Source organism: Carettochelys insculpta, chromosome 2 (assembly GCF_033958435.1).
Source record: "Carettochelys insculpta isolate YL-2023 chromosome 2, ASM3395843v1, whole genome shotgun sequence".
Lineage (NCBI taxonomy): Eukaryota > Metazoa > Chordata > Testudines > Carettochelyidae > Carettochelys > Carettochelys insculpta.
The window spans coordinates 201805188-201949009 of record NC_134138.1 but is presented as its reverse complement, the minus strand read 5'-3'; the positions used below and the strand labels follow the sequence as shown (position 1 = coordinate 201949009).

The 143822-nt window shown below is 45.8% G+C and overlaps 3 protein-coding genes across 6 annotated transcripts; 2 read left to right on the top strand and 1 right to left on the bottom strand.

Annotated features, from left to right (window-relative positions):
* Positions 1-4031: 4031 nt before the first annotated feature.
* Positions 4032-58801, top strand: CMTM8 (CKLF like MARVEL transmembrane domain containing 8). The gene is made up of 4 exons (XM_074986125.1): positions 4032-4457; positions 49994-50167; positions 56896-57012; positions 58275-58801. The coding sequence occupies exons 1-4, from the start codon at positions 4293-4295 to the stop codon at positions 58356-58358; spliced, it is 540 nt and encodes a 179-aa protein (XP_074842226.1). The 5' UTR covers positions 4032-4292; the 3' UTR covers positions 58359-58801.
* A 20592-nt stretch (positions 58802-79393) lies between these two features.
* CMTM7 (CKLF like MARVEL transmembrane domain containing 7) lies at positions 79394-114293 on the top strand. 3 transcript variants are annotated; one of them, XM_074988338.1, is made up of 6 exons: positions 79394-79714; positions 97957-98130; positions 103365-103463; positions 104713-104794; positions 111830-111917; positions 111996-114293. In XM_074988338.1, the coding sequence occupies exons 1-5, from the start codon at positions 79559-79561 to the stop codon at positions 111874-111876; spliced, it is 558 nt and encodes a 185-aa protein (XP_074844439.1). In that variant the 5' UTR covers positions 79394-79558; the 3' UTR covers positions 111877-111917; positions 111996-114293. The 3 variants fall into 3 exon arrangements, with proteins under 3 accessions (XP_074844439.1, XP_074844438.1, XP_074844441.1); XM_074988337.1 differs by having other exon boundaries at positions 111830-114293; XM_074988340.1 differs by lacking the exons at positions 111830-111917; positions 111996-114293 and adding an exon at positions 105123-106408 and having other exon boundaries at positions 79405-79714.
* A 229-nt stretch (positions 114294-114522) lies between these two features.
* On the bottom strand, positions 114523-139026 carry CMTM6 (CKLF like MARVEL transmembrane domain containing 6). Of its 2 annotated transcripts, none has more exons than XM_074988335.1 (4): positions 138673-139026; positions 126996-127172; positions 123277-123375; positions 114523-120938 (listed from the first exon to the last, which is right to left on the bottom strand). In XM_074988335.1, exons 1-4 carry the CDS (start codon positions 138808-138810, stop codon positions 120792-120794), a joined length of 561 nt encoding a protein of 186 aa, XP_074844436.1. In that variant the 5' UTR covers positions 138811-139026; the 3' UTR covers positions 114523-120791. The 2 variants fall into 2 exon arrangements, with proteins under 2 accessions (XP_074844436.1, XP_074844437.1); XM_074988336.1 differs by lacking the exon at positions 138673-139026 and adding an exon at positions 137950-138570.
* Positions 139027-143822: the final 4796 nt, after the last annotated feature.

Here is a 143822-nt window from a genome sequence, read left to right as displayed (position 1 = left end):
AAAAAAGAGGGGAGGAGAATTCTCTCATATATTCTGCCTCCCCTCTCATGGGCCTGGATCCTTGCTTGCTAGCTGTCCACACACCAGTGGTGAGCGTGTCGTGAGGGTGAAGTGGCTGACGACGGGTTGAGAGCGCAAGTCTGGTGGTTCTGCATAGCTGCAGTGTGCTGGGCTGGCTGCTCCCCCCGCTGGTCCTCCAGTGCAGTTCCTGTTGTGCTGCCTCCTCTTGGTCACCCACCCCCTTCAGTGCCTGTCCCGTTTCCAGTGCTGCGGGAGCTGGTTAGTGTGGACCAGTGATGGGCAGTTACATGTCACCTCTGCTGCCCACCCATTGACCCTTTACTTGATTCCCCTCTCACTGTCCTCTCCCTGTTGTGGCTTTTCACACACTTTCACTGCTCCTCCCCATCCCCCCAGTGGGTGTGCTCTGCTCCCCTCGCTGTGCAGAAAACCAGCCACTGGGTTGGCTCATTCAGCTCACCAGTGCCCTGGGTGGCAGGCTCCTTCCCTCCCCCACTCCCGCAGCCTGGGCTGGCACCCAGGGAAAGCTCAAGACTCTACAGCCCAAGGTACTGGCCAGCGGGAGGAGAATCCTGTGTTCACCAAAGCCTCAGAGAGTGCTGGCATGGGGAGCTCTGCAGTGGCAGGCAGGAAGCCGTTCCCATCCTGTTCACCCCACTTCCACAGGGTCTGCAGCAGATCCCCCACCCCAGGCAAGAGCATAGTATCCTCGTCACACACTGCTCATGCTCTAGGTCCTGCCTCCAAGGCAGCCGTGGTTGCTCTGTCCCCTAGGAAACCTCCCCTGCTGAGCCACCTCTCTGGACAGGGTGGCTGAAGCCCCTGCAGCCAGGTTCTCTCAGCCCTGGAGCACAATGCATCCTTGGGATTTAGCTCCTTCCTGACTCTGCTTTAGCCAGGGAACAGGAGGTGGCTGGGTCATGTCAGTGGGCAGCAGTAGCTTGGAGATGTTAGCTGCCTTTCAACACTGAGCAGACCGGAAGTGAAAGCTGCTTCCAGCCACAGGGAAGCAGGACAGGGGACTGAGGGAGGAGAGATGACCTCTCAATACATAGTCCAGATCATCCCTACCTTCCACCCTCACCTCCCTGCGTCTGGAAGCAGCTCCCATGCTTTCCCTTCCACACAGGGCTGAAAGGCTGCAGCTGGCCATGCTCTGGTGTGAACCCAAAGGTGACCAGAGGTCCCATTTTTAGAGGGACGGCCCTGGAGCAGCATTGCTGCAGCATCTAGAAGGGGCTCAGCCCTCCCACTGCCTTTGAAACCCCAGGCCAATGGGCAACTGCCCCTTTGCCCCTCCCACTCCACTGGCCAGGCTACCTACCTCAACCCCCTTTCCACTGGAAGCAGCTCCCATCCCTTCCTTCCTGCCCATGCCTAAACGCTGCTGCTGGCCACGTTCTCGTGGGAGCAGAAATTTAGGGAGGGGTCCTGTGATCCTGCATACTCCCCACTTTGCCTTGAGAAGATGAGCACCCCGAACTAGGGGAGAGAGATCCACCCCAGAGGCCCAGCCAGGCAGGGCTGGTGGAAAGCACTGGGCAGGGATGGTTGGGTCGGGTCAGTCAGTCAGCCACATCCCTGTGTGAGAGAGATACAGGGAACGTGTGTTTGTCACCTCAACCCTGTGCAAAACTTAACAACATGAAGGTAAATAAAAAGACACCAGCTGGGCAGTAGTTATTTTTAGCAAGGGCTCAGTCAATTTGAAGTTAATTTAAAATTTGGACTGCATAGTTCTGGCTGATTGCCATTGAGCTTGCTTGAATATGAGTAGTTTTACTAGGTGTCCCGTATTCAGCATAGGGAAACGTGGTCATCCTACATTTGGTAAATATCATTTCTTCTCATCCTACCAACCTCCCCTCCAACCAAAAAGGGCACACTGAAGCCTGCAGGAGGGGGAGCCAACTCTAGGGGCTTGTCTACACTACCACCCTCTTTTGAAGGAAGGATGGTAATTAGGGTGTTGGGAGTTTACTAATGAAGTGCTGCGCTGCATACGTAGCACTTCATTAAGCAAATTCCCCCTCGCAGCAACTTCTAAGTTTAAAATTTCGAAGTACCAGCTGGTGTCTAGCCACGGCTCACCCGCTGATACTTCGAAGTAAAAGGACTTAGAAGTTGCCCCGGCACTTCAGAGTACCAGCGGGTGAGCTGTGGCTAGATGCAAGCCGGTACTTTGAAGTTTAAAACTTCGAAGTTGCTGTGGGGGGGAATTTGCTTAATGAAGTGCTGCGTATGCAGCGCAGCACTTCATTAGTAAACTCCCAGCACCCTAATTACCATCCTTCCCTTGAAGGAGGGTGGTAGTGTAGACAAGCCCTAGGAGTCCAGAGAAGTTCAGATAGCACCACAATCCTATTTCAAACTTCAGTCCAGTCTACTGAGTGCCTGTTCCATCTGCTCTGTTCATAGCAGTGGAACTCATGTTGCAGACAAAGCTTGGAAGAGTACCACCACTCCTTCCCTTTAAACTCCTCACTGAATGATGATATTGAAAAAAGTCAAATCACTGGGCTTCTCATAAAGTAGTAGGGCAGTATCAGTAAACTGCTGAAGGAAAATGGTAACTAGCTACATGGAGAACATTCTACACTTTCGTAGGGGATTAATATTAATTTTAAACTGTGGATGTGCGGGGCTAACGGGTAGGGGTTAGAGATTTTTGGGAGTGATTAAACATTAAATGCAGTTGTCATTAATACCTGTTTCCATTTCTCGAGAATCCCTGAAAGTGGCAATAAAATACAACATGCATGCTGATTCTTTTTCTGAATAGGACAGCATACTTAAGCACCTCTCAACTGACTTGTATGGATTTTTTATTTAATATTATTTTTATTGTTATGGCAGAAAACCAGACTGGGCAAGCATTAGGTAATGGATAGTAAGAAACAGTTCACTAATGTCAGGTAGATACATCTATAGTGACTTAACATGGGGGGAGAGCTAGCTCAGTGATTTGAGTATTGGCCTCCTAAATTTGAGATTATGAGCTCCACCTTTGAGGGGGCCCTTTAAGGATCTAGAGCAAATAGGAGGAGAAGGAAGCGGGGACGGGGGGATGGTGCTTGGTTCTGCCAAACAGGCAGCAAACTAGACTCAATGACCTCCTGAGGTCCTTTTCAGCTCCATGAGATGTATATCACCACACATTTAGTTAATAACTGTCTCTGAATTTCATAGCCTTTTTATATACCCTTGCATACCCATCACAATCTACTGTAAGGAGCAGCAAGCAGGGACCCCTTGGTCATTTTGAAGACAGAGATAAATCCCAGTTTCACCTTTCCTGAGGTTTAACATCTATATACACTTCTTTGCCCCATCCCACTTTCTGTGTGGTTGCTAGGAGCTAGGAGAAGCCAGAACAGTTATGAAGATGAAATGGTTCTTGTCTCCAAAGCACTCCAGGCATGTGCTTTGGCAGGTGTGGCAACAGAGCCTGGTGCAGATACAAAATCACCTTTTGCAAAACGGTGCTGCATCCCTACTGGTGGCTGTGGTACCTGCAGATATAAAGAAGAGATCTGTGGATTTAATACCCACACGTGTCTAACAGAGGTAGAAGGGACCTTGACAGGTCATTGTGCCCAGTCCCAGCAGGACCTATCACTATCCCTGCCCCAGGCCCCTGAAAGGCCCCCTCAAGGGCTGGGCTCACAACCCCGCGTTGACAGGGGCAGCGCTCTAACCACTGAGCTGGGTGCACCTGGGGCTCGGGTGACTTGGTGCTGCCCTGCGGGCAGGGACTGGACTCGAGCACCTCTTGCGGTCCCTCCCAGTTCTAGGATTCCAGCATTCCACGAGGAGCAGGCTGGGGGCGCTCCCTGCCCAAAGGGGCCTCACACCCGGCTCGGGAGCGCCCCGCCGGAGGAGGGAGGCGCTTCCAGCCCGTCGGGCTCTGGAGGGAGGGAAGCACGTCCCGCCCCGGCCCGGCCCCCGCGTTCACATGAACTGGGGCGGAAAACGCGTCTCCGTGTCCCGGCACCTGCTCCGCACAAAGCCGGGGCGGGGCGGGGCTCCGCGCCGTTTCACGGCCGCCTCCTCAGGGGCTCGAAACGCCCCTCCCCACCCACAGCCCTGGGGCGGCGCCTGGAGCCAGCGGGTCGCGCCGCGCCCCCGCGACAGGGGTCGCCCCATCTCGGCTGAGGGAGCGCGCGCCGGCCGCGCCGCCCGCCCGGCAGGGGGCAGCCGCGCTCCCGGACCGCCACCCCCGCCCCAGGGAGCCCCGGGCTCGCGCCGAGCCGAGCCAGCGGCGGCCGAAGATGGAGCACGCGCCCCCGCCGCGCTCCGGCGCCCGCCCGGTCACCACCACGCGCAGCTCCTTCACCGCCGGCTTCTCGCCCGCGGCCGGCGCCGGCAGCTCCCTGCTCGCCTACGACCGCGAGTTCCTGAGGACCGCGCCCGGCGGGCTCATGCTGGCCGAGATCGTGAGTAGCCCGCGGGCTGCCTGCTCGCCCTCCGCGGCGCGTCCCCCAGGCGGCGCACGGGGGCTCCCTTCGGCAGCGGCGTGCTCCCGCCTGCCCTGTGCGCTCCGGTGCTTGCCAGAAGCCTCCCCTCCCCTCCCCTCCGGGGCTGGTTCCCGTCCCGCCGAGGGGGCGCTGCGGGGAGGGCTGTGCGGAACCCTCCCCCGCCAGCGTGCGAGGCAGCCCGCCCAAGAGATCAGGCGCAGGGGTCCTCTCGGACAAGGAGGTTGTCAGCTCTGGGAACTCTCAGGTTCAGGGCACCGGGGGGGTTGAAGCATTTTGCAGCCTACTGCGAAAATCGGTAGTTCCGGAGGGGTACCTGTGTGGGGGGGCAGAGTCACAAATACCCAGCAGTCCTCTAGCACCTTCGAGACTAACACGTGTAGTGTTCATTGGCTTTCATGGGTATGACCCACTTCTGAATTTGTTAGTGTCGAAGGTGCTACGGGAGTGTGTTGTTGTTTGCAAAAACCAGTTGCATTTTGCTCAGTGCAGTGTTCATGTCATACGTTGAAGATTTGTAAATGCAGTCATATTTGTAATTAACTATTTTAATTAGAATTATATTAGTTTCCTCTGGGTATTGGACTGACTTGTAACATCGTTCTGATGGCAGCATCAGAGGTGGTAAATAACTTTTCATCCAGCAAGGGAACTAGTGGACTCGCCACCTAATGTCTCCCATCTTAAAAAAATCTTCAGAACATCCAAGTAAGTTACTGGGCTCAGCCCATGGATGAATCAATAAGATTTTTGTGGCCTGCATTATAGATGAAGTCAAACTAGATGATGTGTCTACCAAGGGAACTAGTGGCTCTTCCACTATCTACTGATATACACATGTCTAAAATATACAGGTTGTCTTTTATGAATCTCTCTACCTTCTTGACCCTCAGTCTACGTTGATTGTCAATGCAAAGAGCAATCATTTGACATAAAATGAAAAATAAAAAAATAGTGTCATTTGTGGCATACAGAGCAAATGATCATATTTGTTTTCCTGATGTCCACAACTGGCTGTCTTGTTAGCAAATGGAATGTGAAATTATGATGTGGCTGCTGCTTTTCCATCTAGCATTATTTAAAATTGAATAATAATCAAAGAATAACTTAAAGGTTTTAGTCTCTGGAGCCTGCAATCAGATCCGTATGTGCAGACATCTAACTATGCCTGTTCCTACCCTACTCCCATCACAGCGTAGGTATAAAGGTCTGTCCACTTAGATCAACGGGTTCGATCTAAATCAGTAATCAAGAAACAATAATCTTTCTGTCAGGGTTTGGTCAATTTCCCATTTTACAGGCTGCAGCAGACTAGCAAGAGCATGCCTCCCCCACCATCTACTCTTTAGAATCATGGTAGAGAAGCTCATTTTGTATGGCTCCATCTAGCTTTCCCCATCTAACTTTTGTAAAAACTGCAGTGTTTCCTCCACTACAGTCAAAACCGCAGGGCAGTGCTTTGCGAGCTTGTGAGAGTCCAGTGCTTTTAACACTCTCTTTGAAATCTCAGCAGTAACAAATTTAGGGAACAAAATTAATATAGTTTTAAATGATAAATGCCAAGTTCTTGTATTGCCAAGACCCATAAAACTCGATGACATAAACATGTACTAAGAGCAGGGGCTGTGTTCTTTTGGCTGTTTTAGTATTTGCAATGTCAACAACTCTTGCAGGGGACAAACAACAGAGAGAAAGCGGTGCTAGCCTATACACTGTCAAAACAAGAGGTGGGTCTGTCCCACAAAAGCTTATCACCTAATAAATAATTTTGTTAGTCTTTAAAGTGTTACTGGACTGCTTTTTTGTTTTGAGGGGGAAAACAGTCTTGCCTGATCAGGAGCAGATTTTTAAATATTTTGTTTTCAGAGTTTGTATACTGCACTGGTAATATCAATAAATTAACTCTTAGAACACCCTTTTAACTAACAAGCAGTCCTGTAGCCGCTTACAGACTAACAAATATATTAGGTCACAAGCTTTTGTGGGCAAGACCTGCTTCTTCAGATTATTTGGACCATGAACTTTTGGTGGGTAAAATGCGCTTCTTCAGATTATTGGACTGTTGAATACTGGATTATTGAAGTGTATCATAGTCATGACCTAATAAATTTGTTAGTCTTTAAGGTGTACGGAAGTGCTTATTTTTTGGGAAGCTATACACTAGTATGGCTACCCTCTGAGACTGACACCCTTATAAGAAACTTTACAGGTAGATAAGGGACTTTGTTTTTGGATGATGGGAAGGTGGTCACTTATTTGACTACACTCATCTTCAAGGGCTGAGACTATAATTATTATAAACTTCTAAAAGGATGACCCAGCAGTGAGGTAATTATCTGATCCATTATCATCAAAGCATACTAACCAAATGGAACCTCAGGCTTGTGTGCAATGTAGATTCTTAGTGGACTTCTGGCAGAAACAGCCTGAGACGATCAAGTTACAAGATACTACCTAGTATGAGGAAATAGTAGAAAGTAATTTCTGTTACCAACCAAAGTACTTAAATGGATGGAGTTATTAGGCACCTGAAATGTAAACAAATTCAGGTTTTTAAATATTAGGAACAGTCCAGCAATATTGGAAAAAAAAATCAAACTATAGTTGCTGTATTTGTATTCAAAAGAAATCCCACATTCCTTCCCACTGCCTTTCCACTTCTGACTGCAACAAGGTTCTCAAGTCCACTCAAGCTTTCTCTGGTAGGAGAAGTCTAAACAGGCTAATGGGAACCTCAGTACAGTGCGATTCAGAACCCAAGTGTGTGAAGTGTCTCCAGCCAGGGTTTGAATTCCATTGGAAAGTCAGCTGGTGACCAGTTCACTTATACCTGCTTTTGTGTGGACTTCGGGATGGCAGTGTGCTGCTTAGTATTGGCTTAAAGACTGAGAATGGTTTACATAATCTTTCTGTCTAAATCCACAGCGTCCAAATACGCTTTCTATTTGCCACATGTGGTGAGTTGGACATGCAGTGTGGCGAAATGGGGCTCCTTAGAACCACCCACATGGAGCACCCTCTGCCCACTCCGTGCATGCACCCCACCACTTGGTGGGACTAGTGTGTGGCGGCAATGGCGTTGGCTCCTTCTGCAGCTCCGGCCTGGAGCTGTGCCTCCTGCAGCCCTCTGCGGCCCCGTGCAGCTTGCGGCATGGCTCCAGGCCTGGCGTGGCTTCTCTGGTGGTGGCTCATGTGGCAGCGGCTCCAGCCATGGCCCCAGATGCTCCTTGCACAGCCTCAGCTGCTGGGTGGCTCAAGCATGGCAGCTCCAGTGGAGGTGGTGGTGGCTCGGGTGAGTCACTGGCAATTTGTGTGGGGGGAGGGCCGTGGTGATCCCTACATTCCTATTGGACACCACTGGTCTAGACAGAGTTTAGGTACCTGCTTTTGTCTTAGGTGTTGCTCCAACCCCCATATCCCATTCATATCCACAACCCTATCCCCTGAGTTGAGTGGTGCTTTAAACTTTGGTTCCCAGGCCCCTCTGAATAAGCTCAAGCTCAGATAACCTGGAGACAGGATAAATCCCTCCAGTTATGATAGTTCTCGAGAGCAGGAGGGGGCAGCCTGTGCCCTGCAGTGTTCTGCATATGGCCCCATCAGTGTTATATATAAGGACCTCGAGGTATTTTGTTTGCTATTGCCCACATGCAGTATTGCCAGATTCTGCTGGTTTCCATCTGCATATTTTTTCCTATCAGTATTACTAAAGTGACATACACATAAAGCACATGAAGTGACGTGGGTGATGACTGCACACCGCGTTGACTGTGTTAGCCATGTGCACGCTCAGCAACCTTTTAATTGGATGCAACGGTTCAGTTGGCACATCCTGCAAATTTAACACAGTTAGCAAAATTTCCTGGGAGACCGTCTTGGTCGTGACAATCTTGCTGCCCATTGAAATGGAGGGCCACTTGTGCAGCCCACTTACTAGCCCAATTACTGCTCTCGTGCCATCCCAGAATTCTCTCAATGTGACCAGATGGACAGATAGGTTCTCCTGCTATTCACTGGGAAAGAATTGTAGGGCAGCTCAACTTACTGGAGAATGAGGAACTGCTTCAATCTCCTGGACACTCAGTGGCGGATTTAAGGGTGACAGTTCTGAAACAAAGACATTTCAAAAATCAAATGGAGAGAGAAATCTCTGAGCTGCAATTCATTTGCAAATTTGACTCCATTAAGCAAGGATTAAACAGACTGGGAGAGGCTCACAGCTTACAAAAACACCTTCTCTGCCCTGGGCGTTAATATCTCCCCATTAGACTCTGACAAAGGCTCACATCTCCCTGTCTGATCTAACTTGTTTTTGACTCTTTTGATAAGTACTATTGATACTGGGCCATTTCCACCTTGCTGAATAGACCTTGTCAGCTCTGGCCCTCCCTTTTACTGGGACCCCACTCTTTAAATACCCCTCTGAAACCACACCCCACTCTTGCATCTGATGAAGCGGGTCTTTGCCCACAAAAGCTTATGCTCCAAAATATCTGTTAGTCTATAAGGTGCCACAAGGCTTCTTGTTGTTACTCTTGTGTCAGCTTCCCTTACTCCTCACAACTAGTATGGGGTTGATGGGGATATCCTGACTGTTTGATTTAGTGCATTCCTATTAGATGAGCTAAATTGAACTCCAAAAGATCAACCTCTGGAGCATCAGTCTTCTGGGAAGAATAGACATGCCCTCAATGCTAACTATGCCTAGTGCTCAAACACAGCTGCTGGTTACCTGACTCACTCTGCAGTGAAGCCAGATCCTTGTAAAAGGCAATGACTTGTTCCTTTATGGCTTCACCAAGATGTCATACTGCATTTTCAAAGGAGCAAGAAAAACAACTTGCAGAGTTCTCCAGAACAGAAATAGCTTCTCAAAAGACAAGATGATGGCTTAGGAAGGCATGCTTGTCTTCCCAGGAATTTTATGCATGAGTGAAACAATGACTAGAGATGCCCCTTCACAGTACTAGATCAGCTTTTCAAGCCAGCGGTTATGGAACACCTTGCAGGAGTGGAGAATGTTCTGATTGCGAAGCATGTGGTTATAACAATGTTTACTTTGAATGATGACGGTGATTCCTCCAGGTTGTTGCTGATCAGAAACACGTTGCTGGGTACAACATTTTTCTGAATTTGATTTAGTGCATTTGGCCTTTATGCTGAATATTTAATTTAAACAATTATAATACAACTTAAAGCCTGTAGGAGACTGTTGAGCTGCTGCAAGTGGATTACAGTAATGGGTTTACCAGACTTTGGTAGTGTAACCAGGTTCATCATTCACTTCTTTCACATATATATCACACCCAAACACTCCTCAGGTTCATGTAGTACTTATTAATCTATATCCTTAGTCCGGGTTTTTCATTAATGGGTGCATACTTACAGTTCGGCAGGAAGATTTTGTTTCTAGATAAGATTTTTGGGCAATAATGATGATTTTGACTCTTATATCAGTAGGTATTTTTTATCCCCATCCAAACTTAAAATGTCTGATTCTCAGGCACCATCTAGAAAGATTCCTAATGAATTATCTGTCATTCAGATTAAGTAGGTATCACATGTATTGGTTCTCTTAATACACCTGAAGGCTCACCACAGTACTAGAACAGAAAGAGTGGGTCTTATCCACGAAAGCTCATGACCTAATACATTTGTTCGTTTTTAAGATGCTACAAGACTGCTTGTTTTTTGTCAGGCTACAGACTAACATGGCTGTTCCTCTGAAACAGTTCCAGAGTGTAACACATCCCTGGAACATCTCTTTAGTTTAATAGTATTATTCCTTTATAGGCCCTCTGCCATCTCAGCTTCTAGCACTGTGGTGCATTCCCTTGTACTAGAAGGGATGAAATAAAATACTAAGAGCCATGGACAGGAATGATTAAGTGAGAACCTTTACTTGGGCAAGTGTAAAACAAAAGTTTCACCTCTTTGGCCCTATGCTTTGCACATCACATAGATAAAGGATCAGAGCTTAATTAAGGCAATGGCCCTAACCCCTAACTTGGAAAACAAAGCAAGCAGTCCTGTAACACCTTAAAGACTAACAATTTTGTTTATTAGGTAATGAACTTTTGTGGGTAAGAAGTGGGTCTTACCCATGAAAGCTCATTACCTAATAAATAAAATTGTTAGTCTTTAAGGTGCTACAGGACTACTTGGTGGGTTTTTTTGTTTTTTGTTTTTTTGTTTTGTTTTGCTTTTTTGTGAACCTATAGACAAACATGGCTACCCCTCTGAGACCCCTAACTTGGAGTGCTCCTTCACAAAGGCAAATGCAGCAGTATGCTGTCCCTCCCCACGCCCTCTCCTTCCAATGAGTAACAGCCAGCCTGCCATCCAGCTTCTGGAATCATGGGGCTGTCAGTGCTACACCAAGTTTCTGCATATAGCATCAGCTTTGGTGAAGTCAAGGAGACTCAAGCACATTCTTAAAGATGAGCAAGTGCTTTGCTGAATAGGGATGGACTGGATTTAAGCATGTGCTGAATCACTTACTACTGAATGCAACAAATTACCTCTGCAGCAGTCAGTAATTTCAGAGATTCTCTTTTTTTACACACCGAATGAGAAAACGCATGGCATGAATTCTAGGCCCAGTCCCACACGCCTTAATCAGGCAAAACTCCCACTGACATCAGGTTTCAGCCCTCACTGCTTATTAGACTGTTACTTTATCAGCCCACTAATCACCATTTCTTCAGCATATATATACATGTAATTTCCCTCTTCCTTTGGGATCACATCATTGTTCAAAACTGTTTCCTGAAAAGGCTGTAGTTTCTCGGACTAGATCAGTGTAATTCCTTGGAACAAAAGGACTGTGTGGGTGAAATACAAGAAAACAAAGGTTGAAAAGTGGTGTGTGGAATGTGCCCCAAGAACAAACAGAAACAATGGTGGGATTGACAGGGGGTGTGTTAGATAACAGAACTTGAAATGAATGGAGACGCTTTACAAAAGTTCAGGAATGTGAGAAATTCCCAAAACCTCAAAGTTTAAGGTAGAATTGGTCTCAAATTCTATTACTTTCTCATGAGAGAAATGCGTTTACTAGCAGTCAGAAACATACATTCAATCATTGGGTGGGTAGTGAGTCTAATCAAAATTTCTATACCTCTTCTGTCTGATTTGTTGGTACTTATTTTAGAGATGAACAGTAAAACCACTGCAGTTGTCTTTGAATGCTTTAATTCTCACTAAAGTATGAAGCTAAATTGGGAGTCTGTGGTGCAGACTGGGCAGATGGACTCTTGTTCATTTTTGGAATCCTGATAGCAGGGTGCTGCTCTGCTAGTGAAGAAGTAATTTATAGTCCTCCCTGGCTCCCTGCAGTTCCTAGCTTCCCATGGAGAACATCCAGTCTCCACCAGTCATAGTTCAAGGATGGTATGCAGTGGCTGGGTGCACAGCGTACGTGAGGATGACGTTAGATTAGAGGCTGTAGACGTGTGCTGCTGTTTCTGGGTGGTGTAAAAGCCTTTCCAGAGGATTTGTGGAATTTAAACCCCCCCAATGAAGCTAGGCTGCTAGTGAAGAGACTGGAGTATTGGTAGAATTACAACACAAAGGATGCAGAATCCTTACAGTGCTGTTATGTAACTATAGGGCTACAATAGTACAAATTTCTGGATTTCCTTTCTTCTTGGTGCATCCTCGATGCCCCCTTTCTCCCTCTTGTTAACTCGTGCCTTGTCTTTTTTCCCTTTTATCACTAAAGTTTTCCTTCTTCCCTTATCCCAACATTTAAAAAGTAGAGTTTGTTAATAAAAAATCCTTACGTAACTATAGGGACGTCCATTTCAGCATCTCAGTGTTTTACACACACACACACACACACACAGTGGGCTTGCCAGGCTCCTATACAAGGACTGGATGCTTGGGGGTCTGTTCTGGGCCAGTGACAGAGGAGGAACTAGGGGCTAGTCTCCATCATCCAGTTCTTCAGAGCTGTCCAGCCAGTGCCGTTAGGGACTGCGAGGGTGATTTAAAGGACCCAGGGCTCCAGCCATTTTAAATTGCCTGGCAACTGTTCCTTTGTCTCCCCACCCCATTCGTGGCCCTGACCTCACAGCACCTTGTGAAGTAAGGAAGCATCTTTACTCTACTTCACATCTGGGGAAACAAAGGCACATGTTAAATGGCTTTCTTTACATCATATCTAACTGTGTCAGAGCTGTGAATGGAGCCCACATCATATAACTCCTAGTCTTGTGTATTAATCACAAGACAGTTCTTCCACCCCAACAGGAGGTGCCTTGCCCTACTGGTGAACATCCCTTCTTGTACTGTGATAGCAGGAGGAAGTTCTCCAATTCACTCTTGAACTCATAATCCACACACATCACATGCTACTTTCTGTATGCAGAGGTGGAAAAAGTACCCAAACAGTTACTTAAATAAAAGTATGGCTGTTTGTGGGGTGGACGGGTGACTTGAATACTAGTCACTGGTGTCCCTCTGGGAAACTACTTGGGTAAAAGTGCATATGCATGCATGCCACATCTTGATTGTATTCAGGTATCCAGAAGTGAAAGCAGCTGCACTTTATTCAAGTAACTTATTGGTAGCTTTTCCACCTCTGGCTTCATGCAAAGAGGGTAGCAAAAGGTTAAGTTAAAAGCAGCACTTGCAGGAACTCTCACTACTAGCATGAGAGATAATTCCTAAAGATAAAAGTTTCAAAAGAAACACAGATTCTTTACAAGAGCTCTGAGACCTTCAGAACGGAAAGGTACCAAGCATTATCCTCAGCTGTCCCTTGGCATGTTTTCCTTCCTGGTGAGCGTGCGTTTTCATTCAGCGCTGGAAGTAGCATTGTCATAAATCTAGCTCACAGTCTTGAGTTTTTTCTTTTAGCTCTATCCAAAAGTGTAAGAAAAATAAGGTACACTGTTACATTGTGAGTCTCCCACACTCATTCCTATTCTTGTTCCAGTAAAGCATTTGAAATTGTGCCTCTAAAGGGAGCACCAAGTCCTCTTTCTAGGCTTAAAGAACAAATAAATTTTATAACCCATTTTAAGGAGCAGCACTGTTCTGTGAGGGTAGACGCCAATTCCCACTGGAGTCATTGGCTCTGATTTTTTTTTTTTTTTCCATCACTTAACAGTGACACAGGTGTAAGATTGATGTGGTTTCAGGGGAGCAACTCCTGGTTTACACAGAGTGATGGAAGAATGACATCACTGCTCTCATCGGAGCTGGATCAGGCCCTAAGAGGGAAGCTATGAAAGTTAAAAGGACTAAGATATCCAGTAAAGTTGATATTATTAAAACTAACAAAATGTTATTATGGAGCCTAGATTAACAATCTGTTTACACATCCCAGTCAAATATAAATCCTGTGCAGGTTGAACCTTTCTAGTCCAGCATGCTTGGGACTTGACTGGTGCAGAATGAATTTGCCAAACACCAGGAGGTCAATGGTGGCTAGCAGCATTACCAACCCTTAGTCGTCTAACTGGGAGTGGGCTTTTAGAAGATGCTTGGGGGTAAATTGGTTCTAAATAACAGAACAGAACACTGAGAGCCAGGACTGGTGGCTGTAAACAAACTTTATAGAGCCACTTGGCCAGAATAGCTTATTTTGAAATAAGGCTGCTGTGTAAACATGCATTCCACACCTCTGTATTCTCTTGGGGTATATGTGCACAATTCTATAGAAATTCAGTAAGGAATGGCCTTTTTATTTTCTTTTATTTCCAAAGACTACAATGCAGCAATCAATAAACTGAGCTGTGAGTGTTTATGCCCCAAAGTAACTGACTTAGGTATGGGCAAAAAAGAGTGGAGAATGGATTGGACAAAATGCCGTGTCTGGGAATTAAGGAGATGGTAAAATCCGATGGCATTGATTGACTAGTTTAGTATTCTTGAGTTACTGTCTCAAACTGATGAGGGCTACTGTAGCATAGACTCTAGCAAAGGTCAGGTGAGGTGAGGGTGAATATATGGTTGGGTGCCCATGACCAATGCTGTACAAATAGAATGTGAGAACAAATGCACTATTATCCTGTATGCTTGGAATTCAACTTTTAAAAGACATCAGTATTTCTTTGTTTCAAATATTTTACCGAATACATTGTATCCAGATCTTTTCATCTAATGCAGTGGTTTCAAACTGGGGGTCCCCAGGGGTCTGCATGGGTATTGTAGGAGGTCCATGAAAAATAAAAGATAAAAATGATAATGGAAAATAAGTTTCAGATGAAATGCAAAGTAACAATCAATTATTTTAAATTTAACTATTGTCTAATAATGTTATTAATTGCTGTTTGAAAAATCTATGTTGTGATTTCTTTTTTCATTTAATAGTGTGCCCATAGCAGCTAGAATTGGCTTTGATGGGGGTCTGCGAGCAGTTTTGGGGGGTGATTGAGGGTCCACGAATGGTTTTGGGGGGTGATTGGTGGTCCGAACTAGTGAAAATTTGGGACTCTATCACTTAAAGATCATGTAAGCATAATGCATCTTACTACAAGGAACTTAATCACTGATTCAGGATCATATACATATATTACACATGCACTTATGTTCAAAGAACATTATTAAAGTCGCACAGACAAGGGGTCAAGAGTTAGGACATGCTAAAATTAAGGATTTTTTGTACAACTTTTTTCATCTACTTTGTACATATATGGTATGATGCAATTTTCTGTGATCTGATCACGTGCATTTTTTTTCCCCACAGAACCATCTTTTGTCCCTTCCAGTCCAGTTCTGTGATTCTAGGTCTTTATGCATGTGGCAGGTAGGATGAGCCCATTTTGTAAAATCTGCCACTAATTGGGAGTGATGTCAGCTAGGACCTATGGTTTTGTTAGAAAAACTCTTTCTCTCCTAAAAATACTCGAATTACAGGTGATTTATATTATTAAAGAGCTCCTGTTTGGCAAATAAGTCCTTCACTGGCTTAATTTTGAGCAAGTTCTTAGATCATGGTTTCCCAAACTGGGGGATATGAAGAAGTTCCGGTGGGGTGGAAGGCAATCCAGCCCCCTGTCATTTCCCCCACTCCAAGAAAGAGCCAGGCTTTGCTTCTAGCTCTCAGGCCCTGACGTTTTATGTGGGTGAACTGGCACAGCTGCTATAAAATGCAGACAGCCAGTGAAGACCTAAGTAGAGGTAGCTGTCTCCTGCAAAGGTTGTGGGGGGGGGAAGGGGGGAAGAGGAGGAGGATGGGGTTAGATGGGGGGCTGGGGGAGCCTGGCTCAGAGGAAAGGGAGGGGGAGGGGTAAGACTGGGGGGCTGGTGGTGCCTGGCTGTGGGGGATGGTAGGGGTTCAGGCAGGCAGCTTGCAGGGCTCAGGTGGCTGGCCCTGGCAGCTCAGGGCTTGGGTGGCTGGCCCCAGTTTGGCATGCTTAGGCTGGTGGACAGACGGCTGGCCTTGGCAGCACGAGGCTCAGGTGTTTGAGCTGCAGCTTGGCGGGCAGCTCAGGTGGGTGGCTGGCCCTGGTGTCTGGTGGGCGTCTCTGGCAGTGAAGGGTTTAGACAGGTGGGCGGCTGCCGTGGGCAGCTCTGGCAGCTGGCCAGCTGGGACTGCACCCAGCATCCACAAGGTGGGGCTGTCCCATTAGCCTGGCCAGTCCACAGTTGACCTCCGGGCTGGGACAGGGCCAGCAGAGTGTCTGGTACCCTGGCCAGGGCTGCAGCTGGTCTCTGCAGGGCCTGGGCTGCTCCTGCAGCTCTGGGGCCATGCCAGCAGCCCATTTGGGCTGGAGCTGGCACTCATGGGGCCAGGGCCATGTCCAGCATGGGGATGGAACCAGCCTTCGCAGCCAGCCACCTGGCTGGTGTTGGCCTATCAGTGGTCAAGGTCCAGCAGGAAGTAAGGGAGCCCCATGGCTGGTGGGCTAGGCACTAAAGCTCTGGCAGTTGGCATGCAGCTCAGGGTGGTGCAGCACAGATCCAATGAATCTGCTATCCACTATTTTCCAGACAACTTTTCTGGCAACCTCATTCAGTAATTAGTATGCAACCCATTCAATGCTGATGTTGATACATTGCCAGAAGTATTGCAAGAACAAGCACTTGAAAACAAAATATGATTCAAGTGCAAAAGATAATTTTGAAAACTCAAGCTTGGAAGAATTTTGGATAAAGTATTTCCCAATGGACTTGAAAGTTCAAAAGAGCGTTGCGTATTATTCTTTCAGTTTTGTCAACATATCTCTGTGTGTTTCAAACTTAGTAACATTAAATATGAAAGAAAAAAATCGAATGGATGTCAAAAACAATTTGTGTTGTGCACTTTCATCTTTTAAACCTAGGATTTCCCAACTTGTGAAGAAAATGCAGCAGCATCCGTCGCAGTAAATTTATTTTGTTTCTGCTGTTTCTGATGTTAAATTACATTTTTATTAAATTTTTGGGCCAGGAAAAACTATCTGTGCTTATTTTTATTTTAAATTAAATTTTTATATCAAGTTGTGTTTATTTTAAATTACAAATTGAATTTTTTGTTAGACGTGGGGGTTGGATGACGGTAAAGAAGAGGTTGGGGGCGGGGAGTGAGGGTCTCTCAAAAATCAAAACAGGGGTTTGATGCCAGAAAGTTTGGGAACCACTGTCTTAGATGGAATTCCAAACCTATTTGTGATTCTGGGTGCATAGTACAGGCATACAATAGCGCGTTATCAACCATTGCTGATGCAAGAGAGTCTGGTATTTTTAAATTTCTGGTTCTTGAATTACGAATGTTGTCAGTGAATAAACTGAGCACCAATTGACCTTCAATTTCTTCTTCCCTATGGGATTGCATTGAAGTATAGTATGGTACAAGTAAGCATATATTAGGTGTTTGACGTGTTCCTCTAATGCAAGGGGAAATTATCAATGTCAGGGACAAGATCCCAGGCTAAACAGTGTGTTTTTGTTGTTGTTGTCCTGACTTCTGTGACAGAGGCTGCCCAGGTAGATAAAGGCATATAGATTTTCAGGAATGATTAATATAACAAAACCACTCTCCCCTTTTTTTTGGTATATTAAATCTGGACAGCATTCTGTCTTAAGCATGTGTTTAACTTCATGCATCTGAGAAACCCCAGTCAATTGTTCATTTAGACCAGCGGTTCCCACACTTTTCAGCATCATACCCCCCGTTTGATTTTTGAGAGACCTTCATACCCCCCACCTCTTCTTTTCCACCTTCCAACCCCGCTTTTAACAAAAAAATTCAATTTGTAATTTTAAATAAACACACAAACTTAATATAAAATGTTATTTAAAATTAAAAATAAGCACAAATAGTTTTTCTTGGCCCAATAATTTAATAAAAATGTAATTTAACATCAGAAACAGCAGAAACAAACTAAACTTAGTGTGAAGGATGATGCTGCATATTCTTCGCAAGTTGGGAAATCTTAGGTTTGAAACATGAAAGTGCACAACACAAATCGTTTTTGACATCCAGTCGATTTTCTTTGTTTCATTTTTAATGTGACTAAACTTAGGTTTTTTTTGCAGCGGTACGTTGACAAAAAATGAAAGAATAATATGTAGCGCTTTTATCAACTTCCATGTATGCTGGGAAATATTTTTATCCAAAATTCCTCTAAACTTGAGTTTTCGGAAACTCTCTTTTTCAGTTAAACCATATTTTATTTCTAGTGCTTGTTCTTGCAATACTTCTGGCAATGTATCTGCATCAGCACTGAATGGATTGCACACTAATTTATGAATGGGGTTGCCTGAAACATTGTCTGAAAAATAGTGGATAGCAGACTCAGTGGAGCCATAGCCACCCAGCCCTGAGCTGCGTGTCAGCCGCCAGAGTCTTAGTGCCCCCAGCCCCGGGGCCCCCTTACCTCCTGCTGGACGTTGACCCCTGCTGGGCTGACACCAGACCAGCCACAGGCTGCAAAAGCTAGTTCCATCCCCTTGCTGGACATGGCAATGGCCCCATGGGCCCCAGCTCAACCCCAGCTGGGCTGCTGGCATGGCCCCAGAGCTGCAGGAGCAGCCCAGGCCCTGCAGACACCAGCTGCAGCCCTGGCCAGGGTACCGGACACTGTGCTGGCCCTGTCCCAGCCTGGAGGCCAACAATGGACCATCCAGGCTAACGGCACAGCCCCTGCCTTGTGGATGCCTGGTGCAGCCCCAGCTGCCTGAGCCCCATGCCAGCCACCTATCCGCCTGAGCCCTACACTGCCGGAGCTACCCGCCCACCTGCCAGACACCCAACAGCCAGCCGCCTGAGCTGCCCACCCAAACTGCAAGTCAGCCAGAGCCCTGCACTGCCAGGGCTGGTCAGCCAACCACCTGCCAGGCTAAGCAGCCCAACCCAGGGCCAGCCACCGGAGTCCCTCACTGCCTGAGCCCCACAAGCTGTCCACCCAAGCCCCAACCCTCCCCAAAAGCCAGGCACCACCAGCCCCCCACTCTTACCCCCTCCCTTTCTCCCAAGCCCCCCATCTAACCCCATCCCCCCCCCCAACATTCCTTTGCAGAAGGCAACTAGCTCCACATGGGTCTTTGCCAGCTGTCTGCTTTTTATAGCAGCTGTGCCGGGTCACCCACATAAAATGGCACAGGCTGAGAGCTGGAAGCAAAGGCCGTCTCTTTCTGGGAGTGGGGGGAATGACTGGGGTGGTGACTGGATTGCCTTGTGGTCCCCTCCCCCAGAATTTCTTCATGCCCCCCAGTTTAGGAAACCACGATTTAGACTACTCAGTGCACAAGGGTAAAAACGTATAAGTATTTGCAAGATTCAGGGCCTTATTCTTAAAAAAGACATTATGTTTATACCCTGTTACTCTTCAGAAGCTAAAGTAGTCTTAACAGGAGGTAACTGCATTCAGTACATTTCAAAGATTTTTCCACTCTTTTTAAAAAATTTGTTTCAAAGGCAAGAATCATTAAATTTCTACATGCTAAAGTTAATCTATCCAGACTTTATTTAGCATGTTCTATATAATGTTTTAATTTCTTTAGAGATTCCTTTCTAGAATTTGGTAATCATAAAATATGACCAGACACACTGTACAAAAGACAGGTCTTTTGTACAATGTGTCTGGTCAAGCAGACGTATTTGCCTGCCTTTTCATGCGGTAACAGAGACCTTTCTGGCAAATATTTGCCTTGAGTAAGCAGGGCAAGATAATCTGTTAAAGGTGAAGGGCGTGCTTAGAAAGTCTCCTGTGAAGCTGAGTTAAAATTCAGTAGACCACACAAGCAATAAATGAGACAAAATTCTTTGAGCTTGGTTACATTTATTTTTCATGTTGTTATCAATCTAGATAATGGAATGTCAGCTTCAAAGTTGATCTGATTAGATAAATAACTTTCATTTTAAAGGTTAAAACCTTGCATTTTCCATTGTGTTAGGGGCCTGTCAGCTTAAATTTAGATCACCAAATAAATTCTTAAGTAAATGGAAAATAAGTTAAGCACGAGAGAGAAATCTTTTTAACATTGTGTTTCTTCTTAATTTTAACACTATACAAATAATGCATGAAAACAGGAATACCAAATAACTGAACATACAGTGTGTCCAAATCAGTTATTGAAAACAAACAAACCCAGTCTAATAAGTTATATGTGCATTGCATTCATTTCAAAATAGCAGATCAGTTCTTGATTCCCCGACATCCATAGCAAATCTCCCATTGACTTCAGTGGGCTCAGTATGTGCCCATACCTCCACGTACAAAATAAAACAAATGAATTTTGGGCAATAAGGACATGGAAGAGTAGTTGGAGAGGAATTTTTTTTAGTGATCAACACTTGTATTGTTTAGTAACAGAGAGGTAGTCATTTGTCTGGCTTTTATGAGTCCACAGTTCCTTCCGAAGAGAGACTCCTTCCCAGTTGCTCTTTCTGATTGTGTTTGATCCTAAGCATTTTGTATATTAGAATGCTGAGGGAAAAGAATGATGTTTTCAATTATTGGAATGAATGTTAGTGTTTTCAGGTCCCTTTGGAGTTAGAAAAATACAGCTTGTAAACAGAGCACAGTTGATATGGCAGTGGTTGATAGATTGACGGTCATACCCTATAAATACCATTTTTATATTCAGAGCAAAATTTTCTCCTGGGAGAGTTCTGTGCCAAAAAAATTCTACAAACAGTATTTTGAAATTCTGCATATTTTATTTGTCAAAGTAAAAATATACTAATGTGGATAAAAAAGCTTCAGGAATTTTTTTGGCTAGATAGATTCCTTAATATGCAAATTCACAGAGAACTTTAAAAACTTCATTTAAGCTACAATTATACAGCTATATTTCCTGCACCCTTCAGAAGCAGTGTGCAAGCTTGGAGGGATCGGGGTAATGGTGGAACTGAGGAGAGGAGCCTGGGAGTGAACCAGGAGGGCTGCTGTGTGTGTGTGTGTGTGTGTGTGTGTGTCGGGGGTGGGGGGTGGAGAATATGAAACAGAGGTTGGAGGGTGGGACAGGGAGGGATCATTGAAGAGTGACCCTGACACGACCCTGATGGGCCAGTACTCTATCCCATTCAGTCAGGCACATGTGGCACCTCATCCCCACTTCCACACGCACAGTGATGTCACCCCACTAGTTCCTGAACTGCTGCCCCACTAGCCCTTCTGAACCCCAGTGTGATCCACCCCTGCTGCCCTTTGTGTCCCACTCTGTTCCCTCTCCCCCCACCCTGCCTTCCCTGTCCCTCCAGTCCCTCCACCCTTTGTCAGTATCCCATGCCTCCTAACCTGGTTCTGCCCTGAGCAGGGTTCTGGGATGAAGTCTGGGGCAAACAGATTAAAAAAAAATCCATCAGGAATGGCGTTTGATTCTGCCAAGAGGACAGGGGACTGGACTCAATGACCTCTCAAGGTCCCTTCCAGTTCTAAGAGATATGTATAGCTCCATAGTAATCAATCTGGCTGTTACTGCTGGTCAGCCACTGTGGTCTGTTCTGGTGCCACAGCAGCGTCTGGTGGGGAAAAAGGGGAACTCCAACCCTACTTGGCCAGACTATATTTACTGTGGGGGGAAAAGAAAGTTCTGCACTGGACATAAAATCTGCACATCCTGTGATGCAGAAGTCCATGAGGAGTATAAACTTCATGTTTTAGTAAAATTTCCAAAGTGAGTTAACCTCAGATAACATTTTATTATTTTGTATTCTCAACAGATTACAGTAAATAACATGAATTATCTGTTTGGGAGTAGCCTTGTTAGTCTGTATCTGCAAAAATAGCAAGGAGTCCCCTGGTACATTAAGGGCTAACAGAGCTATTTGGACATAAACTTTCATAGGTAAAAACCACATTGTCCGAAGCTACCTGAAATAGTATTCCTTTGTAGAAAATGAGCAAAAATACTGGTTAGATGTCTAGTAGGCTTAAATATTTCTTATCTATTGACTGGAAACACCGGAACTCAAGAGAGAGCACTGAATCAGTCTTAAAAAGTTGAAATAACCAAATGGGAGGTAGAGGGAACAAAATCTTGTGATATCAATTATAACTTTTTTCCTTGAAACAAGAGTTACTAACTACGGGTTGAACCTCTCCAGGACAGCACTCCTTCACATGGCAACATCCATAATCCATCATTTTAGTTGGCTAGACAACCACTTACCATGGGTGTGGCCAGGTTTCCCTTGGCCCCATAACATTTTTTTTGCAGCCACCAGTCCTGGCTCTCAATGTCCTGTGCTGTTGTTTAGCTATAATTTACCCCTAAAAGTCTTCTAAGAGCTCAGTAAGCAGTGGAAGTGTTGGTAGTGCTGCTAGACAATATTGACCACCTCTGGTCTGGCAAATTCTCTTGTTCGGCACTGCAGGTCCCAAGAGTGCTGCACTAGAGAGGTTCAGCCTCTGACAATTTTTGGGTCAAATCCTGAGATGTGCTGAGAACCTACAAGTTCTGTTGGGTGCAGCTCCTGCTGAGGTCATGTGTAGCAGCTAAGGATGTTGCTTTTTAATAGACTATATTCTGGAATTTTGACACAGGATTTGCTATGTTGAAGTGTGGTTTTGTGAGAAACACTCTGCATTGTTACCACATCATTTAAGGTGGGTTTTGATAAATCACGGTAGTGGGAACCCCAAGTATTCAAAAATCATGAGTCAGGCCCCAAGAAACAATCACATTTACTTAAAGGCTGTGAGATTTATTTAAAATAATATACATGAGGTTCATTTACACTAGCCCCCCTCCTTCGAAGGGGTATGTAAACAAGCCCGAGTGGTGAATAGAAATTAGGTGCTGCACTGCATATGCAGCACCTCTCTAGCATAATTCTCGCCATGCGAACTTTGAAGTTGCTAACTTCAAGGTGCCAGCAAGTAGTGTAGCCACTAAGTTCCCTTACTCCCAAAACAAGCCCATGAAGTCCTTATTTGCCTGGGAGTTTTTGAGCCATTAGGCAGGGTCACACTTTTGAGCTTTCCTCTGCAGCCTTGAAAGCTAGAAATATACGATTTTTTTTTTATGAAACTCGAATCTCATTGTCACATGACTCCAGGAGCTAGGGTCTAAAGAAAATAATCACATACTCCTAATTATCTTGTGCCTCTTCCAGCATTGGCAGCTCTGCCTTTGACTGTAGTTCTTAACTCCTCCTGTCTGCAAACAGAAGGGTTGAGCATAGTATTGTAGGACTGGAAGGGGCTTGGGAAGGTCATGTAGTTCAGTCCCCTGCACTCATGGCGGGTCTAAGTATTGTTTAGGCCATCCCTGATAGGTGTTTGTCTAAGCTGCATGGATGATTTAGGAGGACAGTATGGTCACACTTGGGCCCCTGACACTAGGATCATGGTAAGAACATAAGAACGGCCGCAAAGGTCAATCTAGCCAAGTATTCAGTCTGCTGACAGGGGCCAATGCCAGGTGTCTCAGAGGGAGTGAACCAAACAGGCAACAATCAATTGATCTCTCCTGCCATCTATCTCCAGCTTCTGGTAGCTCTGGGATGTAGGAGGTCTTGATTGCTAACTTGCTTTTTGTTTTATAAGGTGTTACCTTCTATCTTTTCACCATAAACGTGTCTTTTGGACTAGGGATTGTACATAAGTTAGTGTCTTGATGTTTCAGACCGCTGTTTTTACTGTTTTTTTTATCTACGTTGTCCTTGAAGGCAGGGTGAAATACACTAACGTACACCTCCTCACAAGAGTTGGGAACATCACAAGCAGGTAGGTGAGTAATAACTGGATTTCAAGTAAACAGATAATGCTACTGACAAGATCAACACTGTGTGGTGGAGGAACTGGAGGAAGAAGATCAGATTTCAGGAGGGATTGTGCTTTGGTGTGAAACCAAAGGGCTTAATGTGGGCCAACCCAAAATCAGACAAATGTAGCAGTGGCCTCTACATGTATTCAGTATAGATCCTTCCTACAAATGCCTACCTGCCACATAATTTTATTTCTAATAAAACATTGTGACGGCGATTTGTCTGAGCCAAGGAGCCAAGTAGCACAGCGGGTAGCAGCATGAATCACAGCATACACCCTGAAGTCTCCAGGTTCCTTTGATATTGCAGACAAGCACCTACTCCGAGTGTGGACCTGAAGGCAGCAGAGGTTTGAGCTGTACACGGTTCTCATGTTGTTTGGCTAGGAAAGGAGAAGGAGAACTTCCATGTTATGTTACCTCGTGGGAGGATGGTAGGAAACTATAAGCCAGTCTGAAGCTCAACAATAGCATCTGTGTTTGGAGCTGTACAGAACATTCTTCTTTCAAGTGCAATGAAACTGAGGGGCTGCATAGATTCTTCACAGAGGACAAATATGAAAGAGAAGGAATAGATCCTTAGGTGCCCTCGTTGCGTGTAATCACGGATGCCCACAATGTTGGAGATTTGGCAGCCTCCCAGACTTGGGATGAATGGGTTGTGGCACAAGGGACCACTGCTTCCTGAGCTGCTGCTGCAAGAGGAGACCTCCCCTCAAATTGATTTCTGGACACAGCTGGTGCAGAAGAGACCTCAACATAGGATAGAAAACCATAGGAGTTCAAGCGCCAGTGTACTGCATCCTATGAGATGAAAGAGCAGGGAAGAACCAGGGCAGTCAGGGGTCTGTGCCCATAGTGAGTTGTGTTCACAGCAGTAGATAGTCCAAGTTGTTGAAACAAAAGTGCTGTGTGCTCAGACACCATAAATGTAGGGAAACAGAAAAAAATTAGCTGCATGTGCAAGAACGGAGTTGGGCATTGGATGGATGACAGTAGAACATTGTGCTGAAAATAAAAAAACTGTGGAATGGAAATTATGACCTGTTAGAGGAAGCAACTGAGACAGTACAATTACTCAGCCAAAGATTTACCAGCTCTGGAAGAGGGTAGTTCAGAATGGATCCAACTTTTGGACGGACACAGTGGAGGGTGAACTAATGGACCTCTGAGCAGTGCAGTGGCTCCAAGATCACCAGGTGAGCACTCAGTAGGGACAAATCTTATGACAAAATGGCAAGAACATCTACAAGCCATCAGGTAGAATGGGGAAGCACAGGAAATCACTGCCCGTGAATCATTGAAATGTGAAAAGTACAATAGGACACTGGGAATAATTCCGTAGCTAATCATTCAGAGTAGGAGGAAGATTGAGAGAGAGTCTTTAAAAAATAAAACACGGAGATAGGTGGGTATAGCTCATAGAGCTGGAAGGGACCTGAGAGGTCATCAAATCCAGACCCCTCCCCTCTCAGCAGGACCAAGGACCATCCCTGACAATTTAATTTTTTAATCTGTTTGCCCCGGACAGCCTCCTCAAAGATTGAGCTCACAACACTGGGTTTAGGGGGCCAGTACTCAAACCACTGAGGTATCCCTCTCCCATACTTTCAGGTATGGAAAAGGGTAACAGATGCAGAAGTAGTGTAGAGATGGTCTGGTCACCTTTTGAGGAAACCATCAAAACAAAAAGCGGTCAAGTAGCACTTTAAAGACTAGCAAAAGTTGTCTTGGGAAGTACAGGTCTAAGTGGGTCCGTGATAAAGATGTGACTCCCTTTAGGCTACGTACAGTAACTTGTGGCATACAAGTGATTTTTGGAAATGGAAGTTCATTAGTTACTGTGTGTTTATAAAATGGGAAAAATGTAGTATGAGTGAGTAAGATTTATAAGAGGCTCACATTACTTGACATTGTGCAGGAGTTTGATGGGACGCCAGAGACTGAGGAATAGAAGCTGGGTCAAGGTGTTACTAAACAAACACAAGCTACTTGGCTGGTTATACGGGCCTCTGTGTGTGCTTAATAAAGGCCTCCTTGGATCACTTATTGCTAGTGAAACAAGTACCGATCTGTATTAGGAATATAGGGATGCTAGTTTGTACTGCTTAGTGTGTGGGGGGGTTACGTATTACAAGATCACTCTATGCAAGAATAACAAATTTATTGTCAAGGTATGCCATTATTCCTGGAGAATATGTATTAGGAGTAATGTTTTTGAGAATGACACCACTGTAGTAATTGCTTCTTTTTCTGAAGACATTAATGAATTCAGAATACATCAATTCAAGTATCTGTGTAGATGTATGGGATGTGGGGGGAGAAGAATATTGGTTGCATTTTTTTCTAATCCTAGTTTTCCAGTGCAATCTGTTTAATCTGTATATGCCTTGGGGAAAAAACAAAAACAAACATTGTGCTAGCGGGTGTTGATTCTCCTGGGAAAAGATAAAATTGACTGACTCTCAACTCATTGAGGTAGACGTCTCATGTTCCCAGCCAGAGTTAGAGACCAAGGATCTGAGGCAGCAAAAGCCAAGAAGGAAGGTCTCAGCTGAGCCTTATATTTGTAATTTCTGGGTTAATAAAACCAAACCTCAAAAAAGGAAGTGAGTGTTAGGACTGTTACCTCTTTGCATCTTCACTTAGCTGTGTTTAGAATGCCCAAGAAAGTGCAGCTGGCCTGGGCTGGTTGACTCAAGCTACCTGACCCAAATTGCTCTGCGGAGGTTCAGGTTTTGGCCGGTGCCTGAGCAGAGGAGGTGGAAAAGTTTGAGCCCTTGGCTTGAGGTTGAGGCCAAACAACTACACTGTAAGTTTTCAGTCTTGCATCCCGAGCCCCACAAGCATGAGTCAGTTGCCTTGCCCTGGCCAGCCACAGCCATGCCACAGGTCTTTTATTCAAGGACAGACATTTCTTCAGTATCCTTATTTATTTTATTTGCATTCTCTTGACGGAAATTTCCTTTTTGTGCTGCAAGGGTGTTTTTATAAGCTAGTTGTTCAGCTCCTCATGTGTATAAGACCCACTGAAATTGTTGCAGTTCAACATAGGCGCACACTATTACTGAGCTTATGATTTTGCGGGCTGGCTCTTCAGTATCAAGTTCCGATCCCTCAGTTTACAAACTTTCGATTTATGAATTTTCGTTACAACAAAAAATGTAAATTTGTACCTATCTTTCAATTTACGAACATATTTTCACTACAAAGAAGAGCCAACCTTCATCTGAGCATCCGCTTCATAAGTAACAAAACGTGGAGGAATACAGCAGTGCACAGTGCAAGGCTTACTCATTTCCCTCAGCCACCCAGTTCTTCCCAGTTGGTTTGTGTGCTTTGTTATGTTCATGTTATCTTGACTGTGAATTATATTAATTTTCAAATGTCTTTGTTATTTGTGATCGTCATGGGCCCTAGGTGTGAAAAGGCTTATTCAGTAGCTGTCACTAAGGCCAAGAAACCAAGGAAAGCAATATCCGTGGCTAACAAACTTGAAGTTCTTAAAAGAATTAAAGAGGGCCAGCAGTTGAAGGACATATGTGTAGCAATGAACTTGGCGGCATCAACAGTGTTTACGATTTTCATGGAGAAAGAAATGGCAAAAACATATGTTGGTGGAGCTAAAAGTTGCATTGAATAACAAAGGCCAGGGATGCAATAGTGGGTGAACTTGAAAGACTTTTAATACATTGATTCGACAACCATAATGAGTGCAACATGCCCGTGACCTTCCTCATTGTAAGGGGGAAAGACCTGTTTTTGTTTGAGGACCTGAAGAAGAAAGACAAGGAAGAGAGGCAAGGTGAGGCACCGAAATTATATTCAGTGCTAGTCATGGTTGGTTTGAATGCTTTAAAGTGCATTCACATTATTATAGTCTGCATGTTACAGGCAAAGCGGCGTCTGCTGATATTCAGGCAGCTAACTTTTTCCCAGCTGCATTGCAACAAATAATTGATGAAGGTGGATATGTCCACTAAACGGGGCTTTTCTGAAAAAGAATGCTTTGTCAAACCATTATTTCAAGGAATACAACAAAAGCAACAGGTTTCAAGGCCTCGAAGGATCAACTGACGTTACTTCTTGGTGGAAATTTGGAAACAGGCATGAAATTGAAGCCTCTCCTTGTTTACCATTTGGATAATCAGAGTTTGTTTAAGCTGAAAGGCTTAAACAAAGCATTATTACACGTGGTCTGGTGTTCTAATCGAAAGGCATGGGTGACAAAGCAGGCTTTTGCGGATTACATAAAAAACTACCTTTCATCATTCATCTCTAAATATTGTGCTCAAAATAATCTGGATGTCTGCTGATCCTTGACAATGCTCCCGATCACCCTATCAATATCAAAGACTATAACATGAGTGGCTTTTTTGTCTTCAAATACCAAATCCGTGGATCAAGGTATCATTGCTACATCAGGAGCTTACTCTCTGCAACTGGTGTTGAGGTATCTCGTATCTGTATCAGGCGGAGAGGACAAACCAACAATTAAGCAGTTGTGGAAGAACTACAATGTCAAGATGGCTGTAGAAAATATCACATCTGCATGCAATAAAATTACTCAGAAGTATCCTGAATGGTGTTTGGAAAAAGCTATTGCTAAAATATGTTCATGATTTCCGTGGTCTCAAGGGTGAAGTGAAAGACATTCAAATTCTATCATGCAACTAGCAACTCAGGCCAGATTCAATGAGGTAGACACAGATGATGTTCAAGACTTGCTATTGTCACACGGTAGAGAATTGACTGATAACCTTTCTGCATCCAGATGAATTAATTCTTTATCAGAAAAGGAGGAAGAATTGGATGAACCATAAAAAATGCTGGACACTAAAACACTAAAAATTCTTCAGTGCTTTGGAGGAAGCTACACACATTCTTGATTGACAATGATCCAAACACAAAACGGAGTTCAGCATGGACGCAACAAATTTGTGAAGCTGTTCAATGCTATCACAAGTTGTACAACCGGAAAAAGAGGGCTACAGTACAAACTTCAATTCTATCATTTTTTTCAACCTTCAACCTCATCATCTCCTTCTAAACCCTCATCACCATCAGCTGAGCCTCAACCTCAAAAGCTGAAGATGAGACCCCAGTTAAGGAGGTAGAAGAAAACTCCAGAGCTGTTTCCAGTGATGATGCAGACGATTCCCTAGAACTCAAGTCAACACCACCTTCTTCACCAATTTTTAAGAAATGACTAGCGGTAATAAATGTCATAAAAAGGCAATGAAGTAGCACTGTTCTTATTTTTATGATTGTATAGTATTGTAACACGTGGGAAAACTAGTGGGTAATATTTTGGGGTGGGGGGGGGAGTCCAGTAACCAGTCAGAATTTTTTACATTGAAATTAACAGGAATTTAATTTTCGATTTTTGAATTTTCACCTTACAAACAGTTTTTGTGAAAAGAATTACATATAAAAATTGGGGGATAGGTGTATTTTACTGAACTTTTCTTTGTTCTCCCATGCTAGATGGACTACTTTGCATTTAGCACAAAGAGCAGGCTGGGGGAGGTGTGGTTTTTTTGAGCTTCTTATTTTGCTTTTCTTTGCACCCGTTTCATTATACAGAAGACTCTCTTTGCTATCCAGCATCCATGGGACTGGGAGGCTGCCAGATAATCAAATGTTCTGGATAATTGAGAGTACTCGTGCTGGGTGGGAGAGCAGGAGGATCCTGCTGGCTGCACTCAGATGCAGCATGAAGGGAGGTAGGGCAGCACTGTGCATAAATCCCAGCCCTGATGCCGCTTCTCTGCACTCCCACTTGGTGTCCACTGACCAGATCTGCCCAGCTATGAGTCACGCTGGTTATCTGAGTGTGCCAGTTAATCAAATACTGATTAAAAGAAAGTTTTCTGTAAAAATCAAGTTATAAAGCACTGAACCAAGAAGGTCTTTAGAAACATTACCAAGCTGGAGTTTGTTTATATGTCTGTCAATTCTAACTAGTTTTAACTCCTCTGCATTAATATTTTGCATTTAAATGGAAACCTTTTATCCAAACAATCCCAAAATCCTTTGTAAATGTAAATTACAGAACTGTGACTAGCAGTTTTCAATAGCTTTCCAAAGAAAGTTCAATGACATTCTTATCCCAGCTGTCTTCTCTCAAAGTGTGTCTGGCCTTTTCTCTCAAAATTCCACATTTCTGGTCTAATGTCAAACTCCTATTTTTGTGAAAATTGGAGGTGAATGGTGGGGGGTGGGGGAAGGTGTGAGGTATGAGGCTTTGACACGGGAGGCATAATTCACTTTTAGGAAAATGTTCAATAACACTTAAAGCAGAGGTTCCCAAACTTTTCAGCATCATGCTCCACTTTTGCTTTTTTAAGAAACCCTCATGCCCACCCCTAAGTCATCTTTACCATCACCAACCCCCTTTAACAAAAAATTCAATTTGTAATGTAAAATAAACACAAAAACTTGATATACAAAATATTATTTAAAATTAAAAATAAGCGCAGATAGTTTTTCTTGGCCCTTTGTGGGTGCCTGGTGCAGCCCCAGCTGGCCAGCTGCCAGAGCCCTGTGCCAGCCACCAGAGCTGCCTGCACCAACCTCCTGCCTGCCTGACACCTGTGCTGCCAGAGCTGCCTGCCCAAGCCCCACACTGCCAGGGCCAACCACCTGACCGCCTACCAGCTGCCCGCTGGCTGCCTGAGCCCCACACTGCTGGGACCAGTCACCCACCCACCAACTGCCCACCCCAGCCGTGGGCCACCCACTTGAGCTGCCTGCCCAAGCCCCTCAATGCCAGAACCAGCCGTTTGCCCACCATCCCCAGCCACCTGAGCCCCACGCTGCCAGGACCAGCTGCCTGAGCCCAGCACTTCTGGGGCCAGCTGCCTATCTGCCAACCCAAACTGCCTGAGCCCCATGCTGCTGGGCCAGGCTGCCAGCCCAAGCCGCCTGAGCCTTGCGATGCCAGGGCAAGCCCCACAAGCCATCTGACTGCCTGAGCCCCTCGAGCTGCCCGCCCAAGCCCCTCCCCTCCCACAAAGCCAGGCACCTCCAGGCCCCCCCCCGCATCTAACCCAATCCTCCTTTTCCAACCCACACTCGTTCACCTTTGCCGGAGGCAGCTAGCTCCACGTGGGTCTTCACCAGCTGCCTGCTTTTTATAGTGGCTGTGCCAGGTTGCGCACACAAAATAGCAGGGGCTGAGAGATGGAAGCACAGGGCAGCTCTTTCTCTGGGTAGGGGAAATGGTGGGGGGGCTGGATCACCCCCGGAATCTCTTCATGCCCCCCAGTTTGGGAAACCATGATTTTGAGGCTTGCAGCGCTACACACGATAAACATGTAGGGAAAGATGTTCTCTGCCCCAGTCTAAATAAGTCTAAATTCTAATATTCACTGGTTAATCCAGATGTTTTTGAAAAAAAAAAAAAAAACTTTTGTCATTATCATTTTAAATTTATTTTAGTCTGGATAAAATCATAGGACTACCTCAGGTAAGATTGGATACTTATTTAGAGAGTTACTTACTCTAGGTTGAATCTCTCTAGTCCAGCACTCTCTTTTTCCTGGCAACACCCATGGTCCAGTGTGATTTTAGTTAGCTGGATGACCACTTATCATGGGCATGCCTGAGTTTCCTGTAGTCCCATGAAGTTTGTTTACAGCCACCTATCCTGGCTCTTAGTGTTTTGTGCTGGTATTTAGCTGTAATTTACCCTTAGATGTCTTCTAAGAGGCCAGTAAGCAGTGGAAGTGTTGGTAATGTGCTAAACAATATTGACCTCCTCTGGTTCGGTAAATTCTCTTGTTCCGCACCAGTTAGGTCCTGAGGGCGCTGGACTAGCAAGTACTGTAGATTTTGTTGTGAGTGTGTTATGCTGTCAGATAAAATAATAAAGAAAAATATTATTACCCATATTTTGCAAATGAGGAAATGGAGGCATAGACAGATTAGATGATTTGCTTAAGGTCATGATGACATCTTTGGCAGAGATTGGTACAGAACTCATGTTCGGAGAGACATATCCTGTGCTCTAACCTAATTCTGCCCTTTGCTCCCACCGAGAATGAAGGGCCAATTTATAGCTGGTCAAAACCAAAACGTTGGGTTTTCAGCCTCTGCTGAGTTTCTGTAGACAGTTTTTGAATTACTGAGACTTTTTTCAAAGGCTAAACTCTTGATTTTTTTATTTTTTAATTTTTCAAAATTCTGATGAAACTAGGGAAGAGGCTGATGAATGTCTCTTTCTCACAGAAATGTGTGTTTATAAATATTTCCAGTTCCAGTCCATTCTTGTAAACTGCTCTAACTGGGCTTGCCTTTGGAATAAAACAATCTATCTGTTTTTAGTCTTCATCTACCAGAAAAAAGACATAATGGCCCACAGGCCTGATCATAAGATAAAGCTAAATAAATTCAGATATGAAATTCATCTCAGTTTTTTTGTAAATTAGGGTAACTAAGTGGGTCTATTTTGTTAGTCTTTAAAGTGCTACTGGACTGCTTTTTTGTTTTGATAGTATATAGACTAGCACATCTGAAGATGTGATGGATTCTTTACCACTTGCATTCTTTGATTTGAGACAAAGGTATCTTTCTCCAAGACATGTTATATGTTAACCAAAATTCATGGGCTTGATACAGAAAGTGCTCAGTGAGGTTCTTTAGCCAGTGTAATCTGGGAGGTAGGGCTGGCTACCATAATGGCTTTTTCTGTCCTTGAAATGTATTATTCCAAATTTAATCCAGGAAAATAAGCACATTCTATATCTGTATACAGAAAAACTAGCCATTTCCCACCCTTCCTGCTTTGTAATTTAATGACCCTCAAAGTTCTCCTTTGATGTACTTTTGCATCATGTGAATTGCAATATATAAGTGGTTACAGTAAGGATGTATTCTTCTTCGAGTGTCCCCGTGAGTGCTCCACATTAGGTGTCGGGCTTGCCCGGCGCCGCAGATCGGATCTTCCAAGCAGTTTCTGCTGGACCGTGCATGCGCCGGTGCGCGCCACTCCCCCACGCGCTCCCGGCCACGTGCGCGATCCGGTCCCCGCCAGTTCCTCTTAACCGCCGTCGGCTGCAGACGGAATCCGAACTAGGCTAAGGCCAAGTAGCGTATTCGATGACTTTAACTGTTTTTCTTTAAAGTTTTTCAAGTACTTAGGCTACTGCAAGTTAGCTGGTTGTTATTTTTCAGAAAAAAAAAAAAAAAAAAAAAAAAACCTTCGTGCCGACAAAGGGCACGGAGTTCCTGTTCAGCCACCCACAACCAAATTCCTTGGTGGTGGAGTCGTCGCAATGTGGGGGAACAGACAAACATGCCAAAAAGCTAGAGCTGTTGGGCAGAAAGGTCTACTCCTCCTCCACTCTACTGTTGCGAATGGCAAATTACGCAGTGCATCTAGCAAACCATAATTTCGATAACCACATTAGGTTAACCTCCCTCATGGACTCGCTTCCAGAGGGCAAGAAACCAGTGCTCAAGGCCATCATGCAAGAAGGCTACGCGGCCTCGAGGACGGGAGTTCAGATCGCCCTGGATGTTGCGGACTCAGCAACAGCGTCCCCAGTACCACAGGGGTTACGAGCAAGGGCGACATCAACAGCACCAGCAGTACAGAACTCCCAGGCGTCGTTCCCAACACAGCCGTGCGTCCTCGGGGCAGGGCCAAAGGCCACAAGTTTGACACACAGATCCAGGGCTGCGCCATCACTACCATCGCAAGGTCATCCGAAGCGGTTATTCCACCATCGCCTCCGACCATTCTATAACCAGTGGCAAAGGATCACCACAGACAAATGGGTGCTGGAGATCATAGCCACGGGGTACGCCATCCCATTCCAGTCGCTCCCACTGCCATGACCTCCACCCAGGCCCCACCTCCAGGAGGCCTCCCATGTAGCGAGGCTCAAGCAGGAGGTAGACCATCTCATGCTCATAGGGGCAGTGGAAAGAGTGCCGGAGCAACTGCAAGGGAGAGGGTTCTACTCGAGGTACTTCCTCACGGGGAAAAAGACAGGAGGCGGGAGGTCCATCTTAGATTTTCGAGGCCTCAACCGGTACCTGCGCAAGCAACGCTTTCGGATGATCACAATCGCCTCCATCCTTACGGCACTAGACGATGGAGATTGGTTCGCAGCCCTCGACTTATAAGACGCGTATTTTCACATAACTATTCATCCGGCTCACCTACGATTCCTCTGGTTTTTCATGGTAGGCAAAGAACATTTGCAATACAAGGTCCTACCGTTTGGCCTCTCCTCGGCCCCCAGAGTCTTCACCAAGCCCTTGGCAGTGGTGTCAGCCTACCTGCACAGACAGGGGGTATTTATATTCCAGTATCCGGATGACTGCCTACTCAAAGGGGCCTCGAAGGAGGAGGTACTACGCATAATATGCGTCACAGCAGGCACGTTCTCTTCGCTCGGCCTGGTTATCAATCTGACAAAATCAAAGATAGACCCCACGCAGGACATAGAGTTCGTAGGGGCACGCATAAATTCTATTACAGCGAGGGCGTATCTACCAGAGACTCACTTTCGGGCCGTCGGCTCCCTCGTGCAAGTCTTCACCTTCAGCCCTACGGTGCTGGTTCTGACGTGCTTACAGCTGCTGGGCCACATGGCAGCAGCGATGTTCGTAGAACAGAACGCCAGGTTACACATGCGCAGCATGCAGCACTGGCTGGCGAGCGTATACAACCCGGCAGCACACACTGTTCACAGGGTGGCGTCGCCCACAACAGAGGTGCGCAAATCCCTGCAATGGTGGGTAAACCCCGAGAACGTGCTAACAGGGGTACCCTTCCACCAACCACACATATTGGTTTTTCTTACTACAGATGCCTCCCTCATAGGGTGGGGAGCGCACATGGGCAAAGAGGTGACGCGAGGGCTGTGGTCCTCCACGGAGCAGTCACTGCACACAAATATACTGGAGCTCCGAGCAGTGTTCAACGCCTGCAGACACTTTCGAGACCATATAAAAGGCAAAGTAGTCGGAATCAGTACAGACAATACCTCCACCATGTTTTATATAAATCGGCAAGGAGGAGCTCGGTCCCGTGCCTTATGTGCAGAAGCAGTCCGGTCATGAAACTGCTGCATCGCCAACAATATAACCCTGAAAGCCTCGTACTTCCCAGGCGCTCACAATGTGAAGGCAGACCAGCTGAGCAGGCGTTTCGCACTCACGCATGAGTGGCAGATCCGTCCCGATCTGCTGCAACCGATTTTTCATGCATGGGGTTTTTCCCCAGATAGCCCTGTTTGCTACTCAGCACAACAAGAAGTGCCCACGATTCTGCTCCAGGGCAGGACTGGGACGGGGGTCCCTGAGGGACGCCTTCGCGATCTCATGGAGGGGCCCCCTGCTTTACGCTTTCCCTCCCACAGTGCTCATCCACAAGGTGTTGCAGAAAGCCAGGAGGGAAGGAGCCTGAATGATTCCGATAGTCCCAACGTGGGATCGACAGCAATGGTTCCCCCTACTCCTGCGCATGTTGGACCGGCCACCGATGCCCCTTCCGGTGGCGCCGGATCTGCTCACGCAAGCCCAGGGGTCCATAGTGCATCCGCACCCCCAAGGCCTGCGACTACAAACGTGGTTAATCCATGGCTCAGCTCCCTAGAGAGCACATGTACGGAGGAAGTGCAGCAAGTCCTAGAAAGTAGCAGGAGGACTTCCACCAGGAAGACCTACAAGCAGAAATGGACTCGCTTTACGGCATGGTGTTCTACCAAACAGCTAGCCCCCCTTTCGGTGCCTATGGCTGTGATATTAGAGTATTTACTGGACCTCAAGAGAGGAGGACTCTTGCTATCCTCGTTTAAGGTCCACCTTGCCGCCTTTTTGGCATTCAGACACGGAGAGACAGGGCACACGGTGTTCGCCCATCCCATGGTTACCAGGTTCCTTAAAGGGCTGGTAAACCTATACCCCCGCTCGGAAACCGCTTCCACCTTCGTGGAACTTGGACCTGGTGCTTAATGCGAAAAGGGAACCACCGTTCGAGCCTTTGGCCACGGTTTCCCTCTGCCTCCTTATGATAAAGACGACCTCTCTTCTCGCAATCACGTCAGCTCGCAGGGTGAGTGAGCTTGCGGCAGTTATGGCAACGCCACCCTGCACTGTTTTTTCCAAGGAGGCGGTAACCATACGGCTGCATCCAGCCTTTGTTCCTAAAGTTTCGTTCTGAGTTTCATACTAACGAACCTATTGTTTACCCTCGTTTTATCCAAAGCCTCATAACTCTGACAAAGAGGCGCGCCTACACCTCCTGGACATGAGGAGGCGCTAGCTTTCTATATAGACAGGACCAAGTCCTTCCAGAGAATGGATAGACTCCTAATCTCTATCGCTCCCAAATCAAAAGGAGAATGTCTCTCTTCGCAGAGAATCTCGAAGCACATCGTATCTTGCATAAAAATGTGCTACAAACTCAAAAAGACTCTTCTCCTGGCCATGCCCAGGGCTCATTCCACTAGGGCGGTGGCAGCATCAACAGCCCTTTTTCAAGGGCGTTGCGCTAAAAGACATTTGCAGAGTGGCGACCTGGTCATCCTGTGACACCTTCGCCAAACATTACGCCCTTCACAGGGTATTCCAAGAGGATACCCGTCTCTCGACAGCGGTCCTCTCGGGGACAAGCTGCACATACTCAGATTACCCACCTCCTATCTTGGGTTACTGCTGGGTAGTCACCTAATGTGGAGCACCCACGGGGACACTCGAAGAAGAAAGAAAGGTTACTCACCGTGGTAACGGTGGTTCTTCGAGATGTGTCCCCGTGGGTGCTCCACTACCCGCCCATCCTCCCCGCTCCGGATCTCTGTTTAGTGTTTTGCAGGAGCATCCGAGGTGGTTGGTCAAGGAGCTGGCGGGGACCGGATCGCGCACGTGGCCGGGAGCGCGCGGGGGAGTGGTGCGCACCGGCGCATGCGCGGTCTGGCAGAAACTGCTTGGAAGATCCGATCTGCGGCGCCGGGCGAGCCCGACACCTAATGTGGAGCACCCACGGGGACGCATCTCGAAGAACCACCGTTACCACGGTGAGTAACCTTTCTTTATCCTGAGCTGGAAACATCATAAGTAAGGTATCGTATTTGAGTGGCAAGCATTTAATGCTTGTCCTAATCTCACCTTCATGGAATGTTACAAGACTAGATCCATAAATGCTTAGGAAATGCTCAAGCATTTCAGTTTTAAGGGCATATACAAATCCCTTGATAGGCAGGAATAGGTCCATATCCAGAATCACTTTCACATTTGTTCTCTCCCTTACACCTAAAACTAGCATGCTTTTATAAGGGGACCTATGTGTGAGCTTTGGAGTTGGAGTGACATAATTTCCTTTTGCTCAGACAGCAAGTCTGTCTAGGTATCAAGATAGAGAGAGGTGATCTGGAAATGGAAAGATCTTCGTATTTAATCACACCTTAAAAAAGCAAAGAAACATTTATTGTAAACTAATCATGTTTTAAAGGTAAAATACTAATAGGCTGCCTTAGCAGATATTTGCTTTCATTTTCCTTATGTCATATGTAGCTTTCTAGAGGCTGAAAAAGGATAATTATCCTTATAAAATATTTGTAAAGATTTTGCTATATTAAGAACGTTTGAGGGGAATGAAACAATACTGGTGTGTGCTAAATATATGCATGTCTATTTACATGACCTAACAGGAAGGTGAAGATTTAAAATAACAAATACTCGGTGACTTTATTAATAAAGCAGCTGTGTACAGTATTGTTCTCTTGAAAAAAGTTTTAGATATTGTTTAAACAAAGTTGGTTGCATAAATAAAGCTCAGGCCTTCAGTCACAACCAACCATTGTTAGGAATTCTTTTAAAAGGTTTCCTAGTAATGCATATACCATGGGTGAGCAAATCGTGGGGTGGACCCCTGGGGGGGCGCATGAAAATTTTGAAACCGGGGGGGGTGTAACATGATGATTGGCTGCTCATTAAAGGCTCCTCAGGCTCATCCAGCACATTAAAAATGTTGAAATGTGTTACTGTTTTTATGTATGTGTATTCACATTTATTTACTGATTAATAACACTTCTGCATTCTGCAGACTTATTTTCTTACACGTGCCAAAAGGGGTTCTTTTCATATGAACATAACCAATTTTTCAATCAGTTTGGATTACATTCAACAGGTTGAGGGGGAGGGGGGAACCCTACTAGTTGCAGAGGCAAAAAGCAAGGCCCAGTATAAAAAGTTTGCTCACCCCTGGTATATACTTAATGGCAAAGCTATGGCAAAAAGAGAGATCCAACGTAACTATTGCTGGGAGAATATAGTGTGTGTGTATACGGGGCAGGAGTGGGTGGGATGGGGGGGGAAGTATTGCTGTTGTTTACAAAGTTATCAGACTATTTAGGGGGAGTAGGCAGCAGGGGGAGCCAGCTTTTCTTGCAGTATATAAAAATCTTAAAAATCTAAAAATTTCCACTGCTTAATTACGAAGGCAGTTGTGATTTACATCCCAATGGGAATTCAATATCTTGAATGCACACATGGGAAAAATGGAAAAGTAAGTTTTATAGCAAAGGTTTGTAACAAGGAAGAGGTGGATGGGATTGACTGCCAACAGTCTGATGTAACTAAAAGGGACAAGATGAAGGAAGAAGAGCACATCTAGGTAGCTATTGCAGGTTGAACGTCTCTAGTCCAGCACATTAGCCAAGTGGCCACTTATCATGAGTGTGTCCAAGTTTCCCCTGTTCCCATAAAGTTTGTTTCCAGCTACCACACCTGGCTCCCTGTATTCTGTGCTGTCATTTAGCTGTAACTTACCCCTAAATGTCTTCTAAGCTCCGTAACGAGGGGACACATTGATAGTGCTGCTAGACAATATTATCCTCCCGTGGTCCAGCAAATTCTCTCTCGTTTGACACCAGACAGATCCCAAGGATGCTCGACTAAAGAGTTTCAACCTGTAGGTCTTTCTGGTTACATCAAATTTATTAAAATGTGCCCTGGTCCCTCAATAAACAGGAAATGAATATCTTTAATGTTCAGAGTTCTGTATAAGCCACTTGTAATCAAAAGCGCACTTTCCCATTTCCTTCAAGGAGAGTAAGTTTGTGCCTGGAACTTGTCCCTTGTACCCAGTTTAGAACTACTCTCCACACAAAACTTTCCACGAGTAATTTTTAATTTATTTTAACCATGCTTTTAAAACCATCCTATTTACACATTTAGTCATGCACACAAAGCACTACAAAGACAGCTCCTGCACTACGGTGCTAGACAATGCAGTATGGGAAGGTGGAGGGCAGCCCTCAGTGGGGAAGGAACGAGTTAAGAGCTGCTTAGAAAAACTACATGTACACAAATTCATAGGTCTGGATTTAATGCACCCAAAGGTACTGAGGGAATTGGCAGATGTCATTCCCAAGCCTTTGGCCATTATCTTTGAAGACTCTTGGAGATTGGGAGAGATTTTGGAAGACTGGAAAAAGGCAAATGTAGTGCCCATCTTTAAATATGGAAAGAAGGAAAATCCAGGGAACTCTTGACTGGTTAGCCTTACCTCAGTACATGGGGAAAATAATGGAAGGGATCCTCAAGGAATCCATTTTGGAGTACTTGGGAGAGTGGAAAGTGATCAAAAGTAGTCAACATGGGTTCACCCAGGGCAAGTCATGCCTGACCAATCTGATTAGCTTTATGATGAGGTAGCAGGCTCTGTGAACACGGGGACGTCAGTGGATGTCATATATTTTGACTTCAGCAAAGCTTTTGTTACAGTCTCCCACAACCTTCTTGCCCATAAAGTAAGGAAGTATGGATTGGACACATGGACTATAAGATGGATAGAAAGCTGGCTTGATGGTTGGGCCCAATGGGTAGTGTTCAGTGTGTCAATATCTGGAAGGCAGTCAGTTTCAAGTGGAGTGTCCCCAGGCTGGGTTCTGGGGCCAGTGTTGTTCAACATCTTTATTAATGACCTGGATGAGGGACTGGATTGTACCCTCAGAAAGTTTGCAGATGACCCCAAGCTAGGGAGAGAAGTAGATAGGATACAGAATGACCTGGGTAAATTGGAGGATTGGGCCAAAAGAAATCTGATGTGGCTCAACAAGGAGAAGTGTAGATTCCTGCACTTGGAATGGAAGAATCCCAAGCATTGTTATAGGCTGGGGACCGATTGACTAAGCAGCAATACAGTGTAAAGGGACCTAGGGGTTATAATGGATGAAAGGCTGGATATGACTAAATAGTGTGCCCTTGTAGCCCGAAAAGCCAACGGCATATTGGGTTGCGTTAGGAGGAGTGTTTCGAGCAGATGTAAAGAAGTTGTTGTTCCTCTCTGTTTGGCACTGGTGAGGACACATCTGGAGTATTGAGTCCAGTTTTGGGCCCCCCCAGTATAAAAAGGATGTGGATTTGCTGGGAGCAGGTTCAGTGAAGGGCAACAAAAAGGATTAGGGGCCTGGAACACAAGACGTATGAGGAGAGGCTGAGGAATTGGGCTTATTTAATTTGTGGAAGAGAAGACTGAGGAGTGATTTGATAGCAACCTTCAACTTCTTGAAGGAGTGCCCTAAAGAGGAAGGAGAGAAACTGTCCTCAGTGGTGACAGAGGCAGAACAAGGAGTAATGGTCTGAAGTTACAGGAAGAGAGGAATAGGTTGGATATTAGGAAAACTACTTCACCAGGTGGGTGGTGAATCACTGGAATGTGTTGCAGGTGGTGGAATCTCCATCTCTAGAGATTTTTAAGTTCTGGCTTGACATAGTCATGGCTGGGATGACTTAGTTGAGGTTGATCCTGCTTGAAGCAGGGGGCTGGACTCGATGACCTCTTGAGATCCCTTCCAGCCCTCTGATTCTATGGTATTATTACATCTATCCTATTTTTTTATTTAATCTTTGAGTCACTGTACTTAGCAGTTCCAGCTGAATCTGAAAACCATTTTTGTTTCCTATGTGAAAACTCATCTTGTATAGCAAGGGACCAGTGTTACCTGCAAGCTGGGCACTTGGGCAGCTACCCAGGAGACATTCAGATGATGCCCAGCTGATGAGCAGAGCGCCAATAGCCACCCACAGCCAGCAGCATGTGTTTCTGTTGGTGGTGCACATTTACACATGCCTTTGTGCACATAACAAAAATTATTCTGCCCATGGATGGAAAAACGGCGGGAACGCTGCGAGGGACTGTTTGAAAAAAATAATTTTCGATCCCAGCTCTAGTCTCGGATCTCAAAATGAGTTAAATATATGGAATTTTTACAAGTTGCTTGTGTGCCTCTCCTTGTTTTTTGTTTTTTTTTTTAACCCCTAGGCCTGTTGCCAATGATGTTACCCCACAGCCCATACTAATAAGGCAGTGGTGCAGATTTCCAGCGTTGGCCCTTACCTAGCCTGCAAGTAAAGAATTTTTAGCTAGCTACCCACTGTCACCACCATTGCAGTGAAGCAGTTGTGTGAGCCCTTTTTCCTGCTTACAGAGAGGAGCTGATGGAGCCCACCAAACCACCCCTCTCAGACATGCATGAAACTTGTATTGCATTGGAGTATTTAAAAATTAGAGCTGACCTGGCTGGACTTGAAGCTACCAAAGATGGGAATAAGGACGAGTCAGTTCACTGAACTGAAATCAAATATGCATTCTTGCTTGGAAAGACCTGCTATATCTTTAAAATAAATCCCCAGAATGCGTTATTATTTTATCCCAAAGATAAATTAATGTAGCCTATGCTACTTCGGGGTGGGGGGAGGTGTGTGTGTGTGTGTGTGTGTGTTGCTACTTCGTCTGACTTGTTAAAGCTGGATTTTAAAAAGAGGTCCTTTCATGTGCAGTCCCTTTCCCCGCCCCCGCAGTCCGAAGTTATTTTGTGTTGTATATTCTCCTTGTTCAAAATCACAATCAAGATTATGTACAGATACAACACTCAAAATACAGGCATTGCTTATTTACTTATGGCATAAGTCTGTGAAACACTGTGGAGTGTGTGGTGCTTGGTAAGAATCTTCCTTTAAAAGTTCTCTTTGGAAACATTAAGAAGAGAATTTCAATAGCAGGTAATTGAAGGGTTTGTTTTTTTTATTTTTAGGTCTAATATCCTTGTCTCCCTTTTAATTTTTTAATTTTAGTTTTTTCTCTGCTACTGAAAAGCAAAGAATAGCAGGAATTCAAGTGAATAATTCCTGAAGTCTGAAAGTAACCTATCATCAGTAGCATCCCACAAGATTTACCTTACCAACACCATTTTCCCCAAAGTTTGTTAGATATGCTAAAAGTTGAGCTCTAAGTCAATAAAATAAGCAACTTCTCCTTGTCACATAAATCTGCAAATGTGAGAGATGGGAGCGGGAGGTGTAATTCCCATAGCAACCCACCATGGAGGTAGAAGGAAAAGGGAGGAGCCACTGTTCCTTTCATTCACATCTGTCATGATCAGGAGATAAAGGACTAGACAATCTCCTTGGAATAAGGTCAAGGTTAAAGATTAATGGGGATGGAGGTGACAGCATTGTAACTGTTCTCCCAGGAAGTGCTCTTGCAGAGGGAGGATGGGGAAGGACAGTGCTTTTCCTGATAGTGTTAGGTAATTCATCAGCAACATTCTACCCCATTCCTTTTAATTTTTTGCACTCAGATGTGCTGTGGATGAATGTGTTGATGGCACTACCAAATTCACTTGTAATCAGTTAGCTGCAGTTTATCTTTCTATGTTACGGAATGAACTGCTGGCACATCTAAATGATCAGTGAGAACCCATTCTTTATGGTCCCTGACTAAAACTGTTTTCATGGCTGCCACGCTCTGTGGGGGGTAAAGACCGTGCCTTTTTCTTTATTTTGCAAAGGAAGACAAGTGTTCTGTCTAAGTACTTAGATAACATGGCAGTATTAATTGTTACGGTCTTGTCTGTGTTGTACCATGGTATGGACCACAGAGCTCTCCAGAGAGATACAAGGCAGCTAGTCCACAGCTCTTTCAGGCAGCTCTGGGTTCTGGGAGGGAGGGAGTCTGGTCTGGGTGGAGGGGAGGAAAAGAGTCTCACCACAGGTTAGCCAGGGAGATGGGTAAAGAGAAGTCATTGAAGCTGTCAGCAACTAGCCAGAGAGAGGGCACCAACTCCCCCTTACCTTTGGCCTCTTTCCCCTTATACTCAGCTCTCTGTTTCCCATCTCCACCACTCCTGAGACTGTTCCAGAAGGAAGGATGGTGGCTTGGCAGGGACATTCAAATGAATGTGTACTCTATGGCAGGAGTGGGGGGCAGACCGGTGTGCCCCCCTACCTTGATGCAAGTCACAAGATCTTTTTGAAGTAGATGGGACATGTCATGCCTGGAAAGCTTGAGCCTCATTAGAAAGACAAGTGCCCAGTCCCCCAGAAAGCTTACAGTTTAAGGCAGGTGACTTGTTATGTCTCTTATGTGGATGCTTAAAATACCATGTATGATTGGGAGTGACTTCCTGTTTGTGTAGAGTTAATAATTCTTCCATACAGGGTTGTTCCAGCTTGAGGACAAGCAACTTAATAAGTAGCCAGTCAATAGACCTACACTGCAGACATCTGGGATGTCCCCTCGACAGCAAGCACTTTCAAGCACGTAGAAAATCACAAAAACAAACCCTAACTTAAGTACCTAGGCTGACTGTGTGCTAAATGGAGTAAGATCGGGTGCCTTAGAGTGCTGTCCACAAAAGCCAGCACTGTAGATGAAGAGCTGCCTGATGGGAGATGCCATCTGGAGGGGTAGATCTGAGCCTTGATCTTCTCATGGAAGCACCTAATGGCTCTGGGAGCTGCTTGCAACCCTTGGTCCTAACACTTGTATCTATTTCTGATCTACGTACAGTAAGTCAGGTATACATATATCTGTGTAAGCTTCCCCTTGTATATTAAAGTTATGCTACAAACTTGCTCTGAATTTTTTGTTAGAATAATTGCAGTGTTTTAAAGGAATGTTTCCTCTTACTAGAAGAAAAACTGTCACTTTTGCAGCTATGCTAAAATGTTCCAAAAGGGGGTTTTAAGAAATTGCAGTGATTGTTCTCCCTCTAGTGGATAGTCGAGAAGCTGTTTTTATATTACACACAATACCAATAGGGTAGACAGACTAGTAAAACACCTGGTCGTCATTTTTCTGTGATGGCTTATTGACTGATCAGTCAAGATACTGATGCAAGTAATAGCGTTACCTAATCAAGGAACAGCCGAATCCTAGACCTTAATGTGTTGTGAGGAAAAACTACCTACCTGCAGATGTATTATAGGGCAAAATCCCACACCCTATTACAGATTCTGGTGCATGGTTAAGGGCTGCACTTTTTATGGAGGGGGTGCAAGGTCTGGGATGGAGGTTGGGTGCAGAAGGAAGCTCTGAGTAGGGGAGCGGGGTGTAGGATAGTGTGTGGAGAGGGGATTTGGGTGAAGGAAGGGCTGTGACCTGAGGCCCAGTATTGGGCTGCAGGGTCTGGGATGGGGTATGGTCTCAGAAGAAGATTCTGGCGTGGGAGAAGGATGGAGGAGTGGCTGCAGGGTCTGAGAGGGAGTTGAAACCTAGGGTGGGGAGGAGGAAGGTGCAGAGGGTCTGAGTAGTGAGCTGGGGCAGGGGATTAGGGTGCATGGTCTGGGAGGGGATACGGGTGTGGGAGAGGATTATAACCTGAGGGAGGGTGCGGGAGTGGGTGCAAGGTCTGGGAGGGAGTTGGGGTGCGATGCCAGAAGCTAAGCAGCTCCTGGCAGCAGCACTCTCAGGTGGGCTTCCCTGCCTGCCAGCAACCCCCGCCCACTGTCTGTTCCGTGTGGCACTCCACGCTGTTTGGGAGGGCCGGAAGGCTTCCCGCACTGTCCCTCCCCCCAGCAAAATCTCTCGGCTCCTATTGGGTGCTTTTCAGCCAATAGGAGCTGAAATATTTTGCTGGGGATAGGAGCAGCGCTCAAAGCTCTCCCTGCTCCCTAGCTGTAATGCCAGCTGCAAACCAGATAATATGACTTGACCATCTGGATCCAGCCCCCAGGCTATATCTCCTGAGCCTGTGCCCTGTCAGAACTGGGAAAACAAGAACAAACTCACAAAGCGCTTACCCTTTACAGGCCAGAACCTCTTACTAGCTCCCTGGTGCATCAGTCCCTTCTGTTCCTCTCTCGCTCACTTGCGTCAGAATTCTTTGTGCCGCAGGATCCCAGAATTGTAGAAGTATAACTAAGACTGTCCTCCTGTATTCTTATTCACATCTAAATAAAAAGCAAATATTTTTGCCCATAGTAGTTGTACTTTGCTGTGTCCTCTTCAAGTATAGAGCTTTCAGTCCCTGGCTCTCAATGTACTGAAGTCCTATATTATTGCATACACATGGGATTAAATAATATGGAAAGACTTCCTAGGTACCTGTAGGGAAGTTAAAGGTGACCCATTTAACTGGCAAGCCTCATCCAAAATGGGTGAAGTTTACTGGCTATGGTTAACTGATAGGCACTGGGACACCCCCACTCCAGTGACGCGGAGGTACTCCAATCCGTCCAGATCACAACCTGTCTGTGATGACTCAGCGAGCACTGGTGTGGGGGGCGTCCCCATTTAATTGGTTAACCAGTTAAATGTTTAACTGCTTAACTAATTAAATGGCATTTTACATCCTTGGTAGGTACCCTGATTGTTATCTCCTGCTGTGTAGGTAGTGTGCACCTGTCAGTTTTGGCAAAACTTCTGTACTCTTGGCATACATAAGTTGTCTTTGAGGCTAGTGCAGTTCTTCACAGCTAATATTTGTTATCTAGTCAGCATGAGAAGGTACATCAGCAAAGCACTGTACTCTAACAGCTGTATGAGTGCAGCCAGTCTCTAAGCAAGCACTGAAAGAACAAATGCCCCAATGTAAGGGACAAACAGCAGATTGTGAAACAGGGTTGCATCATTGCGGAAACTCTTAACCATTTAGCACACTGAGCTCAATATGAAAATGACCCTACAATGAAATTACTTGTTCTAGTCTCTAACCGAGATATCTATGTTGTTTTGACTCCTTAGATGTTTTGCTAGATAACTGTCCTATGAACTCAACCAGTTTACAGTACCAATTTACATCAGCAGTAAATCCATTTGCTATATTACTTTACCAAATACAGTTATAGTTCCCAGTGTGAGTCAATGATCATGAAATAGTCTGACCTTTTCATTTCTAATCTAGACATCTGAAATAGTATTTCAAACTGCCTGCACCCATAATGTGCAGTAATAGTCACCTGATCCAACTGAAAATGTCAAATATACTCTCATACATTAACTAGTGCATTTATGATGAATATGAACAAATAACCTTTGAGAGTGTGTATCTTACAAGTTTCCTGGAATAATATCTGTTCTGCATCTTAATTACTACTTAGAAAATTGCTTTACCACTGTGGACTAGCAAAAGAATAATAAGATAAAAATTCAAAATCCTTTCTTTGAACTGCATGCCACACGAGTATTAAAATGCACATACTGCTGAGAGAAGTATCTGTTAAAATACTGCTAGGAAAAGAAATCAACCGGTAAAGACTATGAATGAGCTAATATGTTTTTCTAGATGCGTTTTCTGATTGCACAAGATTAATATCCTCCATAAGCTGAAAAAGTCCTTTTTAATAACTTACTGTTTGTATGTGTGTGTGTGTGTGTGTGTATTTAAATGATAGGACGAGTGTTTTTCTGTAGAAAATGGGGGACCCCCATTATTGATCATCTTATATGTGTTGTATTAGGCCTTAGAACTTTTTTATTTAAGAAACAAAAATGTGAAAAAACAGTAAAGCGCAGATCTGTGAAGGGGCTTGGACATCATGCTGCTGAATTTTGTGGTGACTGGTAAAGCACAAGAATGCATAATCCACAAAGCCTGAAGGAGGTGCCTAAGCATCCGTGAGTGAATGGATAGAGATAGATAGATAGAATGTGATCTACAAAACCAGCATATCAGGCAGTGGTCTACCTAAGATAGCCAATAAAGATGCTGATGACAGGAATGTGTACTGTTTCGTTCCTCTCAGCAATAGAAGCTGGAAGCCTGTTCTCCAGCCATGGAGCTGAGTGGTGTTACCTCCTGCCCCCTGTGGGGACCAGCCTTGGCCCCAGCCTTGCCTCCCCACATCCTACCCCCCATGTTCCCCTGTGCTCCCTTGTGGGGGCACGCCCGACGGTTTGGGGATCTCTGGCTTAGTGGATAGGATACTCACGTTTGGCTCAGTTACAGTTTGTTGTATTATTTAATTAAATTGAACAACTTCAGCAGGAGCAATCGAGGGAGACCCCTAGTGGTTAGGGTGCATGTCTGAGAGTGGGCTGATACCTGCTCAGATTTCTTCTCGTCAGGTGGTGGGGGCTTGAAACAGGGGCCTCCCCCAACCTGAGTGAATAACTCACCACTAAGCATGGGTGGGGAACCCAATCTGGCTCATGACTTGCCTGGATCTGGTCCCTGAGATTTGGGGTTCCCCTCCCCAGTATCTAGTCTAGATACTGGGGAGGGGAGCCAGAGATCCCTGCACCCCCTCCCACTCAGACCCACAGCCCCCTCCTGTACCCTCTCCTGCTTAGAACCACCCCCATCCATAGTACCCAACTCCTGCCCAGAGTGCCCACCCACAGCCTGCTCTGCACCCTCCCACTGGCCCAGACCCCCGCCGCCTGCTCCCACACCCATCCTCCAAACCTCCTCTTCCTCTTGCACCCTGTCCTGCCCAGACCCCACCCCCCCAGTCCACTCCTGCCCAGATCAACCACCACAGCCTACGCCTGCCCCACTGCTTCCTGGACCCTTCCAGCCCACTTCCTGGCTGCCCCCACCTGCACTGGGCCCCTCATTTTTGGCTCTACCCCAGAACCTAGAGGGGCCCTCAAAATCCACTAGATTTGGCCCTGCAGGCTCTGGGGCTAGTGTGCTAGGGGAATGAGGGAATCAGCTTCCAACTCATTTTTCTGTGGGTCAATAGCCCCTGACCAAAAAAGGTTCTCTTATCCCGTACGAAGCTAAAGGTCATAAGGGAGGCCATCCTCTGCTCTGCTCTCCTCTCCTCCCTGGGTGCTTTCTTGTCAACTGACCCTAGGCCCCATGCATGACTTAGGTGACCCAAATGCCTGTCTTCCTGGGCTTGGGATTGCTCTGGGGCCTAGGCAATAGATGGGTGCTCAAGTGTCTAGAGTGAGGCAGCTGTGTGCGTGCCCAGAAGCAGACGCTCAGGCACCCACAGGGTTAGACAGTAGCTGATGGGGCATTTTGCAGACCTCAGTGATGTCTGAAAATAAGACTTAGGATTTGTCTGCACTGGCACCTGATCGACCAAACTTCCGGTGGTCACGGTGCTTAAAAAAAAACATGAATGACAAAGTGTTGCCGCAGCAAGTAACAATGTGGACGCTGCTGTTCTGGCAGAAGGGCTTTCCTGCTGGCAAAGCGAAAGTTGCTCATAGGAGGTGGAAGTGTCATTTTCATACGCCAACTCTTAGCGACAGGGCTGCATCCACACAACCTTATTGCTAAAAGCTGCAGCGCTTAGACATACCCGGAGGATGTGATTCATGATTGTTTTCAGGTGCTTAAGGGCCTATTTTAAAAGCTGTCAAACACTTTTGACGAGTAGATAGTGGTGTACTCTTGCCAGGATTTTTTGGTCTTTTTCTCTGTTTTTCTTATTGGGATTTGCCCGTGATCACGTTCTTGGGATTCAGATAATTACTTGTTAAACATGTATCCCAATACTTAGTGATGTCACTTATAGGTAGTAAATTTGGAATCATGTCATGACTAGATATAATAAATACATTTTGTATTGCAAGAAAAGTAAACTTGCAATGGGATTTAATTGGCTACACCATTTTTAAGGTGGTTGCTGTATTAGCATTTGATTGTTGGTATTAATGTAATCAGCTAATAGTCTGTGCAACTTGTCATTAGGTAACTGGGTTGCTGCTGCTTACAGAGTGCTGATTGCATGTTGTCAGAACTAGAAATATAATGAACTACTTAAAACCTTTACATTCAGCTGATAACCTTTATAAAAGGGATAGTAACAGAGAGGTAGCTGTGTTAGTCTGTATCTTAACCAAACAAACCAGCAGTCATGTAGCACTTTAAAGACTAACAAAATAATTTATTGGGTGATGAGCTTTCGTGGGGCAGACCCACTTCTTCAGATATGGAGATAGTGCTCTACTGGAAATAGTCCTTGTGAAAGGGGATATTAAGAGAACAATTTCAGTTATCCGCTGCTTGAAATGTTTGAGCTTTGCTGCCCTCTAGTGGTAGATACTGGAAATACATTCCAGGACTGACTGCTTAGCTGTTAATCGGGCATGATTCCTTCTCTCTTTTAAAATCGTAAGTATGAACAATTGACATAAAACCCAGTAAGAATACACTGTGCATATACATTGGAACACAGTGCAAAGAAACAGGTTGGCAGACTGAACGGGTGAGATCAGATTGAAGGCTCATTTGGAGGATAAACTGAAGACATCCAATGTTTTCAGAACTGGCAGAGCATGACTCTGTTTTGAAGGTCAACAGGCAGTGTAAATTATAGTAGCTGTTTGTTTGATTTAGCCTTTTTTATCTTATGGTGTACATGATGTTGAGAGGTTTTAATACTTGTGATTTATGGACTTAATCGTGCACCATTTGAAATCAACAGGAGCGTGGCTTCTGAATTGCGCTGGAGCAAGAGCAAACCTGATGGAAGTGAAGCTCTAGTAAAACTTCAGTTATACTCTTCCTTATTATTAAGACTTTATAATATATGGTCAACATTCAAAAATGTATAAATTGGAAAAAGCTTAATAGTCAAACGGTTCCTAGCGTTCACCATAATGCTGTCTCCCATTATTTCTCTGCAGGAATGTCTCTCGTTTTCCCTATTCTGGCTAATATCGTACATCAGCCTACTTGGGCTTTAGTCTCTTTACATCCACAAAATGCTTGAGAATTTTACTCCTTTCCATTATTTTAATTATTTACAGGAATGACTTCAATTATGTTCCATTTCTTTCTCCCCTCCACTCTTTCACTCCAGCTCCCCTTCCACCAATTTTACTGAAAAGCCCAATTCAGAAAGAAGTGAACCATCTCTTCAATAGCTACAAAATCATATTAACTCATGTTCTTTTTCAAAGGGTGTTTGTGCCCATATTTCTACTACACAACATCTAGTCCAATACATCTCTAATTAGAATTCTTCATTGTTGCATGAATGGGAAGGTTGACACCTTTTTCACTGTGTAGTGTTGACTCAAAGGTCCTTAGGTATGTTTGCTTGAAAATTTTAATTTCTGAAAGAGAGAGAGAGAGAGTGTGTGTGTGTGTGTGTTCGTTTTCTAAATCAGTATGCTGGTTTTTCCCCCTCTGCAATCCTTACAGGTGCTAGGACTGCTGGTATGGACACTGATCGCTGGAACAGAGTATTTCTTGTATCCTGCCTTCGGCTGGGTGATGTTTGTAGCTGTGTTTTACTGGGTTCTTACTGTCTTCTTTTTGATCATCTACATGACAATGACCTATACTAGGATTCCCCAGGTGCCATGGACCACAGTGGTAAGTATGCACAATCTTTGTTGTTTCTGGGCTTTTTCATTATGTACCAGAGGGGGGAAGGCAGTGATGTTCTTTAACTACAATTACGGAGTACGATGTGTTTGTGCACTTCTTCGTACTTGTCTGTCAATGTTCCTGACACCGAGTGTTGTTACGTAATACATCTAAAGATAGGTCTACTGCACAGCCCCTCTTCCCGCATCTAGACTAGGTAACAGAGAAAATGGTGCTAGTCTATATACTATCAAAACAAAAAAGCAGTCAAGTAGCACTTTACAGACTAACAAAATAATTTATAAGGTGAGCTTTTGTGGGACAGACCCACTTCTTCAGACCATAGCCAGACCAGAACAGACTCAATATTTAAGGCCCAGAGAACCAAAAATAGTAATCAAGGTTGACAAATCAGAAAAAAATTATCAAGGTGAGCAAATCAGAGAGTAGAGGGGCAGAAGGGATGCTTTTTTTGTTTTGCTAGGCTAGGTAGAGTGTGCCATTGAGAACCTTCGGCCTTAATTTTCATTTCTTCTCATTCCTAGGCTGCAACACCAGCTTGCTCACTCAAAAGACTAAGAGCCATTTCACTCTGAAGTTACTCATAGTGTGAAGTTACTCTTATTATTATAAGCAACTTTTATTATGTGGACTAGCCAGCAGGAATATCAATATTGTGTAGTACTATGTCAGGCTTTATTGCCTGACCATCATGGTTCCTTCAGCTCATTTCCTTTGTACTTTCATTTGGATCATTGGTTCATCAATGCATTTGCCAATAATGGAAGTATGTACATGTCACATTTTAATCTGCCTTATTGGGAACAGCTCAGTCATCAGGGGTGGCATTAGACTTGCTTGGCCCTCGGGCCAATGTTCAAAGCCCAAACCCTACAACCCCTGGCTGAAGCCAAGACTGGAGAGCTTCAGTCCTGGGTGGCAAGTCTCAGGTTATAGACTTCCCATCAGGGGCTGATGCCCGTGGGCTTCAGCTTTGCCTCGCCACCTGCCAGGGGCAACAGGGCTCCAGTCGCACTCCCCCTTCCTGGGGTTGTGTAGTAATTTTCGTTGTCAGGAGGGGGTTGCAGTGCAGTAAATTTGAGAACCGCTGCTCTGATACAATGTAGCTCTTTGCCCCCCTGCATATGGTTAGACTCCATATGTGACTTTCAGCTCTCTTATGGCCTCTGAGCTAATGGACCTGGCTCTGCAGGCAGTAGGTTTGCTAGCCCTCCAGGAATAAAAAGATTAATCTTTAATAAAAGATTATGTCATCTGATGAAACCTGCAACAATACACCCACCCAAAACTGCCAGACCTAGCAGGAAAGCAATAAAGGACACTCCATAAATCATCTCTAGCAGTGATGGACAACCTCAGCCAGCAGCATGAGTAGCCCCTCAAACCATAGCAGTGCTCTGCTTGGATACTGAGGGCTCTCACAGTCGATGTTGTGTGCATTCGGCCTGCACCTCATGTTGCATTCCCTTGCTTTACACGTTTGTGCCATAACGCCGATAGGAAAAAAAACTACGCAGACAGAAAACAGCAGAGTCTGGCAACCCTGCACAAGAGCAACAGTAAACAAAATGCCCCGTGGGCCACACGTAGAACCCTGATGGTCCACAGGTTGTGTGCTCCCCCTGCCCCCACTGACCTGTAGGGATTAAACCTGGAACCTCTGCACCTGAAAGCCTGGGCCTGTACTGCTTGAGATAAAGGACCAAGTGACAGGCTCAGAGGCAGTAGCTGACTCATAAATGTGGTGTAGTGGTGTAGCCACGAGAGGGGGACATAGCGTTGCAGTGTATTTATGTGAGGTGTTTTAAATTGCATGGCAGTCCAACCTCCTGTTCCGAAATCCTTTCTCTTAGTAATTTATCCAGGTCACAGTAAATCTTGGAAGGAAGCAATTTTTTAAAAAATCTGAACGTTGCTGAAATTCCTGAGTAACTGAAATCCAGATCCAAGTTTTGTAGTTTGAGCAGTCCCCAGTAGACAGGGCAGTATATTTGTTACAGTCAAGACTTCTATGACAAATACACCTACTTTAAGGAAAACACACACACAAAACAAACAAAACAAAGTCTTTTGTTTTCCCAGACAGCCTACTACTCACCATAACCCTTCCAGGCAGTACTTTTTTGTAGTGTGTTTCTAATGTATAGGGCAACCATATATCCCTGTCCCAAATACAGGACAGGGGGATCTGTGTGGGGGAGGGGGCAGCTCCTCCTGGCTGCACCAAGTCTCAGAGAGCCGAGAAGGAGGTGGCAGCCACCAGCCCTTCCCCATGAGCCCAGAGAAGCAGCAGCCGCTGGCCCTCCCAGGGAGGTGGCAGGGACACAGCAGCCGCTCATCCTCCCGCTCTTCCCTGGGGCTTGGGGAAGTGACTCCTGCCTGCAGCTGCGCCTGTGCAGCTGCTGGCGGAAAAGGTCAGTGGGGAAGGGCCCAAATAGGGGACAGTTAGTCCCTTTTAAAAAAAATTAGTAGGGATCCTTTTTGGCATCCCAAAGATGGGACCGTCCCTCCGAATACAGGACGGCTGGTCATCCTACTAACGTATTATTTTCATGTGGATTTTTGAAGGTTTTTAAACTGAAAGGTCATTAAACTGTTCTAAATCATTTATAGTATTATAAGGGATATTTCACTGTTGCACCACAAGTTGCTATTCATTTAAAATACTGTGTGCAATGACAATTAAAGTAATACTGCGACTCTTAACATATTTACCCTGTCTCAGAGGAGTTGCAAGGATTTGTAGGTTTCTCAGAGAACTGGGTTTCTTTGGAGGAAGAACAGAAAACTAACAGACCAACTTTGAAGACTTGGAAATAAAGGGCCACTTGGTGAAAATCCACCTGAACCTGATGAGTCATAGCATCCAGTCATTAAACTGACAACTTGATACGTTATTAGTGCAAGTTGAAAGCCCCTGAATAAGGCCGGCAGTAAAACATAGAAGATTAAATGTTTTGCACATTTTAATTTTATCCTGACAAATTACATTAATTTAATCCTAAATTCTGGGGCGCAGGGCTTCTCTTGAGTGGCCAGGCTGGGCTGTGCGCTTGTGTGGGTGGATAAGTGCTCCTTTCCCATCCAGCCATGGAACAGCAGCAGACACTCTGGAGCTGTGACTTTTACTGAAATTCTGAGGCTGCCATAGGTTTTGTCAATTCTGCCGTCACCAATGACTGGTGAATTCAGTAGCTGCTGCCCTATCCCCACCCCCCCGACAGGGAGCTGTAATGGAGTTGTTACCCACGCAGAATTCTTTATCATTCACATACTCTAAGGGCACCCACCTGCATCTGTTTCTAGAGCTCAGGCATAATCCTCTCAATATAGGCACCCGCCCTTACCCATTCCTAGGCCTCAGGTGCAACCTTACGCTCCGTGAGTTTGTGGAGTCTTTTATCAGTGAAAGAGCCTTACACAGTCATGTCCTACTTAACCTTTATTTGTTAGCAAGTCCCAGAACAGACCACACATGCTAAGCACGCAATGCTCCCTGCTCCCATTAAGAGAGATTAACTTTTCTTCATGGCCAGGCAGGATCAGGCCCACCTGGGGTGGCTCCAGTTTTCACACAGTGTCATGGACACAGGGTTGAGATCTGGCAAGTGGCAACTTTGGAGAGGAAAACGGGGGGGCGGGTATTGGTCATGTGACCATCCTTTCCCACATAACTACTCCCCTACCTCACCCCCATTTCAGCCTTTCACTCAAGCCCCCTCCCCTGAAGGAGACAGCCCAGGGAATTAGCAGGGACCCAGAGCCAGCAGCAGGAGTCAGGCCACACACACCCCACTCCACCCTCACCGGCAGCAGCAGCGGGGGAAAGGAGAGCGACTTGGCTCCCAGCCGTGTCGCTGCTTCCTGCCGCTGGTGAGTGCGAGGGGTGGTTCCACTCCAAGGCCCCTCCCGCGAGCGACACAGCTGGGAGCAGGCTGGGGCCAAATCACTCTTCTTCCCAGCTCTGCTTGTGAGTTCAGGGGTGGGTCCAACCCCCTACTGCTGGCACCAGAAGCTCTGCTAGTCTCCTGGGTCCTCCAGGGTCCACCAGAGCACATGGCCCAGGGTGGTTGCCCTTGGATGCGGGGGGCACATGATCCTTCATGCCCTTTGCCCCATCTCCCCTAGGTCTGGCAGCTCTGATCTTGGATTTGTGTCCCAGAGTTGTTCCCAAAGAACTTCCTTTTGGACCCCAGTTTATATAACCTGAGTCCTGCTTAGCTGTACCATAACCAGTTACTTTACTAACCAATCCTAACATACTGTAACAGAATTGTCTAACCAATTATATCCCACCACCCTAATTGATGTACACCGAGCAAAATTAATTACAGACTAGACAGAAGCAATTAAAAAGCCAGAGATCATGCAAGCAAACAAAGGGAAAGTGGGGAACTGTAATGATAAAATAAAGAAATGAGGATTTCACAAACCCAACTATTAACTAGTAGTTTCTTGTCAGACAGAATGCTATCAAATAAAGTTTTCTTTAACCATCTTATGATCTGTTTTCATATTCTGGCGATATTGGGTGCCATGAGAAGAGGGTCTCATTTTTCGTATTACGCTGTGGGCTTGTCTACACTAGCCCCCTCCTTGAAGGAGGCCTGCTAATCAGCTCGTTCGGAGGAGGCTAATGAGGTGCTGCTATGCATAAGTTCACCTCATTAGCATAATGGCCGTTGCGGGAACTTTGAAGGCACTGACAGGCAGTGTAGCCACGGGCGCTTGTAGTACATGCCGAACTTCAAAGTTCCCTTACTCCCAAAACATTTTCTGTACATCCAAAACAGGGTGCTCACAATGACTTCTTTACATACAAATGTTCAGCCTAAAAGGCAAAGGGAGTAGGATGGGTACTGTTAAAACTACTTGGAACTCATGCTGCTTTGAATTTACATGTCTGCATCATGAGAATTCCTATCCTATGTATCATCCGTTAATTAGAAGGACATTGTATAGATTTTAAAAGGGGATGTTCATTTCCTTATGTAAGTAAATGTTTTCTTACAGGGCTTAGCTTCCTGTAGTAGTGAACTTGGAATATGGAGTACTTAAATGGTGACAAAAAATGGAAAAAAAAAACCACTCCCGTCTTTCTCTTTTTCTCTCTCTCAGTAAGCCCCTGTCATACTTTGTATTAGTGCATGAGATCTGAGTAACTTCCCCTGCTTAGTCTCTTGCTCTGTGAATCGAAAGTTACTGTGGGCTCTGTGGGTAGTGCAAAGTATTGCACTTTTTATTTTGGGGGTGAGAAAGTTCCTGGGCTGCTACTTTTCTAAAACGTAGTCAGTCCAGGAAGAGGAGGGCAGCTCGGAAGGGGTCCGTGTTCTGTCACAGGAAAGGGATCCAGGGTGCACAAAGGGTCACTTCACATGCAAAGAGTGACTCCCTTCCTCTTCTTACATACCAGAAATGGAGGAGCATAAAACGGCAAGCATTCTGACTGTGGTAAATTGATTTGTGTTTTTTTGGCTATGTCTACAACTATGCAAATGAGGCAGATATTTACATACCTAGCACCTCATTTGCATATTTTTCTGAAAGAGCTTCTTTCAAAAGAAGAAAAGCAGTGTAGATGCAGCTTTTTCTAAAGTAATCCCCATCTTCGAAAGAATCCTTTGTCCTTTTAAAAAAAATAGGAAGAAGGGTTCTTTTGAAGATGAGGATTACTTTTGAAAAAGCTGCGTCTACACTGCTTTTCTTCTTTCAAAAGAAGAATATGCAAATGAGGTGCTAGATATGTAAATCTGTGCCTCATTTGCATTTTTGATTTCCTCCATTTACTTGAAAGAGGAATGATAGTATAGACATAGCCTTTGTGTTTAAAAACTTAAGTGGCTTTTTTGTATTTCTTTTTGTATTCTGTTGTGTGAAGTATCAATGTAATAAGGCCTAATTCTGGCTGATTTTCACTGTTGGAAATCCAGGGACTCCACTGGCTGTAATAGTGTCACTTTGAACTTATTATGATGTAAAAGAAAGCAGAATTTGGCTCAATGTTTGTATTAAGGCAAATACAATTTGTCTCTGTTCTTATTACTATCTAGTGTTACAGGATGAAACAACTAAGGTTATATTCGAATTTTTATGTTTTTGTGAGCCTCCCTTATTATTGCAACCCTGTTGCTAAAAGGTTGGATTATTTTCATTACAGCAAAAGTATGGATAACTGGGAATTGTTTTCAGCTACAGGTTGAACCTCTCTTGTCTGGCACCCTCGGGACCTGACGAGTGCCGGACGAGAGAATGTGCTGGGCCACAGGAGGTCAATATTGTCAAGCACATTACCAACGCTTCCACAGTTTATTGGTCTCTTAGAAGACATGTAGGGGTAAATTACAGCTAAATAACAGTATGGAACACTGAGAGGCAGGACTGGTGGCTGTAAACAAACTTTATGGGTCCTTGGGGAGCTTGGCCACACCCATGAAAAGTGGCCATCTGGCTGACTAAAATCATGCCATATTATGGATTTTGCTGGATGAGAGAGTTCTGGATTAGGGAGGTTCAACCTCTACATGTGATAGGGGTGTGCATGTAAGAGGCCAAGTTCTACACGCAGATTCATATATGTTTCCTCACTGCATTTAGAAGGGTTTTCAGGTACAGCTGTGGGGAGAATTTTTCCCTGTCATAATGGAACATGACAAGTAGAAATATGTACTCTGTATCAAAGTTTTAATCTTTTTTTTTTGCTCGTCCTGGTCTAGGGTCTGTGCTTTAATGGAAGTGCCTTTGTTTTGTACCTCATTGCTGCCATTGTAGATGCATCGTCAGTTACTAATGAGCTGAACAGCCACAACTACAACAGCTGGGCAGCTTCTTCAGTGAGTTGGTTTAACAAAATTAGTTGAAAACAAATATATTCTGTGTGTGACAGTGCTACATCAAGAATGGATTTTTCAAAAGTGGGGACCGAAATGGGAAGATCACCTTTTAGGTTGGTAAATCTAACCCTGCACACTAATTCAGAGGAAGGTAATATGTAACTTAATTAATGCTCTAAATTTTTGTTAAGTGACTAGTGATTTTGAGGGCCTCTGCTTTTGGGTACCCCACATAAAGATTCTTCCAAGAGGTCTGTTTTCCAGAGAGAAGGGTGTTCAGCACTTTCTGAAAATCAGATCTCTTCAAAGTGATTTAAGTTACGTGCCAAAAATCACTGTCCATATATGATATTGTAGGCTTTTGTCTTCCACATATAATTGCAAATCCAAAACAGTGGGTTTGGAAGGTCTCACTGGGCCTGAGCCTAAGCCCACTAAGTCAGTGAAAAGACTACTGTAAATCTGGTGAGATTTGGCCAGGACCCTTCGGCTGCTATGGTGCCGCAGTCTGATTCTTTTACATGAAACAGCTCAGTATTAAAACTTCTTTGCGGGTTATCAGTGCAGCTTCAGGTGCCTCTCTGACCTGCTCTGATATCAGCCAGTCACAGTTCATGTCTTCTGTTTGAAGTGTGTTTTTGTTTTTGCTTTGTTTACAATGCAGTGAGCAAAATAGAGACTCTGAGACCAGCTCTGTCCGTGCTCTTGGAACTGGAAGACCATGGGCAACCCATAAAGGAGGCTGGAGAAGGCTAACCCTCCCCAAACCTCACACCACCGGGAAGAGAGGGCAGTGGCAGATTACTAATCTGGGCACAGCACTAATGCCCAGAAGTCCCTGAAAGAATCTTCCCCCACCAGGGCCCAGTTCACAAAGTTTCTCCATTTTGAGGAGTAAAGGCACTTTGAAGTAGCATAGGCACTTCAAAGTATTGTGAGCACTTCAAATTGCCTGTGGCTGCATAGCGTGCCAGCACTTCAAAATTTGACACTTTGAAGTTGCCACGGGGGGAGAATTAGCCTCATGAAGTGCTGCATATTCGTCACACCACTTCACTAGTAATCTCCCATCAACCTGATTACAGGGGGCAAGTGTAGACATAGCCTTTGTGAGAGAAGTTGGCAGGATCAGTTCCTAAATAAGCACTGTTTTTGTTAATAAAATTATTTCTTTTATATCAAATAATTTTCATAAAACAAAAGTGCTCTGAAAAGATTGTATTTTTTCCTAATATTTGTTTTTCTCTTCCCTTTCTCTACAGTTCTTCGCGTTTTTGGTTACCTTCTGCTATGCAGGAAATGCCTATTTTAGTTTTATATCTTGGAGATCACGGACCTCACAGTAAATATTTTGTTTTAAAAAAGATCTGTGGCTATAAAGTCTCAAGAGGATTGTGTTATGTGACTGAAAGTTTGAGGTTTTGTATACTATTTTTATTAGAATTGATGAGATAATTATTTAATCTGTAATTAAAATAGATACTTATTTATAATATACTATTGCCTTTAGTGGTGACTAACAGATTTTTGAATTGTATGGTAAAGTGTTATAAGTATCAAAAAATCATAGTTTTATCTTTTAAAATTAACATGGTATTTTCCTAGATATTCTATAGCTGCTGTAATTCAGTTGCTAAGAAAACCTATCAGATGCTGTGCCAATTTTCCAAATTTAGTATATTTTTAAATGTCCAGCTATAATTTTTGATTAAATGCCACAAATTAAAAAAATGGGATTATGGATGATTATTTTTTGTGTGTATGAAAAACTAAGCATAAGAATGCTTTAAAATAAAGAACTGGCCATTTTTGGCCATCTAAAATATTGTGGGCTTTGAACTTTTTTTGTGGGGGAGGGCACATTTTTTCCCATTCAGGATCATTCAGATATTCCATGGTGACAAGTATCAGAGAGGTAGCCATGTTAGTCTGTAGCTTTGAGAACAACAAGAAGTCCTGTGGCACCTTATAGACTAACAGATATTTTGGAGCATAAGCTTTCGTGAGCAAAGACCCGCTTCATCAGATGCATGAGTTGGGGGGGAGGTAGTTTCAGAGGGGGAGTTTAAAGAGTGGGGTCCCAGTAAAAGGGAGGGCCAGAGTTGACAAGGGCTAGGCAGCAAGATGGAAATGGCCCAGTATCAATAGTACGTATCAAAAGAGGTAAAAACAAGTCAGATCAGACAGGGGGATATGACCCGTTGTCAGAATCTAATGGGGAGATATTAACACCCAGGGCAGAGAAGCTGCTTTTGTAAGGTGTGAGTCACTCCCAGTCTCTGTTTAATCCTTGGTTAATGGAGTCAAATTTGCAAATAAATTGCAGCTCAGAGATTTCTCTCTCTATCTGGTTTTTGAAATTTCTTTGTTTCAGGACTGCCACCCTTAAATCTTACTCTGTTCAGAGATTGTTATACCTCAAAATTTTGAGGGCTAATACTGTCAAGGAAAATGCAGCATTCTGTCGAGATTTTGTCAACAGAATGCCTTATGTGTGTAGCCACTCCCTGGCTACGTCTACATGTGAAGCCAACATCGAAATAGGCTATTTCGATGAGTAACGTCTACACGTCCCCCAGGGCTGGCAACGTCGATGTTCAACTTCGACGTTGCGCGGCACCACATCAAAATAGGCGCTGCGAGGGAACGTCTACACACCAAAGTAGCACACATCGAAATAAGGGTGCCAGGCACAGCTGCAGACAGGGTCACAGGGCAGACTCAACAGCAAGCCGCTCCCTTAAAGGGCCCCTCCCAGACACAGTTGCACTAAACAACACAAGATACACAGAGCCTACAACTGGTTGCAGACCCTGTGCCTGCAGCATGGATCCCCAGCTGCCGCAGCAGCAGCCAGAAGCCCTGGGCTAAGGGCTGCTGCCCACGGTGACCATAGAGCCCCGCAGGGGCTGGAGAGAGAGCATCTCTCAACCCCTCAGCTGATGGCCGCCATGGCGGACCCCGCTATTTCGAAGCTGCGGGACGCGCAACGACTACACGGTCCCTACTTCGACGTTGAACGTCGAAGTAGGGCGCTATTCCTATCCCCTCATGGGGTTAGCGACTTCGACGTCTCGCCGCCTAACGTCGAAGTTAACTTCGAAATAGTGCCCGGCGCGTGTAGCCGTGACGGGCGCTATTTCGAAGTTAGTGCCGCTACTTCGAAGTAGCGTGCACGTGTAGACACGGCTCCTGAGTCATGTCAACAGAAGGGGCCTTCTGTCAACACAACTCTCTAGTGTAGACCCAGCCAATGAGAAGCAGAGGGCCAGTGCGCTAGTTATAGTGATTTATTTCTATGACTATTAACTACTTATGCTGTGCGGAGGCAGACTGTTGCCTTTTGTGTGGGTATATGTCTTTCCAAACCAGACAGCATATTGTGACCAATCACACAGAAAATATATTCATAAAAGAAAAACAACCACATATTTTTAAACATGAGGAAATGTATAGTTTCCTCTTTTGAGCTTTGCTAGACTTTCTGCATGAATCATTCCAGCTGTGTGGGTGCTACAGTGATTTGAACATTACATTTTATGAGCTGTTGTGACCATTTAACACTCATGCTTCCATTTTCCAAACTTGTATTGTGATTACGTAGACCAGAAGGTGTACTTTTTGTTAGTGCTAGTCTTCCAGGAGAAGTTAACAGTATTACCTAAAATTACTTTTAAGTCAAAATTTTGAGTATACCCCAACTTCAAGAATAGTGTGTCAACATATAATAGTTTGTCAATGTGCCATTTGTGATTCATCGAGAGCTATTAAAGGTTGTTATTAACGTTAAATTTCAGCTGAAGTTTTGGGTGCTTAGACCTCAAAAGTACACATCACAGTGGGATTCCCTTCACCTTCCCCTTCCCAAAAAAGGCAGCCAAAATTGCTGCCCCCTTCTTGAAAAAATTGCTCTTAATCTCTTTGGTGGCTAAAGCTTTGGCCATCTCAAATTATGTCAGAATGAAGTTGCCACAGTCCACAGATCATTTCTATGTATGCATATTTAGCTTCTTGCACCAGTGCTGTTTGGGCATGCTTGTTTAGATGCACAGTGCAGTGCATCATGGGTAGGTATCCCAGTGTGTAACTGGCCTGCACACTGGCTTTTGAAATTTTGTCTACATATGAGGAGGCAGTCATGCGTCTACATATGAGGAAAAGTCATGTGCCTTTTCGAAAAGGTGACTGAGAACAAGGAGGTCAACTTCCCAGCAAGCAACTTTCTTCCTCCTGTAACCTCATCTATATTTCATAATTTTTCCATCTTAAATAAATCTTATACACCAGTTATGCTCCTCGCTATTCACCAGCTCTGTCAGCATCTTGGACCACACCCTGCTTTACACTAGTGTCGGGAGTGTTGCTAGCAAATCATATTCTCTTCTCCAGTATTAGCAGAGCTGCAAAAGGAACCAAATCAGTGAGGAACCTGCTGATTTCAGGAAGGACAGATGGCTGTGGGACAATGCAAAAAAAAATCAAAGTTGGTGGTGGTGGAATGGAATGGCTGCAGCACAGCTTCAGGACCTGAGAAATAAGCACTGACTGGTGCGCTCACATTGTAATGCAGATTTGCGATGCCAAGCAGTGGTTGCAAAGCTTATAGTTATAATGTGTGTATTGTGCTTGCCCCAGCACTTCAGTACAGAGACACTGAACTGAGAGCTGCACTGATGGTGGAAAAGCAAGTGGGGATCATTTCGTGGAAATTTGCAGCACTTGGTTGCTACCAGTCAGTAGGAAATCCTTTTGGAGATGAAAAATCCCCTGGAGAACCATGGGCATGTATTCATGCAGGGTCACTAATAATTTCCTGCTAGGAAGGACTGTGTCTCTTGGCAATGGGCAGGCCATAGTGGTTGGATTTGCAGCAATGGGGTTCCTGAACTGTGGATCGATAAATTGTGGCATCAAACCACCTTGTCTCAGAGCAGGGGTCAGCAACCTTTAACTTGCAGCCCAACAGTGTAATCTGCTAGTGGGTCGCAAGACCTTTTGCTGATGTTGATCACCCACAGGCATGAGCCTCCCCCCCACAACTTCCAGAGATCATGGGAGCTATGAGAAGTGGTGCACCTGTTAATTTTGAAAATTATGCTGTTTGTTGCTGATCCTACAAGTTGTCACACTGTGCAATAATGAGTAAGTGGGTGTTTTTCAGTACCACTAGGTGTTTTTCAGTGGGGACTTGCACAAATTCTTCTTTTCTCTGGTTTTGCCATTCTGTTGGTTGGAAAATAATTGTTGTAAGTTAAAAGCAAATTCATTAAAAACTTAATAAATTAATAGAACAGAACTTAACAGTAACTCTGCCGGTAAGCTTCCCCCATGCCAGTCCCAAGTCTGGATGAAGGAGGAGGTTTGATCAGATGCGTGTCAATACACTGATCCTGAAACAACAGTACAAATGAAATCTGATGCCAGTATGACTGAGTGATAAAAGATGCCAGCATGGACAAGGTTTATGGCACCAATTGAGCAATCAGGGTTGGGGTGATAAGGTGGCTACCAAAAGAAAATTACAACTAACACATATACTATCAATTGGAATGTGGAAGGTCCGAACACCATGGGCTACTGGAAAGTTAGAGCTGCTTCAAAAGGAGACTGAGAAATACCGATGTGACATAGTTGGACTGGCAGAGATGCATTGGATGGCATTGGGAGAGATGTGTGGTTGCCAAGTCATTTGGTCAGGGAATGAAAAGAAGCATGAAGCAGGAGTCTGATTACTTCTTAATAATAAGTGCTACAGGAGTACTATTAGGATACAAACTGGTGAGTGCAAGAATGGTTTTGCTTTGAATCTCGCTACCATCATTCAATGTCTCGGTCATTCAGGTGTATGCACCCATGTTGGACAGAATGGAGGAAGAGATGGAGCTATTCTATCAAGTCTTGACAAAGACGCTGGAGGAGATACCGAAGAGAGATGTGTTGATCACTGGCGAGAAGAATGCGACACTCAGAACACTCAGAACAAATAATGAAGTTTGGGGAGAGAATCATAGGAAGGTTTGGAAAGGAGAAAGAAACTACTAGAGTTTGCTATGGAGCATAAGATGGTAATCTGCAACACAAAATTCCAACAAAAGGACTGAAGGAGGTTGACATGGCAATCAAATGACAGGAAGTCCAAGGACATGATAGATATGATCTCAATAACAAGAAGATGGGTGACATCGGTACAGCAGTGTCAGACTTTCCAAGGAGTGGATCTAGACTCGGACCACAGATGAGTGATCGCAAACATCAAGATGAAACTCAAGAGAGAGTATAAAACACAGTTTAAGAAGAGACATTGCAAGACTAGGTGAGGGAAAAATAAGGAATCCGTACAGAGCAGCACTTGAAGAGAAGATTAGGAATGTGGGCACAGAAGGAGACTTGGATAAGAGTGTTGAAGGCATAGCCATGGCGATAGAAGAGGCAATTGAGCAGACTGTTGTGGAAGAAGAGAAGATCAGTAAGAAGTGGATTACGCAGGAGATACTGAAGTTGATCCAAGAGAAGAGAGTGTTGAAAATCAGAAGGGATGTTTCCAAGAGGGCAGAACAGCAATATAGAGTGAAATGCAACTAGGTAGGGAAGTGGCCAGAAAGGATAAGGCGAAATAATTAGAGGAGCAGTGTGAAGACTGAGAGAGATATTAGGGTGATTGTTAGACCAGGGAGATGTATAAGATGATCAGGACTATTAATAGGATATGGCAGCCGAAGCAGATGGCAATCAAAGATGAGAATGACGAGGTGTTCATGACCAAGGAAAAGGTTGTGCAGTGATGGATGAGATATTGCAGTGATCTGTTCAAAGCACAGTTGGACCCGAGTGTCTCAGTAACTGTGTCTGAGTGACTCTCTTCTCTTGGACCAACTTCAGTTCATGGTGAGCAGGGCCACCATCAGGGCTGTCCTTAATGATGTAAGCCATGCCCTGGTCACACCCCCAGGTGAGACTGATCGAAGAACTGAAAGAGAGATCTCCACTAATCATTGAAAGCGAGACCAGTATTTAAAAGGAGGAAGTAAAAAGAGCAGTGAAATGACTAAGAACAACAAAAGCCCTGGAAATGATAAGATCAAGGGCGAGATGATCAAATACAGCAAAGAAAGTATGATTCAGGAAATACATCAACTATGTGATATAGCATGGAAAGATGGGAAGGCATCTAAGGAATGGACAAGATCCATGCTAGTGACAATACCCAAGAAAGGAAGTGCATTGGAGTGCAAGAACTACAGGACAATTGCCTAACAAGTCATCTATGCAAGGTGCTCATGATGATATTGACGGAAAGACTTGAGATCACAGGTAGAAGAACATCTAGCGGACAAGCAAGCAAGATTCGGGAACAATAGAAGTACTATACAACACATATCGGCACTAAGATTTATAGTGGAGAAAGCTCAATGGAAAAACAAGACCATCTTGCTTTGTCGATTTTCAGAAGGAATTTGACAGTATAGCTCAGAAAGTAACTTGGGCAGTGTTTGTATAGAGTGGAATGATACAGCTGTTGAAGGATATCAACGACAATATGGAGGCAGGGGTGAGAACGTGCGGAGAGATGGGAAGTTGGTTTAGAACTAGTAGAGGTACGAGATGAGATGATCCGACATTGCCAAGTAGCTTCATCAAACACCTAGAGAGAGCAATAGACAAGGTCAAGGAAGAGGTAGAAGGGATGTCTGTGCATGGGATGAGAATCAACAACTTGAGTTTCGCAGAAGATATAGTTATTCAAGAAAATGAAGAGAAGCTAGTGAGAACAGTGCAGTTGCTAAACAAGGAAGGAAGGCAGTACAGGCTGATTATGGACACTGATAAAACAAACAATGGTATTTGGAGATAGGAAGGAAAATCAGTGCAGACAGGATCAAACTAGAAAATGTAGAGAAGTTCGCATATCTGGGAAGCAACATAATGTGTGATCTATACTGTAAGAAGAAAATAGCGACAAGCATAGTGAAAGCAAGAGTGAGTTTTTGAAGATGATGAATAAGATCTGGAAAAGCAAAGTGATTAGTTTAGGAACAAAGCTGAGAGTCTTGAAAATGTGTGTATTCAGCAGCATGTTGTACAGATGTGAGACATGGGTGATAATGAAAGATTCGAAGAGAAGGATATTGGCATTCAACAGGAGTTGTTATAGGAAGATCCTGAGAATAGGATGGATGCAGAAGGTCACTAACGAGAAATTATATAGGAAGATACAGCCGAAAGAGAACCTACTGCAGAAGGTTATACAAGGAAGTTACAGCTATTTGGGCATATCTGCAGAATGAACAATGAATGCAAAATCAAGACCCTGGCATTTGGTGTAATGGACGGTTCAAACAGGAGAGGCAGACACCAGAAAGACTGGGTAGGTGATATAGTAGATTGGTGTGGAGCTAGTCTACAGAAACTAAGCCACTCCATACAGGACAGGGAAAGATGGAAGGAAATAGTGAGGGAGGGATTGGACACCAATGGGTGCTGAGCCCATGGTTGATGATGATGAACTTAACAGTAGGCCAGAATGTTCATGTCCATTTTAGTGACACAGCAACAATGGCTCTCAGAGGTCAGTGTATGCAAAGCTGTGATTTGTCCCTTCTGCCCCCGGGTGTTGGGTGACACGAGTAGGGATGTGACCCCCTAATGCCACATGGAGTATTGAAAGGAGAGCAGGAAGGGGCTGTAGTGGAGTTCGCCATGAGCAGCAAAGGGAGGTGAGCCTGTGAGAGCTGAACTTACAGGTCCAAAAGTGGCTGCTGTTTCTGTGTTTGCTGCTGAAGTCCCATTATGGCCTGTGCATCTCACTCTCCCCTTCCTGCTGAGACACCAATGCCTCCGTCTTTCCTGCTGTCCTCTATATAGTCTGCAGTACTCATTCCTCAGGCCCTGTGCTTGTAGTCTGATGCAGACCTGGCTTGTATAGGGGTGGAGAGGGAACCCCTGAAGGCCACATGGCAGTAGCTACAGCAAGAGGTACCACTGTTGATATCAAGTCACAATGGAAAGCAAAGGTTAAGATTCAAAACTCCCTTCCCTTGCTCCCCTACTGCTTTAAACAAGATGTGCTTATCAATAACTTCTGCTTCAATGCACTTCTGCAGGGCACCACTCACGGTGCCGGCCCTGGTGAGGGTGGCCCACCCAGATGGAGGGAAATAAGGAGGCAATTGCTTGGTTATAGGAAACTGAGTACAGGGTAACTTCCATTTTCCACAGGTGGTGGTGGTGATTTTAGGTCCTGAACGTAACAAAGGTGCAGGAGAGCACAGCTGCTGCCACACAGCTGTCTAGGGTGGTGGCCTGAGGCTGCCTGGCCCATATTATGACATTAGGATGTTTAATGCAATGATGTCTGCTGAAGTTCTTGCCAAGTAGCATGGAAAAGTGTCATGCCACTCAGGAATACCATCACTGGAAAACTTTGGGAGAGTATTGTAGAGTAGCTCTGTAATATTACGGGGGGTCTAGGCACAGCTGAGAGAACCGATCCTGGGCAAATTGCTTAAAACTGGGCTACTTACAGCCCAGGCTGCTGTTTCCTTCATAGTAAGGCAAACCAAGCCATCCACAAAAAAACCTCTGCCAGCCCCACTGGCCAGCCAGAAGCTACACAAGCAAACCCACAGATTCTCCAGCTGCTCGTAATACCCTAACCACTAGCTCAGGTGAGGGGCTATGAAAACATATTTCAACAAATCCACACAGATTACTCCAGTCCCCAAAGGAACCAGCCAAATCCCTAGGTTGATATATATTTAGATCTTACCCAAAACAGCAGTATGTGGCAAGCCTTTAGAATCTAAAATCTAAGGCTGAGTCTACACTACAGGTCCCTTTAGAAAGGATGCCTTTCAAAACTAAATGTTGAAAGACAGCCTTTCAAAAAGGAGCATCCACACTGGCAAACGGGGAGCAAAGGTCCGACCCCCACCTTTTCAAAAGCCCCACTGCACTTTCAAAAGAGAGCATCCACACATCCCAGGGCACCCTTTCAAAAGTGCAGGGCCAGGAAACACCACGGGCATGGTCAAATGGTGGCCAACCTCTTCTGGGGCCGTTGCCAGGCACTCAAAGGGTCCGGGTGGCCACGCTCCTAGCATCCTGAGGGCACAACACCACCACCCGGTCCCCTAGGTTATCTGCTGCTTGTGGGGCTTTCCCACAAGCAGCAACTGGTGGGACGGGCTGCTGCTGGAGGACTGGGGCAGTGACCGGTGGCTACAGAACTTCAGGATGACCAAGGGGACATTCCTGGAGCTGTGCCACTGGCTCACCCCAGCCCTCCAGCACTGGGACACCCGCATGTAGCCAGCGATCCTTCTCCAGAAACGGATGACAATCACCTTCCGGAAACCAGCCACCCTGGACAGTCACCAATCCATCGGCCACCAGTTCGGGGTGGGCAGGACCACCATCAGGGCCATCTTCAATGAGGTAAGCCATGCCCTGGTCACACCCTCAACATGGGCTGGGGGGAGGGGGCACCTTGGCATGGGGCACCATCAGGAACCGGAGAGGAAGGCCCCTGCTGGGGACTGAGGTGGAGACGGGGTGGGAGGAGACAAGCGGGCACAGGGACAGTGCCCTGGGGAGGCATGCCCTGTGGGGGAGGGGGACGAGCGGGCAAGCTGCCCCACACTCAAGAGCGTGTTTCCCCCCTCATGCCCTGCAGGTCATCTGGACCGTCAGCAAGGTCCTCCTGCAGCAGCTGATCTGCACTGGGGACCTGGACAACGCAATCTGGGGCTTTGAGGACTTGGGCTTCCCCACCTGCTTCAGGGAGCTTGACAGTACACACACCACCACCCAGGCCCTGGAACACAGAGGCGTGGCCTACATGAATTGAAAAGGCTACCACTCCGCGGTCCTGCAGGCGCTGTGGACGCATAGGGATGGCTCCAGGACATCTGTGTGGGCTGGTCTGGCCGTGCCCACAACACCAGGGTTTTGAGGAACACGGGGCTGGGCCGCCAGATGGCTGAGGGGATCTTCATCCCTCAGCGGGAGCTCCCCATCAGGGATACCATGCTGCCACCCTGCATTGTGGCAGATGTGGCCTACTCCCTGCAGGCCTGGCTTATGAGGCCATACAGGACACATGCAGCCAACCCAGGATGCTTTGAATGAGTGGCTTAACCATGCCTATAGTGTGGTCCAGTGGGCATTTGGCTGCTTGAAGGGGCACTTCAGATACTGCCTCACCAGGCTGGAGGTGGGTCTCCCCAATGTCCTAGTGGTGGTTGGGGCATGCTGCACCTTGCACAATCTGGAGGAGGCTAAGCAGGAGCCCGTTGTTCAGGGGTGGGCTGCTGACGCAGGACGCAGGTATGAGCAGCCCCTTGCCTCCCTGTGCAGTGAGACGGGGTGCAGGTATGAGAGGCCCTGCGCCAGGCCTTCACCTGGGGCCCACAGTGACACCCCACACCCCTGCCCACCACCACTCCCACACATGCACATGGGACACGGGTTGAACACAACAATAAACACGTTACTGAGCACTTTACAACAGTCTGTGCCTCTGAGTAATCATGGGGACTATGTACAGGCAGGTTGGGGGAACCGCAAACTGGGGGCAGGGAGAAACTATTTACGGTAGTCATGTGGTCTAGGGTGGCTGGAGTGCAGTGCCCTGGAAGGACAAAGGGTTGGGGCGGGTGGCGTTACTCCTTGATGGGGGTCAAAGAATGGGATCCCTGTTGCCCGTGCCCACCCCTTCCTCTCTGTGTCTAGGGGCCCCGTTGGGGCTGGGCTGGAGCCAGTCTGGGGCCAGGGGCACAGCAGGGGTAGGGGTGTGGCTGGGGCATAGCCTCACTGGGGTCAGCCTGGGAGGGAACAGGCAGTGCCACCGCCTCATGGCCAGCCCTGGCCAGCAGCATGCAGCCAACTGCACAAGGCTGGCCGGGGGGAGGTGGGTTGGTACCAGGGCAGCGAGGTTGGGCTCATGTGGGGTGGAGGTGTGGGGGGGTTGGAGCATGGGGAAGTTGGAGGTGGGAGGGTGACAAGGGGACTGGGATGGGGGGGAAGTCAGAAGGGGGGTGGTGAGGTGGGGGCAGAAGGGGTGGGGGGAGGAGTGGCTCATGAGGAGCCAGGTAGCCAGAGCCAGGCGGTTGGTCACGGCCTGTCCCAGGGCATCCAGATTGGCCTCCACCCTGTCCCAGGTTCAGCGCAAGTACACCCCTACCTGCGGGTCCCTCCAAGAACTCAGGTGAGGTATGGGTGGATGGGGCCTGGCTGGACACCCTGGACCTGATGTCGATGATGATGGCCCCCTCGCTTGAGCCCTTATCATCTCTGATGGTCTCGAGTGGGTGGACTGTCTGCAGGCACCTGGTGCCAGGTCCCTGGTGGTCGTCGTCCTCTGTTGTCTCTGTCTCTGTCTCTGTCTCCGCCATGTCGAGGACTGCAGCCGGGAGTCCCGCCTCCTTGGGCCCAAGGAGGCAGTCCAGTTCTTTGAAGTAGGGGCAGCTTGTGGGTGCTGCCCCCAACCACCCATCCACATCCCATGTCTTGCAATAGTCCTCCCTCAGTTCTTTCACTTTGGACCTCACCTGGTCCGGGGTGCGGGTGAGGTGGCCCCAGCTGGCAAGGCTCTTGGAGAGCTGCTTGAAAGCCGCAGCATTCTGGCGCCAGACTCCGGTCTGATGCAGGACCTCCTCCTCCTCCTCCTCCTCCCAGAGGGAGAGGAGGTCCCACAGCTTGTCCTCTGCCCAGGAGGAGGCCCAGCACTTCAGGGCCTGGCTCCCTTCCTGGGAGGACTCCCTGGTCTCCTTGTGGGGGGGCCTGGGGTGTGCAGGGGTCTGGCTGGCTAGCCAAGGGGCTGGGGAAGCTGACGGGCTGGCTGGGACGTCATTGCAGGGAGCAGGCTGTGCAGCAGCGTAAGCTCCCTGCTGTCTGCACACTGTCAGCTTCCTGCCTGGGAGTTTGTGGGAGCCTGCATCTTTAAACGTGGCTGGACGTTAGAGCCATAGAGCTCCGCTTGCACTGTGAGCAGCACCGCCACCTTCCAGCTGGTCGCAGCCATGGAGGACTCCCTCTTTCGAAAGAGCCGTCCGCAGAGCGTCTACACTTGCTTTCAGAAGAGTTTTTCGAAAGGGGGTGCTCTTCCAACTGGGGGAACGGAGGACGGACTCTGACAGAACAGCCCCATTCTTTCTAAGTTAATTCTGAAAGGTTGCAGTGTGGGTATAGGTGCTCTGTGGGCTATTTCAAAAGAGGGCCATCTTTCAACCTCAATTTTGAATGTATGTGCTAGTGTAGATGCGGCCAAAAGTGTTATTAACAAAGAAAGAAAGAATAGGGCAAGAGAAGAAAATTGTTAGTGATAGACTTATTTGAAGTGGTAGGGGGAAACCCTTTCTTCACGCAGGCAATGAAGGAACACCTGATCAGGTGCGTGGTGTGGCACTCTGCCATTAGCTGCATCCCAGATGACAAGTCCCAAATTCCTGAGATGTGTATTCAACATCTGAGTCTTTGTTATAGTCCATAATCCTGGCTGGGAGCAGACCATGCCTCCCATTGTGAATCCTGAACTCTAAAACATTTCTGATACAGATATAGAGCCAGTATCTGTAACATGACAAACAAATTTGGTGTAGATATACAAGTAGCACAAACAGATTCAGTGCATTACCACCCTTCAGTAGACACCTCACTTGGACCAAGATTCGAGGCAAACTTAACATAGTGAGGTCAGAAATGGTGTTATAATTATTTTAAAAATCCAGTAACAACACAACCTCCGTGACAGTTTCACTGAGCTCTCTCAAGGAAACTCAGGGGACATCCCTATATACATAAACAACCTCCTTCACATGCTCCCCTCCCCCGCCCACCGTACGGGGTATGTAACGTAAAAAGCATATAACAATTTTACCTCTTCTTGTGCCACTGCCTTTTCTGGTATGAGTAAATGAGTGAAAATGCAACAACTGTGTCCTGTTGAGTTGGACATGCCTTCAGTCCATTCTTGTAGTAACATTTACACACTGACTCCAGACCCTTTCTCCAGCAACAGGTTCACCCATGGCCAACAGCCCTGATGGCCTGGACTGCACTGGAGTCTCAAGCAGAACTGGGCCAGTCTCCCTCACATGTTCTCCAACCTCCTCTCTCCTCCCATTGTCCTTACGGTTCGGAAGGCGCCTGCGTCTCAAGCACCTCGTTGGACTCTATAGTGGTCTGATCCTGTGACACTGCTGCTGGTGCCTGTCACACCCCTTCTCCTGCATGCCCTGGGCAATCTCCTCATAAACATTCGCCTGTCTACATTGGGTCTGTAGCTGTGGCTGCACAGCCTCCTCTCCCCCAGTCCCAGCAGATCCCGTATGTTCTGTCTACCCTAGGCCAGAGCATGGCTGGAACATGTATCCAGCATGACTGGCTGGGCAGTTTCAGTCAACAGTGCATAGGTGCTAGGCATGCTCACCAAACTGGGGAACCAAAAACAGGCATTTCAGACATTGGTACAGGCTTTACTGGGCAAGGGAGAGAACTCATAGAACCATAGGGCAGGAAAGGACCTCAGGAGGTCATCTAGTCCAGCCCCCTGCTTCAGGCAGGATCAACTCCAACGAAGTCATCAAGTCTTCCAGTGTCCGTAATCCCTGGACAGCGGAGCTCACAGCTGTGACCAGAGTCAGACTTTGTGGAACAGCTGGTGAAGGTCTGCAAGGGCTGACGTAGGTCACATGGTGTCTGCACTGTTGGTGCCTTGACCTTGGTGCGACACCATCGCCCCATGGCTCAACACTGCTCTGGAGGCGATGTTACTGTATAGCTATGAAAGGGCCTTTATGTTACCGGGAGACCAGTGTAAGCATAGACACATGCACAGCTAAGTTGATGTCAGGCACCGAGTCAGGGGAAGACAGTGCCTTCCTAAACTGCCTAGCTGAGTCCACCCACACTCTGCATCTAGCCCTCCACCACATTCAGCAGTTTCCCCTAACTTCTGGGGCTGCCTGGGCTTCAGCCCTCCCTCTGCTCCTCCAGGGCTGGGGAGCTGTGTATGGGTGTGCCCATCTGCCTGTACAGGAGGGCTGGGGCTACGCTCTGCCTGCCCTCCCTGTGCTGGGAGGAAGACGGGAAAGCAGGATCCATAGGCTGCTTGTGGCAGGGGATGGGGGACAGGTTGCCTGTGCTGGAGGTGGAAGGAGGTGTGGACCACCCATGCCAGTGGGGGGGTTGGCTCCCAAAGGGAGCATGGATGGGCAAGATGGGTTCCTGGGCAGAAGGGGTGGGGCTGGGACTTGTCTCCCCCAGCCCTGGGTTCACCCACTGCCCATGCAGCTAAGGCTGACCTGATTTGGTGGTGGTGACCAGGCTGAATTTTCCCAATATGGAAAATGAAAAGCTAAAACCTCTCCTAGTGCTAATGTCAATTGCAAAGTGGTGTCAGTGCCCAGGCAAGAAATGATGTTACTGTGATTATTATAAACATGGGTGAAAAACAAAGGAACAAACCCCATTGCCAACTTTATCCACATGTTTGTTCTCAAGATACCATCACTGGTCCTAACCACGTCAGTTACAGGATCGGGGACTCATTAGCCGTGTCTACACGTGCACGCTACTTCGAAGTAGCGGCACTAACTTCGAAATAGCGCCCGTCACGGCTACACGCGTCGGGCGCTATTTCGAAGTTAACTTCGACGTTAGGTGGCGAGACGTCGAAGTCGCTAACCCCATGAGGGGATAGGAATAGCGCCCTACTTCGATGTTCAACGTCGAAGTAGGGACCGTGTAGTCGTTGCGCATCCCGCAACGTCGAAATTGCGGGGTCCTCCATGGCGGCCATCAGCTGAGGGGTTGAGAGACGTTCTCTCCAGCCCCTCAGCTCAATGGTGGCCACGTGGAGCGGCCCCTTAAAGGTCCCCTCCCCCTCCCTTCCTGTGCAGGAAGCTGAGGGAACGTGCAGGCGGCAGCCCAGACACGCAGCTGGCCTGCACGTCCCTCAGCCACCCAGAACAGGGCCAGCACCTGCCATGGCTGCCCAGCAGCCCCCCCCGGCGCCCCCAGGGGACCCCCCCCCAAGGGGAGCCAGGGCAGCCAGCCCAGCCAGGCGGGCAGCCAGGCTGGCAAGCGGCAGCGGGGCCCCTCCTGGACGGAGTCCGAGCTGCGGGACCTGCTGGGGCTCTGGAGCGAGGAGGAGGTGCTCCAGGTAATGGGGAGCAAGAGGCGGAACGCGGATGCGTTCGCTCGGCTGGCCGACGGCCTGGCTGCCCAGGGTCACCCTGCCCGCACTCCTGATCACGTCAGGAGTAAGGTGAAGGAGCTGCGGCAGGGTTACTCCTGGGCCCAGGATGCGGCCGGCCGATCTGGGGCCGCCCCCGTCACTTGCCCCTTTTACAGGGAGCTCAGGGACATCCTGGGCCCCCGGCACACCTCCTCCCCTCCGGCCACCCTTGATACTTCGGCCGACGAGCCCCAGCAGGCCCTGCAGCCGGAGTCCGCCCCGGAGGTAAGCCCCGCACCCCGGGGGCCCCCCCGGGAGCCCACCCCCGGGCCATCGCGGCAGGCGGAGGAGGAGGAGGAGGGGGGCTCCTCCTCCGCAGAATCCGGCCTGCAGATCCTCCTCCTGCCATCCCAGAGCAGCAGCCGGGCCTCCGCCCCCCGGGGATCTCGGACCGTGGGAGTGGACCGACAGGTATGTACCCGCCTCTGGTGTACACCCGTGGGCTTGAGGGGCGGGGGGTAATAGATATATGTCCAGGGCCCCCCACATGCTCACATGGCCATGGCCCCAAGGACAGCAGGGCCATCTCCCTCACAGCAGTGCATCAGCCCCTGCCCCCCCCACCCCACCCCGCACGACAGTGCCATGCCCCATCCCCAGGGCAGGGGGGAGCGGAACCTCGAGGGGCCCCCGGGAGGAAGGGGTGGGACACCCCGCAGCAGCAGCAGCAGCAGCAGCAACAGCAGCAGCAGCAGCATGTGATGGAGTGGGGGGAGTGCAAAAGGGAGACTCAGGCTAGGTATGAGCAACAAGAGCCGAATAGCTCCCAGGGGCAAAGGATGATCCTGGGGCTACAGCTGGCAGGTGACACCTCTGCCCTGAACAAAGAGGAGGGAGGAGCCAAGCTGGCTTGGAATTGGGGGGGAGGGCGGGGGCCACAGGTAGAGGCTAGGGGAAGGGAGAGCTGGAAGGCAGCCAGCCTGAGGAGGGGGAAAGCTGCATCCCAGAGGGGCCCCCCTTGGGGTCTTCTCCCCAGGACGGGTTGGAAGGACTGTCTCTTCTGACAGCTGGTGCTGTCACTCCTGGGAGAAACTGGGCATCTGTGGCCTAAGAAACCTCTCCTGTCAGACCCTGCGGAGTGAAGTGAGAGTCGCTCCCACCAGGGGACGGGGTGCAGTGCAGGGGGACCCCTGAACCGCATCCATCACAGCAGCATCTCCCGGGGACGGGGATGGGGAACCTGCAGCACAGGGCTGGGGGGACAAAGGCCACGGCTCGGGGCCCACACTAACGCCTGTCTCCATTCTTCTTCCCCCCCTCCTCTCCTGTGTCCTGCACCTGCACGATCGGAAGGACCGGAAGAGAGCGCCGGCGAGGCGTCAGTGGTCCCGGAGACCCCTCCGGGGCCATCGCTCCAGGCAAGCCCCTCGGCCGAAGACCGACCGGCCCCACGGCGGGCTAGACGGTGGACCCCGCGCCACCACTAGCCGACGGCGACGGACCCCCAGCTGCTGGCCATCCACCGTCGGCAGCTGGAGGTCGCAGAGCAGCACCTGCAGCTGCAGGAGTGGGCGCTCGCCTGGCACCAAGAGGCATGGGGGGCCTACATGGAGACTTTCAACCGCCTGGTGGACTACCTGGCCCCCCATGCCACGCTGGCCGCCGCAGCACCCAACGTGCCTGCTCCACCCGCCGCACCACCAGCTGCTCCGCCCATCGCCGTCCCGTCCGCCATCGCCCCGCCACCCACCGCTGAGGGCCAGAGTGCCGAGGGACCCCTGGAGCCAGCTGAGACTCGCTGGGCATATCTTCCGGTCCGCCCCGCCCCCCAGCCAGCCCCGGACAGGGCTGCGGCCGCGGCGGGGCTCCCGGCCGCCCACGCCCAGTGCTGGACTTTAGGGGCGAGGGGCCCAGGACGTGGCCCCCCCCCTTGTATATAGTTTGAACTTATTATTTTGTGCCCCCCATTTGCCCCGTCCACCCCATGTAAATAGTTCTCCCCTTTATCCTCCCTGGTTTTCTTTTTATTACTGAGCACACTTTTTTATTACTATTGTTTTATTTGTACATATTACTTTGGTTCCACACATGTTGCGTATAGTTTGTTCTTGTTTTATATTTATAGTTAAAAAAAAAAGTTCTAAAAGAAAAAGCAGTTTAAGTTCAGCCACAAGTGCGTGCTGTCATTTGTCCAGGAAAAGTGGGAGAGGGGTGCGGTTGGGTGCTCCATGGTGTGGGCGTTGGGGCAGGGAGTGTGGTGGAGGAAGGGGCGGGCAGTGGGGGGCCTGGCAGAGTTCACCCCGCGGCCTCATCATCGAAGTGGGCCCGCAGGGCCTCCCGGACCCGGGTCCCTTCGGGGTCCTCCTGCCGACTGGGGGCAGCGGGTGGCTGCACGTCGGCCCTGCCGGCCTCCACAGCCCAGCCCTGGAAAAAGGCCTCCCCCTTGCTCTCCACCAAATTGTGCAGGGCGCAGCAGGCACCCACAATCAGGGGGATGTTGTTGGGGCCCGCATCCAGGCGGGTCAGGAGACATCTCCAGCGTCCCTTCAGGCGGCCAAATGAGCGCTCCACCACCTGGCGCGCGTGGTTCAGGCGCTGGTTGAAGCGCTCCTGGCTAGCGGCGAGATGGCCCGTGTATGGGTGCATGAGCCAGGGCCGAAGGGGGTATGCCGCATCTGCGATGACGCAGAGGGGCATGGTGGTGTCCCCCAGAGGGATCTCCCGCTGGGGGATGTAGGTCCCCGCCTCCAGCCGGCGGCACAGGCCCGAGTTCCGGAAAACCCGGGCGTCGTGGGTGCTGCCAGGCCAGCCCACATAAATGTCCTGGAAACGGCCCCGGCTGTCCACCAAGGCCTGGAGGACCACAGAATGGTAGCCCTTGCGATTCATGTAGTGTCCTCCACTGTGATGCGGGGCGCGGATGGGGATGTGAGTCCCATCCAGAGCCCCAAAGCAATTGGGGAAGCCCAGGGTGGCAAAGGCCGCGATGGTGGCATCTGGGTCCCCCAGCCTCACGAGCCTGTGCAGGAGCATGGCATTGATGGCACGCACAACCTGCAGGGAAAGCACATGGGACAGCACCAATGCGGGGTGAGCAGGGTGTGCGTGGCCCTGCCCTGCCCTGCCCTCCCCTCCCCTGCCCTCCTCTGCCCGGGCCCCCCTCCCCTGCCCTGCCCTCCCCCCGTGGGTTCTCTTACTTCCATGAGGACAGCCCCGACGGTGGCCTTGCCGACACCAAACTGCTGTCCCACGGATCGGTAGCTGTCGGGCGTGGCCAGCTTCCAGACAGCGATGCTGACCTGTTTCTCCACTGTGAGGGTATGCTGCATGGCGGTGTCCTGGTGCCTGAGTGCGGGGGTGAGCCACTGGCACAGCTCCATAAATGTCTGCCAGCTCATCCTGAAGTTCCTGAGCCAGCGGTCGTCGTCCCACTCCCCAAGCACCAGCCGCTCCCACCAGTCGGTGCTGGTGGGGTAGCTCCACAGCCGCCGGCGTGTCAGGCGGGGGTGGGGGCGGGGTGCTGCAGGGTTGGGGGTTGAGCCCTGCTGCCCTGGGGGCAGCTCCTCCTCCGGTGTAGCAAGGAGGTGCTCAGCTGCCTCCCGCATGGCATGGAGCAGGGTAAGCCCTGCTCCTGCCGGGAGGGCTGGGTGGACCTCTGGCTGCTGCTGCTGCTGCTGCTGCTGCTGGGGCTCCATGACTGCGGCGCCTGGGGTCTGTGTGCCTATGGCTCTGCAGACCGCGTGCTGTGCAGGCTGAGTGTGTCTGGGAGGGGCCCTTTAAGGGAGCGGCTAGCTGTTGCCCCGGAAACGCTAGTCCGCCCTGTGACCCTGTCTGCAGCTGTGCCTGGCATCCCTATTTCGATGTGTGCTACTTTGGCGTGTAGACGTTCCCGCACTGCGCCTATTTCGATGTTGTGCTGCGCAATGTCGAAGTTGAACATTGACGTTGCCAGCCCTGGAGGACGTGTAGACGTTATTCATCGAAATAGCCTATTTCGATGTCGCTACATCAAAATAAGCTATTTCGATGTAGGCTTCACGTGTAGACGTAGCCATTCTCCTGTATCTCAATCACTGTGATATATGCCATCATTTGACAGCAGTGCCCCTCTGCTTTGTATACTGGACAGACTGGGCAATCACTTTGCCAAAGAATGAATGGACGTGAATCAGACATTAGGAACCTGAATACACAAGAAGCTGTCAGTGAACATTTCAGTGGAGGGCGCCATACTGTTAAAGACCAGAGAATATGCATTTTAAAGAGATTATAACACCAGATTACAAAGGGAGACATCTGAACTGGAGTTTATGCTCAAATTTGACACAGTACTTTACTCCTTGGCCTCAATCGAGATAGCAATTACCTTATACGTTACAGTTTTCCCATCTTTGATATTCGTAGTGATCTCAGGCAAGTCACTGAAGCAGTGAGTCTGCCCCATGAAAGCTCATCACCTAATAAATTATTTTGTTAGTCTTTAAAGTGCTACATAACTGCATTTGTGTTTTGTTAAGATACAGACTAACACGGCTACCTCTGCTACTAAGCAGCAAGGAGTTACTTTTCATTTATTGTATCTGATTGTTTATCCCTTCCCTTCTGACCCCATTGAGCTGGTGGAGGGGTCTGCCCACTGTGTCTTCAGCCTGGCACGTACCTGCGCCTCTCCCAACAGACTCAAACTCTGGGCTAGTGCCTATGGTAATTGTGAACAGACTGCTATGGGTAGCACTGTGCAGGGTCCCTCCCTGTACCCTTCCTCCTCCTGTGCATGAGAACTTAGTTCTGAAAGCCAACAAAGTGTCTGGTTCACATCTGTTGGTTCGTTTCCTATTGTGCACCAGGACCTTCTAGTCCAGGGGAGGGCAAGACATGACCCATGAGCCAGATTTGGCCCACCAGGCCTTTAAATCTGGTCCGCCATCAGCCCCTGTAGCAGGGAGCAGCGCCATTTGAAGCAGCGGGCTGCTCCCTGTGGCTCTCTGCACTGCAGAAGCAGGAGAGCTTTGTGTAATATCCTCACACCCAGCAAAATCTCTCAACTCCTATTGCAGGGGTGGCCAACCAGTTAGTGACTAACCCAAAAAAGCTGTGGAGAGAGTGCAAAGAGCCACAAATTGTCTATTTTATCTATCAATAGATAGAGCCACATTTCACTGACCAAAGAGCCACATGCTGCTCAAGAGCCGTGGGTTGGCCACCGCTGTCCCATTGGCCATAAACTGGCCAATGGGAGCTAAGAGATTTTGCTGGGGGGGCAGGCTAGTGCAGCATAATTTCTCAGCTCATATTGGCTGGTTTCTGGCCAATAGGAACTGAGAGATTGTGCTGGGGGCAAAATCAGGGAAAGCCCCACCCACCCATGCAGAGAGCCACATGGAACAGCCCGTGGACTGGGGGTGCTCTTCCAAAAATGCATTCAATACAAAATTCTCAGGCAGGAAGGTATCAACATTGAACTGAGAATAGGTTGGCAAATTTACTGAGCAGATGTTTGCGGACGAGTTTAAAGCACGCGTTTAACAGCAATGGAGTGGGGCGAGGGTATTCGGGGACAGACTGTTGGGGTGAAGCTGGGGACACAAGTTACACTGCATCAATGTGATGCCGGGCTCAGTGCACCGATTACTTGCCCTCCTGCCACATTACGTCATTACCCCAGGGGAGTGACCCACACGCACAATGAGCCCACATCGCCCAGAATACAAGTGGTGCCCCATATATGGCTAGTGAAGATGCTACACCTCAGATTAGCCACCAAGGGGGCTGCTGGCAGCAGGGAAGCCTGCCAGAGTATTACTGGTCAGGAGCTGCTCAGGTAAGTGTCTCCTGGACAGCCTGCCTCTGGCACCCCACCGCCTCTCGCACCTCAGCTGCTCCCCCGACCCCTCATCCCTTGCTGCATCCCTCCCCTAGGCCAGACCCTCTCCTGTGCCCTCACCCCGCCCAGATCCTGCGCCTCCATACCCCGCCCCAGGTCTCCACCCAAACCCTCCGCGGCCTCCTCCCCCTGGCCCACGTCACAACGAGCTCCCAGACCCTGTGCCTGCTCCCCCCGCCAGAGCGGAATCCCTTCCTGCTCCCGGGCCCTGCACCCCTGCCCGGGTCACCACCCCGCCTGCGCCCGGTCCTCTGCCCTGAGCTCCTCCGGCCCGCCCCCGCCCTAGGAAAGAGCGGCCCCGTAAAAATCACGGCCCACGCCCCGCGCTCATCCCACCCAAGCCGCCGGCACCGCCCCCGAGCCCGCCCCGACCCCGTATCCGGGCTGCAGGGCGGGGCTCTGCGCGGCGCTGCTACCGCCCGCTCCCGCGGGACTGGCCAGCCCGGCAGCCGAGCCCCAGGCCAGGCGGCGGCCGGAGCGGAGCGATGTCTCACGGCGGCGGGGGCCGGGTGATCCGCACGGGGGTGAGCAGCGGGGGCGCCTGCAGCTCCTCCAGCCCGCCGCCCCCGAGGCCCGAGCCCGGGCTGCTGGACGGCGGCTACGCGCGCTCCTGCTCGGCCGTGCTGAAGGTGGCCCAGCTGGTAAGGAGCCGCGGGGGGGGGGGCGTGTCCAGCGGCGGGCTCGGATCCCTGGAGCATCCCGAGGGAGGCGCCATCCTCCCCTCCTCCGCCGGCCGCGGCCGCGCTGCTGCTGCCCCCTGGCTGAGCTAAGCGGGGCCGCCCCTGGGTCGCCCCGGCCGTGCGGTGCCTTGTCCCTGCGCACAGGCGGGCAAGAAACCCGGGAGGAGCAGCCAGCAGGGGGGGGGGGGGAGGGAGGGGAAGAGAGAGAGAGAGAGAGAGAGTGTGTGTGTGTGTGTCAGTCAGGGGAGGGGTGTGTGTGTGTCAGTCAGGGGAGGGGTGTGTGTGTGTGTGTGTGTGTGTGTGTGTGTGTGTGTGTGTATCAGGGCGCTTCGGGGGGGGTGTCGAGGTGTATGTGTGTGTGTGTTCTCAGGCCTGGTAGGCTGGGAGTGACTCTGGGGAATCACGTCCCCAACTACCCTGGAACAGAGGAACAGAGTGAGTGTAGCGAAAGGGATCTGGGAGCCGGGGGGCTGGTCAGGGGAATCGGGCGGAGCGCTGGGAAGCCTTAGCAGGAGTGTTGTCACTGAGCCCCAGACTAACTTCTCTGCTTGATTCCTGGCGGGTGATGCCTCAACTGGCAGCTGGCGCCTGTCCACCTCTGCCCGCCCCGTTTCTGGACAGATGTGGGCACATGGGAGAATGTCCAGAGATAAGCGACAAAACTCATTAGAGCTCTAGAAAACGTGGCCTGGGGTGAGAGGTGGAAATTCCTGTGTTTGTTTAGTCTGGCAAAGAGAAGACGGGGGGGGGGGTATAAGAGTTTTCTAGTGACCATCCCTCCTGTTTTTGAAGGGTGAATCCCCTATTTAAACCCTCCTGCAGGTGTCCCAACTCTTTTCCTAAAACTGGGCAGACTGTCCCACGAATTCTTTCTGTCCTCCCATCAGTACTGGCAGGTCCTGTTGCTGGCTGGATCCCTGCTGGCCAGCTGCCTGCCATCCAGCAGTGAATGGGCAGTCTGGTGGCTGACAAAAGGGATAGGTATGCCAGGGAGAGGGGGGGTGACGCTGCAGGGCCCAGGCCAGGCTGCTCCCCTCCTGACTCACCAGCACAGCGCTGAGTCTTGGCCAGCAGGGCTCCCCTGCTTCTCCATCCTATTTCCAGCTGCACACTGTGCGCTGTAGCAGCTGGTGAACACAGGCAGGTGCCAGGTGGCAGCTGCTTATGTGTTGCTTCTGCGGCCCATCCTTTACATGCTCCCCCTGCTTTGTCCTTGCAGCCTCACTGCCCTACTGCTTCTCAGTATCCCCACCCCCTGGCACAGGGGGGAGGTGATGAAAGGGATATCAAGAACCAGCAGGACTGTGAGGAGAAGCAGTTGCTGGTCAATTGATTCAGCTCACCAGTGCCCTCTCAGGCTCCTTCTTTCCCCCACTGCCCTCGCTGGGCTGGCACCTAAGGAAGCTCTCAAACCTCTACAGCCCAGACCCCACTGGTCGGGCAGAACCAAACCCTTGTGTGCCAAAGCCTCACAGAGCTCTGGCATGGGGAAGCCCTTCTGCCCCTCAGCTACGCTCTGGAGCAGTGTGGCGGGAAGCAATTTCCAGCCTGCTTGCACCTGTCCCTGCAAGCACTACAGCATCCTCCCTGGGCCAGGACTGAGCACCAGAAGTGAAAGAGGGCTGGCACGGTGTACCAGTAAGAACCGGTCGCTGGTATCAGCCCATGTTAAAGTACTGCCATGTGCCGAGCTTTAATGTCACTGCCCCTTTTGCTCTCTGTCAAACACTCCCCCACACACGTACACCTCCAGTGGCCTTCGTGGTAGGGTCCAGTGGCACTGCCACGGCAGCACTCCTGGGACAGTGAAATTAACACACTACCTGCAGGGCCACTGATGGCGTGTGGGGGGAGCTGTCCCCGGACCTGTTGACTAAAAAGGGCACAGAGCTCCCAGCCACTGCAGCAGTGACCAGGAGCCCTGGGCCCATTAAATCAGCACTGAAGCCTCAGGGCCCCCAGATTTTGCTAGTGCAGCCCCAGGGCTCCTGGGCATTGCTGTATTGGCAGCCATGAAGGGCTGGCTGGGGAATCTGCCCCAATCCTGCCCTTTCTATCCAAGGCTCTGCCCCTTTGGGAGGGCCCAGAGCTGCCCCCCTCCACCCAACATCAAGGACACTGGCACCAGGTGTACTGGTAAGACCTTGGGTTTATTTTCACCCCTGCTTAGTGCCCTCTTTACCCCTCCCAAACACTCAGGTGCTGTCCACAAATACTCTTCTCTGACCAGGTTTGCTGTAGCCCCTGCAGCCAGTTTCCTTGGGCCCTGGTGTGCAATGCATTCTTAGGGCTTAACCCTTTCCTGCCCTCCCTGTAGCCCCGGGACAGGAGACAGTTGGGCTGTGTCAGTGGCCTCAAGCAGCCGGGAGGTGTGAGCTGCCTTTCTTCAACACTGCGTGGGCAGGAAGGGACAAGCTGCTTCCAGCCACAGGGATGGGAGAAGGGGGAAAGATAAGCTGTGCAAAGACACAGGTCAAATTATCCCCCCCTTCCCTTAGGACAGAGGGGGCTCCCGTTCCTTCCCTCCTGCACAGTGCCAAAAAGTTGCTGCAGGCCATAGTCTGGCGTGAGCCCTGGCTGAGATATGGGAAAGGAGGAACATGACCCTGTGTGCCCCTCCCCCCCACACGTTGCTTCCTGAATATGTTGCACCGTCAGTGCACTGTGGGCCAGTTGTGCGAATCAGCATTCCTAGTGGTACCCAATTCCCGAAAGCAAGTCCTGATCCAAATAGCTCTCAGAAGCTACGCGATACGTCTGAACACTTCAGTGTACGGACCTCATGAGATTTAAGTTGTACTCGTGGGGGTTAGGACAGTGCTTGGAACAGTGCATTTGTTTAAAGGAGGCTACAAATGGCGGGGCCAGATTATGGTCTCCATGTCAGCCCTGTACGCCAGTTTGGTAGGCAGCAAAGCTAGTTTAAAAAAACAAACAAACAGAGGCTAAGGAGATTCCTTGGTTGCGTATGGCAGGTGGAATGGTGCTGATTGCGCTATCGTCACAAAGCTCCATAGCGCAGTGGCATGCTGGAGCAGAGGTGAGCAAACGTTTTACGTTGGGCCCCACTTTTCGTCCCTGCAATTAGCACGCGCCCCCCCCAACCTGTCTAATGTAATCCAAACTGATGGAAATTTCGGTTATGTTCCTATGAAAACAAAAAAACCACAACTTTTGGCTCGTGTGAGAAAATAAGCCTGTAGAATGTAAAATCGTTATTAATTGGTATATAAATGTGAATGCACATACAGAGAAACTAACACATTTCATCTTTTTTAGTGAGATGGGTGAGCCTGAGACCCAGCAGCTGATCATGTTGCACTCCCCACCTTGTGTAATTTCACACCCCTCCTGAGGGGGGCCCGCCCCCCACTTGGCAAACCCCTGTACTAGGGTGTGTGCACAAGGGGAGGCAGAAGGCCAAGTATGTACGGCGATGTCTACGCAGAGCCTTGCTGCCCGCAGCATGATGCAAAGGAGGGCTGTTGAAAATGCAAATTGCCACTCATTTGCATAGTTGTGTGGCTAATTTGCTCACTCCAACGTGATCGCCCTGCTGGCAGAGGCTGCTGTCATCAGAAAACACATCATGCAGACATGGTTCTGTCAGCGACAACCCCCTTTGGAAAAAATCATGGATAAGGGGCTGCTGACAAACTGGGTTTTCACCAGCAGAACCACACTTACACAACACACTTTCTGATGACAGCAGCATCTGCCAGCAGGGTGATCCTGTGGGAGTATGCAAACTAGCCATGTGACTATGCAAATGAGCTGCCATTTGCATTTTCGAGAGCCCTCCTTTGCATCGCACTGCTGGCCGCATGGCTCTGTGTGGATGTAGCCATAGAGTCATAGTACATTGCTTGTACTCCCTTCTTGGCAAAGTCAAACTGACCTTGGCCTCAGCCCAGAATCAACTCCTGTGACCACGATATTACAGTTGAACAGACAAAGCCTGCTGTAGAATGATAAGAAACTGTAAGCGAAAGTTAAGCTAAAAACAGTGATGATATTCTCAACTCAGTCTGAACAAGGAAAAAAATCAATGTTTAGGACATGCGCGGCGGGGAGAGAGCAGATCAATAGGGAACAGAGTAATCTTTTCAAGGTTCTGGAAGAGTTTTAAAAGCAATCTGGAGGTAATAAATAAAATGAATTAAAAAAAATAACCTGACAGCTTCCTTTTTAACTCCTTGGAAAAGCAGTAATGCAATAACAAAAGACTTAGCTTTCCTGTTGTGTAGATATGTAGTTTCCAAGTTTTGTGTCTTGACAAATGCAATTATGTGCTTCATGTTTGAACTGTGAACAAGACACACTCTAATTCTAATAAAAGTAATCTTAGCTTGGTTTATAGGTTGACTATAAAGTGTTCTGAAAATTGTAGGGGGTGGGTGTAATTTATAATGATCAGAGAACATTAATTTTGCCAACTCAAGCACTTAAAAACTAGTGAAGCAGGCCTTTTCAATGTTGGTTCAGCCCCCTTGTGTGTCTGCACTATGACAGTATTTAATTATGGGATCACATACTGTTTTTCTCACAGGAGTGCTGTTTTGTTCAGTACGCAGGATGGATGGTGTTTACCTAGTGAACAACTATTGCAACTATTCAATATTTTGGTTTCTCTTTATTCATTGTATGGCTCTATGCCTTATTAACTGGTCACTGCAAATTAAGTCAGGCAAAAGGAAATGAAGTAAGCACACAAATGGTAACCTCTTGCAAAAGTTAAGACATAAGCAACTTATGCCCAGTGAAATATAGGAACTTTGTGGAAGAAGGAGTGGTAGAATGCAGTTTCTCCAGGAGCATCCAACTACGTTATCCATGATGCTAGCCTTTCTACTTCTCCAGTTCCCTGCTTCATTCATTATCAAGCACCAAATAGGATTAGGCCTTTTGCTTTTGGGTGCTAGATAGCATGAAAATCCTCATTTGAAATGTTCTTTTTGCTTCAGAAGTTAATCATAAAAATAACTTTAGTGAGTGAAACTTAAACAAGTTAGATCATAAGCTCCTCTGAGCAGAGACCTGGTGTCTGTATTCTTGTCAGTGATGTGTCTATATCTGAACCCAGTGGCCATTCATTTGCAGGCTGTCTCTTACATGCAGCTTTCTATGTAGAGCAGCTTGTTTGAAAAGGGTGGGGGTAGGAAAGGCTGAAGCTAGTGGGCAGATCTTACACAGATGCGTGTGTGTGTGAGTGTGAGAGAGAGAGAGAGAGAGAGAGTACGTGTGTTTAATCATGTAAGAATATGAAGAGATGTCAGACAACTCTTCTTGTTTAGTTATTTGTACTGTGGTGAGGATCATGACCACATCCCTCCACAACCACCTAGGGACAATCTTGCAACACTTCCAACCCTGAATGAGATCCAAGCTGCCATCAAAGTGATGAAGAGCAAGAAGGCAATTGGACTAGATGGAACACACACCCAAGTCTTCAAAGAGGGCGGGTCAGAGTTCCACAAACAGCTCCACCTCCTGATTCTCAAAATCAAGGATAAGGAGCAGATGCCACAAGAGTTCAGAGACACACTGAACATTGGTCTCTTCAAGAATGGTGACTAACTGGACTGCGGGAACTACTGCAGCATCTCCTCCAAGTAACAGCAGGGAAGATCTTAGCTCAAAATCTTGCAAACCAAGTCCTGCCACTCTCAGAAGAAATTCTCCCAGAATCCCAGTGTGGCTTCCAAGCATTCTGGGGAACAGGGGACATGATCTTCACTGCCTGGCAACTGCAAGAAAAATGTCATGAACAAAACCAAGGCCTATACATGAGTTTCATCAGCCTGACCAAGTATTCAACTCCACCAATCATAGTGACCTGTGGACCAGCCTCTCAAAGATCGGTTACCGCCCCCCACCCCAAATTCATTAGCACCCTGAGGCTGCTTCACGACAACACGACTTCCAGTGTTGAGCAACAACAGATCCCAAAGTGACCCCCTGGAGGTCAAAACAGGAGTCAAACAAGGCTGGTCATTGCCCCAGCACTGTTCTGCATCTTCATCGCCATGACCCTTCACCCCATTGATGGCAATCTCCCAGATGGCATGAGGATTGTCTATAGAATGAATGGGAAGCTTTTCAGTCTCAGAAGACTGAAGGCTAAAAGCAAGAACTCCATTACCTCGACGATGAACCTCCAGTAGGTGGATGACATCATGGTCACTGCTCTTTCTCCCACAGCCCTTCAGACCATCTTAAGCGCCTTCTCCAAAGCATACAAGAATCTCGGCCTCACACTGAACATCAAAAAGCCCAGGGTGTTCCACCAACCCTCACCAATGGGACAGTCTCATTTACCTTCTATTGAAGTTAGTGGAGAACTGCTAGAAAATGTGGAGCATTTCCCACACCATCTGAGCTGTGCAAGCTCCGCTTTCACCCGCCTGAGAGAAGGGGTCTTGGGGAACGGGGACATCTATCCCAAAACAAAGCTCCTTGTACACTGCAGTGGTTGTTCCAACGCTACTGTACGCATGTGAAACCCAGACAACATACAAGCGTCCTTTGAAGGCACTTGAACAATATCATCAACACTGCCTCAGGAGAATCCTAAATATCTCTTAGCAGATAGGCAGACAAATACTAGCACGCTGAAGGAGTCGAACATGACCAACACTGAAGACATTCTCATTCATCAACAACTTTGTTGGACTGGTCATGTGGTTCGGATGTCTGAAAAGCGCTTCCCAAAACAAACTCTGTTTTGTGAATTGGAGGAAGGACAAAGGAGCATTGGAGGACCAGAAGAAGCAATATAAGGACATGCTGAAGATACACATAAAAAAGTACAGCATCGGTGTCAGCACTTGGGAGAACCTTACCAAGGACTGTCCCCAGTGGAGAGCAGTAATCCAGAGGGGGTGATGCAATTTGAGAGGTCCTGCCCCAGTGCAGGTAAGGAGAACTGGAGAAGGAGAAAAGAATGGAAAAAACTGCCTTGTACCCCTCCAACAACTACTAGCACCTGCCCCTTCTGTGATATCAAATATGTGGAGTTTTACTTATCTCACAGAGCTAGAAGGGACCTTCAGAGGTCATTGAGTCCTGTCCCCTGCCCTTGCAGCAGGACCTATCACTGTCCCTGATGGATTGTTTTTAGTTTTTGGGTTTTTTTTAAATCTATTTGCCCCACATCCCTAAATGGCCCCCTCAAAGAATGAGCTCACAACCCTGCCTTTAGCAGGCCAATGCTCTAACCACTGAGCTATCCCTCCCCACTCCAGCTCTGGAATTGGGCTGGTCAACCATCAGTGGACTCAGAAATAGTGGGGTATCTGACAACTTTGCTTTTTTAAAGGCAAACAAATTCCAAAGAGAGGACCATAGAATTCCCCTTGGGTTCGCCTGTTAGAAAAAAGAAAGATGAACCTAACAGGATAGTTATGATTTTGTTGTTGTTTCTGGTTACGTGGGGAAGTCTAAAAGGCAAGGCTAGTGAGAACAGATGGATAAGCACCTAAATGAAGAGAGAGAAAGGGACAGCCTTTTGGTTAAGGCAGGAGTGCACAAAGTGTGAGTTGGACCCCCCTGGAAGTGTATGAAATTTCAGAAGGGGGGCAGCACAATCGGCTGCTGGGTGTCAGCCTCATCCATCTCATTAAAAATGTTGAAATACATTAACATTTTTATGTATGTTTATTCACATCTATATACCGATTAATTAAATTTTTACATTTTACGTACTTCTTTTCTTGCACATGCCAAAAGTTTTTTTTTTCATATGAACATAACTGAAATTTCAGTTGGTTTGGATTACATTAGGCAGATGGGAGGGCGGGAGGCACTGCTAACTACAGGGGTGAAAAGTGGGGCCTGGTGTACAAAGTTTGCTCACCCCTGGGTTAAGGCACAGGTTTGGGATGTTAGGAGGTCTGGATTAGGCTCACACCTTTGACACTAACTATAACAAGTCCCTTATTGTTTTTGTGCCCAAGATTATTTCTTTTTTTGTCTCTCTGCTGAAGACATTAACTGCTAAAATGAGAAACTAATTACAAAATATTTTTGTGAGCTTTACACGTACTTTCTATGCTTCTTGTATTATTCTGATTTGGCTTCCTGAAATTTTAAGCTGTAGTCAGACATACCTTTCTCTTCAAAAGAAGCTCAGTAGGAAATACTGTTTTTCCGTCTGTGTAGTAAAAGGAAATCCCAATCCCTCAATCACACAGAAGTAAACATTGCTGTGTTGAATGATGTTTTTAGAGCTACTCAGTTTGCATTTTAAAACTTGGCCTTGCGGTGCAGATTTTTTTCTGTTCTTGGAGGTGATTCAAATAAACCTTCTAATTTTTTCCAACAAAATACAAGTGAATTTGCCTCACAGGAGGTAGTTCTGTTCTCGGTAATTTACAGGAAGGTGGGAGAATTTGAAGGTATGCAGAAATGGCGTGACATTAAACCTGTCTTTTGATATTTGCTATAGTATGGTTCTAAGTTTGCTTATGTTGCTGTCCTATTCATCTATAGCTCATCCACAAGGCAATAAGTTACAGGTTTTGCCAAAAAGCCTATGTACATTACATGCACCATTATGCTTATACTTGAATTAATTTTTGGATAAAAGAACTTTTTGATCTAGTTGGTAACATGGAAAATGTTACCCGTAGAACTAATAGCCATCAGAGATTTGAAACTGTAAACTGTATATAAAGAGTTTGAGTTGGACATTGGAGGATGTCAAAATCACAAGTTTAAAGAGTAAACAATTAAAAAACTCCAACAAATGCAGGTGACCTCACCCTGTGACTGTGTGACAAACCATTAGCCCTGACAATAACAGAGAGCAATTTGGTTTGGCAAAAATACAATTAGATTTTCACCTCAAGATATGTCAAAGGAGCTAACTGATTTTAGTTCTGTTCAAGGCTGAGCGAGGCCACTCAAACTGCACTGTGTTGGACAGGAAGTGCCAGATCCTTCATCGCACTTGAAACCTTGGGTCCTGTAAAGCCAGCTAATGTTACCTTCTCTGTGGCCTAGCACGGGCATCCAGAGTGCAGTTTGAACATCAGCAGTAGAAGGCCTCTGGTGAATGATAACAGCCAGGCTTAATGTTGAGGAATTCTTGCACACCTTTACACTCTCTTCATTGACCTCCTGGGACCCAGAGAATGTAGGAGTGCTTGAGGAGGGAATGAGAAATCCAGTAACTCAAACCAAACAATTCCCAAAACGTGTTTTTGGTTTTTTTAATATATGTCTTGTCATCAGTGTATTCACATGTATCTGCATTAGACTGCTGGGATGTGGCAGAATGGGCCTGGTTCTTGGTAGTTTAACCCTTGTATAACCAGTTCCAAAGCAGTGCTTTCACTCTGCTCAGACACATCCTTTACTGCCTTCCATGGCTGCTGCACTCTTGAAAATAGCTGTCAGGTCTAATCCAGATCCAAAAGAATTTAATAGAAAGTAACCCTACATGTGACAGAAAAATTCCTGAGGACACTGAGCTACATGAAGGGCCCATGAGAGGGTGAACACACACAACTTGATAAGAATATATCCACTGACAGCTTATCCCTTTTAAAAACAATAATGATCAGAATATGACTAAGAGCATTCTAGTTAACGATGTGATGTTGGTCATGACTTTGGACGATACAAACAAGGACAAACCCTATTCTCCATTATCTAGTGGTTAAGCCCTGGTCCCAGTCTTACACCTCTGATGGGGCCTTACCAGATTTAGATGATGTAATACCCAGCATGACTTGCTGTAGTTGTTGCCATACTCTTCCACATCACCTCAAGTCCAGTACTACCATTCACATGCATTGCGTTTCCAGTGCAGACAGCCCCTCAGATCATGGTTTACACATCTTGTAGAGCCCTCTTATAGTCTTGATGCACTCTATTATACTAATACCCTTTGATGGGGGCGTCCCAGCAAGCCTAATGGGTGGTTTTTTTAATGAAATCCCTGCAGGGTTTTCAGAGAAGCATGGCTTGGACTTGTGTACACTACTGTTTTGTTGACAGCTATCAGCATTTGTCAACCAAACAGTGGAGGTGTGCACACTGCAGGGCTCCTCCTACCAGTATAACTCTCATGCTATGCCAGCATAATAAAAGCACCTGGATGAAAGGCAAAGACCCGTATGCGGCAAAGAGCAACGCAGTGTCGGTGTAGATGTTGCGCTTGTGTATGTCTTAATAAGTGTCCTTAAGGAGCTGTCGCACAATGCCCATTGTGACCGCTCTGGTTAGCAGTCTGAACTCCACTGCCCTGCAGCCAAGTACACAGGCGTGTGCCCTTCCTCACCGTAACAGCCTGGGCAGTGTTGAAATTCCCCTGCCTGTTTGCTCATTGTGGGCAGTTCACATCTCATCTTTCCAGCTGACCATGCTGGTTCCCCGCAGCCAACATGCTTCCGACTGGGGTATGCTGCAGTTGTTGGGTCTGTGCGGAGAGGAGAGTCTGCAGTCCCATCTCCCCTGCAGCTGTCCGAACTTTGATACCCGCGGGCAGAGTGCTCGTGCCATGTTGGAGAAGGGGCATCGATGGACATGCAGCAGGGCCGTGCTGAGATTCAGGAGCTTAGGCAGTTGTATTGGAAGGCAAGGGAGGCAAATTGTCATGCTTGTGTGGCACCAAAAACGTGCCCTGAGCCCAGCATGTTTTTTCTGGTTTGGGAAGCTGTTCGAACAAGTAATTTCATTCGTTGCAGCAAAGCATACTTCAAAATTTGCTAGTGCCACCTTTGCTATATTAGGTCTATCTAGGTGTCCAACACAGTAGCCACATGTGGCTATTTGGCCGATTGAGGGCAGCTAGTTGGCGTGAACAATAAATATATTTTCAGAATAATGTGGCTAGTTCACTATAGCAGGGGCTATTGCTTCAGAACTGGTTGGATGTCACAGAGCTACCCTGTAACTGGGATCATACCTCCCAACCCAGGTGCACACTCTCCCACTAGCTTCTCTTGTCCTTGTGTGCTAAAAATAGCAGCGTAGCTATTATAATACAGGTGGTGGCTCCAGCTTGTTGTCAAGCTTGGACTGGGGCAGCTAGCCCAGACTGCCACCCATCACAATGTCTGCGCTGCTCTTCTTGGAGTGCAAGCGCAAAGCTACCTGCCGGGCCTGGGAACCATGCTCACAGCTGTGATGTAGATATACCATTAGGGTACAATGGCTGGAAATGTAGGGGCCCTATTGGGTAAGTTTCATCTTGGCATCAGATCTGTGGACAGTAACCTATCCTGGTTGGTGGGAGATTGGTTTCTTTCTTATCCACGGGCAATCAGCTCCCCCACACACCTTTTTAAATCATTCTTTGGCTTGTAGGTTTAGTGCTCAGCGGGGAAACTTCAGCAGCTGGTTAAGTTTAAAGTGGTGGATTGGAAAAAGGGGACAGACGTTTTTCAAAAAGAGAAGTATGGGGGTGTGCAGGCCCGCCGATGGGGGCAAGGGGGCAAGGGGGCATTTGCACAGGGGCCCAGCATTTCAAAGGGGCTCAGAGCTCCAGCTGCCGTGACTGTTACTTTGGCAGGCCCCTTTGAAATGCTGCTTCAGTGCGGCTCCACCAATCCGTAAAGCACTGGGAGGGTGGGGGTGCACCACCATGATCTGAGCAGCTCTAAGGGCTGACTGGCCTAGGCCCCACCTATTCCAGGGCACGGAGCTGGGCCCCTCTCACCTCAGGGCCCATGGTTACTGTTGACTCTGCTGGGTGTGTGCACGTGTATATATCAAGAATGATGTGGGCAGAGATGAAATAAGAGACAGACACTGTAAGGGAGGGAATACAGAACACCAGGCAAGGAAGGAAAGAGCCTGGAATGTAATGGGCTGGACAAAGAGGAAACAGACTTTGAAGACAACACAGGAAGAGATACAGTATTATCTCTTCTGGGAGAGAAAAGCAGGAGCAAGTGGAGTGGGACCAGAAAGGGAAAGAAGATTTAACAAAAGCAAGTCAGGCAGACTCAGGTGGTAGGGTAGGTTACCAGCCGCAGCACTAACCCATTATGGCTAATTCATGAAACCCAGGTTGTAAAGTTCAGAAAAACAAGGTGTGAGTGGGACCTCTCTTTTATGTACAAGGTTCAGTAATAATGACACTGAGGCCAAGCAAGGTGTGTATTGCTGCATGTGGGTATGTCAGCAGAACAGCCGAATTCCCTCCTGATGTTCTTATGGAGTAAAATGTCAGTGCTTTTTATGACCTGAGCCAGAGCTTTATTTATTGTGCCGAATAGGGCAGGACATTGGAGAAGGATCATGGTAAGCACTTACACAGATTTATTCTTGCGTTGTAAAAGTGTAAAAGTAAAACAGTATCCCTTCAGCCAGCGATCCGAGAATGCTCAATGGTACTGCTGGCTAAACAAAAGCTAATTTATTTTTTTCAAAGAAGAAATGTTACAACCCAGTACTACACGAGCGACTACTGTTCCTTGGGAATTGTTCTATGGCAGCCTAGACCTCCTCATGAAATTCAAGGCCGTCTACAGCTGTGCAGTTTCCAGAATAAAAATTATGTACACATTTTGTCCTGCACATGTAACAGATTAATGCCAGAGTTAGGCAAGCTGCTAATCTGAAAGCTAACAAAAAGCTCAGAGCTTCCTGTTAGGCAGGCCTTTCCAGAGGTCATGTGGAGCAGCCTCACCCCCAGGAGAGCTTTGGAGGGTACCACTTTACTCAAAATGGCATCTGCTGCACAGAATCATAGAATCATCAAATCCTAGGGCTGGAAGATACCTCAAGAGGTCATCAAGTCCAGCTCCCTGCTTCAAGCAGGATCAACCTCAACTGAGTTGTCCCAGCCGGGATTTTGTCAAGCTGGGACTTAAAAAATCTCTCGGGGTGGAGATTCTACCACCTCTCTAGGCAATGCATTCCAGTGCTTCACCACCATCCTGGTGAAGTAGTTTTTCCTAATATCCAGCCTACTCCTCTCCTTCTGTAACTTCAGACCATTGCTCCTTGTTCTGCCATCTGTCACCACTGAGAAAAGTTTCTCTCCTTCCTCTTTAGCACGCCCCTTCCGGAAGTTGAAGGCTGCTGTTAAATCACCCTTCAGTCTTCTCTTCTGCAAACTAAATAAGCCCAAATCCCTCAGCCTCTACTCATAGGTCATGTGCTCCAGCCCTTAATAATTTTCGTTGCCCTCGGCTGAACTTGCTCCGGCACATCCACATCCTTCCTATACTGTGGGGGGCCCAAAACTGGACGCAACACTCCAGATGTGGCCTCACCAGTGCTGAATAGAGGGGAACAGCTACTTCTTCACATCTGCACAAAATGCTCTTCCTAATGCACCCCAATATGCCATTAGCCTTCTTGTCTACAAGGGCGCAGTGTTGATTCATATCCAGCCTTTCATCCACCATAATCCCTAGGTCCCTTTCCACTGTACTGCTGAGCCAGTCAGTCCCTAGCCTATAACGGTTCTAGAGATTCTTCCGTCCCAAGTCCAGGGCTCTACGCTTCTCCTTGTTGAACTGCATCAGACTTCTTTTGGCCCAGTCCTCCAATTTACCAAGGTCACTCTGGATCCTACCTGTACCTTCCAACATATCTACCTCTCCCCCTCGCTTGGTGTCATCTGCAAACTTGCTTTATGTAGGGTGGCTGATCTTTTCCCTTATACTTCCTGTATAGCAGGCAGGGGAATGGTCTGCTTGTGATGTACAGCTCTCCACCAGGAAATTCATTAGAAATCCAGTTTAAATCTCTTCTAGCATTAACCTAATGTCGAGTGGGATATCGATATCATCCTTGAACTATATCAAGCCCCATAGGAACTGCCTCCCAGCTCTTGGGCACTGCAAAGCACCTCCAGAATAAAAGAATTTCCATGAGTTGTTTCTTATAGTCTTGCAGGGTGACAAGTATCAGAGGGGTCGCCATGTTAGTCTGTGTCCACAAAACAACAAGAAGTCCTCTGGCATCTTAAAGTCTAACAGATATTTTGGAACATAAGCAACTAATGAAGCAGATCTTTGCTCAGAAAAGCTTATGCTCCAAAATATCTGTTAGTTTATAAAGTGCCACAGGACTTTTTGTTGTTCTTGTATACTGTTCTAATCTGGAAGCACATTGACAAGAGAGAGGTGATTGTTTTCCCATCCCATGTGCCACTCTGAAGAACTATAGCAGATGCTTTTAAACCTGATTCTCCACTGCATTATATCTACAAGGTAGATGGGCTGTGTGGATTCACGTCAGAGGTGGATTTTGCTGTCTTAGTCTTTGTAATTCTCACTCTTCTCTTTCTGGTTGTTCATCAGTTTTATGCCTCATATTTTGGAGACAAAATTATTGTATTGGACCTACAACTCTGTGCGGGGTAGAGCACCGCTAAATTATGCGTCTGACAAAGTGGGTCTTCGCCTACGAAAGCTTTTGCTCCAATAAAACTGTCAGTCTGTTGAGTGCCACAGGAATTCTTGCAGTTTTTGCTAAATTAGTGGTGTCTTCCAAAGCCTCTCGTTATTTGTATTATGCTGGCATGTAAAGGCTCCAGGCCTCCTAAGCTAGGAACTGCATGTACAGACAAAAGAAAAGTTCCTTGGACAACAACTCCTAAGTATAAGATGAGAAAATGCGGATTCCACATTGATCCCGGTTAGCTCTTCTTTCTTGTTTGTACAGTAAGGTGGAGACGCAGGATGAAGTATTGCATGGCACTTGAATAACAGGTTTCTTTTCTAGCATTGGCAGGTCACACATAGGGGTGCAATAGGGTATCCAGTTATGTGACTGACTGATAAGCATCTGCTTATGGGTTGGCACTACCAGTTACTCACACACCCCGTCCCCGCCGCCCAGCAAGTAGACAGGGTGGACTGGCTCAGCCTCCCTCCGTGTTGTGCTGGGACGAGGCAGTTCCCCGGCTGCTGCCACTCTGCGTTTAAAAGGTTGAGCGGACACGCAGGGTGGCTGAGCTGCTCTTCCTGCTGTGAGGATAGGGCTCTTCCCTTTCCCCCATTAAATGCCAAAGCAGCCGGGGAGGATTGGGGAAGGAACCTGATTCCCGTGGCGGGGAAGGAACCTGATTCCCGTGGCGGGGATGGAAGCTGAGCCAACTGGTGTGCAGGCTCAGCCTTTTAAATGCAGAGCAGGGAGGGGGTGGAGGTGGGGGCAGTTAACTGACAGAAATTTTAGCAGTTAGTTACCGGATTACTCACTCTCTAACATCCCTGGTCACAGAGACTTTGCCTTTTTAGCCGCAAGAGTCAAATTCACAGCTTCCCCTGCCTTACTGCCACCAGAATTTCTCATGAAAGCTTTAGTCTGTTAAGTCTTAGTACGTAACTAGCTTCCTCATGCAAGTCTGTGTTTAAGCCCCTTTTTTCTAATAGAGCCTATCAGCCTTGTACTCCTGTTGCATTGGCTGTTTGAAAGTCAAGCCAAGTTTGTAAATTTTGATGACAGTTCCTGAGAAGTTGAGGTCTTAGTCCCATCTTCCCTCCAAAATACAGATGTCTTCTGTAGATGAGAATATGAACTACAGTTTTCTCCTGAGTATGTTTTAATTATTCTGATAAAGGATCCTGTACAACAGAAATTTGAAGGGTTACAGTGCAACAGTGAAAAGAGTAATATGTAGTGTTAAGATGAAAACTCCTGTTTTGCAGAATCAGTATTTTACTGCACTTAACTAACTAAAGAGGAACTGAAAAAATGAAAATGTCTCACAAAATGAACACTCACAAAGTATATGAGAGGCGTATGTTGTGTCATGGTTAGAATTGTTTTTGACAAGTTGGTCTAAATTCTGCTATCTTGTGCTGTTCAATGAGATTCCAGGGGCACATGTCAAGGCAAAATGTTGCATATTAAGTATGTATATTTAATAAATTCAGCCTGTTTTAAGCTTTGGGGATTTTTAAAACTATTTTATTTGTCATAATTGTGATTTTTCAGGAGAAAAAATGTTCCTAGGAAATAAAATGAAAAACTACCATTTAAAACAGCCAATATGTTAAATACTGGCACTTCAAAGTGTGCTGCTTTTTTCATGAAAATTTTAACTGCAAAATAAAACAATTCTTTAAGTGAGATAACATATATTAGATTTTTCTACTCTTATTGCTATACTATCTATTTATTTAAACAGCATTCTTGTATATTAATCTTATTAAACTCAATCTGATCTTTAGAAAGCAATATATTTCTCAGTGGTTTTTCAGCTAAGAGTAATGTAGATTAATTTAAATCAAAGCAATTTAAATCTCCAATTTGAATCGTGATTTAAATCAGCAGTTAGAAATCTTGATTGAAATAATTGATTTTAATTGAGTTTTGCATTGATACTTAGTTATTTTCTGAAAGAAAGGTGCACTGTCATTGATTAATAACTATTAAAACATTGATTTCCAACTAAATATTTCCTTTACTCTAATTATTATTAAATAAATCTGACTGAAAATGATGGATACATAAGAAAAAAAGTTGATAAAAATGTTATCAAAACATCATTTGCTTTCAAAAGTAACTGATATATTAAACAAAGGCAGTATTGGCAGTAGTTATTGATTTGAACTGATTTGTTTCCAGTCAATATTTCATTCAAGAGTTTAGAACTAGTAAATCTGAACTTCTCACATCTAGGCTAGAGCCACACTACAGCGAAAGATCCACCCGTTCAGAGTCGATCTTCCAGGCTTTCATTTCATTCATGCGCGAAATGAGGCTCCCAGGGTTAGTGCTGATTCCTGTACTCCTCACCAGAGGCGAGGAATAAGGAAGGTTGAAAGAAGGTCGACCTTCTGCTGTGTAGACAGACATGGGAAGTCGACCACAGATAAACTAATTTTAGCTATGCAATTGGCATAGCTATAATTGTGTGTCAGTGTTCGACTTCTCTGCCTAGGGTAGACATAACCCTAGTCTTAATTTCTAGATACAACAAGGAACACGGGCTGCCCTGCTTCTTTGATTTCCCACTGGTTTCTTAATTTTGAATGGACTAATTATTGAGCTGAAATAGTTGAATTAACTTAAATAAGAAAATATTTTGTTTGCATCTGCAGAAGAGGCTACTGCTATCAAAAGCTGTCTTAGCACTTAGACAAATGCTAGTTCCTGGTACGTAGTCACAGCCTGTGACTTCCACCAGCTTTGTGGCATGATTTTCTTTACAACTTGGCAGCAAATACGTACTGCTTCGTGTTGTTTTATATTTCATTTAATAAGCGATAATGAGTTTAGGCCTGGTAAGTGTTGTCAATTTCAAGTTTAATTATAAATAGGTGTGTTTTTACAAATAAACCTGTATTTAAATCATTTTTAACTCCTATATTTTTATCTACTCTGGCTAAGACCAGCCATAGAAGTACATAGGCAAATTACGGTAGCTGCTGCCTCTTTTTTTAAGGCAAGTCCTTTTTTAAGTCTGCACATGACATTAAACCACAGCGAGTACAAGCTACTTATGTTTATATCAAAATGTGACAATTGTATGTGGTTCACGGTGATGAGACAAACTGTAAAATTCCTCTACTTTTTTATATATTCTTTTTCATATTAAGCTCGTACTGCACCCTTTCCTTCAGCTACTGATAGAGGTAAATTGATTTTAAGTTGCCTCTATTGGAGACAGATTCCAGATTCTGTACATGAGACATCCCATTGGGAGCAATCACATGAATAAGAGTACACATGAGTGTTTGCAGGCTCAGGGCCTTTATTTTTATAGCCTTTAACAGGTTAATCCCCAAGTAACATTTTCATGAGCACTAAAGTGCCTAAAACCCAGTAAAAACTCATGGGATTTAGGCACCCCAGTCACTGAGAGCCTTTTGAAACTGTTACAGCCTGTCTGTCTTAGAGCTCTCTTGTGGGTTAGTCACTGCACTTTGAGATCTCTCTGCCTCCTGGGGATTCCAGTGTTGTATTTCAGCTTGGCTGGCAGCAGTGCTTTTACTAGTGCTGGGATGTTACCATGTGGAACTTCCCCACTTTTGGCAGTTGTCCCTCCGTATGTTATCTGAAGATATTTTTTCAAAGGTGTTTTTTATTATCCTCACCGTTAGTGCTGTATTCATTACTTCCTCCTTGCTATCTGTACTGGGCCCAATTAAATCGGCTTCTGTGTGCTTGATTTTTTAAGAGGTGTTCTTTGGGTTTTTTTAACTATGTATATGTTCGAATTTTTCTCCATGTTCTGTGTGGCACTCTGATCATTGGGAGTTGCTAAATAATATGTATTTTCTGTCTTTCAGATATCACTGCTGATTGGATTCCTCTGTGTGAAGAATTCAGCATGGACCAGTTACACTGCATACAGCTACTTTGAAATTGTCACCCTGGGTGACTTCATTATGATTCTTGTCTTCTACTTTATCTACCTTTTCCGGGTATACCGAATGCTCACCTGTATTAGCTGGCCACTTGCAGTAAGTGCCAGGGTGGGATTGCTCCCTTGCACCTCTCCTATATTGCCCTTTGTGGCCACTCTGTTTAGTTACTTGTGGTGCTACTGCTTTTTTTCTCTGTTTCCCAGGAACTGTCTTCCTGTCCTTCACGAATCCTTTGACCAATGATCTCATCTTCCCTACTGACTGCTTGCTGAGCTGGAGCATGCTGGTGTTTTTACACATTCCTTGAACCTGACTCTGCTCTTCCTTACACCAGTATAAGCTGGAGCTAATTGGATGGCTCTAAGGTCACTTTGATGCAGAGGAAAGAAAAGTAGAGTGCTTGTGTTAAGCCAGCATTGAGCAGATTGATCCTGATGCAAGAAACATGTTAAAGTTAAGGATGAGTTTTAGGCTGAACCCATGTATAACTGCTGCCTTGTACACAGCTGCTGTGGAGCCCACCTCATAGGATAGGGAAGCTTTACTTCCTGGTGGACGGAGTAATTGACAGCTTCAGATGGCTCATTTTAAGACCTGCTGGAAAAAAAGTCCAGGGTGGGAGGCTTCTTTGCTTTTTTACTGTGCATCTGTTTCGGTTTTAACACTTCTAACCTGTGAGTTGTTTTTGGAGCTGATCTCCGGTTCTTCCTTATTCCTGGGCAAGATTTATGTCAGCAACTTGTCATTATTACTGTCCTGTTAACTTGTGCTTCTGACTGCTGAGCTGCATTGCTTTTTCTGCTGTTGGGCTCAAGCATTGGAGAGACTGCTAACACTCGCAGGGCGCCATAATTGTCAGCCTCATAATACACTTCTGTAACAGTCTTCATTCACAGACCTCTGCAAAGGTGGGTGAGCCTCTTTATCTCTACTACAGAGCCCCAGACTGGTTAAGTGACTTGCCCCAGGTCACGCACAAATTAGGACCAGACCTGACCATTCTGCCACGTGGTTTGCATGCCAGTCACAAACATCTTGCTTCTTTCACCTTAGCCTGAAAAGTGGTAACAGCTCCTCCACAGAGCTGTCCAACCATGGGGGAAAAGTCCATCAGATTGTGAGTTGTGACAGTAGCTGACCCCTTCTACTCACCATGCTTGAGTAGAAAAAGAAAGCTTCACATCAGAAATACAGCTATTCTGTGGGATTTTCTGCTGTGCCATCTTTCCCCTTGCTAGCTATTTTTTTTTTGGTTTTCCTAGTCTCTTTACTTCCCCCTGGTCATTTTTGTTCCTTTGAAATCCTCCATACTTTTGATGTATTAGGTTACACTGTCCTCCTGCTATGTCCCCCATTTAACATTCTGTTGGTTACTGGTGCAGATTCATTGTTACTGCTTGCTGTTTTATCAGGAATGTCTGTTTATGAAATGTGGCATAACAAATGAATGGGTCACCATTATGTAGCAGTCATAAGTCACCTCCAGAACCCCATGTCTGCAGTGCCTCATATTTACAAGGTGTTTGAAATCCACGTTTTTCAGATGGCCACCCCTTTATAACTGATCATATCTTGGATCTGCATGCCTGCAAATTACAAGATCACCACAATTCAGATCTGAATTATACACACCTCCTAGAGCTGAAGAGACCTTGGGAGGCCATCTAGTCCAGTCCCCTGCCCCCTTGGCAGGACAAAAGCACCATCCCTGACATCTATTTGGCCCATTGGCCTCCTCAAGGATTGAGCTCACAACCCTGGGTTTAGCAGGCTAATGTTCAAACAACTGAGCTATCCCTTCTGCAGCTGGAGTTCAGGTTGAAGTCGCTGACTCTCACCTGATAGTTTGTAGTTGGTTAACACAAACAGGAGAAAGATGTAAACTTGTATAACAAATAATGAGTGACGGTGAATAGCAGGTGAAATTGAAATCAGTGGCAATTTTTCCACTCATTACAATGGGTCCAGAATTTTATGCATCATGTAGTAGAACTTACATTTAATGTTATCCACCTCCAAAAACCAGCATTCTCTGGTCCAGTAACATCCGTCATCCAGCATGATGGGGGCTGCTTCTGGACCAGAAAGCTGGGGCAGGAGGGCAAGCCAAACTGGCCTCCCAGCAGCCACACTGCAGGCAGCAGTACTATGGCTACAGACAGCATCCCCTAGCAGCCCTGTGGGGGCTCAGGGCCAGGGTTCTGGTACCCTCAGCAGCCACATGGGACTGGGGAACTGCTACATATGGATCTGGGGCCAGGGCCAGGAAGGAGAACAAGCTGCAGCAGGCTTAGTAGGGATAGCCAGGGACTAGGGGGCATTAACCTTCCCTGGTGTGGATTGGACCACCAAGGTCCTGTGGGTGCCAGACCAGCGAGGTGCAATCCTTATGTCAATTTGTGGAGTTTGAAAAACATAAATATAAATGCAAATGAAACACAAAGCTAAATACCACCATTGTGATTATATGGTGGCTACATATGGTAACATGTATGTGAAAACCATCCCACCAGGAATTCTTAGAGCTATTGTTAAATAAAGCAAGAGATTATCGGGTATCCACTGACACTCTAAGTCAAACGTATATGTACTGCTACCGCACATGAGAGTTTGGCCATTTGTGACTTTGTAACAAGAGTCACACAGGCAGCTTGCGTTCTTATAATGTTCATTTCTAGAGAAAAAAATCTAGGCAAGAAAATTCTCAAGTTTCTTTGAAGGTATTTAGCCTGTTTTTACATTGATATCATTTTTATTAGTCTTTGCAGAGAAACTACATTAGGCAATTACATCTTTCCTTTTGTATTCATTACATCGAACAGTCACAGGCCTGATTCTTCACTGCTGATCTCGTGAAAAATAGGCGCAAAGTATGGCTGGATCAGAATGGTCGCATTTGTGATCCACTTTGCACAGGTGTTAGCAACTGGAGAAGATAGAGAGTAATGGGGAATTGGGGCAGTTATGTTACAAGTGCATAACAAGGAACTAGTTAATTTAGCTCATCATTGAATTAGAGTGTATGTACTCCACCCTGTTCCAAATAGTCTACACATGCTGTAGCAAGTTAAATATAGCCCCCGACTTTCCATCCCTACCCCACCCCAGTGTCTGGCCATCCCTTGGATTTCCTGTAGGATGTTCCTGTCTCATATCTTAATTTCCCTCAACAAAGGGTCATGTCTACCTCTTACACCCTGATGGAATTAACCCACAGTACAAGCTGCAATGAGTCATGAGAAGTTACTTAGCCTCTTTATGCAGGGCTCTAACTCCCACGAGGAGGTCAGTCACCAGGTGAGTCCTGCATCCTGTGTGAGAGCCTAGGTCTTGCCCCTTTTTAACAACGCACCTTCATTTTGCCTAATCACACGTTAATCTCTCCCAGAAAAAATAAAGATGCCTGACAGGAAATTTTGAAATGAAAGTGCAAACTATATACATGATTTGCCAGACTGATTTATTAAGGAATGTGTACATATCCCTGCCTTACTGTCAATCGCCATTAATCTTCCATCTCCCCACTGCTTTTTATAAAAATCTATTAAGAATTGCAAGCTTTTTTTTTCTCCTAAAAACACACCTCCCAACTATTCAAACATTTTCCATTTTTGCCTAAAGATAAATGTTAGTTGTGTGAGAGACCAGGTCAGCCTGAATGCTCAAAAGTGACTAAGGACACTGGGTGACCCAGGTTGTGGGTGACCAGTTTGAGACATCTTAAAGGAATGTGAATCCCAGAAGGTGCTGCAAACACTTTTCTGAAAACCTGCTGAGTCCATCACCAGTTGAATACCCAGAACTGCCTGGTAAACGTTACTAGAGAATTTTGAAAGTCTCGGCTGAAGTTCATATTTCATGCATTGGTCTCTTAGTATTGTGATTACAGAAGGACCAAAACCTAAACTACTTGGAGATTTAAAATTCAAACAGGCCTACAATTCTTGCAAGTGGCCGAGGGTTTTTACAGTGAGCCAAGCCAAACTCCAGTACTGAAACCCTTCATACACGGGACATATTTGAAATCCTGGTCTACGGAGGCTTCTCTCTCATTATAACCAGTGTTCTCTCAAGACATCATGTTCTACTGCATATAGAACACTGATTAGAAAACTTCATGAATTTTGTTTATAATTTAAAATTGTTTGTTAGGGGAAAGCATATTCAATATTGTCTGCTGCAGTTTCTCGAACATGACATTGTTCCTTCAGCTGGGAAGGGAGAGACTCCTAGACAAGGATTGATCTCCAAAATACAGTTGCATATGTTCAGATCACTGAAAAGTGTCCACTTCTGTGCCACAGAGCTCAAAATAGTGATCAAGAGTTCAGAGAAGCTAAGGTGTAATTGAAGAAGGAAAAAAAAAGGCACAAATAACAGTGTGACAATTTGCAGTACTGGTACAGAAAGCAGAGCTGAGGGGAGTGTTTTCCTGTGATTGTGGAGTGAAGCAGATTACACTTTTATAGGCTTGAGAAAAGTGTAAGGAGAAACTAGCATTTCTATTTCTGGGGAAAAATTACATTTTTAAATGTTTTTGTTCTGAATTGGAATGCAAAGCTGCAATTTTCAGCAAAAAGAAACTCTGATATAATTCAAAATTATTACAAAGTTTTGTACTGTTAATGTTTAGTTGTTTAGATAGATAATGTCAAAACAGTATAATAGAAACTGTGTGTACATGTGCTAAAATATTGTATGTATGTTATAAAATTCATATTTCATATAAAACCCAAACAAAATTAGTTGAAACAGAGTGAAAAACAAATCATTTTACCTTATCAAAATAAAATGTTTTCTTGTTATTCATAGTGAGAAAGCTGAAATGATTTGTTTTAACCTTTTCCCCCATAAAATGCCATTGACATTTTCCTGCAAAACGCTTCCATTCTGACAAAACTGAGTTTGGGGAGTGGTAGGGGACCCTCATAAGATGTTTCAACCAACTGTATTTTGTTACTACACATTCAGTACACACTCTGCTTAGAGGGTCTTCGGAAACTTGACACTGGCTATGAGGAAACGTGGTTATTTGAGGGATGGGTGTCTGTTTTTATGGGGCCTGCCTATGTCCCATTGTGTTTGCTGTAAGTTGCTAGTAAGTCAAGCAAAATTTAGCTCTGTTAAAGACCCATCTGTTGGGGGTGGGGACAGGGGTGAAGCATGTTTTTCTGTTTAATCACCATACACGTGGCCAACCACATCCTGAAATCTACTAATTCTGTTTCCTTCCCCCAGCTATCCTTACTTTCATCTGCCCGCTTGTTAGCGTGTTGAAATGCTTTCCTCAGACGTTTCTCTTCTAAACTGTGCTCTGTTTATATTTTCAGGAACTTCTCCATTATTTAATTGGTACACTCCTGCTTCTCATTGCCTCTATTGTGGCAGCATCAAAGAGCTACAATTTAACAGGACTCGTAGCTGGAGCGGTAAGGCTGTTTGTTACCTCACAATGTTTACTAGACAGAGAGTGAGTCTGTAGCTTCACAAAACAAACACACAGTCCTGTAGCACTTTATTAGGTGATGAGCTTTCGTGGGGCAGACCCACTGCTTCAGATCTTTTTTCCAGCTCTGAAGAAGTGGGTCTGCCCCATGAAAGCTCATCACCTAATAAATTATTTGTTAAAGTGCTACAGAACGGCTGGTTTGTTTTGTAATATTTACTATGCCTTAGGAATTTATTGTTGGAAGCTTCATTTTTCCATACAGTCCTATCTTGTGTTGTCTTGGTGGGTGCACCATCTCCTGGCTTGTTTCAGTTAGCATACCACATCTACACACACACATAACAAAACAATTTCTGTGGGATTCCAGTTCCCTACACTGGGGGGAGAATAGACATGTCAAACATGCAAAACACAATGCTCTAGCTGCAGCAAAATACAAAGAACCCGTTGATTTTGATGAAGGATTACGTAACTTCATGACAAAACATGGCAGTTTGTCACCTCTCTGTGCACCTTTTCCCCACTTAAGAGTCCAGTTCAAGATCTGTGTCCTGAGAACTAAAGCCCACCAGGGACTGGAGCTAGCGACCTCTGAACTCACTTCAGCCTCCGCAAGCACCAACTTCCAGAGGGACTGATTGGGAAATTCCGTTTTGATGGGAATGGGATTTAGACTGGGAACCTCACTCCTGCAAGAGTAAAGAATGATAATAGGGACTCCCCCTTCCCCGCCACCCACTTTCAGTACCTAGGCCCAGATCCTCAGAGGGATTTCGGTTCCTGAATATTTTGAGGCTCTGAGCCTAAATGTACAACTCATCTCTTGGACTCTGCTTTCCCTCCAGAGAATTATTTCCATGTGCACACATTTTAAGAAAACTTAAAAATGAATCAAGTTACAGTCAGGAAAGCTTGGTGGTAGGGGAACGGAGATTGCTGTTTGTGTTTTTAAATATGCGGGAGGTGTGGGCACTCAGCACACTTTCAGCTTCACAAGGTGTTGGTCACCCCTGGACAGAGGTCTTGCATCAGAGCTATGCACAGTTTAAAGCTTTTGTAAATCCGAATTGGTGGGCTTCAGTGATTCATATCCCTCTTGCAGGCATACTGCAGAGGGGGGGAATTGCTCCATCAGTGAATAAACAAGTATGGAATTTGGATGCATGGACTTTCTACAGTGTTGATAACTGACCATATTTTCTTTTTACATCTACCATTTCTTTTACCAGACATTTGGTTTCTTAGCTTCATTCCTGTGTGCTTTGAGCATATGGCTGTCCTACAAGATCTCATGTATTACTCAGTCAACAGGTAAGTGTCAAATGTTAATACTAGGCCGAATACGCCATAAATGGAACATTTACGTTTTCCATGGCAAAGTTTGTATGGCAGAATTTATTAACATCCTGTATCTTGTAGCTGAATATATTGACAACACAGTGGGCACTTGACATGGTAACTTATCAACAGGTAACAATACTAACAACATAACCTACATGTAATAATCAGTGAATACTCCACCTCCTCTTACCCCACTCACCCCCCAAAAAAGAGTTCATAGTGGCTTCCTGCTTGTTTTTAATCAAATAAATTAATTTGCTTGTGGCAAACCAAACTGACTCTAACTTCCTTTTTAAAGATGCAGCTGTATGACTGTTTGGCCACTGCAAGATGTTTGTGCCTTTCTAAAAAGGGATATCGAAGAGGAGAGTCCACCATGTGCCAAGAGGAGAGAGTTGACATTTGTGTGATTGTATTATATACAGTGTTATTTGAAGATTTACGTGGACATCTTATGCAAGGACAGAAACAACCCAATACTGGAACCAAAGAAGTTGGTTTCAGAATAGCTCAATGGAGAAACATTTTTTTTTTTCAGTTTTTGAGACCTCCTTTTTTGGTCTCCGAGGCTCCCAGTTACATGCACCGAGAATATTCAAGCCTTCTTTTGGAGTGTTGCTGATTTAGGATCTGTGGCATTTTAAAAATGGAAAAATTAATTCTGATTTCCTCCATGCATTTGTAGAGGAGAAATTCTGCAAATTCACTTCTGAGTATTAATCTTCAAGGATAATTTCTTTAAGAAAGCAACTCTTGCACACGAGCCTGTGCCAGTGAAGCATGCCTTAAGGCCCCTCTTACGTTCTCCTTAACCATCATAGATATTTTTACTTCTATGTGGCCAGTATAAGAAAATACGTTTTCCTGAACAGGGTCCTGGACAACTCGCTAGGAATGCTGCCGTCTAGCCTCAAATGTGAACTGAGTTTTCTAGATGCCAACCTAATTAACTCTCTTCCAACAGGTTTAATATATAGTCATTTATAACCTCAGAAAACTCTTTTCTCTGGACCATACAGGAGGTTTGCATACTGGGGCTCCTCCTCATATATGTGTTTGCACATTTCCATTTGCCCCTCCCCAGAGAGAAATAAACCCAAGTAGACAGAAACTGTGAATTTCCCAGAAATTATTCCCTTAGTGGAGGAGGAAGGACAGTGTTGGGGTGTGCCACACACACACATTTCCCCTAGGCTACAATCAGCTAGCTTCTCCTGCTTAACCTGTTAGAACTGTACTTTCAGGGTCACTATCTAGTGTAGCTGGGCCCACATTCCTTGTAACGTGGGATGTCAGAGCAGAAAGAACGATACCGCCAGTTAATGTAACCAAATGCTGCACTTGTCTTACTCAGCCCTATGCCTCTGCCTCCCCTACAGCTCTGGAGATGAGCAAATCCAGAACTCCTCTGCCCTGCCCCTCTGCTAATCCAGCGCCCCAGAGTCAGCAAAGGGGAAGCGTGGCAGAGGGCTCCTGTTCCTGAATCTGCAAATGAAAGTGTAACTGACCTAATTTTGCCTGGCATTTGTATTAGAAAATTATTCCAATGTAAATATGAAACACCTGGTGCGGGGGTAAGAGGTGCCTTATATGTTACAGATTTTTTTTTTACCACCGTCCCATGCAGGAAGGCTTTTGTGCCTCACAGCTGTGCCCAGTGCAGGTCCATTTGCTGGGGGTAGGATGTCATTTTTGTAATTGCGCAAATTTAGTGTTCAGAAACCATGCAGACCCCTCGGGAGAACATAGTCCCCTAGTTATATAGGATCTGTAGGCAGTAAAGGCACATGGTTCCTTGCTGTGTCCTGCCAATACACCTCAGCAGGCATCAGGCAGGTCTGAGACGAGTTAATTCCCTGGGCAGCTCAGTGCCTGCTCTGCTGACAGTGCTAACACCAGGGCCAATGCAGAGAGAGAGAGAGAGAATGAGTGAGTGTGTGTGTGTGCGTGCACGCATGCATGCACACACGCACACTCACTCACTAACCTTCCTAACTTTTGGTGACTACTGACTGACTGTGAAGGGGATGCGGACACTAGAGTTTCAGGACAGGTCTTTCAGGCCCGATAAGTGACTATGGCGTAGTAATGCTATACTTCTTCCCTTGCTCTCTCGCTTCTGGTAACAGGCCCCAGGCTTTTCTCCGCACCCAACCACATGGAAAGGGCCTTCTGGTATAACAAAGCCAATTACGTGCTGGCTGACATGGGCAGCTGCCACAGCCTGGCTGACCGTCGTGGCCAAGCAGAGGAGCTTGTGGGGAAGTTGTGGTTAGCAGCAGCATTTAACAGAAAGCTGAGCTCTCGCCAAACAAAGCTGGGTCTCACAGCGCCCAGTCCATCCTGCTTTCTTCCATACTGCAGTTGTACCTTTGACTTCTGCACTGCACTCCTGTTGCTGCCCCCCCCCCCCCCAACCACACCAGCCAGTGTGCCCCAGCTACTACCACCCCCCCATTGGCCTAATCCCCAACAAGGAGTTCCTCACACCCTTATGGCCAAAGTGTTTCTGGATGTATCATTCTGGGGTGGCCTGAAATATGTTTTCGGGCAAATTAATGGAAACACACTCTTTGGCTTATAGCTGTATGCAAAAATGCTGTGACTCTGCAGTGTAATATTGAATACACATGTTTAAAAATGGCTGCCTTTGTCTTATACGCGATAATGGCTTGAGCATGAGCTTTTTGTGCCTAAGGGATGCCTATGTGATTTTTGACAGCTTAATTTGCTTTTTAATTACGTTACAGTTGTTCCGGGGGTACATTGCATGACACAGCTCGCATATGGGCTGCAAAAGCCATTGCGAAACCTTCAAAGAAGCTGGGGCGGGGCGGGGGGGGGGGGGGCAGAGCAGCTCGTCCTGTCAGATGTGCACGTTGGAAAAGCAAATCCCTTTGGCAGACTAGGCCTGCTGCCGCTGGTGAAGGAGGCTGGGAGCACTCCAGAGCCAAAGCCTAAACAATGGTAGCTGAGATGCTGACATGCCTTTGGTCACCACAGACTTCTAACATGAGCACAGGGGAGGAGGCTCATTTTTAACTGTCAAAACTCTGTAACGAGGATGCTAACACCTATTAACACCCACCACCCGGGGGGGGGGGGGGGGTTTGCACGCCTCAAGGAGCAAGAAGTTGAAGGTGGCGACGTGCCTCTTTCTCCCGTATGTGCATAGTTCACCTCCTCTTTCCTTCTGCGTTTGCATTCTGCTAAAGGGAAAGAGCGATGGCTCGTAACCCAAGCCCGAGGAAGGAAGCATCAATTTGCAGCGTGTTTCATTTTGTTTTAAGCCTGGTATCTTAAAGGGCCTGCACTGGTGGGGGTTCTTGAAGGCAACTGTGACCACAGTATCATGTATGGGCCAACTGGTGCTGCATTGCATTGTAGAACAGCCCATGACACCCCTTGATGTAGAGATACAGCCAGGCGAGAGAGAGAGAGAGAGCGAGCGTGTGTGTGTGTGTGTGAGAGAGAGAGAGAGAGAGAGAGAGAGCGAGCGTGTGTGTGTGTGAGAGAGAGAGAGGCTACAAAAACAGCTGAAGCCCATAAGTGAAGCTGAAATATTTATGGCAGGGACCCATAATCTCTGGAGCACATGTGGGAGGCCAGCTGCCACCTGGTCCATTTTTACTCTGGGAGTTTCAGGCGTCATGCTCAGTCAAGTGGATAAGGCAACGCTGAGCTGGGTAAAGTCAGGGCATTCTGCTCCAAGCAGTATATGCCATTGTTTGCATGAAGGGACAGCGGCTCTCCTAACGTTATACGGCTAAATCGGCCACAGCCTGCCTGGTTTATGCCCCCTCATACCGCTAATCTGCTGGTTAGCAGATAGCACACAAGTCTGGTGCCTGGCGCCTGTTGTCGCTCTTTAGCAACACAACTGAGTGCCCTGATAAGCATGTTAGACCTATGCAACACTGCTCACCAGACCAGACACCCACCCATCATATTGTGCAGTAAGTCCTAGCTCAGCGCCTGGGTTGGCTCCCACACTCCATGGCGCGCAGTAACTGGAGAAGAGGCGGAGAAGGAAATTTCCATACAACAAAAGCAGACACCAGCCTGAGTTAGGGCACCGTGCTCCAGCTAGTGCCTTCCCTCGCACAGCAGGAGAAATGGTGAGTTTCTGCCAACTTGCTGCCGGCCACCCAAGGGCAGAGCAAGAGCTTGAATCTTATTTTAAGCCTGCCAGCAGGTATGGGAGAGGCCTCATTGCCCTGCAAAAGCCTCTGGTGTCTCAGTGGGGCGCTATAATTTTGTGTTGGGTGTGAAACAAGGGCTTCTTTGTCTGGGGCTCTGGAAGCCAGGGACAAGTGCTAGGGGAACCTGTAGGGGGCCCAGTAACAAGCAAAGGGGCTGTTCATGGGGAGGGACAAAAGGCATCAAATCAGTTTTGTGACTTGAGTCACACAATGAACAAAAAAATGGCTCTAAGAACAGGCCATGTAGCCGAAAGCTATTAGTGTGTCAGCTGTGACAGGCCAGACATGAACACATTTTGCATATTCGGTGACTGAGACAAGGAGTGGGACTAATGACCCATGAAAAGCCAACTGTGGAGCACGTTGCTCTTTAGGGGTTTTCCCCCTACACAGTAGAAGCAGCAAGCCCACAGCCATTGGGCAATTCAGAAGCCACTGTACGGTAGGGGCTCAACCTTCGTTGGGGTTCTGTTCTGAGAATGCTCGCAAATGTTGAATTTCAGGAATACTGTATGGCAGGCACTGCAGCCTGGAGCCCAGCTGGTGGGGCTCCTACTCAGAGCCTGGAGGGAGCTGTGGCTGCTGGCACTCCCTGCCCCAGAGCAGCGGGCGGTCTCGAATACTTGAGTTTGTGAACCTTAGGTTCGAGAATGTTGAGACCCTACTGTACTTCATTTCCATAGGGCCTGAGGACAATGCAGTTTCTTTCATTTCAATTCCGGAAGGCTATAAATGCAGTAACTAAGCTAAAGCAGTTGCTCACACCACATGGCTATTAGCCATTACAAAGGGCTGATCTGCCATGAGCACCTACTCTATGCCCTAAGGTGTGGAAAAGAAAATCTACTCACTTCCTCAGCCTTTGACTTCAGCCTCCAGTGGTGGGCTGCAGGGCCCTAGGCTTCAGCCCCTTGTGATGAGGCTAGCGCTTTCTGCTAATGCCAACCCTGTCTTGGGGCCCTCCTGAAACCTGTTTGTGGCCCTCAGGGGGCCTCTCGTTAAGAACCACTGCTCTGCTCACGCATGGCTGTCTTCTTCATGAACCATGACCAAAACAAAGACACCGTGCTGAAGTTTTAGCAATTAATGCTACAAGCATGTGGTTGGGGCAAAGAACACCATGTGTACCTGCTCTTCAGCAATTTGTCAGACATAAGAGTTGCATGATGGTGATTATTACACTCACAGACACCACCAAACTGGCAAACCCAATGCTTTGCAATTCATTCCAAAAACCCCTCTTAAACTAGGAGCATCCTTTTGTTGCCTCATAAGGAAACCTCACTGAGCAATAAGCTTACTGCCCAGAATGTAACTAGACCTAAAGGAGCCAGCTGTGTTGTTTTCCGTCACAGTATTATCACCTCTGCTCAGCCACACGAAGCCTGCAGGCCCTAAAGCCCAATTTCTGCATCCACTTTATGCTCCTAGCCAGACCCTTATTCACCTTTGGGCTCATCAATGACATTTAATATAGTATGTGGGGAGAGGGCAGCTCTCAAACTGCTCATCAGTCACTCTTTGTCTTCAGGCCTGTGTGTACAATGCCACCTATTTCTCTGCTGCTGTATTATTACAAACAACAACAAATTCGGGGCTTCCCTTCAGCACTTCTGACCTGAAACCTGTTAAGCTACCTAGGAAATCAACCCCCGCCCCCCCAGCTGTCTGGCATCGCCCACTGCTTTGGGGAGCTGTGCCAGGGCTTGCAGCCCTGGTGGCTAGTGTTCTTTCTGCTGCCCTACAACCTCATACAACACCCCTACACCCAGACACACATCCCTGTTCCTCGTTACACGGATGCAATGGTGCAGGTGCTTAGCAGTAGCTCAGAACTAGGCACTCAAGAACAGGGCCATCTGCCCACTGTTGCTCTAGCACAAGTGGAAGCAGCAACGGCAGCAAGAGTGCAGCCAGGACACAGGTGTTTTTTACCAACCAACCCCCTATACTGAGGCACACCTGGGTCCTGGCTGCACAACTCGCACTGAGGGTGAATGTCACATCCTGCCTGTTCTTATAGGAACAGTCCAGCACAACCTGAGTGTACACATGTATCTGCCTAGACCAAACACTGGCAAGTAACTGGCCACACACACACACACACAGAGAGAGAGAGAGAGAGCCCGGACACACGGTGGTCAGGGAGCCCCAGCTCACAGTGGAGCAAAAGGGAGGAACAGGTTCAAGGCAGTCAGCTCTGCCCCCCCCGTCTCTCTCTCTCTCTCTCTCTCTCCAAGCTGCATGCAGAACAGCAGCACAGCATTCTGCAGTGTTTCAAAGGGGCCAGGAAGCCATTGTTCCCTCCACGCCACTCCTCCTCCCCCTACCACTAGCAGTCCTGCAGCTGGTAATGAAGCCCCTAAGAACTGGCGCCCACTTGTTATTTACTATGGATTACTTTAGCCGGGGGGCGGGGTGGTGTGCACATTAAGAGCCCTGTAGCTCTAGGCCTTGCCTGCCAATTAGGAAGCTCCTCTCCTGCCCCCAGCCCTCCCACCGGGACCTGCATTTAAAAAAGCATGTGTTTTCTTTCACAGACCAAAGGCCCATTTCCCTCCTGCAGCCACCAGTTCCTGTAAGCTCATCACCCCTGTGATTAGGGCCCCAACACCGTCATGGCAGTGATTCTGGGGCACACGCCAAAAAGGGCAGAAGTTGCAGCATTGGGTCAGAACAGAAGTCAGATAGCGCTTTGTGTCACTGCTAAGCTCTATGGAGAGTGAGTTGTTCATTTGGGGGCTTTTAAACATTCACCATTTATCAAAAATAATCAGAAGGGGTTTTTTTATTTACTTTGCAGTTATAGCATTGGGAGCTACAAAGAAGTCCTTAAAGAGCCACATGTGACTCCAGAGCCACAGCTTGCAGACCCCCTCACCTGGCTGATGGTAAATAAGTCTCTTGCCTCCGCCAAGCCTGAAAACCCTGCCTGGAAAAATCACTCATCTATTCCTTTCTTTTAGCAGGTGTGAGATCAGTTGGCAACTAGAAAAACATACAGCATGGTCATTTAGCAACAGGAAAAGGGGGCAAGGTCAAACCAGAATAATGTAAAACTGGAAGGGGACGGGGAGGAACTTTGAAAACTGTTAATACCAAGCAATTCTCATTGGTGAATTTCGTTTGCCCTCTTGTGGGCAAACACTTCTGCTGCAGCTTTCAAGCTGATTTACTAATGTAAGCTGTGCAAACAGTGGCCTGGGCTGACAGTACACAGGGCAAGATAGAACATACATGCAACCTCGACCCTTTGGAGCATGGCTAACTACACACAGAAAGCAAAAGGCGCCTTTGTGCCAAAGGAAGGAGGATAATCCCGGACTACAGGGCATTTAAAACTAGCTCTCTTTCTCAACACCAAATGGTAACTGCTTTAATGGACAATCTTCCCCAGCAACAGAGGCAGCTGCCTAGACTATAAAAAAGGCCTCTTCAAATGGGAGCGTGCACACAGAACCTGCCCAGTTCCTCTGACAAAGAGGGAAGAAAATTCTTATGAGTACATTGACTGGATTAGAGTAGTCATGGGACTCTTGTGAATAATCTGGTCTGGGAAAGCCCAGCTTGCTCAAGGGACAGGCATATAAAGAGGCACAGCCACATGATTTAAGAGTACAAGTCATAGTGACAGGGGGATTTGTGCCCCTAACTGCCATAGGCACTTTCAGAAATCTCACCTAAAGGTTCTTCCAAAGCACATCTCTGAAAATGACTGGAAGACAGACATGAATGGTCATAGACTTCCCAAGTGATGGATTTAGTCAAAGGGAAGAAGGAATGTTATAGGTACAGTATATTGAGGGCTTTAGGCCTTTCTGACCCAACAACCGACTTCTCTTTCCCCAACACCCATCCTCCTTTACCTCCCAGGCTTGGCCACCATAATGATTTTTCATCTCACTCTGACTCCCATGGGGATTCAGATGACACCACCCAGATCTGCTCTTCATCTCCCACATCCTGGCCTGATTTGCCATGTGAGCATGGTCATGACAGGCACATACCAAGTCTCTCACTGGAGGGTGAGAAAACAAACGTAACCTAACTGCGGAAGTGGGGGAGCTCTTGTATAGACAGCAACAGTGAAAAGCAAGATGTGCCCTGAGTACACAGAGGTGGAAGGACCTGGCAGTAAACAGGAGAAGGATATAGATTGGCCCCTAGCTATAGGGATACACACCGATCTTAAGAAAACTAGGGCTTACACTGATGCTGCAGCCAGCCTCACGTACAGGAGGGTAAAATGGCAGGTTAGCCCGATGCAGGTGGCCAGATGTAAGCAGAATATAATTCTAAAATTGACAGATTAATACACACACCTTTTTTTTTTTTTTTTTTTTTTTTTTTTTTATCATCTCTCCCGTGTGTCTAAAAGATCAAGAGAAATTGGTCCTTTGAATTCACTAGAAATAAAACCACATGCTTGTTCTGCTTGATGTCCGATCTTCAGTGTTAGAGAGGAAGGGCTGGTTGCGTTACATGACAGCACACAGGGCATGTCATGCTCCCTGTTCTAAAGGGGAAGTTCTCTCTCCTACTCTAAAGAACCTGACCTCTGCATTAACTGCAGGTAGCTGAACCACAGCATACAGGTGCCACCTGCATATGCTCTAATAAGCAACAGATCAGGGGCGTATTCTGCTCTGTTACACCGATGTAACATCACTGACTGTGAGAGAATTACTCAAGGACAAAGCCCTGCTGTGTCTCATGGTGGCGGCAGTCATATGGTCTTTTTACTTGTGAACAAGCTGTACTTCTCTTCCCACTACCTAAATTACATTCATTTTCGGTAAGTCCACCACTGTGTAACTGTTACATTTTTGTGCCTTGTTTCTTGTGACTACTTGTTCCAGTCACTCTTTTCTCCAGTTAAACTCTTTTCATGTTTACAAGCTTTTTTTTTTTTTTTGCCCCAGCAATCCTTAAAAGAATTCTGACTGACATGTTCGAAAAAATCAGCTGCCTCATTGGGGGCAGATTTGTACCCATCTGCTCAGACTGATGTGAACCCTGCACCCTTTAGTACCAACTTCAATTCATATGGTGAAGGAAAAGGGGCATCATTATATTATGCTCACCTAGTTGGCAAAAAATAAAAAAGCCTCAGATAGGTGCCCCTCTGTCACCATTACACGAGAGCACCAATGGAACACACCTGGTGGAGTAGAAAGAATGTACAGAACAAAGAAACAAACAGGATAAGAATGTACAAAGCTACTCTTAGCTTAGCTATTTCTGGACTTAGACCCTTCAGCACTTAGACAAACATTACCTCAGTCCAATTCTTCCCCAGCAGAGTAGTGTGATCATTCTCCTCGAAGCTAGGACAAAGACTCTCTCTCTACAACTTCCTTTTGCTTTAAAAAACAAAATGACAATTTTGTACAGAGGATCCCCATTATAATTCACCTCATTATGACTCATTCTGCGTATGTCGTCAATTAATTGTGGAGGTCCCCATTATGTCGCCCCCTTATAAGTTGTTTCACATGTAAGTTGTCAATTAAGGAAACTAAATTCATTTTACATTTCACAGATCTTACACCTACGTCGTTTTTCAAGGGACCACAATCTTTTTGACCACTCACCAATGGTGGCTGGGAGCATTAGAGAATCTATGCCTTGCTCTCAAGAACTGCTAAAAGCAAAACAAAATGCAGGAAAGCAGACAACCCTTGTTTCGTTAAAAAAAAGAAAACAAAGCAATCCCACCCTGATGGACCTGAAGCAGGACCCTCTGGGTTTTAAGGCCAAAATCTTTTAAAATGTTATGCTTTTATTTATGATTTTTATATTCAGAATGTTTGACTGCACACTGTACATGGTTCATTGCTAACACACACTGAAACAACAAAACAACTTAAAGAACTCAGTCCCTATCCCAATGTATTTACATGTGTTCTTATGGTACAAAAATTCCCCTTTGTAAGTCATCTGGGCGCCGTTAGTGCATGTGAGGTCCCTATCCCCCTGTATTTTACATGTATTCTTATGGGGGAAAATTCTCCTTTATATGTTGTTTTGCTTTCCCATTACAATGTCATTGTCCCTTACCATGACGTATAAAGGGGACCCCCTTGAATTAAATGCCCCGAGCAATAATGCAGTCTATTGGAAAGCCGTACTTGTACATACCACGTTACAGCAAACTGTTGGTGTAAAGTCTGTTTTGGAAGGACCGTTTTAGCACAATAAGCGATGGGTTATCCGGAATTCAGGTAACTGGTACACACAATTAACTGGCATCTATTCGGTGGGTGGCCACCTGTCTGGGGCAGCCAGAGCAGGGCTAGGTGGCTGGGGCAGCCAGCTACCTGGCCATGGGTGGCTGCCAGGACAGCGGCAGCAGCAGCAGCAAGGTCAGTGGAATGGGGCCACTGACCCTGCTCCAATATCCACACATTTGATTCTCCAGGGATGCCAAATAAATAAAAGCTTTTTCTGTATTTTACAGTGAGACAATACTGAGCGTATCTCAGAAGATAATTTGTGGGAACTTGCAGTGAAAATCTCCATCTCTGTAAGACTAAGGTGAACACTTCTCCCCAATCCAAGTAGAATGGAAACTCTCACTGTCAAACAGCACTAATGCCCCTACCTAGGAACAAAGGAGGAAGCCATTTTCTTCAGGCTCCTGCAGCACAAGTAGAAATTATTGTCAGATCATTAGTACAGGTTGTACCTCCCTTATTTGCTACGCTTTAGGCCTGACAGGTCCCAAGGAAAGGAATTTGCTGGATAAGGGAAAGAGCAGGGCTGTACTCAGCACCAGACTTCAGCCTACCTCACTTAGGGCTCTGGCCCCAGCCCAGACTCTCAGGGGCTGCCACAGGCTCCAGCCAGCCCCTCTCCCCCCACAGCCCACCCCAGGGCAGGCGGGGGCTTCAACTCCCGCTCCACAGCAGCCTTCCAGCTCCCTCTGCTGTGGGGCAGGTGGGGCTCCTGCTGCCAGGAGTCTCTGGTTTCTGGCCCCATGGCAGCATCCCACCCTCACTGCTGCAAGACAAGTGGGGGCTCAGATTCCCAGCCCCACACTGCTGGGGCAGGCAGAAACTCCCATTCCCAGCCCTGCAGCAACCTCCTGGCTCTCGAGAGGTGGGGTCTCCATTTCCTGGGCCCCAGTTCCCTGGCTCACAGCAGCCTTCTATCCCACTACTGTGGAGCAAGAAGGACTTGGGTTCCTGGAGCTGTGGCAGCCTCCCACCCCGCAGCCGTGGAGCAGGCAGGGGCTACAGCTTCCAGTCCTGCTGGGGCTCCTACACTTGCCAGCTATTCTCTCATCTGTCGACATCCATGATCATACTAGATAACAGCTGTTGCTGGACAAAAGATTACCGGATTTGAGAGGTGCAATCTGTAGATGAAAAAAGATTGTAAGCAAGTTGCTAATATTTTATTTAAAATTACAGAATATTTTAGAAATGTAGTAAAAAAAAATGCATAGCACATTAAAGACCACAGGCTTTCAGTGGAAAAACCTTTACGTATTTTGAAATATGTCAGCTGGAATTTCAAGGCACTTGAAATACAAAGCAAAAGAACTATATATATTACACACACTTATCATATTTTCCTGATCTAGTAACCCCAAAAACCTCCTTAAATCTCAAAGTAATGAAGATACACAACATTTGAAACAGATAAAAATTATCTAGATTACATCACTGGAGCCTTACCAACTTCACAGAAATAAAAACACACCACAGACTGTGAAATCTGGTCTTGTGTGCGCTTTCGTCCCGTACTATCTAGATTTGTTTCTCAAACTGGGTGGTCCTGACTCAAAATGGAGCTTTAGGGAAGTCACCATGTTTTTATAAGGGGTTATGGCAGTGCCACCCTTACTTCAGTACTGCTATCCTTATTTCTGCACTGCTACTGGCAGGGGGCTGCCTTCAGAGCTGAGCGCATGGCCAACAGTGACTGCTTTCTAGCTGCTCAGCTCCGAAGGCAGCACCACCACCAGCACAGAAGGGTAGAAGTACTGCATTCCCCTCCTCCCAGGGCTCCTTTGGGCGGGGGGGTGGGGGTAGAGGCAGGATTCCTGCAATTACATCGCTATGAAATTTCAGATAAAAAAAAATCCGCTGAAATCGAGATACACATTTTTTGAAACTCCTATGACTATGAAATCAACCAAATTGAACTGTGAATTTGGTAGGGCCCTATATATCACACACATACAGCAACCAATGAACATGTTCAAAGGCATTTACATATATATACATTTTATATCTTAAATAAGGCACTACCTGGCTAATTCGTTGTTACAATCACTTCCACATACTCTTTGAAGACCCTTGAAAAAAGGTTCCCTCTACTGGAAGTGTTGTACTTCTCTTGTCTGAATTGGTTTCTGTGCTTTGAATGGAACTGTAATCAACATGCTGGCAACTGCTGCTATGCCAAACAGATCTGCGCAGAACTCTGGGGAAAGTGCAAGATAGCTCACTGCTTTCCAAGTCCGGAGGGTGAAACTGGGAAGAAGTGGGGGAAGTCCACACTAACCTGATACCCTTAACAATGGAGTCGACAGAGTAACACTTTTTGAGACTTAGTATCCAAGAGATACCACTTGCCTTCCTCTCCTGTCACTGTTACACATTTAGGTAAGTTACATATTACATCTAAAAATAAGATTAACAGTTTCCTGGAAAACAAATGGGATAAAAGCTTTGTCACATGGAACTTGGCATAAAAACTCATCAAATGCTTCTGATGCCTCAGAAGGATCCATTGCAATAGGCTTAAGTCTCTCAGCAGGTGGGCGCAGGCTCATAACCCCATCCACAGACAACTACGGATAATCCTCTCTTGGAAATATGACATAATGCCCAAGTAGGCTTCCTACATCAATCACTCTGTTCCACTGCTTAAGGAAGAATTTTTGCAGGAGCATTTAATCCTGTTTAAATCAGCCCCTCTCTACTTTTCAGATTAAGCTTAATTTTTTTACAAGAATTATCTGTCAATAAAAATATCAAGTATATTATTTTTAGAATGTAAAGAATTAAAAAAAAAAACTATTGACAGCAACAAAGTCTCTCACTCCAGCCAATGTACATGTACAACTGGTTTCGTATCCAGCTCTCTTCTATTTGTATGGTTTCTATAGTAGTTTGTAAAAATGGTTTTCCAAATATATATCTATATAGATATATATAGATATAAAAAAAGTTACATGCTCCATCCATTGGTTCACTTAGGGAAACTCAAAACAGTTGTAATCCCAAAGCGTTTTTAGACCAATATCAGGCTCGTAAAATGTATGCTCCTCCCCCCACCATTTTAAATTAGCAACCCCAGACCTGTATGACTACTACAGTGTGCATAAACTCACCTGAGCTCAACTCCAGGCTGGCCTAGTGGCAGTGTTCCATTGCCACAGGACAGATTAAGAGCCTGACAAGAACTGGACATTCTTTTGAGAGCAGTGGGCAGTGTTCCCTCTCATATTTTTGCCATTCGTGGACGGAATAAATTTTGTTATGTGCACTAACGCCTGTGTAGATGTGCGCCACTAACAAACGCGTGCCACCAGCTGTGGGCACTCTGGTAATCAGCTGGTTGGCTGCCCATGCACTCACCTTAAAGGGAGCACTGCTGGGCCTTGTGTCTCCAAGAGATTGACAATTGCAGATTAGAAAGTAGAGCCGCCTATTACCCCCCTCCTCTTTTTTTTTTTTGGAAAAACAGAGTGTCCTCACATATTTTCATGCTTGGGAAAGCATGGCCAACCCCCACACCAACAAAAACAGAATCTTACAAAACAAAGTTCTAGCTAGAAGTCATTCTAGATGCCATTGCAACAATCTTTTTTTTTTTAATAATTATATTTAAATGTTAAAAAAAACCACACTTTTGGTGCAATAAGCAAATAAAAATCATGCACGGTGAAATTAACGAAACAGGAATGGAGCCAAAGAGTGATGATATTCATTGTAGTGGTTCTAAATTAAAGATATATACAGTATGAGAGAGATCCCCAGCTACTGGGAATTTTTCTGTTTTTTTGGAAAATCTAGGTATCTAAATGGTCTCTCTCCTATCATAATCATAACTACCAACAACAGCAGTAGCCATTCCATACATGTGAAAAGAGAGTTGGTCCTTTAGTACAGACATATAGGGAAAATAAATATGTCTGCCCTAAGGAAGAACAAATTTCCTTGAAAAATTAGGACATTTCAGCAAGGAAAGTGAACATTTATTCTGGAAGTATGCTTCCAACTAAACTTGCTGCTTTATACCACCTAATCACATTTTTTCAGCAAAAACCATAGAGCCTGCCTCAGATTTCCTTCATAAACAGGTTCAACCATTCACGAGTTGACAGATCCTCAAGGTGTAAGAACTTCATTTTATCCTAGTGCAGAAAAAAAAATCCAACCTGCAAAAAAGCCCATCGAGACATTTGATGCCTTTCCAGCACTGCTTCCCTTTTGTGGCTGTCACACATAACTCTACTGGTCTGTTAGTTCTCAACTTGTCTGGCCTTTTGTCTCTTTGCATTTTGTTCCTAACCCACTGTTCATCCCTTTTCATTCCATGGGCTGCTGTCTTAAGTCTAGACGTTCACACCACTGCTTGCTTCCTCAACTGAGCAGCATGAACGAGCAAGGACAAATCAGAATCAGCATTCTTTACCATGTCTTTTTAATGAACATATACAATTTATACATATATAGTAATATTGTGTGTGACAGGCACTGCGTGACAATGCCCAATTTTCATGATTTTTAAGTTAAACTTTCCCCAGGCAAAGCTTAAGCTAATTACTTTTTGTGCTGGCCAGGTAAATTGGAGGAATTAATTGGTCTCTGACTCCTCTTTTTTAAAAATATATCCCTTTAACTGTGTGTAGGCAATCACCTGCTCAGCTTTCTTCCCCTCTAGGCTGAAAATATTGGTCTTTTCACTTTTCCTCTTAAGGCTAATTTTCAAAAATATTTTTTTCTCCAATAACTTTTTAAACAGTATTTTCAAGAATGTGTCACAAATTTAAATGTACACAAATATGGAATGCAAGAGTCACTCCATGACTTGCCACTTGACTATCAAACACACACAAGCTAGCTGCATCTATTTTACCGTCTATTAAAAAAAAAAAAAAAGTGACTTTCAAAGACAAAACAAAAAAGAATCTACAAGTAAAACACACACAACAGAAAAAAAATCAAAGTAAAGGACAAGTCATCTGGGGATAGAAACCTCCAAGCAATTGCAAAATTTAATTTCCCTTTTACATTCACAGCTTAAGCAATATAACAAGGAAAGGATGTGATTTTTAGTATCATAGGCAAGAAGCTGCATGTTGTCCACACTGGTAGGTGTGAATTAATGCAACAAAACTGTAATTTTGGTTTGCTGTATTTACACAATACAATACTTAATTCTGATGAGTTCACCTGTGTTACATTCATTCTTCTCAAAAGGCTCACAGTGCTTTTAGTTATTGGTGTCTAATGTACATTAAATAAAACAATCCATAGGCATTTTCTTCCTTTTAGTATGTTCCTCTGACAATTAGTCAAGATAAGTTAGATGGAGAATTGTACAAACCCTGATGCTCAACATATGATCGTTAAGAAACAGAAGAGTCTATAAACCCTTATGGTAGGATATGATTTGCACAAAGCTGTCTAGATTCAAGGGTGAGAGAAAACCAAGTTACCCTCAATACAGTGAAATAAGAGGAGGAAATAAAAATATTTCATCTTGACTAATTTAACTCATACAAATCAATGGACTTTTAAAACCTAGTTTGGGTTATTCAGTGGCTGATTTTCTGCTGTGATCTGTGTGGCGCTAGCGTTCTCCAATTTTCCTTCCTTCTTCTGACGTGTCTCCATATACATCTGAATACCGTCAACTACAAATGCTATACTTGCCAAAAATCCAAACACCTGTGAATGTGAAAGAAACTATTATTTAAAATGTACATATAAACATTAACATAGTTCCAAGTTTGAGAAGCTGAAGCAAGAGAACAAGCAATATTCATCCTACAACCCCGACACACCTTTTTAATAGCACAGGTTGTATCTCCATGGTCTGACACCCTCAGCACCAATGAGGGAATCTGATGGACCAGGGAGGTCAGGCTTCCAAGGCTGCCAGTCTCCTAGCACGCTCCCTTCCTGGCTGCTGCCCCTTTCCCTGCTGGTGGGGAGGAGGAGAGTCTGCTCCTGGCTGGGCTTCCTGCCGCAGGGCTGCCAGCAAAGCTCCCTGCCCACTGGCCAGCTCTCTGTCATGGGGCTGCCAACAGTGCTCTGCTCACAGCCAGACCAGCTTGGTGCTGCTGGTGATCTTTGGTCCAGCAACATCCAGTAGGTCCATGCATGTCACCGCACCAGAGAGCTTCAACCTGTATTTCTCTATACTAGAGACTGGGGTACATTCAGTCTCCAGTCTTTTTAAGTTAGTGGTTCAGTTCTTAGCAGAAACAGATCAGAAATCCTAATGCTGCCATGTGTTGCACTTTACAATTCTTAGTTCTTGAATCAGGTATGCATGGTACAGGATAGAAGCATTTCACTGCAAGGAATTCAGAGTGAAAATGTTTTACATATAAGCTTAGAAGCAGAAATTAATGATATTTTTAAATTAAAAAAACCAGAAAGGCAGTAGCACGGTAGAGATATATTGACTGGCTAACTAATGAGCTAAACTGGTGCCTCAGCATTTAGTGGGATTCAGTGAAGTTTGAAATTTAAGTTATATACAGTTGACTTGAGTCAACACAACAGAATATTAACAAGAAGATAAAGAGTGAAAGATTTCTTCCCTCTTTCTATGTGAGGGAAGGGGAAGAAGCCATGAAAGTGTCTGAATTAATCTCTCTGACAAATGAATATTACAGATAATAAATGTATTCTTCACCCTGTAAAATCTAAGAGCATTCTGATGATAGGATAAGAGTTCTTAACTTTGGTCTTCTAATTATTCTTTATTCCAGCAGAATATTATTTGATTTTGATACTTTATAATTAGCATAGCAACTTCAAAGAACTATGAAGACTCTTTAAAAAGCATGCTAGAAAAACGAGAACCTATGACTTCTCCATATAAATTGCAGAACCTAAAGCATTCCTTAGGAACTACACGTCCTGCTGCTCGTCTGTTTTTGGTACCATGTGTGAGTAACCTCCCTGCCATAACTGACTCCCCACCTGTAGGCCCACTGCCACTCCTCACTCAGCCTTTAGCGTCCCTAGGACAGTGGTGTGAACACACACACACACACACACACAGAGCGGGCATCGGAAAACATCTGAAGGGGTCGGGGAGGGAGCATCACAGGGTGAGGAAATACCATCCCGACACATTCTTCCTCCAGACCAGCTCTGATCCCAGCTACAGCTCTGCCCCAACTCCTGCACTGTCCTCCTCCTCTAGCCCCAGCTCACAGGTGCCAGAGCCTGCACTCCAGACATTTACACAGCACTGAAACAGCACCACAGCCCAAGTCCCATGAGCCTGTCAGCTGGCATGGGCCAGCTCCCAGTGTCTTTTTCTTGTGCAGACACCTTATAGAAAAAGCAGGAACAAAACTGGGAGTCAGAGGAAAAGCATGATTGGAAGCCAAGGTCAGCAAGAAGGAAGAAATGCTGACAATGACCCAGGCAGGAGCCAGAAGAACATAGGGCCAAGTATCCACAATATTATCGCACTTCTAGGATACACAAAACTTCCAGCAAACCTTGTGAAGAAGATCACTGCTGGAGTGTGTCCATCTTGCGGCTCTCCCCCACTGTTTTGTAGCAGAGGTTCATGTGCCAGGTGTACACTAGACCTGAAAGTCAATCCTAAATATGCAATTCCAGCTATGGCTTATCGGCTTATCTGGCCATCCTCACTGAGGAAGGTAGCTCCGAGAAGCTCTCCTGTTGAGCTCCCTTACTCCTTGTGATAATGAGGAGTACAGAGGTTGACTGTCAACCCCTGATAGTTTGATTTTACATGTCTCCACTAGGTGCATGAAATCAAATCCCAGAAGATCAACCCAGACCAGGCTGATCTCCCGCTACATGTAGATGTACCCTTAGGAGCCCTAAGGTAGCCACTTCTTCCTGTATCCTTTCCCCCAGCAAAAGCAGTGTTTTTTTCTTCCCTCTGCTCACAACCTGGCAAGAGTTTCGCTTCCTCTAAACTTTGAGCAGAAGACGGAATGTTTAAAACCACGGAAAAATTACAATAAAGAGTTCAAATATAGAGTGAGGGGGTGTTTTTCACACCACTTACAATTGCAGCAGTTTCAACAGATGTCTTGTCACTGGTTGCAGCAAACACAACAGAAGCTAGGAAAAAAAGACCTCCCACCAATGGTGTGGTTACGAGGTCCTGCAATCATAAAAAAGAGAAAATTACAAGCTATGGAAGCACTGCATTGTAAAGAAATGCCCATTTTAGTCAGACGCTGAAGTCACAGGTGAAACATGTATATTTCTAGTTACACACAGCACAACGGTGTATATACAACTACAGCAATGTGAACGCAATCTACATCATCTACTATTCTTTCTACGCCTTCCCCCTTCCTATCTCATTCACCTCCAGCTAATGTTTCTCAGCACATTCTATATTCAGGAGAAGTCTGTTAGGTTATCCTAATTTTATTAATTTCTTCAGCACCTTACAAATAGAAGCATTCACCCAGGTCTCTTGGTACTGATACTCTCCTGCCTTTATGCAGTCAGTAAAAGAATCTGCATATTGTTTGCTATATGGTCACAATTCCTCAGGTTAGGTGGATGCTGGTAACACTAAATAGTGTTTTTGCCAACAGTGAATCTTCCAAAATTCAAACGTATACTGAGCATAATGGGCATCTGAAAGAGGCAGAGGATGACAAGAAGTAAGGAAACTTTTCGGTACGTTCAGTTAGGAACTCGCCTCGTTTCCAAGTAATTAAAATATTCTACAGGGTAAATCCATGGGGTAGACGGATTCTAGCATTATGTGCTGCCAACAACCTGCACTCCACAGATGCTTTAACACAATTTAATATTACTCTGTGTGACCCAAAGCCAAGTCCGAAGACTCTGCATGTAAATGCAGGGCTATGCTGCTGAACCACCCCAACAGCCTCGCTATCTCCAGCTCAATAAAATGAGACGTCTAAAGGGCAAAAGAGGAGGTATTTCAAAGCAAACCCCTAAGAAACAAGGAGTTCGGGGTGGTGGGGGCACTCAAGTGAAGGTTGAAGACGTGTTGTTTTAAGTCAAGAATAAAGAAAAACCCCAGAAAGGCAAAAATGAGTTGCAGCTAGATGTCTGCGTTCATATGGGTGAGGACTGTTCATTTATGCAGGCTGAATCTCTCTAGCCCGGCATATTCAGGTCCAGCAACATCCATGGTCTGGTATGATTTTAATTACCCAGATGGCCACTTACCATGGGTGTAACCAAGTTTCCCATAATCCCATAAAGTTTGTTTACAGCTACCAGTCCTGGTTCTCAGTGTTCTGTGCTGTTATTTAGCTGTAATTTCCCCCCCAAATGTCTTCTAAGAGCCCAGTAAGCAGTGGAAGTGTTGGTAATGCTGCCAGACAGTATTGACCTCCTAGGTTCAGCTCTGGTCAGGTCCCAAGAGTGCCAGACTAGGGAGGCTCAGCCTGTACTCCAACTGAAAAGGACACAGTCACTTTTAAAGAGCACATTAAACATAGATTTTATCCATGCCACTAGTACAGGGGTGGGAAATAATTTTTGATGGGGGTGGGCCCACTCCAAGAATTTGGTAAGCGGTGGAAGGCTGCACTCTTCTATGATATTCAGGGAGAAAGTGTGGAGTCTGGGATGGAGGGTGGATGCAAAAGGGAACTGGGGTGTAGGAGAGACTGTGGGATCTGGGAGGGAGTCTGGGTGAAGGAGGGGAGTTTTAATGACCTAGAGAAGGTAACTGAGTGCAGGGTCTGGGTGCAGAAGGGTCTGGGGTGAAAGAAAGAGGCTCTGGCTGGGAGGCACTTACCTGGGTGACTCCCAACCTGCAGCAGTCCAGCAGGTTTCCTCAGCCAGGTTCTCTGCCTTCCAACCTCCCCCTTCCCACTTTCCTGCTCAGAGCAGCCAGCTGTGGGTCCATGTACTGCCCTGAATGCTGCGAGTCCAGAGGGAAGAGAGGTAAGGTACTTTGCATACTATGAGTTCTTCAGAAACTGGCCAATGGGAGCTGCAAAACTACCCTCGCCACCAGCACAACAACATGTGCAGCTTCCATCTCTTTCCCTTCCCGGCTCACAGCATTCACAGGCGCACATGGCTCTGCAGCTGGTTGCTCTGAGCGCTATGCAGGGTAGAGCAGACAGGGAGCCTGAGGCTCCCACTGGGCCTCAGTTGGATCCAGCAATTTGTCAGGCTGGATCCAGTCCACAGACCACATTTTGCCCTTCCCTGCACTATTTCAAAAGATTATTGTAGTTGGGAATTTTTATTTAATTTATTTTTCACTACAGGTTCTCACTGTTGTCATTCTACAACACTAACATGAGAACAGAATTTTTTTTTTTTTTTTTAAACACACATTTCAGTGGAAACATGTAAAAACAAACAAAAAAAAAAAAAAGGTGCATGGAAATATTTTCCCCAACCTTATCTATTATGAATTGTGACTTGTTCTCCTTTTCATTTCCTAATGCAATGCCAGGGAAAAACCCTGAACTTATTTCATGAGTTCTATAAACTCTCCGTTTTTGCTTATTGACCAGAGACAAGAAAACACAGGCTCAAAATTTGATTTTATGTTTAGCTTTTCATACCAAAGGAATACCAAATTGCTTTACAAAAAAGATCTTGAAACAGACATAGCAATCTCCTGCAGAGCTAGAAATGCAGACACAGAAATTACAGAATGAAATCATATGGCCTGTGTTATGACACAGGTCAGATTAACTAATTATGATGGCTGCTTCCAGACTTAATGTATCAAATCTAGCTGTAGCAAAACAAAAAAAAAAGATGCACACACATGATCAAAAGAACTTCTGCTAAAAAGAACATGCTTATTAATTCTTAGCAAAACCTATTACCACACATAAGAAAAATCTTTGCTTGATGTAATGATAGATAAATTGGAAAACAATGAAGTCTGCTGTGCCTTCCCTCACATAGGCTGCAGCCACACTTGGCCAAAACTTCAAAATGGCCATGCAAATAGTCATTTTGAAGTTTACTAATGAGGTGTTGAATTGAATATTCAACGCCTCATTAGCATTAGGACACTTCCAGCCGCAATGCTTTGAAAGTGCCGCTTTCGAGCACGTGGCTACATGGGGGTCGTTTTCGAAAGGACCCCACACTTTTTGAAATTCCCTTATTCCCCTCAGCTGAGAGGAATATAGGGATTTCAAAAAGCGAGGGGTCCTTTCGAAAAGGACCCCCATGTCGCCACAGGCGTTCGAAAGCGGCACTTTCAAAGCATCGTGGCCGGAAGCATCCTAATGCTAATGAGGCATTGAATATTCAGTTCAGCACCTCATTAGTAAACTTCGAAATAGCCATTTGCATGGCCATTTCGAAGTTTTGGCTAAGTGTGGCCACAGCCATAGAGTAATATGTAGGGAGAGATTCACTAGCATAGGATTAATTTCATCAAGTGACTTTTCAAGCCATCCTAATTCCTTTCTTCACATTCTGTATGCTCCTCTGTTAAGGAACACACAGAGGAAAAATACCTGCTTTGATCTGAAGCCTGAGTCATTCATCCCCATGAAAAAGAAGTTTCAACCCATCAGGTATCTTTCCTGGCAAATAAGCTGTCATCTTTCCAGTTTGAAACTTCATATCTCACAGTTACCAATGTGAAAATAGTTGCAAATAAAAAGATGAAAACTGTTAATACTGTGTAGCCTTGTTACCAAATACTACATATTGTCTGGACAGAAAAGTAATGTATTTTAAACTGCTTTTTAAAAACCATCTTAAAACTTAGAAGCAAAAATAAATAAATATAAAGCAGTTCCTTACTAATTTCTGTACTCTCTTCTTTTCAACCTTCTCATATGCAGAGGTGCAATACACAGTCAGTATCGAGCAACTCACAAATGTGGCAAGGAAACTTATAAACTCAAAGAAGTAAAGCCCACCACACTGGGTACAACTGTCCACAATTTCTTCCAAGACGAAGGCCAAAAAGGAAAACAGCTGTGGAAAGAAAGATTATTCAAATTAGATAATCAATTCACCCATGTCTATGTCAGTCAACTGATATTAAAAGCAGTGAAAACAATTCTCGGACAAATGAGAAAAACATTTAAATATCAGAGCCAAAAGAATTCTGTTTGTGACTTGACAAAATCATTAAACAAGTACAAAAATGCCACAGATTAAATGCTTGATATGCAAGTTTGCTATTAGAACTAATAGATTAAGAAGTTGCATTTTCGTTGTTATATGCTAAATCAGAACAAGCAAAACGTTCTCTCTTTCTGCCTCTTGGGCCCACTATAAGACCTGCATGTAGTTCCAGGTGCACAGTTTGGCATGAACAGCCCAAAGCTGAAAACGAAAACTAGTGGCCCAGATTCCTTATAATGAATGGCAGAAGCAGCTCATCCAGCTCAGTGGCTCCTTGAAATTCTGGTGCTGATGAACCGTTTGTATCCACACCATACCTCAGAAAATGTGTGTATCAAATTATGCACAAGTTCCACACCCACGTGCAGTATGGCCAACTGTTCTGCTCCAAAGCAGACAGAAAAGGTGTTTTGTTTTGTGTTGTTTTGGCTGACACTATGGTCAGACACACCAGCTGTTTTTTGTTTTTTTTTTTAAAGAAGAACTCATTTGACCTACTATTAAAAGCAAAAACAAAAACTAGGTTGTTCATCAGCCAATCACCATACAGAAATGCTTCTCTAATTTAAAGAAAGGATACAGTTGTTCTGCTATCCTCTCAGTTGTGTTTGCATAACTATTCTACTAGCAGTTTCTCACTGTAGCCACTCCCCTACGGGTAGGCTTCCCCACACTAGGGCAAAGACCAGCAGTAAAGATTAAGTGGAGCAGGACATTCCACGAAGGGCAAACCTGACTGGGCCATAAAATTAAGGGTTACTCTATGAAGGCTCTGGTTCCATACCAACCACTCACATCTTTATAAATAATTATTGTATTGCATCAAACCGTCCTGGTTAGAGAGCTTTATTTCTGAACTCTATTAATGTTGATCTTAACTGTCAGGTGTCACTCTTACCAAGACCTGCTCATCTCAAATCCCACCCCCCTCACAGGTTATATCTACACTAGCAAATGCAGGATTTGCAATTCACTGCTGCTGCAGCAAAGCTGCAGTGTGGGCAGATCTTTGACACTTTTATCAGCACATCATCTCTAACCAACCTGTCAGCCTACGTTGAACAGATTAACCAAGCATGGAGATTAAAAAGAGACCTGTCTTGACTACATCTATTGGCGTTACCAATAGGAAGAATGCCACAGTGGGAAATTAGGACTTTAAGTGGGTTGCAGAAGAATGTTTGTGGGAGGTATCTCTGGCTGAGGCGCTTGGCGGGGGCAGGGTGAGAGGGGAAGTTTCTGCTGAAATTTCAAAAACAGATGGAAATATTTCTCTGAATTTTACATTTGGTATAGACTGGGTCACAGACAGCTAATGCCATCACCTTTGCACAGGGGAGCCAACGGCCTCCACGGGCCCCTGGGCAAAGTGCAGCACTCCCGGAAGGGGCGGGGCAGAGCAGAGGAGAGAAAGGGCAGGGCTCCACTGCCCCCACATTGGTGGGCCTGCCTTTGCAGCACTACTTCTACCAGCTTTATGGTCAGACACCAGGATTTGACTATACACAGATACCATGCTCATCGCTAGATAAAACGTTATTAGTTTTAATACCTTTAATCAATAAAGTGAAACTAACTTATAAAAGTTTGCACAACATTGCTATAGTTTCACTGTTCTATGTCCTGCTACTTCAGATAAATTTGTTACACATCCTAGAAATCCTTATTAATTTTATTACTGTTGCTATGCCTTTATAATAGAACTAGATCAGTCAATTTAACTTATAAACCCAAGACTCTCATGAAACCTGTGAATTTCCTGCTGGACTCACAGAAAACCTCAGAAAAAGCAGTACTCTCTCAAGGCTTCTCTACACTTAAAAGTTTTGGCACTACCTATACTGGCATAATTGAACTGACAAATCCCATTCCTGGTGTACAAGCAGTTAAACCCATATGAAAGTGCTTAGATCGATACCAGTTTAAGTTATGTCCACGCTAGCTGTGCTTTGCCAATACAATATATTGTTATTCTTACACTGGAAAAGCATGCATAGTGTGGATGCAGCTACACCATCAGTTATATTTATACTAGTTATCATACAACCATCTTCCATCTGTACAATCAATAAAAGCTCTTTTTTCCCCATAACAAGTGGTGTCTACAGTACAGATAGCTGTGGGCACTACTATGTCAACCAGGGGTTGCACTTTTTCACACCCCTGACTAAACAGCAATAGCAGCACAAGTCTATAGTATGGAGATAATTTTATTACACTTCAGCAAAGTGAAATAAGTTACACTAGTATAACCACATCCAAACCAAGGTTTTACTGGCACAACTACACGGTAAAATATCACACCAACCCTGCCAGTACACTCATACCAGTAAAACTTTTTTTAGTTCAGACCAAGGCTAAGAATCAGGATTAACATCTTCCCAGTTTATTGAAAGGTTTTAATAATATCTCCAACTTAACACTTCTAGATAATCACTCAAAATGGGTTTCACTTTCTGCTTTCCACAGAATAGCACAACAATATGTATTTGGACTCACTAGAAGAATGAATAATGTATTAATGAAATTATTTTGGAGAATTTGTTGCCGTGTACATTTAAAGAGCTGGAATTCAAAACATCCACTTCTTACTGGTTGTTTTCTAGTTAAAAGTTTGCACCAGGCTGTTATACAAGTTAAACAGTGCAGTTCCTTAAACTATGTGCCACAAATAACTTGCAGGTGTTCCGCACTTTTTTGATATCATACAATGCTGGTATATATTTTCTGTTATTAAAACCAGATACAACGTTACTTCTTCATTGCTATGAAACCTGATTAAATTACTTGGATTTTTTTTTGTCCTAACAACTTATTTTAGAAGAAAATTTTCATAAGTGTTCTCCATAAAACAAATATTCTTGTTTGGTGTTCTGTGATCTCAAAATGTTTAAGAAACACTGACAGTGGATCCTAGTCAAGGAAAATAACGTACAGCCTGAGTTTTCTTTTAATATGGATATGGTCACAGCCCCAGCTTATGTGAACAGTGAATATCCCAATTTAAATCATCCCCAGAAGGCAACATTTCAGACTAATATTCTATATTGACAACTCAATATTATAAAATAAGATGCATCTTAAAGAGTGGAAAGTACTACAGCTAAGAAACAAAAACAATAAAGGACATTCCTCAGCACAACTTCCTTATGTCACTGCTATTAAGCAGGTTTCTGAAGAATTAACTTTTCCATAAAATAATGATTGCTATGGATTTCTTTGAACATTTTAAATACATTGAATGATTTTATTTTTGAGATTGTATGGGTGGGGGGAGTGCTTCCCACATGCACATTTGCTTTTTAATTTAAATAGCAACTACAAACATTACAGGTGTGTTCCATTTCCTCATAATCATGTTTATCACCAATACATTGAAAATCTGACTCACACTTTCATTCATAATTTCTGATCTTTATCATCAGTGAAGAGTTTCAGTATGAATCAATCACCTTTTCAACCAGTGAAAAAACAGAGCAGAAAAGATACAACATAATTGCTACAAACACACTTTGAAAAGAGCTCAAAAAAACTCAAATAGCTATGATACTATCTCTGGGGCAATGGCAGATGCTCTTCTGTTCGATCCAAAAATAAAATGTCTCATGAATGTTTATTAATAGTCATCCTTTTGTCCCTGAAAATCATTCTGCTGCTTGCATGTTAACTAAAGTGCCACAGTTAAACCCTGCTTAAAACCAGTGATGAAGAGAAAAGACAACCAGTAAACGATGTCTTTCAGGCAAAGATATTCCTCCTACTGTGACACCATGGCCATGTCTACATTAGCCCCAAACTTCAAAATGGCCGTGCAAATGGCCATTTCAAAGTTTACTAATGAAGTGCTGAAATACATATTCAATGCCTCATTGGCATGCGAGCAGCCGCGGCACTTCAAAATTGACGCGGCTCGCCGCTGTGTGGCCCATCCAGACGGGGCTCCTTTTCAAAAGGACCCCACCTACTTTGAAGTCTCCTTATTCCTATGAGCAGATGGGAATAAGGGGACTTCGAAGTAGGCGGGGTCCTTTCGAAAACAAGCCCTGTTGGGATGAGCCGCACGGCTGCGAGCTGCATCAATTTCAAAGTGTCGTGGCCGCCCACATGCTAATAAAGCACTGAATATGTATTTCAGCGCTTCATTAGTAAACTTTGAAATGGCCATTTGCACAGCCATGTGGAAGTTTTTGGCTAGTGTAGACATAGCCCATATGTCAACCATGCTTATTCCTATTATGCAAACTGGCAGCTTTGTTCTTTTGTAAGACTGAAGGTGTGATTTCTTATTAAAAGCTTTAGGGGAAATTTATTTACAAGGAAAGTTACTGCCCTTTTCTCCCAATCCTAAATTCTTTATTTGGAATTACAGAGATGCTTAATTGATCTGTTTTTAATTGGCATTTTCTGCCACGCTTTTGTTAACTGTACTCATCTGCAATATGAATCCACCACACCCCTAAAGCACTGCAGACCATGCAGTTACCTGCTCACTGTGTTCTTTTTGGTTTTTCCTTAAGCAGTTGTGAGGGAAGGTGGGGAGGAACAGGGACTAAGTGCTCCAGATGTTGGCAAGATGAGGAAGGTAGAGCTCATTTGAAATAGCTTTTAAAACAGTTTATCTAACTTCACTCTACACGTTCATAGTAATCTATTACAGTTAATAAATCATAATTACATCTCACATTAGAGGGCCACCCTCTGTCCTCCACTGCTATCATTTGTAGCATGGTTGAGCTTTGGGATCCCAGTCAGAGTCCAGATCCACGATGTGGTAGCTAGATGCTGTACAAAGCCCTGGATTCTCAAGAAGGAAAGGGGATTCCATATTTCACTCAAAGTTTCCTCAATCACTGTTGGAGTCTCCTGCTTTCAAAACCTGCAGGGCTTTTTACAGTCACATATCTCTCTAGGTGGAAGTGCCTGTGGAACACAAATACCTCTGTACTATATGGTTCCCTACATACCTGCACAACTCCTTAGAAAAAAAGTGCTGCCATGGGGTCCCTCCCAGAGAAGCAAAGAAAATCATCCTTAGGACTGCCAACCAACAGGAAGTTTAGTCTAAATTTGCACTCTAAAATCTCTTAGACCTATGAGTAAACCATCTGTAGAAAACAGCTCCTCACTGGCTCCTCCTCCTTCCCAGAACCAGAAACTTCACTGGGCAGTCTTCTACACCAGAGATTCTCAACCTGGGGGTGGGGAGCGGGGGCAAGGGGATAGCATGAGCAGCTGATGGCTGCGACACTGCCTTAAAAGCTTGGCGTCCAGCCAGCAGCCACCACCCTCCACCTGCCCAGTTCTGAAGACAACATTGTCATCCACAGCAGCACATAAGTAAGAATGTCATAATATGGTACCGCCCATATATTTAACTAGATGCACTGGAATCAATGCCTCATTGTTTTGAATACTTAGAGTTGCAAGTTGATTTTTTAAAAAAAAAAATCTCTATATGTACACACTCCCACTTGTGTGATGGTGGGGGGCTCGTAAACTACTACAGACAAAGAAAGAAGGTGTGATCAAGTCAGTTCAAGATCTATTGCTCTTCTACACTGACTGAAGACCACTAGAGAGAGAGAACCCAAGATCAGTCTCTCCTCTACAATTTTAGCTTGTCACCCTGCCCACAGCAGAAGAGAGTCACGTGGGCAAAAAAACTTTGCAAAATTACTTTTAAACCATTATCCCTATGATGTATGTCCACACCCTTCGACTCTAGCTATTAATACCTCTGTGTATCACCTGATTGATAGTCATTTATTCATACTAACATTACATATAATCTTAGCAGTCATGTTTAATTCTGTCGAATTACTAGCATAACCTTAATGTTAGGTAGGTGTGAACATGAAAAATAAAGTTTCAAAAACAAAAGAAAGTTAAAGTCAAATACTTGCCTATAATATTGTAACTGTCTAACTGAACTTGTAACTGTTCTAAAGAGCCTCTATTGTGGCATTTTCCCAGTGAAATCTTCTGGTTTAAAATTACATATAAGGGTTGCTGTTCAAAGGAGTGTAAAGATTTCACAAGTCTTTAAAAATAGGGTTAGTGCAATAATTGAATACTTCAGAAGCAAGACCAGATAATAAGCTTATTATATAATTTTCCTTTTCAGCCTAAGGTGATAAACTGAGGTTTACTTTTTCTTTTTAAATCCACCACTTGAATGACAAGTATCACTCTTTAGATACTAATGCAAAACCTTAGGTCTTGGCACAATGTACCTTCTCCTATCCAACTTTCTAAAAAATTTGGAATTTCAGTTTCAATCCAAAACTGATTCTTTTGCACTAAGCAAAATTAAAAGAACTCTGTGGAAAAACTCAAAATTCTTAATAGCGCTTTGGCAGGTACATTTTTATGTGACATACAAAAGTGGTTTGAAAGAGGCTTCAGCAGCAGCAGTCAGCAATAAGCTACCATAATTCATCACTAACAACTTTGAGTCATAAGCGAAGTGTTCCACTCTACTCTTAATATCATGCTATGATCTTAAAAATTGGAAAGCAGTTTTCCAGAATTGGCTTTATAGTATTTCAAAAAGATCATACTATATGATACTATATGGAATCACAGATGATTTGTGGTATGTAACACTACATTTAAAAAGCACCCTGGACAAGTGGTGGTTAGTTTGCAATTTTAATATTGCAATACGCAATTTTAATGGCTATTTTGTAAATTATCCATATGACAGTAGCTTCTAGCAGCCCAGCATACTATGTATGGTAAATACACACACACACGCTACCCAAAAGACTTAAAAACATAAACAAAAAGGGTGGGAGGGGAACCAGAGAGTCAAGAGAGGTAATATGCCCAATGCCATACAGGAGGTCAATGGTAAAGTTAGGATTACAAATCTCATTTTCTAGCTCCAAATCCACTGTGCTATTCATTAGATTGCACTGCTACACAACAGACTGATGACATTATAATAGCATATTTACCCAGATTTCCAAAATGTGCAAAGCTATTTCACAAGTAATAAGTAAAAACATGGCACTTACATGCTTTCCGTTAAAAAGGGAATGTCACACACAAAAAGCTACCTGAACTTCACCCACAGCAATTTACAATATTTATTTTTCAAATTGCGTCTGGACCAAGAACTCAAAAATATGTGCATTTTGGGAAAGGAGGAAGCAAACCCTGAGCAGATACAAAATTTACATTTGCATCCAATCCACCAATATGGTCTGCAGACATCCACAAAAACAATGAGAAGTCCTGAGGCACCTTTTAGACTAACAGATATTTTGGAGCATAAGCCTTCATGGGCAAAGACCCGCTTCATCAGATGCAATGTAGAAGAAATTCCAGAGGTCTAACTATAGAGGCTCATGAAAAGGAGGGAGTCCCTATCAAGAGGTAGGCCAGAGTTGAGGATGTGAATTTCCATCAGGGAGGATGTGGCCCACTTCCAGCAGCTGATATGGGAGGTATGAACACCAAGAGAGGAGAACCTGCTTTTGTAGTTGGCCAGCCACTCCCTGTCTCTATTCAATCCTTTATTGATGGTGTCAAATTTGCAAAAGCAGTTTCTCCTCTCTTGTTGTTCACACCTCCACATTAGCTGCTGGAAGTGGGCCACACCCTCTCTGACTGAATTCACCCTGTCAACTCTGGCTTTCCTCTTGACCAGGACTCCCTTCTTTACATGAGCCTGTATAATTAGAGGACTCTCCACAACATTGCATCTGACGAAGCAGGTCTTTGCCCATGAAAGCTTATGCTCCAAAATATCTGTTAGTCTAGAAGGTGCCACAGGACTTCTTGTTGTTTTTGTGGATACAGACTAACACAGCTACCTCTACAGAGTTGCAAGGTTCTAAAAAAAAATTTTTTTTTAGTTCTCTCTGGTGAGCTAAAGCCGTGGAGTCCAACAATTGAAAGATCACCACCCTTGCGGTTATGATCCTTATACATTTGCCACCCCTGCAAGAATGCCCTCCTGTTCCCCCAGAGACAGGTATCCCCAGCACACTCCTCCACCCCTGCTCTAAACGAGAGCTGCTGCCACTGAAGCCAGGGCCATTGGCGTCACAGGAGCCTTTCGCCCCAGGCCACAGCCATGGCAGATGAAGCCAAGCCACCCTGGCTCACAACCATGCTGGGGCAGCAAAAGCTACACAGCTAGAGCTGTGCCAGGGCCAAAGGAGCTGGGCAGCTCCGTGGAAGAAGGAGATACACGAGGGAAACTGCTGCAGGGCTGCCTCTGATGCTACACATACATCCCATCAAATGGTGAGGTGCTCCACATGTGCACTTCTGCTGAGTCCTATTTTGCCACACTATGGTGCCCCACTTGCCACATGTGGCAAACAGAGAGCTTTTTGGACACTGTGGAGCTAATGTGAAGTCTGCCTTTAGCTACCTACGCTTCTTGTGTTCCTACAGTGTAGGGATCAGGCCATAAATTGCCAAAGCTTTAAAAACATATCAAGTTTGTGCCCACATGGGTCCAGCAATATCCTGTATGTTTTTTGCTTATGAATGGCTCTAGTAATTTCCTCTCTCACCATCAAGAAACGCCTTTGACAAAGAGATACACGCCCAAAGCTGTCTATATAAATTACTAGGATTATTTACACAAGTAAAATGTTTGCACAGGAGTAATATCCACTGGTCTAATTTTATCTAACAAATGTTTTGTAATTAACAAAAAGAGAGAGTCACGTTAGAACTTCCAGGCTTTTTTAAAAATAAACAAACCGTAATTTTTTGAAGTTCATGTATGTTCCCTGGCAAACAGCTGGTATATTCTTTTGTTAAGGTCCTCTTTTTTGGCAGTGCCTTATTAACGATTGGGCCAGAAACCACCTGATGCTCTTGTGATTATGGCATTTCAGACCTAAAAATCACTCTGCTTTTGGGAAAACTGATACTAAATTTAAGATTGAGTCCTTTTCCCATTTAGGTTTCACCATTTTCCCTGACACCAAACCATGCTGCTGTTATTTTCATGTTTAGTAATAAACCCTGAATTACTATATTTATAGAGATTCCATACATGTGATATTCTGAATATATATTAATCATCAATTTGAGAGAGATCATTTATGACCTCTATATCTATGAATAAGGATCAAAAAATTACACAAAATACACATAAAAAGCCAGCAGAATAGGAGTTCTTCCTTTGAAGATTTAGGATTCTTTTGACTTTGAGTGTTCTACTATGTAATGTCCTTACTACAATAGCTCACCATGGTATGATGAAATTCATCCAAGATTTTCTGCCACTTATTTTAATGTAATGTAGTCTCTGGTACAAAATGCTATGGTCTTCACATGGGTTCTTCAGACCTATTTAATTGTAAGTTCAAATGTTAAGACCACAAACAGCAGCATAACAGTGGACTGCATGCTCTGTATCCTGCCTACTATTCATACATACAAAACCAACTGAAACCACTTGCTAAATCTATACGCAAACTTCTAAGCAGTGACTACAGTGTATCATCCAAACAAATAGTTAACATTGGTACTGTGAATATGTCTTTATAGTAAGATTAGTTTGAGTCAGCAGAAGTGATATTACAAGTAAAATGCCAGTTCACCAATATAATGGTATTTAAAAAGCAAAAGCTTCCTATTTAATATTACCAGGATTTATATATTTACCATTTTATTAAGAATATTTTTTCACTTTTTGAATTCAGTTAAAAATTTTAAAATCAAACTAAATTTTCTTTTAACTAAATAAATGGTGGCTCAGGGTCTACATTAAAAGGAAATATCTGTACTAACTTTTATTTTGATTAGAAGGCTACGATAGAATTTTTAATGTTTGCTTTAGGAGAATAAGGTTTTATCTTAACATTGCATCAGTCATTTTTATAGGCCACCTGATATTTTGTGCAACAACATACAAATAACCTAAACAACGGAAATGAAAAGAATAATTAAAGAAGAAACCAAAACCAAACACAGCAGACAGAAAAGACATAGCAAATTCAGTAACAAAAGAAAAAAGGAATTAAATTTAGACAGTAACAATTACATTTACAAATTCATACTTACAACATTCCTTGTCAAAGAAAACAAATTAAACACAAAAAAAGGGAGAAGTAGAAACCCATTTTATGTTTTATTCAATTTTGTCCTCTTTTTACTTAGTTTATAACAGAGAATTATAAACTTGACCCAAAATAGCTCGGATTTCTGTCTCTAACATGATGAAAAATTGTACCAACATCCAAATAAAAGCCACCCTAAAAACAAAGTCTTCTATTAAGCATACTTGAAATGAGTAATTTTTAGAAGCCATCTATTCAGGTGAGCTCTCGTGTCTCAGAACAAAGGGAGAATAGCTCGGAAAGGCAGGAACAACATGGAGTGGTGCAGAAAGAAGGAAGAGCGTAAAGGCAGAGGGCAAAAGTGACATTGTGAAAGACAACATGTTAAGAAACATTCAAGTTGTATGTAGTGTTGGTATAGTGGTTTTGGTTTCAGGATACTTGACTGGACCAATGTCTGCTGGTGAGACAGCAGATTCTGAGGTCCTCTTTTCACTCCAGAGACCAGAACAAAACAAACCAGCACTCATGTAGCACTTTAAAGAGTAACAAAATAATTCATTAAGTGATGAGCTTTCAGAGGGCAGACCTACCTCCTCAGGTCTGGAGATACCTGAAGAGGAGCTCCTTATGAGCTTGAAAGCTTTTCTCCCCACCGCAGGAAGTGGCTCAATAAAAGGCATTACCTCGGCCGCCTCATTAATTACCGTTTGTTATCCCCTCACTTGCTCTGTACCCCTCCAGTATACAGCCAACAAAAGAGCGTTAACCCTACCACACGCAGCACACCACTCTCTCCTGCGAAACGCGGCCACGCTGCAGCCCAGGGCTGGGTCTCAGGTGGATTTAGGGGCAAGGGTCCAGCCAGCGCCCTGCAATGCGGCATCCAACCAGCCCTTTCTACGGGCCCCTGACATTTCAGGGGGGCGTGTGGAGCAGCTCTCTGGCATCACTAGCAGGGGTCTGAGCCTCTCTCTTTCCCTGCCCCCCCCCAGCCCCCAACATGCGGGGTCCACTCGCGCCACAGCTCCTGGTCTGCCGCATACGCGGCACTAGGGGGTCCCAAGCAGGGCTACTGCCCGCGGCCCCCGCAGGGCTGAGTCCCTCAGGCCCAGGCTTCAAACCCTGCGGCGGGAGTCAGCCAGACGAACGCGGCTTGGGGGGTGGGGGGGGGACCTGGCTGAGGGCGGCCCTGGGGAGACCGGAGCAGCCAGCGCCGGGGGGTCGCCGTGCAGCGACACACAGGGCCAGGGCCAGGGCCAGGGCCAAGGCCAGGCCACAACGCGCAGCCGCCGCCGCCCCCGAGGCCCACTCACCGCTTGCGCCGCTTTGAGCAGCAGGCGCCGCCAGCCCAGCCGGGCCGAGGTGCAGCCGCAGCCGAGGACTCTGCGCTGCGCGCGGGAGGCCTGCTCCTTCGGCTCGGTGGTGCCGCTGTACACGGGGCCGGGATCCATGGCGGGCGGCGGGCACGCGAACCCCGAAGCCGGGCCCGGGCAGGAGCGTGGGTCCGGCGGCGCCGCGCGGAATTCCCCTCCCAGCCCGCCGCGTTGGGTCGAGCGGAGGCGGCGCCGCCCCGCCCCGGCCAGGGCCGCGGGGCGGCTCCTGCTGCCAGGGAGGGGTACAGCCGCTTACCTGGCGGGAGCGGGGCCCACGCCGCGCGGGAGAGGCCGCCGCAGGCCCCCAGGGGTTCCCCCACCAGGCTCCTGCCTTGGGCCGGGCACAGCGCCATGCCCCCACCCCTCTGCTAGTCAGCGCCATGCTCTCTCCTGCACAGGAGCCTTCCCGCCCCTCTGCTTGCCGCGGGGCTCTGGCCCTGGGCCCCCTGAACCTACAGGCCCCCACCTCCAGGTCCTCGTCTGCAAACGCAGCTGCCATCTGTAGGGGCGGATCAGAGCCCTGCTCCAGCCTGGCTTCTGAGGGGGCAGAACTCAGCTGTGCTGTTTGACACCTTCCTCCCACAATCTACCCCCTCAGCTCAGGCTCCAGCCTCACCTGGCTCTTTCCTTTTCTTGCTCGCGGTGGGCAGCACTAGGATCCAGGCTGTCACTTAGGTGCATGACCTGGGTGTCATCTTGGTCTCAGTCCTCTCTCTAAAGTCTCACAATCCAGTTGTGTCAAAATGACAGAGATTCCTTTTCCATAACACCTCTGAGATGTGGCCTTTGCTGGCCTGCCACAGCAGAAACTCATCCAGATTAAGATGTCGTCATCTCACATCTCAGCTGCTAGTGCATCTTTTTCTGTGGCTTTGACAAATGCAATCTTATCCCATTTACGTATGATTGCGTGATGTTGGAAAAAATTATTTTCATCGCCCGCTGCTGTGACCATGGTGCCCCTCTCTGCATCCCTCCACAGGCTCTCTGATCTATCCTACTGAGCATGTATAGAATCATGGAAAACTATGACTGGAAGGGACCTTGTGAGGTCATTGAGTCCAGTTCCCTGCCCTCGCTGCAGGACCAAGCACCATGTTTTAGACCATTCCCACTCGGTATCTATCTAACCTGCTCTTAAATATCTCCAGTGGTGGAGATTCCACAACCTTCCTAGGTAATTTATTTCAGTGTTTAACCACCCTGACAGTTAGGAAGTTTTTCCTAATGTCCAACCTAAACCTCCTTTTTTAGTTTGAAAGCTCACCTCTCATTCAGGAAACAAAAATCAACTTCCACCTTCACTTGATCTATTCTGTCAGCTTCCAGTGTCCACCTGTTAAATTTTCAGACAAACACCTTCATGTTTTCTCCTATGTCGCCTTTCACGTTTGAGAAGTACACCCCATAAACACTTACCAAGCCACTTCAAATTTCACCTAAAAACTCTGCTGTAGTCTGCTAGTGTGTTATGCTCACTGCCCATTATACTGAACAGTGTCTGAAAGTTTTCTTTTATTTCTCTGTCTGTATCCAACTGCTGTCTGTATTGTAAGCTTTTAGGACAGGGACCATCTTTTTATTCTGGGTTTGCACAGTGCCTACCCCAATGGCAACCTGGTCTATGATTGGGACTTCTAGGTACTACATTACAAATAATGAGTATTAGGTGCTGCCCAACTAGAAAAGTAGGGATGACCCTTGTTCCAAGGAGTGAAACACACTAATGCCAAATGAGAGAATGGAGGACAAATGAGAAAACACAGTATCTGGAGAAGGGAAGCAAAATGGAGCCCTATATTGGTTAGATAAAGGCCGTGTCTACACTAGCATCCCCCTTTTGAAAGGGGGATGCTAATGAGACACTTCAGGATAGCATAATGGCCGCCATGGCACTTCAAAAGTGCCGCTTTCAATCACACGCAACTTGTCTACACAGGGCCTTTTTTAAAAGGACCCTGCAGACTTGGAAATCCCTTAGATAAGGACCCCACAGACTTTGAAATCCCCTTTCAAAAAGAACCCCGTGTAGATGAGCCACGCACGATCAAAAGTGGCACGTTCAAAGTGCTGTGGCTGCCATTATGCTAATGAGGTGCTCCATATTCATTGCAGCACCTCATTAGCATATCACAATGTTTCATTAGCATCCCCCTTTTGAAAGGGGGGTGCTAGTTTAGACATAGCCGAAGTCATATTAGGCTAACCCACCACACTTGGGCCAAGTGTGGAATTTAAAAGCACATACTGCTACCGTTTGAACAAAGAGCTTGCTCCTGTAAACATTTACGCATAACACTTACACATAAACATAGTTCTATCTAGAAGTGAATGGGACTGGCAAGCATTTAACAATGGTCTCTTATGTGGTACATTTCATCAATAGATGTCAAAGGACTTTACAGAAGTAGGTATCATTGTAGGGTTAATTAGTAGAAAAAAGGACACTAATATTATATTTAGGAAAAATGAAACTTTGCAATGTTGTGTTAATCCTGTGTGTGATAAGTAATAAGATTAATTATGAACACAGGATTAGTTTAATGTTATCAATTTATATTTGTAATTTATATTTATAATTCAAATTATGTTGTAATAGGTACCATTATGGACAAAACCAGACTCCATATAGTAACCAAGGATCCATTTTGATGCCACACTCCATTTTGTAAAGCTCTATTGAAACCAAAACTCTACCTAAATTGTGTGAATAGGGTATGAATTGTATTAGGTGTATGAATGGGGAGTGTGTGATTGATCCTCAACACCAGCCTGCCCTCATGATCAAACACCAGTGGCTGAAGAGTGCAGACAGCTCCCTGAAGGTGAGAAAAAGATCCACCCCAAAGAGAAAAGAACGAAGTCCCATTCAGGGTGAGGGGAAAGTCATATCTGAACACTGAGGCAGCATGACACAGCAGGGCTACGTCTACACGTGCCCCAAACTTCGAAATGGCCACGCAAATGGCCATTTCGAAGTTTACTAATGAAGCGCTGAAATGCATATTCAGCGCTTCATTAGCATGCGGGCGGCTGCGGCACTTCAAAATTGATGCAGCTTGCTGCCGTGCGTCTCATCTCGTCCCGACGGGGCTCCTTTTCGAAAGGACCCCGCCTACTTCGAAGTCCCCTTATTCCCATGAGCTGACGGGAATAAGGGGACTTCGAAGTAGGCAGGGTCCTTTCGAAAAGGAGCCCTGTTGGGACGAGCCGCGCGGCAATGAGCCGCGTCAATTTCGAAGTGCCGCAGCCGCCCACATGCTAATGAAGTGCTGAATATGCATTTCAGCGCTTCATTCGTAAACTTCGAAATGGCCATTTGCATGGCCATTTCGAAGTTTGGGGCACGTGTAGACACGGCCCAGGACCCATAGGTTTACCTCTAACTTGAAGCCTATAAAAGAAAGGTTCTGCTTGCATCATTAAAGAGCATGGGTGCATGCCTGACAGAGACCTAGCTCTTCCTCGTGCCCAGCTTTCCTGGCCAATTAGCTGCCACGAGCTGTGAACTCCAGCTATGATCAGGACTGGTAACTGTATAGTAGCTGCAGAACACTTAGGGGGATTGGGTGTGTGGGTGTAGGTATTAGGCATTAGATATTGGTTACATTCTTATAATAAACATGGCATATTGCCTTGTCCCCTGAAAAGATCTGGTGTATTTTGTCTGTATAACATCATCCCCATTTTACAAATGGGGAAACAGACACCTCAAGGTGACTTACCAAGTTGACATAAGTGATTTGCAAAGTTTGAAATAGAATCCAAGTGTCCTGAGTCCCAGTCCAATACACTTTTGTGCATAAGTAGTTGTAGTATGAATGCCTAACTCCTGCAGTTAGCAGCTGTGACAGGTTCAAAAGCTTATTTGTTGATCAGGCACTAAAATAATTTTATTCTTCAAGTGTAAGTTATGACAAACTTGTTCCCTGCCACCCCAATATATCTTATTACATCAAGCACCTGCTCAAGAGATGGATTCATAGTGTGCCGGATCATTTATTTTTTCCTGTGTGTATTTCAAATTTGTTCCTTTTTATATTTTGAAATTACACTCTCTTCCCCTTATTTTCACCAAGGTAATGAATGATTTTTTTTTCTTCCTTGCTTTTTGATAGAATAATCTTTTCTGGTTATTTGAATAAATCTGTCTCTCATTCTTTAATATGTTGAATAGTGGAATAGCAAAGATCTCTTGTTCAATCTCATCTCATATTTCTCTGATGTTCCACTGTGTTTCTGTAATTGCCATTTAAAATTTTCATTTCTTTTCCCTGTTTGTGTTAAACTTTTTTTTTGTTTCACTTCTTTGGAAAGAGTCTACTTTTCCACTTCCCCCTGAGTTATTGTAAATAAATATTTATTGTAGAATACGACTCCAAAGTCCTGAAGAGTTTACAACTTACACACTTAGAGCCATATCATTTTTTTTTCTAAAACAGTATTTGCACACACAAAGCCAAAGACAACAAACAAAAGGCTAGAAACAGAAAGTAAAGTTTGCAAAAATATCCACACAAAGATTAGCCAGTGTAGATATCATTACAAGATTAGAGCCATTTACAATAAAGCACATGGAACACTGGTTTGTTTGTTTGTTTTCTTTAATCAAAGCCAGGTGGCCTCTCCTTTCTATCAGCACCTGAAGTGATCAAATTGGCAGGATTTTAAGAATCTAATTAAAAGTTAGCTGCTCTGCGTTAATAATCATCAGAGGGGTAGCTGTGTTAGTGTGTATCTGCAAAGACAACAAGAAGCCCTGGGGCACCTTGTAGATTAACAGATATTTTGGAACATAAACTTTTATGGGCCAAGGCCCACTTCTTCAGATGCAGGCAAAGCCGGTCTTTGCCCATGAATGCTTATGCTCTAAAATATTTATTAATCTATAGGGTGCAACAAGACTGCTTGTTGTTTTTGTTACTAATGTAAAACAATTACCTGGTCAAACAGCCTGCTTTTTTACAAACACTCCCATATTTCTGACTAAGCCAACTTCTACTACCTGGGCCCTGTTCATTTGCATGTGGAATGAGTGAATCAAGATCACTGAACATATCTAAAATAATAAGCAATATTAGCTCAGAGTA

Excerpts from the sequence above, each read along its gene's own strand:
- CMTM8 (XM_074986125.1), top strand. The coding sequence starts at position 4,293 with ATGGAGCACGCGCCCCCGCCGCGCTCCGGCGCCCGCCCGGTCACCACC. Across the intron at positions 50,168-56,895 it reads AGGTGCCATGGACCACAGTG|GGTCTGTGCTTTAATGGAAG; the intron begins GTAAGTATGCAC and ends GTCCTGGTCTAG. Across the intron at positions 57,013-58,274 it reads ACAGCTGGGCAGCTTCTTCA|TTCTTCGCGTTTTTGGTTAC; the intron begins GTGAGTTGGTTT and ends CTTTCTCTACAG.
- CMTM6 (XM_074988335.1), bottom strand. The coding sequence starts at position 138,810 with ATGGATCCCGGCCCCGTGTACAGCGGCACCACCGAGCCGAAGGAGCAG. Across the intron at positions 127,173-138,672 it reads TGCTCAAAGCGGCGCAAGCG|CTGTTTTCCTTTTTGGCCTT; the intron begins GTGAGTGGGCCT and ends TTCTTTCCACAG. Across the intron at positions 123,376-126,995 it reads AGAAGAGAGTACAGAAATTA|GACCTCGTAACCACACCATT; the intron begins GTAAGGAACTGC and ends TTATGATTGCAG.
- CMTM7 (XM_074988338.1), top strand. The coding sequence starts at position 79,559 with ATGTCTCACGGCGGCGGGGGCCGGGTGATCCGCACGGGGGTGAGCAGC. Across the intron at positions 98,131-103,364 it reads GTATTAGCTGGCCACTTGCA|GAACTTCTCCATTATTTAAT; the intron begins GTAAGTGCCAGG and ends TTATATTTTCAG. Across the intron at positions 103,464-104,712 it reads CAGGACTCGTAGCTGGAGCG|ACATTTGGTTTCTTAGCTTC; the intron begins GTAAGGCTGTTT and ends TTCTTTTACCAG.